The sequence below is a fragment of the Callithrix jacchus genome, chromosome 11 (genome assembly GCF_049354715.1).
Source record: "Callithrix jacchus isolate 240 chromosome 11, calJac240_pri, whole genome shotgun sequence".
Classification (NCBI taxonomy): domain Eukaryota; kingdom Metazoa; phylum Chordata; class Mammalia; order Primates; family Cebidae; genus Callithrix; species Callithrix jacchus.
In genome coordinates, this window is record NC_133512.1 from 31,857,920 (window position 1) to 32,001,291 (window position 143,372).

General features: G+C 43.2%; 3 protein-coding genes, 3 long non-coding RNA genes and 2 pseudogenes across 15 annotated transcripts; 5 read left to right on the plus strand and 3 right to left on the minus strand.

Annotated features, from left to right (window-relative positions):
- The first annotated feature begins 1,136 nt into the window (after nt 1-1,136).
- Nucleotides 1,137-5,272, plus strand: LOC144578346 (uncharacterized). The gene is made up of 2 exons (XR_013523913.1): nt 1,137-1,282; nt 3,625-5,272. It is a non-coding gene; the product is annotated as an uncharacterized LOC144578346 (long non-coding RNA).
- A 160-nt stretch (nt 5,273-5,432) lies between these two features.
- Nucleotides 5,433-6,853, minus strand: LOC100412502 (ufm1-specific protease 2 pseudogene; annotated as a pseudogene).
- A 10,573-nt stretch (nt 6,854-17,426) lies between these two features.
- Nucleotides 17,427-18,960, plus strand: LOC100412859 (cyclin-L2 pseudogene; annotated as a pseudogene).
- Nucleotides 18,961-29,474: 10,514 nt separating this feature from the next.
- Nucleotides 29,475-43,771, minus strand: CBX3 (chromobox 3). Of its 5 annotated transcripts, none has more exons than XM_009002252.5 (6): nt 43,639-43,771; nt 42,250-42,301; nt 38,847-38,989; nt 35,835-35,997; nt 31,805-31,899; nt 29,475-30,733 (listed from the first exon to the last, which is right to left on the minus strand). In XM_009002252.5, exons 2-6 carry the CDS (start codon nt 42,271-42,273, stop codon nt 30,607-30,609), a joined length of 552 nt encoding a protein of 183 aa, XP_009000500.1. In that variant the 5' UTR covers nt 42,274-42,301; nt 43,639-43,771; the 3' UTR covers nt 29,475-30,606. The 5 variants fall into 5 exon arrangements, with proteins under 5 accessions (XP_009000500.1, XP_009000499.1, XP_009000501.1 ...); XM_009002251.5 differs by lacking the exon at nt 43,639-43,771 and adding an exon at nt 43,373-43,454; XM_009002253.5 differs by lacking the exon at nt 43,639-43,771 and adding an exon at nt 43,369-43,454.
- On the plus strand, nt 42,992-52,923 carry HNRNPA2B1 (heterogeneous nuclear ribonucleoprotein A2/B1). 5 transcript variants are annotated; one of them, XM_035253594.3, is made up of 12 exons: nt 42,992-43,255; nt 47,235-47,270; nt 47,369-47,479; nt 47,664-47,810; nt 48,052-48,262; nt 48,409-48,510; nt 48,583-48,663; nt 49,115-49,177; nt 51,068-51,187; nt 51,443-51,565; nt 52,186-52,268; nt 52,425-52,923. In XM_035253594.3, the coding sequence occupies exons 4-11, from the start codon at nt 47,667-47,669 to the stop codon at nt 52,245-52,247; spliced, it is 906 nt and encodes a 301-aa protein (XP_035109485.1). In that variant the 5' UTR covers nt 42,992-43,255; nt 47,235-47,270; nt 47,369-47,479; nt 47,664-47,666; the 3' UTR covers nt 52,248-52,268; nt 52,425-52,923. The 5 variants fall into 5 exon arrangements, with proteins under 5 accessions (XP_035109485.1, XP_035109479.1, XP_035109484.1 ...); XM_035253588.3 differs by lacking the exon at nt 42,992-43,255 and adding an exon at nt 44,453-44,630; XM_035253593.3 differs by lacking the exons at nt 42,992-43,255; nt 51,068-51,187 and adding an exon at nt 44,453-44,630.
- Nucleotides 52,924-53,116: 193 nt separating this feature from the next.
- Nucleotides 53,117-54,815, plus strand: LOC144578347 (uncharacterized). The gene is made up of 3 exons (XR_013523914.1): nt 53,117-53,345; nt 53,631-53,766; nt 54,294-54,815. It is a non-coding gene; the product is annotated as an uncharacterized LOC144578347 (long non-coding RNA).
- A 3,559-nt stretch (nt 54,816-58,374) lies between these two features.
- Nucleotides 58,375-89,086, minus strand: NFE2L3 (NFE2 like bZIP transcription factor 3). Of its 2 annotated transcripts, XM_002751472.5 has the most exons (4): nt 88,224-89,086; nt 65,241-65,420; nt 60,723-60,806; nt 58,375-60,013 (listed from the first exon to the last, which is right to left on the minus strand). In XM_002751472.5, exons 1-4 carry the CDS (start codon nt 88,794-88,796, stop codon nt 58,787-58,789), a joined length of 2,064 nt encoding a protein of 687 aa, XP_002751518.1. In that variant the 5' UTR covers nt 88,797-89,086; the 3' UTR covers nt 58,375-58,786. The 2 variants fall into 2 exon arrangements, with proteins under 2 accessions (XP_002751518.1, XP_009000510.1); XM_009002262.4 differs by lacking the exon at nt 60,723-60,806.
- On the plus strand, nt 66,178-83,659 carry LOC144578348 (uncharacterized). Its single transcript, XR_013523915.1, has 5 exons — nt 66,178-66,296; nt 67,155-67,328; nt 80,458-80,664; nt 81,547-81,856; nt 81,949-83,659. It is a non-coding gene; the product is annotated as an uncharacterized LOC144578348 (long non-coding RNA).
- Nucleotides 89,087-143,372: the final 54,286 nt, after the last annotated feature.

Sequence of the window (143,372 nt, forward strand, 5' to 3'; positions counted from 1 at the left end):
GAAGCTACAGTGCCAAATAGCTCCCGTGAGCTGTATGTTTAAAAAATGGCATTTCCAAGGTAAACAAACATCTTGTTTTAAAAGCAAGTACTCTGGTTAAAGAAAAGTCAAAAAAATATTTTAAGTTATTTGGGTGAAGTATGTTTAGGTAAGCAAATTTACCTTTCTGAGTTCTCCAAAATCCAGATTGTAATTTTATAACAGTATAGCTGTCTGCATGAGTTCAATGATAGTTAATAATAATTGTTTTAAGGGAAAAGTGTAACACTTAATACTAGATTTTAGCCTTAACTTTTTAAGTGCAGATTAAATCATTATTTCTTGGCTACAATAACCCTCTAGAAAGTACCAAATTATAAATATTTTTCAGATTTTTAATTGGTTCCCTAATGGAATAGGTTCCTTTTTCTGTTCTATCATGCGAATTACTCTCATAACTGTCAAACTATAAATGTTATTTATCTCTCCTTGTTTTACTTCCAAGGAAACCAAAATCATGGTATTCTGAAGACCAGAGATGTGAACTTCCCTCATTTGGCATCCCACTGGCCCCAGGGATCCCCACAGCTAACACTCTGCTGCTAAGACTATAGAAGCTGCCTCCCTCTAGGCCCAGGGACTACTGCAGAAGAGGTGGGCATGTAAGATGGTAAGGGCTGGTTTTGAGGAATAAAATTAGGAGGAGATCAAACCCTCCAAATCAAGAAGGGGGCACAAAATATGCCTAAGCAGCTGCTAAAACAAGTTTACTTGCCTTCTAAACTATTATTGTTTGGAAAACTCTGCCCCTACCGCAAACGCTCTCTCTCTCTCTCTCTTTCCCTCCCCCACAAAGAGGCTCCCTTATCTCTCACTTTACATACCGGTCCTAGCCCTCCCGGTCCTAGCCCTCCCGCCGCCCAGCTTCCCGCTGCCCAGCTTCCCACCCAGCAGTTCAAACTGACCAACAGTTGCCCACCACCTCGGCTTTTGGCTTCCCCACCCCCCAGCCCTTCAGCCCCCTATAAAACAACCCTGCCCCTCTGAGCAGCGCGGCTATTTTTCCTTTTCGTCCCAGCTGGCCTGCCCGGAGGCTCTTTCCTCTCAATAAAGCCTGAACTTAAGGAATTTCCTCTAGCCTGCAGTCCGGTTTCTTTCCCAATGAGCCCAGTCTTCCCGCAGAGGGTAGGTCGGACAAATGGTGCCGGAAACCCGGGACGGGAGCTGGGGCCGTTGGCCCGGCCACGGCCCCCCTCCCCGACCTACCCAACACTGGCCCTGCCACCTCCACTTTCCGATTAAGGTAAGCCAAGTTTTTCTTGCTTTGCCTTCCCCCGCTTCCCGTCTCCTCTTCCTACGGCATGGTGCAGTTGCTCCCTCCGGCGTTCCGCACGGACTCCTTGCCTAGTCTCGGCCGAGCCAAGGTAGTCTTCCGTTCCGGCTCCAGGAGCCTTCCGAGGGACAGCCGCCAGACGGGGGACGCCCCTCTGACCGCTTCCCTTTCCCGTACTTGATTGTACTTCGGGGAATTTGCAACGAACGGGGACGCCTTTTCGTTGCATCTGCCCATCCGCGCCGGAGAGTCTGTAGCTGCGCCTGCCATGGGAAATTCGGAGTCCAAAATACCTCTGAGCACCCCCCTCGGGTGCTTGCTGCGAAATTTTACCAAATTGGGATATTCCCAAACCCTCAGAAAGAAAAAGCTTGTTTTCCTGTCCCAGGTGGCTTGGCCCCAATACAAACTCAGTAACCAGTCACGTTGGCCCCCGACTGGCACTTTTGATTTCAACACCCTCCGAGATCTCGACGATTTTTGTCGCCGCGCGGGCAAGGACAATGAAATTCCTTACGTCCAGGCTTTTTGGGACCTCCGTACCCACCCCAACCTATGTTCTTCCTGCTCCACCTACCAAATCCTCTTATCTCGAACCCCCCATAAATCTTCCTCCACTACCTCTCCCCCTCCCTACTCCTCACCGGAGGATCTGCCTGAACATCTGTCCTCTCCTGCCAATCTCAGCAACCACTCGCCATCAACGGCACGCCCTTCCCCCACTCCCTCTGCACCTCCTACCTCAGAGGCCATGCCTCGCTCTTCCTCTACTCCCTCCGAGCCCCCTCCCTCAGAGGCCTCACTTCCTCTTGCCTCTCTGGTGGCGGCCCACACCCGCTCTCACCAGCCAGCTATCCTGGCCCCACTCCGAGAAGTAGCAGGCGCAGAAGGTTTAATCAGGGTCCATGTTCCTTTCTCACTCCAAGACCTGTCCCAAATTGAGAAACGTTTAGGATCCTTCTCAGCCAACCCATCCACCTATATTAAAGAATTCCAATACCTCACTCAAGTATAAGAAGCCCTAGTCCGGTACACTCAACTAGATCCAGCCTCCCAAAACGGGGCCACTGTATTAGCCTCCCATTTTATCTCCCAATCAGCACCCGACATAAGAAAGAAACTAAAGAAAGCAGAAGAGGGGCCAGAGACTCCCATCCAAGACCTGGTAAAAATGGCCTTTAAAGTATTCAATGCCAGGGAAGATGCGGCTGAGGCTGCCCGCCAAACTCGCATGAAACAGAAGGCTGCCCTCCAGACCCAAGCCCTAGTGGCGGCTCTAAGGCCGGCAGGGAACCAGAAGCCCAAGGCCGAAACCCATGCCCCTCCAGGGGCATGTTTCAAATGTAGAAAGGAAGGACACTGGTCCCGAGCCTGTCCACAACCACGGCCACCAACTAAGCCTTGCCCTATCTGTCGGCTCCCGGGACACTGGAAGTCAGACTGCCCCAGCTTCCCCAGCGTGCCGGTTCCTCAAAACAGACACACTGGCGTTACGCAGCCGGCGGTCACCCTCAGTAGGGAGGAGCCTGCTTGCCAGGAGCCGACCTCCGAGGGAGCTCCGTTCCCCAGTCTACTAGGGCTGCTAGATGACTAGCGGGGCCCTGGCTTTCCGACTCCGGTTACCCTCGCCGAGCCTAGGGTCACAAGACATGGGGGCTACCTACTCCGCACTTCCTTCTTATTCTGGCCATCTCACCCCTTCCCAGGTCTTAGTCATGGGAATCGATGGGACCCCGAGTATCCCCTATCAAACCCCACCACTCATGTGCTCATATAACTCCACTCCCTTCACCCACTCCTTTTTAGTAATCCCCACCTGCCCAGTTCCCCTTCTGGGGTGAGACATCCTTTCAAAGCTGAAGGCCGTCATAACCTTCCCCACCGCCAGCCCACACAGCCTTTTTCTCCTAGCCCTCAATACTCTGCCTCAGAACTCCAGACCCTCCAGTCTACCCCTGGGGTACAGTTCAAGGATGACTGGGCCTTCAAGCATAACCTCCTCATCCTCCCTGAAAAGCAAAGGTACCAGATAATCCAAGACATCCATAATTCACTCCACATTGGGCCTAAAGCCTTATACCAGTTCCTCAACCCACTTTTTCACCCCCACAGCTTCCTCAGTACCATATAGGAAGATCAGTCCTCATGTACTGTCTGCGTGAAAACTAATTCCCAGGGTTCCTGTCATCCCCGGCGCCAGCTTCATCAGCTACGCGGGTTCCTACCTGGCCAAGACTGGCAAATTGATTTCACCCATATGCCAAAGCACAAACAGTACCGGTATCTGCTAACCATTGTTGACACTTTTTCAGGCTGGATTGAAGCTTACCCCACAGCCTCTGAGTCTGCCGGGACAGTAGCCACTCATCTCATTCAAGACATCATCCCACGCTTTGGACTCCCGGCTACCATACAGTCAGACAACGGCCCAGCCTTTATCTCCAAAGTCACTAATGCCATTTCTACCTCTCTAGGAATTCAGTAGAAGCTACATGCTGCCTACCATCCTCAGTCCTCTGGTAAGGTGGAACGGGCCAATGGCCTAATAAAGGAGCATCTGACTAAGCTCATGCTTGAGCTCCGCCAATCCTGGGTAACCTTAATTCCTATCACCCTCACCAGGGTAAGAGCAGGCCCCTGGGGCCCATCACAGCTTAGCCCATTTGAGCTGCTGTATGGTTGCCCCTTCCTACTTTCAACTCCCCCACCGCCAGAGACTACTCCTCTAGACAGCTACCTCCCCTACTTTACTCTCCTTCGCAGCCTTCTCCGAGAACACGCCAACGCTTCTCTTCCCCAACCCACCCAGCCATCTGAAAATACACAGAAAGTCCTCCCGGTAACCCTAGTCCCTCGACTCACTATATATTCCCCAGCCGAATTCCAGATGCTGCAAACTCCCCATCGCTGCACCCGATGAGCTGCCTTCCTACCCATTGCCGTTGGAGTCTCCCTTGCTGGTTCAGCACTTGCAGCAGGATTAGGAGGAGGGGCACTAGTCCACTCTCACCTGGCTATAGCCCGACTGACCTCGCAATTCCAAGCAGCTATTGATGACTCTACTGAGTCTTTAGCATCACTCCAACGACAGATCACCTCAGTTGCCCAAGTTGCCTTACAGAACTGAAGAGCCCTAGACCTGCTCACTGCTGAACGAGGAGGGACCTGTATCTTCCTACAAGAAGAGTGCTGTTACTACATCAGTGAATCCGGCCTAGTAGAAACCCGAATCGAGAGCCTCCAGAAACTCGAAACTAACCTCTAGAGTCAGAAGTTCTCGGCTGAAGCCACAGCGTGGTGGTCTTCCTCTATGTATACCCTCTTGTCACCATTGCTTGGGCCCCTAATAGCCGTTTGCCTAATCTTACTTATTGCTCCTTGCTTTCTCCAGTTCCTACAGCGGCTCTTTCAAGAACTGACTGGAGTCACCATCCACCAGATGCTGCTCCAACCCCACCCTGAACGAGTGCAAGAAACAGACCTCTCCCCAAACCTCCAGGCTCCTTAGGAAAAGAAACCTCTTCAGAACCCCCCGTCGACCCTTGTCAGCAGGAAGTAGCCAGAGAGACAACCGACGCCCCTGACCCCCTCTTTTTCTTTTCTTTAAGGAGTCGGGAATGTTTGGAAAACTCTGCCCCTACCGCAAACGCTCTCTCTCTCTCTCTCTTTCCCTCCCCCACAAAGAGGCTCCCTTATCTCTCACTTTACATACCGGTCCTAGCCCTCCCGGTCCTAGCCCTCCCGCCGCCCAGCTTCCCGCCGCCCAGCTTCCCACCCAGCAGTTCAAACTGACCAACAGTTGCCCACCACCTCGGCTTTTGGCTTCCCCACCCCCCAGCCCTTCAGCCCCCTATAAAACAACCCTGCCCCTCTGAGCAGCGCGGCCATTTTTCCTTTTCGTCCCAGCTGGCCTGCCCGGAGGCTCTTTCCTCTCAATAAAGCCTGAACTTAAGGAATTTCCTCTAGCCTGCGGTCCGGTTTCTTTCCCAATGAGCCCAGTCTTCCCGCAGAGGGTAGGTCGGACAATTATGTGTCACTTTTTTAAAATGTGAAATTAAACTGATTCTTTATTCACAAGTTTATAATACCAATGTACTGCAGTCTTTCACTCCAAGATATTTTAAATCATATTTGGTCACTGAGGAAGACATAAGTTATCGTAAGCATACTTGTTCCAAAAGTCTGGGCCCTTTCCTCCACATCAGCCCTTTTCCAAAATAACTTGCAGGTTTTCAGCACCTGTATAATGTGGATCTAGAATCAGAAACTTTATCTGGCCTATAGTCTTATCCCATGCAACTCCTAGTATTGTTTGGGCCAAAACTCCTCCCCGATTATAACTGAAGTCTCTTCGCTTTGGAAATGATTAGCCAGTTCCTGTCCTTGAGAGGCCATTTCTGAACCTTGGCTGACAAACAGTATTTTTTAATTTATACCAGTCAATTGGCTTAGTACCAGCTGTACCTCAATAGATCCAATCTACTGCAGTGATCCAACAAATGTTGCTGGTTTGTCACCAGCATCAACTAGAGCCTGCTGAATTTCTCTGTGTGTTGGAATGGACTTCTCTGTGTATTCCTGATGTTTGAACCAAGAGCAGATAATCTGCAGAAATCATTAAGCACAGCCCCAGCCATTGTCACCTATCCAGTCCTGCATATAATGATGATAAACATATATGTCCTGGACCACATAAATCATACCAGTCTCCATGTTAGGTAGATGGAGATAAATATGTGGATTTCTACTGTAACCATCTTTGTATGGCGGCTCATCTGGAAAGTGATAAGCATTAGACCTTTTGAAATAGGATCTGTCATGAGACAGACTGAAGAGATCATGTAACTCCTTTCTATAAGCCTGCAGCTGACCATCTGGTATTCCTGAAGGATATGAAATGGTTATAAGAATTTTTTTCTCGGCTGGGCATGGTGGCTCATGCCTATAATCCCTGCACTTTGGGAGGCCGAGGTGGGTGGATCACGAGGTCAAGAGATTGAGACCATCCTGGTAAACATGGTGAAACCCTGTCTCTACTAAAAATGCAAAAATTAGCTGGGCATGGTGGCATGAGCCTGTAGTCTCAGCTACTTGGGAGGCTGAGGCAGGAGAATTGCTTGAACCCAGGAGGTGGAGGTTGTAGTGAGCTGAGATCGCACCACTGCACTCCAGCCTGGGTAACAAGAGCAAAACTCCGTCTCAAAAAAAAAAAATTTTTTTCTCCTGTAATAAAAATTGCAGTGACTTAGGGACCACAATAGATCTTCCTTTCATATATTTCAAAATGCATTTTTCCATATCAGTTTGTTGATTATGAATTGCATCAAATAAAAGTTTACAAACTTTTCCTCAGGTTTCCTCTGGGCCAACAGATACAACTGCATCAACAGGTAAAGTCATATTAACATAATGGTGTCCTTCGCTTTCTCTTTCAATGATGGGCATTACAACTGCCAAGGAGGTTGACATTTCCAGCGTAAGATCTATATTTACTATTTGATGCTTGTCTGATAACTTTTTGTCTTTCTCATGAATTTTCATTTTATATATATATATATATATTTTTTTTTTAGACAGAGTTTTGCTCTTGTTGCCCAGGCTGGAGTGCAATGTCGCCATCTCGGCTCACCACAACCTTATCTTTGGTAAAGATGTTGGTGGGCGGATCTCTTGAGCCCAGGAGTTTGAGATCAGCCTGGCTAACATCACAAAACCCAGTCTCTACCAAAAATACAAAAATTAGCTAGGTGTGGTGGCGCCTGCTTGTGGTCCCAGCTACTCGGGGGCTGAGGTGGGAGGATCACTTGAGCGTGGGAGGCAGAGGTTGCAGTGACCCCAGATCATGTCACTGCACTCCAGCCTGGGTGACAAAGACAGACTCTGTCCAATAATAATAATAATAATAATAATAATAAAGTTATAAAATAACTATATGTTTTTATTTTTGTTCTAAAAAAATATGTATCTCTGTGTCTACTGCACTTTCTTGCGAGTGTGCACTTTTTTTTAATCCATCTACCATCTATCTCCACCTTTTTATCTGAATAAGTCCTGGAAAGATATTGACAAAAAGGTAAGGAGTGCATTAGGAGAAACATGGCTTTTACTTTTTACTGGTTTACACTTTGGTACAGCTTGATTTCATTTTTCTTTCTTTCTTTTTTTTTTTTTTTTACCATTAAGATACATACATCAATTTTATGATTTCTTACTTCTATTTTGAAAGAACAAAAACATATTGCATGGAGTTTATAAATAATAGGAGTTTATACTGATGATGGAAGTGTAAATTCCAACAATATATACAAACATAATTTGACATTATGTTTCAAAATCCTTAAAAATGTGCATACTACATGATGTTAGCAATTCTACTTGAAGGAATGTATACTAAAGAAGCAAACAAAAATGCCCATCAAGATGCCTCATAATAGCCTGGGCAATATGGTGAAGCCCCATCTCTACAAAAAGATATGTGTGCCTATAGTCCCAGGTACTTTATAGGCTGAGGTGGAAGGATGGGTTGAGCCCAGGGAGGTTGAGGGTGCAGTGAACCTTGATCATGCCATTGTACTCCAGCCTGAGCAACAAAGTGAGATACTGTTTGAAAAAAAAATAATAATTTCAGGCACGGTGGCTCATGCCTGTAATCTCAGCACTTTGGGAGGCTAAGGCAGGTAAATGACTTGAGGTCAGAAGTTCAAGACCAGCCTGGCCAACATGGTGAAACCTTGTCTCTGACAAAAATACGAAAATTAGCTGGATGTGGCAGTGCAAGCCTGTAACCCCAGCTACTTGGGGAGAATTGCTTGAACCAGGGAGGTCAAGTCTACAGTGAGCCAAAGTTGTGCCTCTGCACTCCAGCCTAGACAAGAGAGTGAGACCAAAACCAAGCTGCCTAACGGAAGGATTTTGTTTTGTTTTTGAGACACGGTCTCACTCTGTTGCCCAGGCTGCAGTGCAGTGGTGCAATCTCAGCTCACTGTAGCCTCTGCCTCCCAGGTTTACCATTTTCCTGGTGTTGAGCATTTTGCTGGGTGTGTGCCATTTGGACTTTTATTTATATGCATCGTTTATAGTTTCAGAGAAGTAGTTCAATAGACAGTTGTTGACCAAGTCATCAACACCCAAAGATAGTTGAGAGGAGTTGCTGAAGGGTTTTCTCTCTTCTGTCTCAGCAGACACCTAAAGTTCTCAGAGTTTCAGGGCTATTAGAATCTTTTGAAGACTGACATGGATGTTAATTCTTCGTTAATAAAGGGATAAGCACTATAGGAGCCATCTAATGAGGTACCAGTTCTCCTGGGAGAATTATTCATTTGCTTGATTTTCTCTCCTGTTTCTCCCACCTCCATGCTGATGGTCTGTCAGATTAACAAAACTAGATTCATCCAGTTTTTTTTTTTTAACGCATTCCCTCTCTGAAAGACAAAGAAGCTTTCTTAGCCCGTTCAGTCTGCTATAACAAAATACTGTAAACTGGGTAATTTACAAACAACAGAAATTTATTTCTCACAGTTGTGGAGGCGGGAAGTCAAGGCTGATTTGGTGTCTGGTGAAGGCTGGCTTCCTGGTTCATGGATGGCTATCCTGTGGCTGTAACCTAACATGGGGGTAGCAGCTAGTGAGCTATATGGGGCCTTTTGTGTAAGGGCACTAATCCTTTCATAAGGGCTCTGCCCCCACGACCTAATGATCTCTCAAAGCCCTACATCCTAATATCATCACCTTGAAGGTTAGAATTTCAACATACGAATTTTGGGAGTGGGATCAGAAACATTCACTGCATTGCAGAAGGTATATGTATTAATTGCCTATTGCTACATAATAAATTACCCCCAAATTTAGCAGATTAAGTTGGGCGCAGTGGCTCATGCCTGTAATCCCAGCATTTTGGGAGGCTGAGGTGGGTGGATCACAAGGTCAAGAGATTGAGACCGTCTGGCCAACATGGTGAAACCCCGTCTCTACTAAAAATACAAAAATTAGCTGGGCGTGGTGGCACGCGCATGTAGTCCCAGCTACTTGGAAGGCTGAGGCAGAAGAATCCCGTGAACCCAGAAGGCAGAGATTGCAGTGAGCCAAGATCACACCACTGCACTCCAGCCTGGGTGACAGAGCGAGACTCTGTCTCAAACAAACAAACAAACAAACAAACAAATAACAAATTTAGTACAATAAAACAACAAACGTGTTATTTCACACAGTTTCTCAGAGCCAGGAATCCAGGGGTGGGTTAGTTGAGTGGTTCTGAGTATCTTTTTGACGAATCAAGCTACTGGCTGGAGCTGCAGTCTCAAGGCTTGACTGAGGCTGGGGAATCAGCTTCCAGGCTCACACACAGAGTTGTTGGCAGGCATGGTTTGTTCAGTGCCTGTTGGCTGGAGCCTTCCTTTCTTCAGTAGGTAGATCTCTCATAAGACTACTTACCTCACGGCAGCTTGCCTCCCCCAGAGCAAGTGATCTGAGGTTAGGAGTGGAAGTGGGGAGAGCATGCACAACAGAAGCTGCAATCTTTTATAACCCATTCTTGGAAAATTGACATACCATCTTTTCTGCTATACGTTTTTTGGTCACACAGATCAAGCCTGGTACAATGTGAGAAAGGACTACGCACGGCTGTGAATGCCTAGAGGCAGAATCACTGAGGGAGATCTTGGAAGCTGGCTATCACAGCATTCGGCCAAGCCTTACTGCCTCTGCGAGGATCAGTAGAAACAGGGAAACACAATTTCACGCTTAAACAATGAGCTTCGTGCTTAGTCAATCTGGGAACTGCAAACTTACCCATGGTTTGCCAAGTCCTGTTTGGTTTATAGAGGCATATGTTGGAGGGAGTGGAAACTTCTTTGCTCTCTCAGTGATATTTAATTAGCATTTTGCCACATTTTCTGTTGTGTTTGTCTGGTCTTCATAATAAGTCTTTATTTCCTCATTGAAGTAACTAACTTTATATAAAATTCCACCAGCTCTCTATTTATAAAATTATGGGTGCTTTTTACATTAAATGCTTTTTTCCCTGAGGGTGGCCAACTGAATAATTATAATACCTTTTCATAGAGCCTTTGTGTTACTTTGAGCTTAAATTCACATACATCAGCATGTATTAGAAAAGACACACATATATATTAATCCGTTCTCATAATGCTATAAAGAAATATCTGAGACTGGGTAATTTATGAAGAAAAAAGTTTTAGGCCAGGCACCAGTGGTTCATGCCTATAATCCTAGCACTTTGGGAGGACAAGGCGGGCAGATCCCTTGAGTTTGAGACCAGCCTGGCCAACATGGCAAAACCCCATCCGTACTTAAAAACACAAAAATTAGCCAGGCATGGTGGCATGCACCTGTGGTCCCAGCTACTTAGGAGGCTCAGGAAAAGGTTTTTTTCCAGCTTGAGGCTGGAAGGTGGAGGTTGCAGTGAGCCGAGATTGCACCACTGCACTCCAGGCTGGTAAACAGAGTGAGACTCTGTCTCAAAAAAAAAAAAAAAAAAAAAGGCTAGGCATGGCTCACACCTGTAATCCCAGTACTTTGGGAGGCTGAGCCCGGTAGATCACCTGAGGTCGGGAGTTCGAGACCAGCTTGACCAACATGAAGAAACCCTGTCTCTACTAAAAATACAAAATTAGCAGGGTGTGGTGGCACATTCCTGTAATCCCAGCTACTCCGGAGGCCAACGCAGGAAAATCACTTGAACCTGGGAGGCAGAGGTTGGGGTGAGCCGAGATCATGCTACTGTGCAACAAGAACGAAACTCTGTCTCAAAAAAAAAAGAAGAAGAAGAAGCAGAAGAAGATTAATTGGCTCATGATTCTGCAGGCTGTACAAGAAGCATAGTGGCTTCTGCTTCTGGGGAAGCCTGAGGAAACTTACACTCATGGCAGAAGGCAAAGGGGCAGCAGCACTTCACATGGCCAAGAGGCTGGAGGGAGGTGTCATACACATTCTGTTGTTTTAATTTTTATTTGTTATTTAATTTTCTTATACCTATTTCAGATTCTCAAGTCCCACACACCTTTAAACAACCAGATCTCACAATAACTCACTCACTCACCGTCATGAGAACAGCACCAGGGTGATGATGCTAAACCTATTCCTGGGAACTATGCCCACATGATCCAGTCACCTCCCACTAGACTCCAACTCCAACACTGGGGATTACAATTCGACACGAGATTTGGTGGGGACACAGATCCAAACCATATCAGCATACTATTGTGGGCATTTCCATGAATATTAGAATACAGGCTGCCCACGGTGGCTCATGCCTGTAATCCCAGCACTTTGGAAAGATGAGGCGGGAGAATCTTTTGAGCCCAGGGGTTTGAGACCAGCTTGGGCACCATGGCAAAATTCCATCTCTACAGAAAAATGCAAAAATTAGTCGTGTATGGTGGCACACACTGTAGTCCCAACTGCTCAGGAGGCTGAGGTGGGAGATTGCTTGAGCCCAGGATTTGGAGGTTGCAGTGAGCTGTGATCGTGTCACTGCACTCCAGCCTGGGTGACACAACAACATCCTGTCTCAAAAAAAAAAAAGAATGCAGCTATATATACCTATAACATATTCTTAAATTCACTTACGCCTAAATAAAAGCTACTATTAGCTAACTCACAATGTTACTTAAAAATCTTGGTAAGAATCATTTACAACCAATATTCTATAAAAAGTGATGTAAGATCCTGAAAAAAAAATAACACTCCTCTTTCCACATTGTAGCATATGGACCTAGGTATTCTGTTTCTCAATAAAGGATACAAATGCCCAATGAAGGATATTACCTGTGATGGTAATAATGCAATCTTGGGTAATTGCGCTTTACAATTGACAAGGAACTATACCAGGGAGGTCACGGTGGCTTATGACTGTAATCCTAGCACTTTGGGAGGCCGAGGTGGGTGGATCACCTGATGTCTGGAGTTCAAGACAAGCCTGACCATAATGGTGAAACCCCGTCTCTACTCAAAATACAAAAAAAGCCAGGTGTGGTGGCAGGTGCCTGCAATCCTAGCTACTTGAGAGGCTAAGGCAGGAGAATTGCTTGAACCTGGGAGGTGGAGGTTGCAGTAAGCTGAGATTGGGCCATTGTACTCCAGCCTGGGCAACAAGAGCAAAATTCCATCTCAAATAAATAATGTGTAAAAGAACTATACATAAAAATAATTTTATTTGATTTATGGTTTAGTTTGCTCATCTTTTCCTTACCAATATTTTTGCACAACTCAAATATTATGGCTTACTCTTTAAGGAAATACACCCACTGTTGCAGGACTCAAGAGATTCCTTCCTCCACCTTTCTGCAGACGAAGAAATGACTTCAGATATCCTTTGAAACCATGAGCTGTGTCCTAGGTCTGGAGTTCTGCCTTCTAGCCAGGAATGTGTCACTTCCACACCTAGCATGCTTATCATCAGCTTTAAGCCTTTCTTCTGCTACCCCATTCCTACTGTCCCCATTCATGTTGTGCCTGGTAGGGATGCCTGCTGGGCTTTTGCTCTAGTCTCTTTTGCTTTCCGCATTCAGTCATCAGCAGGCCCTGCTTCTGCTTACCCATTCCTTTCTTCATTTCCTCTTCCCACAGCCCCCATTGTAATGCACCTTCCTCCATAGACTTCTGGCCATATCATGTTCCTCCAGCTCCAGATTTGGTCTGACCCCTCATGATGGCCATGCTGACACAGTTCACGCCTATCGTTCTGCCACTACAGTGGTCATATCCTCTCTTATGATGGTGGACACAGCTTGGCACTGTGCGTCCTGTATGTCCTCTCCCATAGACTCAATTCTAGTTTCTTCAAAGCAAGAAGGATTAGGGTAATAATAGTGGCCAAGGACTGTGGCAGATGCTTTACAGATACCAGTGACTCTCAATCTGGGGTGATTTTGTCTCCCAGGGGAGATTTAGCAATGCCAAGAGATGGTTTGGATTGTCACATCTGGAGGGAGCACTACTGGCATCTAATGGATAGAGGCCAGGAATACCGTTTAACTTCGTACAGTCCACAGGACAGTCTCCACACAAAACATTCTTCAACTCAAAATGTCAATAGTTCCAAAGTTGAGAAACCCTGTTTATATGCCGCTCATTTAGTCTTTTTTTTTTTTTTTGAGACGGTGTCTCTTGCTCTGTTGCCCAGGATGGAGTACAGTGGTGGGCAATGTTGGCTCACTGCAACCTCCGACTCCTGGGTTCAAGCCAATCCTGCCAGCCTCCCAAGTAGCTGGGACTACAAGCATGCACCACCGTGCCTGGATAATTTTTGTATTTTTAGTAGAGAAGTGGTTTCACCATGTCGGTCAGGCTGGTCTCAAATCCTGACCTCTAGCTATCTGCCCAAAGTGCTGGGATTACAGGCATGAGCCACCATGACCAGTCTTATTTAGTCTTTATAAAAACCCCACAAAGATCTGATAACCTCCTTTTCCAGATAAAGAGGCTGTTCCTTTCCACAGTTTCCTTTTCCAGAAAACTGAGACTGTTATTTTCCCTAGCTCCCTGGACGGAACTAGTGTTTGCATTCAAGACTCTGCCTAGAGAGTCTGCTCTTTTTTCCTACCACTTTCACCTTGGTGGAAGCGTCTACTGACTGACAATCAGGAGCAGCTGGGGCAGGACTGAAGCTGCTGCATGCCTGTGTTGTTCAAATTGCAGCTTCTGATTTCTTTGTGGGTTGTGCGTGAAATTAGTGGTGGTCTGAGACCAGCAAAAATAGCAACAGCCAAGCAATCATAATAATAAAGGATAAGAAAGACTAGAAAACATATAGAAGTATTGTTTGGTAAAACTTTAGTTTTAGATATGTGTGGTAGAGTATATGCTCTATGTTAATGTAAAATTTATCTATTTATTTTATTTGAGAGTGAGTCTCGCTCTGTGGTCCAGGCTGGTGTGCAATGGTGCCAACTTGGCTTACTTCAACCTCCGCCTCCCAGGTTCAAGTGATCCTCCCACTTCAGCCTCCCAAGTAGCTGGGATTACATGTGCACGCCACCATGCCTGACTAATTTTTGTGTTTTGGTAGAGACAGGGTTTTGCCTGGTTGCCCAAGCTGATCTCAAACTCCTGGGCTCAAGCGATTATGTACTGGAGACACCATCTCCCCAGTAATTATATTTACTAAGCATCTGCTCTACTTGGGTCTATTCTAGGGAGAAAAGATACAGTACAGAGCAAAACAGTGGTCTATTGAAGTTTATATTCTGGTGGGGGCTGGCAGGCAACAAACTGTCAGGTAGAGGGAGAGGACAAAGTATCCACCTAATAAAGACTATAGTCACTTTCAGAGCTGCCATCTGCGTAGGCACCTCCTCCCCTGATATCCAAGCATCCCAGTCATCCCATTCACATGCATCTTGGTTTCTTTTCTTTTCTTATTTTTAGACAGAGTCTCTCTCTGACACCCAGGGTGGAGTTCAGTGGCATGATCTCAGCTCACTGCAACCTCTGTCTCAGCCTCCCGAGTAGCTGGGATTACAGGCGCCCGCTACCATGCCTGGCTAATTTTTGTATTTTTAGTAGAGATGGTGTTTCTCCAAGTTGGTCTGGCTGGTCTCAAACTCCTGGCCTCACGTGATCTGCTGTCCTCAGCCTCCCAAAGTGCTGGGATTGCAGGTGTGAACCACCACGCCCGGCCTGCATCTTGGTTTCTGGTGACTCCAATTTATGTCTCCTTCCAACAGGGCAGTGATCAACCTCAGCAAGCACGGAATTTAGAGAAAGAAAAAATTAAGGAAAAAAGGGGGCGAATGATTGGGATATCGGATAATGTAATCACTAAACTACTTGAGCTTTAAAAATACTATTTACGTGCTCTAGAAATGCCATGAAGAAATAAGAATGTTATGGGGCTTTTAGCCATTTTGTTAAGAATATTATACATTTAAACAATTTGCCCTGCCTCCCAATTTCTTTTATTGACAAGTAGATTTTTAAAAAATAGCTTTCCTGGAGTCCTTGTCATGTTTATAGATGATGACTCTACTTGAACAATGGATTCTGTATGTAGGAGCAAAAGGGCTATGAATTATTGATTTGAAGTCAATAAATAATTAGACTAGTGCTTCTTTGTTGCTGTGGTCCAGTAACACTGTATGATACAGACAAACTGTCCTATTAGAGATTTATGAGATGCCATATACACATATTAACTGCATCTGTCTAGAACTGGAAGTGTCTGGTTTGTGAAGGTAGTTGAATTTTTGGTGAATGGCAGGTAAGGACATTGCAAAGAATGAAGCTGTGAACTTAGGTGAAAATGGCACTTAGGCTCTGGGAGCACATGGTGGATCTGTGGGGTACTTAGCTACGTGACTGGTTGAGATTTTTTTTTTTTTTTTTTTTTGAGATGGCGTCTTGCTTTGTCACCTTAACTGGAGTGCAATGGCATAATCTCAGCTCACTGGGACCTCCACCTCCTGAGTTCAAGCGATTCTCCTACCTCAGCCTCCTGAGTAGCTGGGATTATAGGCACCAGCCATCATGCCCAACTAATTTCTGTATTTTTAGTAGAGACAGTTTCACTGTGTTGGCCAGGTTGGTCTTGAACTCCTGACCTCGATCCACCCACCTCAGCCTCCCAAAGTGCTAGGATTACAGGTGTGAGCCACTACGCCCAGCCAACTGGTTGAGATTTTATTCATATCCTCATAGAATGGTTAATCTAAACTAGATTTTATTCATATCCTCATAGAATGGTTAATCTAAACTGTATGTATGCTAGGCACAGAGGCTAAAACAGTGAACAAAACACAGTGCCTGCTCCCAGGAGCTTGTCAGGGGAAGTCATGCCAATTAGCTAGCAATCACAATACCGCAAGGGAAGAGGTGGTGGGGTAGAGACAGAAGCTCATGGGAGGAGGCCTAACTCATAAACTTCTTTTGGGGGAAAAATGTAAATTAGCAGAGAGGGTAACTGAAATCAGGAGGAGGTTGGTAAGAAATGGAAGAGGTAAGTAAAAGAAAGGAGAGATCGTAGAATGGCAGGGCATGTCAAAGGACTGTATATGAGTATTCTGAGGCGCACCAGGAAAACTTCAGCCCACCAGAATGCTTGTAATTTTAAAAGTGAAACTTTGTGTTTGAGCATCACTTTTAAGACACGATTAGAGTGCACATATATTAAAAGGATGGGAAAGGAAGGAGGGCAAAGTAATTTCTTAGCTTACTGATTTCACCTTGGAAAGCAGAATCCATGGTTCTGAAGAGTGGGAAACAGGACAGGTGGGTTTAAAGAATACTGGAGAAGGCCAGGCGCAGTGGCTCATGCCTGTAATCCCAGCACTTTGGGAGGCCAATGCAGGTGGATCACTTGAGGTCAGGAGTTCGAGACCAGCCTGGCCAACATGGTGAAACTAAAAATAGAAAACAGCCAGGCATGGTGGTGCATGCCTGTAGTCCTCTACTCAGGAGGCTGAGGCACAAGAATTGCTTGAACCCAGGAGCTGGAGGTTGCAGTGAGCCCAGATTGCACCACTGCACGTCAGCCTAGGTAACAGTGAGACTCTACTATCAAAACAAAACAAAACACGGCAGAAAAGACCTAAAACAGGTCTTTAGTTTTAGGTCAACCTTTTATCATGAATTAATTATTTGAGAGTATGTTGCAATTTTGAATCATTTCCCTTGAAATTTCTCCCCCAACGTTTTGCATTAAATTCACTGGGCCTCTTGCATCAGGTTAAGAACTCCTGTTTTGAAGGATACGTGTAGATAGTCCCCAGTGGAATGTTAAGTGAGGAGATGACCCTAGACAGCTATAGGGAAACCAGAGAGGGGAAAGGAAATCTCTGGAAGAGAGGAGGAACTGAAAAAGAAATTTCACAGTTTTTCAACTATTGGCCGTGGAAGGTAATGTGCATACTATGATAAAAAGTAGGTATGCCCTTGTGAATATTGCTGCAATGAATATACGCAAAGACATGGAATCAGCCTAAAGGCCCATCAATGACAGACTAGATAAAGACAATGTTGTACATATACACCATGGAATACTATGCAGCCATAAAAAGGAATAAAATCATGTACTTTGCAGGGACATGGATGGAGTTGGAAGCCAGCATCCTCAGCAGACTAACTCAGGAACAGATAAGCAAAGACCAGGCAGCCCAAAATGGCAGTGGCGGTGGCTGGGGCTGCGGGGTCGGCAGCTCCTGTAGCAGCAGCCGGTATCCCGGGCTCTGGGGGCTCAGTCGCCGGGTCGCGAGGTGCGCTGACTGGGGACCTGCTATACTCCGGGGTGCTCATCACCTTGGAAAACTGCCTCCTACCTGACGACAAGCTCCGCTTCACGCCGTCCAGGTCGAGCGGCCTCGACACAGACACGGAGACCGACCTCCGCATGGTAGGCTGCAAGCTCATCCAGGCGGCCGGCATCCTGCTCCGTCTGCGTCAGGTGGCCATGGACACCGAGCAGGTGTTGTTCCAGCGGTTCTATACCAAGTCCTTCGTGAAGCATTCCATGGAGCATGTGTCAATAGCCTGGGTTCACCTGGCTTCCAAGATAGAAGAGGCTCCGAGAGGCATACGGGACGCCGTCAACGGGTTTCACCACCTTCGACAGCTGAGAGAGAAAAAGAAGCCTGTGCCTCTGCTACTGGATCAAGATTATGTTAATTTAAAGAACCAAATTATAAAGGCGGAAAGACGAGTTCTCAAAGAGTTGGGTTTCTGCGTCCATGTGAAGCACCCTCACAAGATAATCGTTATGTACCTTCAGGTGTTAGAGTGTGAGCGTAACCAACACCTGGCCCAGACCTCATGGAATTACATGAACGACAGCCTTCGCACAGATGTATTCATGCGGTTCCAGCCTCAGAGCATTGCCTGTGCCTGCATTTATCTTGCTGCCCGGACATTGGAGATCTCTGCCCAATCGTCCTCATTGGTTTCTTTTGTTTGGAGCAACTGAAGAAGAACTTAGGGAAATCTGCTTAAAGATCTTGCAGCTTTATGCTCGGAAAAAGGTTGATCTCACACACCTGGAAGGTGAGGTGGAGAAGAGGAAGCACGCCATGGAGGAGGCACAAGCCCAGGGCCTGCTGCCCGGGGGTACTCAGGTTCCCGATGGCACCGCGCGCGGGCTTCTCACCGGCGTCCAAGCTGGCGGAATCCCCCACAGAAGGTAAGGGGAACAAGCCTTCCCCACTCTCTGTGAAGAACAGCAAGAGGAGGGCAGAGGGCACCAAGAAGGCCAAGGCGGGCAGCCCCGTTAATGGCTTGCCAAAGGGCGAGAGAGTCGAAGTCGGAGCCGGAGCTGTGAGCAGAACTACTCCAGGTATCCATCGAGATCGGCTTCACCTAAGAGGAGGAAAAGTGACAGCGGCTCCACGTCTGGTGGGTCCAAGTCGCAGAGCGGCTCCCGGAGCCGGAGTGACTCCCCACCGAGACAGGCTCCCCGCAGCACCCCCTACAAAAGCTCTGAGATTCGGACTGCAAGTATCCCCCCCCAGAAACCACACAAGTCTCGGAGCGGGAGCCCGTCCTGTTCTCGAAGCAGGTCAAGGGAGCGGGTGGGTAATCCGGGGAAATACAAAAAGAAAAGTCATTACTACAGAGACCAGCGACGGGAGCTCTCCAGGTCGTACCAACGCACCAGCTGTCGCTGCGAGCGGGACCACCCTGGGCACAGCAGGCATCGGAGGTGAGGCAGGGTTGCAGTGACTGGTGGTCGCAGGCCCTTCCCGGGGAGGTACCTGATGGCTGCCCTGTGACCCCTGGGTGCACTCCCTTAGTGCAAGTGGCCCTTTGGTAGGGTTCTTTTTGGAAATATATTTTGACTGGATCTTGGTGGATTTGGAAATGGAATTGGGGGGCCGGTGACATGCGCTTCATTCAGGCCGGTCTTGGGGGTGGCGCACACCTGGGCTGTGCAGGGCCCTATGGCGGTGGCAGCGGCTTTGAGGGCGGCTGGATGAAAACGGGAACCCACATGCCCTTTTTGCGTGGCCTGGTGTTATTGGCAGCCCCTTCTCCACTCCCCGACTGACACTCAATTACGGGAAGCCAAGAAAGATGATTTTAAGAATCTTTGCCTATATTAGGTTGTACTTATGTACATATTTTGCAGTGTTTCACAAGAGAAAATGGCCTTAATTGCCCCTTATTCTCTCTCCATGTTGTAAATAAACATGTGTTTAATACAAGTTAAAAAAAAAAAAGAAAACCAAAGACCACATGTTCTCACTTACAAGTGGGAGCTGAATGATGAGAACACATAGAGACATGGGGGGAATAAGACACAGTGAGGCCCTTTGGAGGCAGGTTGTTGGGTGAGGGAGAGCATCAGGAAGAATAGCTAATGGATGCTGGGCTTAATACATAGGTGATGAAATGACCCATGCAGCAAACCACCATGGCACACGTTACCCTATGTAACAAACCTACACGTCCTGCACATGTACCCCTAAACTTAAAAGTTGAAGGAAAAAAAAAGAACAAAACAAAACCAAAACAGTAGGTATGCCATATTGTAGAGTCTTCCTCCTCCCAAAGTGTTACACCCAGCCAGGTAGAGACTCTTTTAGAGAAAAGGTTTACCTACACACCTTAATCCCCAACTTTTTTGGCACCAGGTACTGGTTTCATGGAAGACCATTTTTCCATGGACGTGGAGTTGGGGGGAAGGGGAGGAAGGTTTCGGGATGAAACTGTTCATCAGTTCATCATATCATCATATCATCAGGCATTAGATTCTCATAAGGAGTTCACAACCTAGATCCCTTGCATGTGCAAGTCCCAATTGGGTTCTTGCTCCTATGAGAATCTAGTGCTGCTACTGATCTGACAGGAGGCAGAGCTCAAGCAGTAATGCTGGCTCCCCTGCTGCTCACCTCCAGTTGTGCAGCCCAGTTCCTAACAGGCTGCAGACTGGTACCCACAGACTGGTACCAGTCTGAGGTCATGGGTTTGCGGGGGGTACCCTACTACAGAACAATGTCAAACTATAGTTTTCAGGCCAAATCAGCCCTCTGTCTATTTCTATATGACCAGCTGCCTGTTTTATTGTGATCCAAAAACTAAGAAGGGTCTTTAAATTGTATATGTATATGCACACATATATATTAGGAAGCCAGCTTATGTATATACACATATATGTACGTGTGTGTGTGTGTGTGTGTGTGTGTGTGTATTTCTCCTTAGGAAGCCAGCCCATATATATATATATATATATACACATATATAATTTTAAAAAAGATCTCACCTACACATATGTGTGTGTGAGATATATATATATATCACACACACACACACACACACATACACATATATATGAGAGACAGAGAGAGAGAAAGAGAGAGGCTGGCTTCCTAAGGATAAATATATATATGTATATATATATATAATCTTTATATATATATATCCCCTTTATATTTATTAAGTATTAACTCACACAATCACAAGCTCCCACAATAGGCCATCTGCAGGCTGAGGAGCAAGGAAGCCAGTATAAGTCTCAAAACTGAAGAACTTGGAGTCCGATGTTTGAGGCTAGGAAGCATCTAGCACAGGAGAAGGATGTAGGCTGGGAGGCTAGGCCAGTCTCTCTTTTCACATTTTTCTGCCTGCTTTATATTCTAATATGGTGGCAGCTGATTAGATGGTGCCTACCCAGATTCAGGGTGGGTCTGCCTTTCCTAGCCACTGACTCAAATGTTAATCTCTTTTGGCAACACCCTCAGACACACCCAGGATCAATACTTTGTATCCTTCAATCCAATCAGTTTGACACTCAGTGTTAACCGTCAAAGTTGGGCATGGTGGCATGCTCCTGTAATCCCAGCTACTCAGGAGGCTGAGGTGGGAGGACGACTTGAGCCCAGGAATCCAAGGTTATAGTGAGCTGTGATGTCACCACTGCATTCTAGCCTAAGTGACACAGAAAGACCCTATTTAAAAAAAGAAAAAAAATATTCTTAGGAAGCTTATCACTAAAGCTAAGACAATTTAAAGTATGTCATAAGTCTGCACATAAATTATTAATCTAGGATGATACCTTATTTAAAGTACAGGGGAACATGATATGAAAATTGAGATATAAATTTTTTTCTTTTCTCCTGGGAAAAGTTCTTCCCCCATTGGGGGAATATAATTTTATATTTTTCCCATCCTATCTTTTACATCCTTAGTGTAATTGTCTGTTGACTGGTGGGGTCTTATAGCCATTCTGCTATACAACTAGGGCATTTATTTATTTAAGCATCTTTAGCATCTTGTATGCTACCATGATAATTACATAAGGTTTTGTTTTTCTCCTAATATTTAGTTGACCGCTATAGTCCAAGAGTCCTTTCTATGAGCATGAAATGTGAGGCTTCTCAGGAAAACTTTTAAAAAAAAATTTGTTTGTTTTTGTTTTTTTCCCTCAGGAAAACTTCTAAAGAGTTTTTCAAATTCTAAAGAGTCTTTTTTTTTTTTTTTAAATTTTCCTAAGACAGGGTCTTGCTGTGCCACTCAGGCTGGAGTATATTGTTGTGATTTCATGTCACTGCAGCCTCAACCTCTGGGCTTAAGTGATCCTCCCATCCTGTCCTCCCAATGTACTAGAATTACAGGCACAAGCCACTGATTTACAGTCTTTTTTTTTTTTGAGATGGAGTCTTGCTCTGTTGTCCAGGCTGGAATGCAGTGGCATGATCTTGGCTCACTGTAACCTCCACCTCCCAGGTTCAAGTGATCCTCCTGCCTTAGCCCCCTAGTAACTGGGATTACAGGCACTTGCCACCACGCCTGGTTAATTTTTGTATTTTTAGTAGAGATGGGGTTTCACCATGTTGGCCAGGCTGGTCTCAAACTCCTCACCTCAGGTGATCCATCTGCCTTGACCTCCCAAAGTGCTGGGAGTGAGCCACCACGCCTGGCCTGATTTACAGTCTTCTAATAAGAGTCTTAATCTTAAAGATATTTGTTTCCTTTCTTTTAAAATTAAAATGCTGGCTTTTTGCTGAATAAAAACAAGTTGACAATAATAGTTTACTTGACATGGTAGGAGAAATTATTCTAAAAACCCACCAGCTCTGAAGTAATTTATTTTAGAACTTTTCATTTGGGTTACCTTACAGATACCCTTGCATTTTTATTTTGAAATTAGCAAGTATTCTTTATTTTCTAGGGGGCAGGGGCAAACTGATAAGAATCAACCAGTAAGCAAATATTAAAAAAAAAATGGGTTATAACTGCTTTCTGTCAGAAGAAACTGCTTTCTGACTCTCTTTGGAGAGGCAGTCAAAGTTCAGGAATGGTTTGGGAGCGACATTTCATCCTGATTAGTTTCTCTTGACTGACACTGATGTGTCTAGTCTATAGAAAATCACTGCAACCCCAGTAGGGTCAGAGCAATGTATGAGGGACCCCCCGCAAGAGACTTAACATGGAAGTCATAGTAATGAATACCAGGGGCAATAGCTGAGGATGTGGCAGAATGTGAAACAAAATTCAGAGTCCACTGGCCAGCACTTATACATTGCATCTGGGTTTTCTGTGGTATAAGCCATCACACAGCACAAAATACATTTCCCCAATACTTTCTTTTCTTTTTGAGATGGGGTGTGATATGGTTTGGCTGTGTTCCCACCCAAATCTCATCTTGCATTGAGGGACCCAGTGGGAGGTAATAGAATCATGAGGGTGGGTTTTCCCATGGTGTTCTCATGATAGTGAATAAATCTCATAAGATCTGATGGTTTTATAAAGGTAGTTCCCCTGCACATGCTCTCTTGCCTGCCGCCATGCAAGACATGACTTTACTCTTCCTTCACCTTCCACCATGATTGAGAGGCCTCCACAGCCATGTGGAACTGTGAGTCCGTTCAGCCTCTTTTTCTTTATAAATTACCCAGTCTCAGGTATGTTTTTTATTAGCAGTGTGAGAATAATAACGTACTAATTAGAGGGTGCCACTATGTTGCCCAGGCTGGTCTATGACTCCTGGGCTCAAGGGATCCTCCTGTATCAGCCTCCCAAATAGCTAGAATTATAGGCACACTCCACCACACCCAGCTAATTTCCCTAATAGTTGACTAGGAAATCTATCTGTAAGAAGCCCCAGCCCAGCTTTGTGGGTGTTCGGCATTCCAAGATTCAGGTGTTTACCTAGTTCAGGCCATTGTATACTAACACTTTCATAATCTCCCTGTTAACACTGTAAGATGCATAATATGACTTTTTAAATTGATGTCACACCACAGGAGTGGGAGCAAAGAGAGACATGAAGGTAAAAGTAGGAGAGAAAGTTGCAAGGTGACAGAAAATGATGGCATGATCAAATAAAAGAATAATGGAGAAAAATAAGAGGCATCACATTTTAAAAACTCAGTTTTTTAGTTCCCCCAGCTTTATAAGGCATAAGTGACAAAAAGTATATATATTTACAATGTTCAATGTGATTTTTTTTTTGAGACAAGGTCTCTCTCTGTCACCCAGGCTGGAATGCAGTGGTCGGATCATAGTTCACTGCAGCCTTGATTCCTCAGGCTCAATAAATTTTCCCACCTCAGCCTCCCTGGTAGCTGAGACTATAGGCATGCACCACCACGCCCGGTTAATTTTTCTGTATTTGTGTGGAGACAGGGGTCTTACCATGTTGCCCAGACTGGTCTTGAACTCCTGGGCTCAGGCTATCCACCCACCTGGGCCTCCCAGATGCTGGGATCACAGGTGTGAGGCCTGAATGTAATGTTTTGATATAACCACCTTACCCCATTCTACTCTCTGCTTTTACTTTTGTTTTCTTTAGAGACAGAGTCTTGCTATGTTGCCGAGGCTGGAGTGCAGTGGCCATAGAGCACTATAGCCCCAAATTTCTGGGCTCAAGTAATCCTCTTCCCTCAGCTTCCTGAGTAAATGGGATTATAGGCACATGCCATCACTCCCAGCTCTAAGCTGCTTCTACAAGGTCAACCTTTGCAGATTCCATATATGAGTGAGACATGCAATATTTCTTTCTGTGCCTGACTTTTTTCACTTAGCATGATGTCCTCCAGGTTTATCCATGTTGTCACAAATGATGGCATTTCCTTTTTTTTTTTAAAGGCCATTGTGTGTGTATGTATATATATATAAATAATATTTTCTTTGCCCATTCATCTGACACTTAGGTTGATTCTATATCTTGGCTATTGTGAAAAATGCTGCAGTAAACATGGGAGTGCAGCTATCTCTTCAACACACTCATTTCATTTCCTTTATATATACATATATACCTAGAAATAGGATTGCTGGATCATATGGTGATTTATTTTTAGTTTTCTGAGGAACCACCATTCTGTTTTCCATAATAGCTGTACTAATTTACATTGCCACCAACAGTGTGCAAGGGTTTTCTTTTTCTCCACATCCTTGCCAGCACTTAATATCTTTTGTTTTTGTGCTAGTAGCCATTGTTCACAAGTATGCAGTGATAGCTGATTGTGGTTTTATTTGCATTTCCCTGATGATTAATGATGCTGAGCATTTTTTTAATGTAACTCTTGTCCATTTGGTATGGGAGAAGATATTTGCAAACCATACATCGGACAAGGGGTTAATATCCAAAATACAGAAGAAACTCAAAACAACTCAATAGCAAGAAAAAAAAATAACCAAATTAAAAAATGATTTTTAAAAGTATTTTTTCAGCTAAGTGCCTTCTCATGCTGTAGCTTTTTCTCTCTTTCTTTTTGAAACAGTCTAGCTCTGTCACCCAGGCTGGAGTGCAGTGGTGCAATCTCGGCTCACTGCAACCTCCGCCTCCCAGGTTCAAGTGATTCTCTTGCCTCAGCCTCCCCAGTACTTGGGATTCTAGGCACACACCACCATGTCAGGCTAATTTTTTTGTATTTTTAGTAGAGACAGGGTTTCGCCATGTTGGCCAGGGTGGTCTCAAATTTCTGACCTTAGGTGTTCCACCCACATTGGCCTCCTAAAGTGCTGGGATTATAGGCATGAGCCACCTTGCCTGGCCAGCTTTTTCTTTAAGCACTGAATTATTTAAATATGATTCACAAACCATACTATTTACCCATTTAAAATGTACAATTAAATATCTTAGTTTAAAACTTGTGCAACCAGAGGCATGACTCAAATGTGGCATGTTCTTTCTTTTGCCTGGCTGAACAAGGTGTCCCAGTTGCTTATGTCTGCTTTACTCACTCCTGTATTTCAATCTCGTCTGATTGACCAGTATCCATCTTAAAATGTAAATGCCACCAGGAAAATAAATGTCTGTGCAGAGTAGACCCGGGTCCAACACCTAGTGCAGTACCAGCTCAGTACACAGCAAATGGTTACAACTTGTTTCATAATAATCCCAGCTACTCGGGAGGCTGAGGCAGAATTGCTTGAACCTGGCCGAGTCAGAGGTTGCAGTGAGCCTAGATTGCGGCACTGCACTCCAGCCTGGGCGACAGAGCAAGACTACATCTCAAAAACACAAAAACAAAAAGTAGGACCACTATACTTCAAGCCTCACTTTTTTTTTTTTTTTTTGGGACAGAGTCTTGCTCCGTCACCAGGCGCCAGGCTGGAGTGCAGTGGTGTGATCTTGGCTGACTACAATCTCCACCTCCCAGGTTCAAGCAATTCTCCTGCCTCAGCCTCCCGAGTAGCTGGGACTACAGGTGTGCACCACCACGCCCAGCTAATTTTTGTATTTTTTAGTAGAGATGGGGTTTCACCATGTTGGCCAGGATGGTCTTAATCTCTTGACCTTGTGATCCGCCCCCTTGGCCTCCCAAAGTGCTGGGATTACGGGCATGAGCCACCGCGCCTGGCCAAGCCCAAATTTAAATCTAGCACCCTTTCTTCAACACTCCTTTCCCCAAATAGATATTAGGTCCTCTTCCAGGTGCTAGGCATAACAGCAGTGAAAAAAACAAGTACTTGTTCCCATGTTCTAGAAGAGGAGAAGGCAAAAGATTCAGTCCTTCTCTGTCCTGGTTTGCCTAACTACCACCTGTGGAAAGATCAGTATCTTAGTTTTTCATGATACTACAAAGGAGTAGTATTATTTAAGAATCCTGTCCTATATTAGATGTCATGTTTTGGTGCTAGAAAATGGTTGACTATGGCTTTCTGTGGAGAACAACAGATTTCAGAGTGAATCCGAGTTTTTTTCATTGTATTGCCACTCTATGAAATGAACTGCAAGAAGGCTACAGCATTCTCTCTGCAAAATGTCCCAACTTTTATGCTTTTCATCATGTCAGAGGTAAGTTTCTACACTATTACTCAGAAAGTTTTCTTGGGGCAAAATCAGATATTCATGAAAGCTAAACAGAGAGACTAGAGAATTAAGAGGGAGAAACCTCACTGCAACACTGTTTGCTAGAAGGATGAATTCCCTTTAAAGTGTGTCCATCCTGGGGTCTATCCAAAGGTGTTTGGTTACCGAAATACCAAAAATAGACCTTGTTAAGTGATGCCATTCATGTTGAATATATATCTACTTTGGTGTCTTAATTTTATTCTTAAATTTCCTAATGACCATTCTCACCTATTTTTCCCCTTGATGTCTGTCCCTCATTTTTCTTTATTCATTTCACTTCAATCTCTCCTACTCTCATCAAAATAAGAATGTAGACACTAAAAGTGGCTTAGAGCATTAAAAATATTAGCTTAATATACAAGAATGATCATCAGGATATTAAAGTAGGGTGTTATTAGTGTCCAATAAATGCATCAGGGAAATAGGTAGTTGTTGGGTACGACTGAGCTTGACTGATCCTTTTTTAAAATTTTATATATTTTTTATGTTATTATTATTGTAATTTTTTTTTTTTTTTTAAGATGGGGTTTCACCATGATGGCCAGGCTAGTCTTGAACCCCTGACCTCAGGTGATCCACCCACCTCGGCCTCCCAAAGTGCTAGGATTACAGGCGTGAGCCACCGCACCCAGCCAACTGATCCTTATAGTAGAAATTGAAATATGGCCAGTAGTGGTGGCTCATGCCCGTAATCCCAGCACTTTGAGAGGCTGAGACAGGTGGATCAGGAGGTCAGAAGTTTGGGACCAGCCTAGGCCAACATGATGAAACCCCATCTCTATTAAAAATACAAAAATCAGCTGGGCATGGTGGCACATGCCTATAATTCCTGCCACCTGGGAGTCTGAGACAGGAGAATCGCTTGAACCCAGGAGGCGGAGGTTGCTGTGAACTGAGAATAGCAAAACACCATCGCAAAAAAAATCAAAATTGAAATATAAGGAAAAAGGTTGGTATGAAAGATTATTTAACATTAGATTCAGTGTCATATTATTTTCTCCTTTAAGGAGCTAAGACGCAGAACTTCTGAATAAAGATAAAAGAGAGACTATGGTCTTGTTTGCTACAAAGTGGCCAGGTGCAGTGGCTCACGCCTATAACCCCAGCACTCTAGGAGGCCAAGGTGGGAGGATTAAGCCCAGGAGTTTGAGACCAGACTGGGCAACATAGTGAGACCTCATTCTACAAAATAATAAACAAAATTAGCCGTAGTCCCAGCTACTTGGGAGGTTGAAATGGGAGGATTGCTTGAGCCTGTGAAGTTGAGGCTGCAGTGAGCTGTGATAATGCCATTGCCCTCCAGCCTGGTGACAGAGCAAGAACATCTCAAAAGGAAAAAAAAAAAGAAGACTTCTAGGCTGGGCACAGTGGCTAACATCTGTAATAGGCGGGCAGATAAAAAGATCAGGAATCTGAAACCAGCCTGACCAATGTAGTGAAACCCAGTTTCTACTAAAAATAAAAATATTAGCCAGGCATGGTGGCAGGCGCCTGTAATCTCAGATGCTCTGGAGACTGAGGCAGAAGAATCGCTCGAACCTGGGAGGCAGAAGTTGCAGTGAGCTGAGAGTGCGCCACTGCACTGCAGCCTGGGTGACAGTGCGAGACTCCATCTCAAAAAAAAAAAAGGCTTCAAAAAGTCAAGAACAATTTTTTAAGAAGGCATTTTAGGCCAGGCGTAGTGGCTCACGCCTGTAATCCCAACACTGTGAGGCCGAGGCAGGTGAATGGCTTGAGTTCAGGAGTTTGAGACTAGCCTGGCCAACATGGCAAGATCACCTCTCTACTAAAAATACAAAAATGAGCTGGGCATGCTGGTGGGCACCTGTAATCCCAACTACTTGGGAGGCTGAGGCATGAGAATCACTTGAACCCAGGAAGTGGAAGTTGCAGTAACTGCACTCCAGCCTGGGCAACAGAGCGAGACCACCTCAAAAAAAACCAGTAAGACATTTTCAAATTGGCTGGAATTGTTACACATTTTGTTTATATAAGGCAAACATCCATTTTCCTGGAAAGCACTCTTCTAGCGATTGATATAATCACAGTACTCCACACGTCTCCTCACGCTTGACAGTTACAGGGAGGGTATCTGATGCAACTCAGGACAATCAGAGGTCTTTTGGAGGATTTTTTCTTTGCGATGGAGTCTTGCCTTGTCACACAGGCTGGAGTGCAGTGGTGCAATCTAGGCTCACTGCAACCTCCACCTTCTGGGTTCAAGCGATATTCCTGCCTCAGCCTCCCGAGTAGTTGGCATTACAGGTGCATGCCACCATGCCTAATTTTTGTATTTTTAGTAGAGATGGGGTTTTACCATGTTGGCCAAGCTGGCCTTGAACTCCAGACCTCATGATCCACCTGCCTTGGTCACCCAAAGTGCTGGGATTACAGGTGTAAGCCACCATGCATGGCCAAAAGACAATATATTGTTTCGAGATACGCCCTTACTAAAACTGAATGTAGGGCCAACTACTAATATTAATAGAAGGTTCTCTGTCATCTGTGAACCCACTGCTGGGAGCAGTGGTAGGTGTGTAAGGAGGTACTTAATATTAACAGCAGTTATTTCCCTTTCTCTGTATGAATTTTGGAAATCAACTAAAATGTGTCTATCATCTCACTCAGCCCTATCAGAATACTTAGGTTCTTTAAAAGACAGTTACAACAAACCAGATTTTAATATCTCACTTTAACGAGACAATACCCCCCAGCGGTCACATGAAACTAATTTTTATCTCCTAACTGTGGAAACACGTATTTCTGGTTATTTAAAACTCTTAAGCTAAAAAGATCTTGGATATCTTCATCAATGCCTTACCGGTATCATCCAATTTACAAAGAGAATCCAGTGAGGGTTGGCATTCCTATTTCTATTGTGAGGGCAATCGGACAAAGAAGAAAAAAAGTCTAATTGCATAAAGGAATATAAAACTATTTATTAACCACTGTTCACCAGTATTTACAATAAAGTAAACAATATACAGTTGGATAACATTCTGATTACTACAAAGTTGTTTTTCCTGGCTTTTGTTGAACCAGTAAAGCAAGTAACTGACAGACTGAGCCTACATGTAAGGAATGAGTTGGAGTAAAGAAAACACATGCAGGTCAAAAGGTTAGAATACAAAAGGTTGTTCATACATTTATGTCAGCAGGTCATAAACTGCCAACATCTCTATCTGATTAGGTTTCTATGAACCAAGTCTTAGCTGTTCCATGAATCATGACCTTTAAGTCAATGTAGCAACAGGGATTTCAACAGTTTAAGAAATGGCCTGCTAGATTTTTAAATGTTCATTTAACTTAGTTTTGTTTAGCTAATTAAAACACACTAGCACTTGTCTAGTTTCCTCATTTGGATGGGGAAACCTCCTGTAATGGTAGTAATAAGTTTTCCTTTTAGGAATTTTGCCAACAAAAAAACTCCATTAATAGATATCGATGCTTTAAAATTATCCAATTTAAATTGTCCTATTAATTATAATCACTTATTTCTTCACATACTTGAAATGTATGGCTTCAGGAAAAATTTCAATTTAACTTGAAGCAATTAGCTCTTATTTTGCTCAGAATAATGGCATCTCAGAAACATGGGTTTACTTGTGACTTTTTGGTGAATGTTTAAAAACAAAAACAAAAAAATTTACATATGCATTTTATGTATACACACACACACACAAAAAACACATAAAAAACCCAGAATGGTCCTTAGGCTTATGAGAACACAAGTTTTGATTGAGTAATGACTATGGATGTTTTCCCTAACATTTAGAAAAGCTGTTCTTTAATGCAGAGGAAATAATATACCATGGTATCAAATGTTCTTTTCTGATCAAGGAAGCGACTACAGAAAGCTTTTATTGATTTGTTCAAAGTAACCAGTGCTACGGATGCAAAAACCCCCCCAACAACTCTTCCAACACTACTTTCAAAACGAACGTATCAAACTTGATTTCCATTGGATGTAGTTATTTCGTCATAATAGTAAACCAAAAACAAGACCCAAATTTTATATATATATATAAATATATATAAAAAAAGTGAACAATTATTGAGCTTCATCTTCTGGACAAGAATGCCAAGTTAGTCTTTCCTCATAAAAAGCAATTACAATTTGAGGACACTTCATATTTGCCTCTTTCGCCAGCACCAAGTCTGCCTCATCTGAATCTTTCCTGTTTTAAGAAAAAGAAAAACTCAATCAGGAGTCTAAATTGTTCATGTCAATTGACAACCATTCATTTAAGAAATAGTCCAAACAGCTCACTGTGGCTTTGTGACCTGCAGGTATTGGAAGATTCACAGCTAAGATGCCGGGATTTCCTGAAAGCCTAGAAACGGTATTGCTATCTCTAAGTCAGACCTGGTCACCTGTCTGGATTGAGAAAAAGAGTCTTGGAATATGATGAGATGGTGGATAAACCCCCAGGAATTGGTAGCTTCTTTTTCTGTTCTTCTGTTTTGGATACAGTTGAAGATAAAAAGTTGTCAGGCCTCCATGTGCAAGCCTAGATCCAGAAAGTCTGAATTCCTGCTGCCTCAGCTGACCGCTCCCCTAACCCCCACCTGCATTCACCATTATCCCTGATCACCCATGGGAGCTTTCCAGGAACATTAAGCTTCTCACCCCACCCTGCCATCTTAACTGTGAATATCCCACCACTCCATCCTACCACCTTAACTACTCTTACGCCTTATCCCACCTGCCTTTGTAACTGTACTTATGGTAATGTATACTCCCTGCCCCTACCCTCACCACTGTAACTGATCTCACTCTGTAATACCCCTGGCTCCCTGCCTCAAAATTGCCCCAACCTATAAAACCAATTCCCTCCCTTCTCCCTTTGTCTGTCCTTTCTTGAATTCGGCCTGCTTGCACCCAAGCATGAAATAAAACAGCCTTGTCGCTCACATGTGCTCGCGCGCAAACACAAACAGGAAGAAAGAGAAGAAAGAAAGAAAAGAAAGAAAAAAGAAAGAAAGAAAGAAAGAAAAAGAAAGAAAGAAAAAGAAAGAAAGAAAGAAAGAAAGAAAGAAAGAAAGAAAGTAAGAAAGTCTAAACAAAAGGTATTTAAGTGCTCCAGGAGGGTTTTATGTTACTTTGTTTTCCACACAGGCCAGTTTGCTGACCCTTGCTTTAAAATACTACTAGTAAAAGTAACCAGAACCACCCTCTCAGTAGATAACTAATTTTTTAAAGAAAGTCTATTCTTATTTTCAAATATAACAATCACCTGCACACTCACCATTTCATGAGAAACATCAACTCTCCACTGCTGTCGGTGGCACCAATTATTCTTTCAGGATCAAGACCTCTGGCAAATCCTCTTGGTTTGTCAGCCTGTTGAGAAGACATATTTTCATACAGCAAACTCAAGAGTACTAAATTGTTTTCATGGCATATTCTAAATTAAAAACGGTTAACAGCAAGACAGAAATGATTAGAGCAGAGCTTATATTTGGTAATTAAAAACATCTGATTTCCATTAATTTTACAAGCAGAAAAACCACCTGAGTTTGATACTCAACATAGAATACTTGAAATTTCCAAAAACATTCAGAATCAAAAGCCAAGAAAATTACTGCATTGACACCAAGGGCAGAATTGTGTGAGGATACAGAAAAACTAATCCCTTTATTTCTGGTAATAATAAAGTCTTGAAAGTTAATATATTTCAAATTACTTCCAGGAATTAGTCTTAATTACTGACATATTTTAAGAGGATGAACAAAATACAAACAGTAGGAAATATTAAAAATGTTAAAACTCATACCAATTTGTAATCACATTCTAAATGTTTGAACAAATCTAACCCTTGGTCCAAGATGGGTTTGAACACGGCCCAACACAAATTTGTATACTTTCTTAAAACACTAAAACTTTTTTGGAATTTTTTTTTAAGCTCATCAGCTATCATTGGTGTTAAGTCTATTTTATGTGTGGCCCTCGACAATTCTCCTAACGTGGCCCAGGGCCCCAGGGCAGCCAAAAGATTGAACATCCTTAATAAGTACTTTCTAATGTCGCTCTCAAAAAGTGGTCTACAGATTAACTTGGGATTCCAGAGACCTTTTTGGGAGGGGGTTGTGTAAGGTCCCCCTTTTTCATCTATCTGTGACTTTGGATTGTCTCCATATACCTCCACCAAAATGATATACCACAGCAATCCAATGTGTTTAAAACTGTCTTCTGTTAAGGCACACGTTGAAGAGATTTGTAAAAATGTAAAATGCTATTATCAACTTTTTGTTTTAGTAAAGTCATTTTTCATAAAAAGTTATTAAAAGCAATAGCTTTTTATTAATTGAATACATGAATGCTTCCAAAATTTGTTTCAATTTCTACTATGTTATTGATAGTTATAACCTGTATAAACAACAACTCTCTGCCTGTAGTCGCAGCTACTTGGATGGCTGAGGTGGGAGGATCACTTGGGCCCAGGAGTTCTGGGTTATAGTGCACTATGCCGATCGGGTGTCCACACTAAGTTCGGCATCAATATGGTGACCTCCCGGGAGTGAGGGACCACCAAGTTGCCTAAGGAGGGATGAACTGGCCCAGGTTGGAAACAGAACAGGTCAAAACTCCCGTGCTGATCAGTAGTGGGATCCTGCCTGTGAACAGCTACTGCACTCCAGCCTGGACAACACAGGGAGAGACCCTGTCTCTTTAAAAAAAAAAAAAGAAAAGAGAAAGAAAAGTAAAAAACCCTTTGTGGATCCCCAAAGTTTTCTAGCGTATAGTGAAGCCTTGAGACCAAGAAGTTTGAGAACTGATACTAGTAAATACTTTATTACTATCATTTTTTTTTTTGAGACAGAGTTTCACTCTTGTTGCCTGGGCTGGAGTGCAATGGCGACATCTTGGCTCACCACAACCTGTTTCCCAGGTTCAAGCAATTCTCCTGCCTCAGCTTCCTGAGTAGCTGGGACTTACAGGTACGAGCCACCATGCCCAGCTAATTTTTGTATTTTCAGTAGAGACTGGGTTTCACCATATTGACCGGGATGGTCTCGATCTCCTGATCTCGTGATCCGCCTGCCTCAGCCTCCCAAAGTGCTGGGATTACAGGCGTGAGCCACAGCACCCAGCCCCTATCTTTTTTTTTTTTTTTTTTTTTTTTTTTTGAGAATTTCACTTTTGTCCCTCAGGCTGGAATGCAATGGTGTGATCTTGGCTCACTGCAAACTCTGCCTCCCAGGTTCAAGTGATTCTCCTGCCTCAGCCTCCCAAGTAGCTGGGATTACAGGTATGTGCCACCATACCCGGCTAATTTTTTATTTTTAACAGAGACAGGGTTTCTCCATGTTTGTCAGGCTGGTGTCGAATTCCCAACCTCAGATGATCTGTATGTCTTGGCCTCCCAAAGTGCTGGGATTTCAGGTGTGAGCTACCACCACGCCCCGCCCCATCAGAGTTTTATATCAATGTGACAGGCTCTGGCGTCACACTGCCTGGGTGAGAATGACAGACCTACCCTGCTCATGAGCTGTGTGGCTTTGGGCAAGTTAATTAACCTCTTTGTGGTAAGGTTAATAAAATAGAATTTTAGTATCTACTGCATAGGTATTTCACAGCACATGAAATGCAAATGATTTGGAACACAGTATGGCAAATGGTAACAGTTCAAAAAGTATTGTTAAAGTTGTGCTCGATTATCTAATAATTTTTTGTAACAAGGTCTTGCTTTGTTGCCCAGGCCAAAGTGCACTGGTATGATCACAGCTCACTGCACCTTGATCTCCTAGGCTCAAGCAATACTTCTGCCACAGCCTTCCAAGTAGCTAAGACTACTAGGCATCCACCACGTCTGACTGATATATTTTTTTCTTTGTAGAGACGGGGTCTTACTATGTTATCCAAACTGTCCTCCAACTCCTGGGCTCAAGCAATGTTCCTGCCTTGGTTTCCCAAGGTGCTGGGATTACAGGTGCGAGCCACTGTGCCTGGCCAAAACTGTGCTTCTGTTGAGCACATGATTTACTTTCAGAACCAAATATATAGTCAATCTCATTTCTTCATCCATAAAATAGTGACTATACCTATGACCTTATACACAATGAGTTGTCATGAAGGTAAGACTTCTTGGCTTCTACTTCAAATGATCAAGTTTCAAATCCCAAGTCCTTACCAATTAATATGTATTGTCTGTTTAGTGCCAGAGCCTAGAATCTAATTCAGCACAAAGATATCTCCCCAAATTGCCATACTAGGTCAGTAGGCAAGACAAGTATAATCTAGTTTTACAGTCAAGGGTAGAAGTAAGAGGTTACTTGACTTTCTGAAGCCACAGAGATATAAGTGAAGCAAAGATTGGACCAAAGCATATGTATACTGAAGGAACTAAATAGCTCATTTCATGCCAAGAATATGTGTAACAGTTTTTATTATCGAAGATTATATACTTCAAAATCAGTGCATTGTTTGGCAATACTAAGATGACACACAAGTACTTTTTGATGGTCAATGCCATTAATGAACTATAATCAGAAAGTTCTCTTTACATTGTTCTTACTGTAATACAATGGCTTTCAATAATCCAATCTTAGTATTGTTTGTACTAAAGATTGCTAGCCTTGGATCACGGGTGATTGGTTGGATCAGTGATCAACTCCATGAAACTAAGAAAAACTGCCCAAGTGGTATAAGCACTTACTGCACATTTACATAATGTAGACTAAACCACACCTATTCTTATTGCCCTAAGTATTAAAATATTTAAAGTAGAATTAAGAGGCCTTTTAGAAAAGTAGTTGAGATTTTTTTTTTTGAGACAGAGTCTCACTCTGTCGCCCAGGCTGGAGTGCAGTGGCACAATCTCAGCTCCCTGCAACCTACACCTGCTGGGTTCAAGCGATTCTCCTGCCTCAGCCTCCTGAGTAGCTGGGATTACAGGCATGTGCCACCACACCTGGCTAATTTTTGTACTTTTAGTAGAGATGAAGTTTCACCATGTTGGTCAGGCTGGTGATCCACCCGCCTTGGCCTCCCAAAGTGTTGGGATTACAGGCTTGAGCCACTGTGCCCAGCCTGAGTTTTTAAAAAACCAAACCATCAGGCGGGCACAGTGGCTCACGCCTATAATCCCAGCACTTTGCGAGGCTGATGGATCACCTGAGGTCAGGAGTTTGCACTGGACGGGGAGGTTGTAGTGAGCCAAGACTGCGCCACTGCACTCCAGCCTGGGCAACAGAGTGAGACTGTCTCAAAATCAATCAATCAAGCCATCAACCTTTTACAAACGGACAGGCTGCTAGGCAATACTGTATACTTACAGCATCTCTTTTCTTCTTTGATTTGCTGTCATCAGATTCACTGTCAGATAAAGATTTTCTTTTTGTACCATCTTTTTCTTTGCCAGCTTTTTGAGAATTAAGAAATGCTTCAATCAACTCTGGACAATCTAAATTTTCTTCAGGTTCCCAAGTATTGTCAGCACTGTTAAAAAAAAAATTCAATTAAACATGATTCATCCCCATTACCCAGATCCATTTTAATAGACACCTGGGGAAATAAAAAGTCCTCTGTACTGCAGATACTAATCATTTCCTCCTTCCCTACATTTTATTTCTCCCGACCCCGGAGACAGGGTCTTGCTTTGTTGCCCAGACTTGAGTGCGGTGATGCGATCAGCTCACTGAAGATTCCCAACTCCTGGGTCAAGCAATCCCCTGCCTCAGCTCCCACTCCCCACTCGCCCAGTAGCTGGGACTACAGGCATGCACCACCATACCCAGCTAACTTAAAACACTTAAAAAAAAAAAAAAGAGAAGGGGTCTCTCGCAGCTGGTCTTAAATTCCTGGTCTCATGTAATCCTCCAGCCCTGGACTCCCAAAGTGCCAGAATTACAGGTGTTAGCCACTGCACCCAGGCCCGACAAGTCTTTTGAGAGAAATCTGCTATTTTACTTCCAAGTGAAGTAAACTTTACTGTAACAGAATAATTCAAACGGCTGAACAAATGTAAATTCCCAATTCCCACCCCAAATTAGTATGTCATATCATGTCTAGGGTTGGGACCTCCAATGCCATGTTTTAAGACATAATGATTCTGAAGCATTAGACATTTTCAATTTTTGCTGGGTGTTCAAATTGGGAAATGGTATAGAGTGGGCTGGTAAACCAAAAGCTAAATCCAGTCTTTTGTATGGTTTGCAAACTAAAAATATTTTTACGTTTTTAAATGGTTGGAAAAATATTTCAAACTAAATTATACGTAATTTGAATTTTAGTGCCCACAAATGAAGTACCATTGGAACACATCCACACTCATCCGTTTAGATGAGCAGAGATGTAGAGACAAGAGACCTGTGGCCCGAAAAGCAGAAAATAATTACTACATGACACTTTAGGGGGAAAGGTTGCTGACCCCTGATACAATGTAAGGCTGAGATGACTATTTCTATGGATTTTTTAGAACTGCTGTAAAAAAGAAAATGAGTATCAATTAATAGACGTGAAAGTAAGATCACCCTACACCAACAACCGGCTTGCCAACTTCGTGCTCTGGTTCAAAAAAACCTTTACAGAACTAGGTGTGATGAAGTTAGTAATTTTAGGGACGCTGGGGTAACTGGATCATGAGGTTAGGGGATTGAGACCAGCATGCTCAACATGGTGAAACCTTGTCTCAACTAAAAAAAAAAACCACAAAAATTAGCTGGGCTGGGGATGGGCGCCTGTAATCACAGCTACTCAGGAGACTGAAGCAGTAGAATTGCTTCAACCTGGGAGGCAGAAGTTGCAGTGTGCTGAGATGGCACCACTGCACTCCAGCCTGGGCTACAGTGAGACTCCTGTCTCATTAAAAAAACAAACGAAAAATGAAAGCAGTCTTCTACATTACCTATTACATTGCACATGGCATGTGCAGTATAATCATGCTAGTGGCCTAAAGTTTTGGGAGAAGAGGGAAGAACCCGTCCATTTCCAAATGTTTTGATGGGCAAAAATAATTTTTCATGTTTCATGGGCTTAAAAAAGTATGTACTTATGATACATACTGAATTTCAACTAAGAATACTGGAGAATAAAACAGGCAAACCTAAATCTCCTATTCAACTCATGATTCCCAAACTGCCATGCATTAAATGTGAAGAGCAGGGGAAGCAGGAGATAACAGATATGCGAAGCCCAATCATTTGACTATCATATGCTCCATCTCTAGCCTGCTCAGGAAATTGATCTCCACCTATCCATTTTTAATTGTCACTGCCTATGGAGCTTTGTGGTTTAAGGGGGAAGATACCAAGCAGATAAGCACAACATACACAACTGTTAAAAGTATGTAATTTCTGCTTGTTCAAGTTTTTCACATTTTGTTAATGACTAAAATTATCAAGAATAGTGAGAGCAATTCATAACAAAGAACACAAGGAACCAGAGAGGTAAAAAAAATGCCGAGCCTTGACGGGCGCGGTGGTGCACGCCTGTAGTCCCCTACTTGGGAGGCAGAGGTGGGAGGACTGCTTGAGCCCAGGAGTTCTGGGCTGTAGTGTACTATGCTGATCAGGGGTCCGCACTAAGTTTGGCATCAATATGGTGACCTCTTGGAAGCGGGTGACCACCAGTTTACCTAAAGAGGGGTGAACCGGCCCAGGTAGGAAACAGATCAGGTTAAAACTCCTGTGATGATGAGCAGTAGGAATGTGCCTGTGAATAGCCACTGCACTCCAGCCTGGACAATACAGTGAGACTCCATCTCTTAGAAAAAAAAAAAGCCCAGGGTCTAATTCTTAGGTATTAGGATATAATAAACCTAGTATAAACCCTAGATTATGAGTACTCTCCTGTATGAGACCCACTAGCCTATATTGTATAGCTTCAATGTTTTTTAGTACCCTCTGCGTGGAGGAAAATAATGCAAATTATTCTAATTAGTATGATACCTAACCAAATTAAAATATATTACATAGTAAACTACACTTTGTAATTTTATAAATTTGACTCCCCAGGGTAATAAACTAGTCTCTAGTCTGGCTCGGCTGTACAATGAAATCTTGGTTCTTTTTAAAATAAGATACCTAAATTAAAGGGGTCTTTACATTTAAAGATGTCTATGGAAAAGCAGGTAAAAGCCAGGTTAAAAACAGATTTTAAAACCACTTAGCTGCAGTTAAACATACAATAAAGAAGCACTAAGGTTTCTTACTGTAAGATAACTAAATTACAGGGGTCTTTATATTTAAAGATGTCTATGGGAAAGCAGGTAAAAGTCAGGTTAAAAACATTTTAAAACCACTCAGCTGCAGTTAAACACACAATAAAGAAGCACTAAGGTTTCTTACTCTGTAAATCCCTTCCACTTCAGGAAATATTCCACTTTCCCATTTACTACACGTCGATCTAGTACTTTTTCCACCACAAATTCTTCAGGCTCTGCCTCTTCAACTTTTTTACTCTTTCCATTCTGTTTCTTTCCCATTTTTTGCTAAAATAAAACAAAAGAGAAATTAAGAAAAATTCTTCTCGAGTTTTAAGCACATTTTCAAGGCTATACTGCTTATATTATTACATTCAACAAAAATTTTTAATTCTTTTTTTTTTTTTTTTTTTTAAGACGGAGTTTTGCTCGTTACCCAGTCTGGAGTGCAATGGTGCGATCTTGGCTCACCGCAATCTCCGCCTCCTGGGTTCAGGCAATTCTCCTGCCTCAGCCTCCTGAGTAGCTGGGATTACAGGCACGCACCACCATGCCCAGCTAATTTTTTGTATTTTTAGTAGAGACAGGGTTTCACCATGTTGACCAGGATCGTCTCGATCTCTTGATCTCGTGATCCACCCGCCTCGGCCTCCCAAAAAATTTTTACTTCTATATCCCAGGGCCTTCTGGAAAGATTAAAAGTCAACAGACAATAAAAGAACGCTTTATTCTGTTGATTTAGCTGAAACTTATGACCCACCACCCAAAATAACACAATCAAAAACATTATCTGGAAAATAGTCATCTTTTCCAAGTCTTATCTCTAGGTAGTCTCACAAGACCAAGTTTACTAGAGTTTTCACTCATTTTAACAACACAGCAACAACTGTGTAGGAAGTACTTAAAGGATGATACAGGTAAGAAAGCAGTAGTGACAGGTCTTCGGTGAACCCACGAAAGACCTTACAGACATCCCCAGACAGTAAGAGCCTCCTTCTCAAATCAAATATTAATGTCAAAAGCTCCAATGATATAGAGAAAATATAACAGCAGAATGAAAATACAGTTCAAAATCCTGATACCAACTGCAGGGTCAACTATGGAGACCACAAGGGGGTTAAAGGACAAGATTATTTTTCCATAATCTCTATAGCTATTTCTTACCACTTAGAACAAACCTATAAAGCTGTCACTTCAAGAGGCCAAAATGGCAGATTCATTTTAATTACCTAATGTGAAAAAAATCATTCTTTCCGGGTTTCTCAAGAGAAAATCTTAACTGGTAGTCAACCAAATTCACTTTAAACAGGCATTGGGGGCTTTTTTTTGGTGTAACACTCTTTAGGAGAAGTAGGAGACCAACTTCAACCAGTTCTTTCCAGTAACTCAAGACATGTTATGAGAAGTTTAAAAATGGGGAAAATTTCAAAAACCTGAAATGGTTAATCAGAAGATACTATGGGTTGAGAAGGAATCTATCTTAAAATTTCACCTTAAAACAAATGTTATTAAAATAAGATAAACCTCCACTGCCCAGTCATCCCACAACTAAAGCACCGAAACACACAAAAAAGCAACACCTCAAGTCTAAAAAATGACATTTTAAGCTATGCAGGCATATGGAGTGTGCAGACACCTATGCAAGAAAGGCCTCAAGACTGCAAAAGGACATTTCAAGCTATGCAAACATATAGGTGTACATACACACACACACACACGAATTAAAAATCCCCTAGAATACAAAAAAGTGCAGCAAACACCTGACTGTTTTGAATGCCATTTCCAAGTCAGGTCTTAACGATTCTCATTAGTAAAGATAGTTGAGTACTGGGCCCAGTCAAATAGCTTTCTACCTCTGTACAGTAAAAGAAGGTAGGAATCATAGTGGGAGGAATATAGACAAACTGCGATAGAGAGAAGTGTGTTAGATACCTATAGTAGATGAAAAACAAAACAGCTACTGCCACAAAGGGAGAAGGCTAACAAAATGAAGAGGAAGTCAAAAATAAATACAGAAAGCAAAAAGGATACACACTAAGATTAAAAAAAAAAAAAAAAAAAGGCAGACAAAATGTCACTTACTACTGTAGCATTCATAAGCTAGTTTCAAATGCTCACCATTTTTTCTTAACCCAGCAGTTTTTTCCAAAGATGAATTTGAGTCACAATATTTCCCATTATTTAAGTGAAATTAACTCAGTATTTCCCATTTAAATTACAGCACACACATCTCACAACACTAATGAATTTCTAAAATGAGAAGTTAGCTAAAATATTTTCAAGTGGTCAACTTGTGACCCTTCCCAAAATATTTAAATACCAATAAATAACAGATTCCAAAGGCTATCAACTGTGTGCAAAAAGAACTTAATTTTAATGGGAACACCTATTAGTTTGCTTTCTGTATCTATATTCAGCCTTAAAGCCTCACAGACAGCTAATTCCTTTCCCATCTAGTACTTGAAGGAGAATACAAGTACCTTTAGGCAATTACCTACACTTTGGTTTACCGATTATACAATCTGAAGGGCAACTCAATCCCGAGGCGCCATTGATGGTTCTCATCTTTACATAAAATACATGAGAATCATTTGCACCACAGACTCACCCCACAGGTTTCACATTACTTATCTCAATCTGTTTTCCAGGGTATCTGACTTAATGTACAATCCTAATGATGGCACGAATTAAAAATCACCAACCTGCCCGTTTTAGTGTGAAACCCAGAGAGAGCATATACAGACCAAAAACAAATGCTTTGCTTTGCTTAGGAGACATTAACACACTCACCTTTACACGCTTATGATTATTAATGCAATGTTAGAATTAAATGTGAGAACTAGAATTATGAATTTCGTGATTTTTATGTGACTATTCCAGCGTTTTAAAAAACTTGAAACTTGACATGGCTGAATATACGTATATCTTAAACTGCTGGAGAGGAAAATATTGGTCAAAAGATACAGAAGATCTAGTTTTTTCTCCCTCCCGGGTCATATTTGCGATTTCGATCATTTTGTGTTCAAATAACACAACACTGCAATGAATTAAATTTATGATTCATCTATAAGTTAGAGTAAGTTAAAACAAGATAAAGTGACCAAAGGAATTTGAAAGATTGACTTTTCCTCCAATCTAGGTGCACAGGGTACCTGGTTCTTTAAATTGGGCTTTAATGAAAATACTTCTGTACAATTCAGTGGATTTAAGAATTATGTCAACCAAAAAGGGGTATATCATTTTATGCAACATTTTTGCACGTTGCAAAAATGTGTGCATTTCTATTTGAAGATAAAAATCGTCAGCAAAATCCACATTGCACTGTTCAAAGATTAGCCTTTTTTAAACTAGTGAAGACACTATTAAGCCAAGTCAGTATCTCCATGTAATGATTTCATTCTGCTCTTAATTTTCCCCTATAATTATGCTGGGAGAGCTGGGAAATATGTGGATGTAAATTTCTCAGCCACAGAGATGCAAAGTTACACTTCTTTTGGGAAAAAGGCTTTAGTTAAATCCTTACACATTTTAGGTTTTAATTAACTTACCAATGTAGTTTTATTGGAGGCCATTTTTTATTGCAGACTTGAAGAGCTATTACTAGAAAAATGCACGACAGTTAAAATGTTTGCACGACACAAAAAAGAGTAGCTAAATATAAGTTTTGTTTGGATTCCAACCCCCAAGTAGGGAGCGCACATTTCAAACGTGGATACCAATTCTAGAGTAGATTTGCGCTCTTACTTAAATTGCCTCAGTATGTCTTCTAACCAAATGACCCTAAAAGACTTTACTGGGGATCTTGGTACCTAAGACAGCTTACATGGCTTAAAATAGGGGACAAGTGCCTTTTCCAATCGAAGTCCCATTTATAATAAAGTCCATGTCCCATTTTTACAGGACTGTAATTACCAACAACTCACAACGGTAAACCACCGTGAATCTTCTCTCTGCTCTGCAATCCTAACTTGGTTTCTGCTCAGAAACCCTCCCTCTTTCCAATCGGTAAATAACTAAAGGAAAAAAACTTAAGATGCTTCAGTCCCCGTTTCGTGACACCTTGAAGAAGCAATCACCTTCCATACACCCGCGCCCCCACTCCCCGCCCCCCAACCCCGGCGTCCCGAGGCCTAAGCGAGGGCGCCCGCCCCCACCCGGGAGCACGGGCCTCGTGGTCAGCTCATCCGCGGGGAGAAACAAAGGCCGTGTTGCAGGGGCTCAAGGGCACTGCGCCACACCGCCCGCGCAACCCCCGCGGCGGCCACGTAACGGGGCGGCCGCCGCACCCTTGGGACAGCGGGCCGCGCGCCGCCCGCCCGGAGGCCTAAGTCTCGGCCCAGCCCCGCGTGGCGGCCAGGGGAGGGGGGGCCCCTCCGCCAGAATGCTGGTGGGGGAGGGGAGGAGAAATGCGCTTTGTCTCGAAAGAGTGACGGTTGCCACAACTCTCTGCTCCCTCGAGGGCAGAACAGTCCCCCAATTAACTGCAGGCGCTAACCCGCGCCACGCCAGCCGCGAGGCCACCGCCCGACCTTCCGCTCCTTCCCGCAGCTCCAGGTGCGGGGTCTGGCGGGGAACGAAGGGAAGGGGAGCAAGGAACCGGGCCCCCGGAGCGTGTGTGGTATCTAAAACACCGCCACTGAACGAGGGCTAGACAAAAGGAAAACCACCGACTTCACCGCCTCCGAGGTGCTCCGGGTCGCGGGTCTGCGGCGTCTTCGGCCCTGCGCGCCAGCAGCTCCAGCCACATCCAAGTGGGGAGGGAGCCGGGAGCTGCGCAAGGGGCTGCGGTGGGGAGGGGCGGCACCGCCTACGCCGGGCGGCCACGAAAGGCGGGGCAGCGGGCGCGCGCCCGGCGGGAGGGGAGGGGCCGTGCGCCGCGCCCCCTGGGAACTGGGGCCCAAGGTGGGGAGGGCGGCTGCGACGACCGCGGCACTTACGGTTTGCAGCGTGGCTCCCGGTGGTCCCCCGAGGGGAGGGAGAGGGAAGGAGGGGCGAGGACAGCGACCTGAGTCTCTCGGCGGTGGCTTTTCTGCCCCGCAGCCTCTACGGCTGGCGCCAAAACCGGACTCCGCCTACTTCCTCGCCCCTGGGCGGGTGGGGGGTGGAATCCTCCAGACGCTGGGGGAGGGGGAGTTGGGAGCCTAAAAACAACTCGCTTTGGGACCCCTTTTGGCAGGGACTCCTGTACGCCAGAGGTCAGCCCCATAGGCGCGGGCCAGGGTTAGGTCAGTGCGGCGTGAATAGTAATTTGACTATAAGTTGATTCGGGTGTTTCCGGAAGGGGCCGAATGGGGGCACGGAAAACGAAAAGGGAAAGCTACGAAGATTTTTATGGCGGGAGAAGGAAGGAAGGTATCAAAGGCGTAGCTGCAGAGACCACCTCCCGTGTTGAGGGGGCTGGACCTCCGGGCTGCGGTTTAAGCTCCTCCCGTCGGCGTTAATTTCAAACTGCGCGACCGTTTCTCACCTGCCCTGCGCCAAGGCGGGGGCGGGGGGGGCGGGACCCTATTCTGAGAGGTAATAGGAGGCAGGCCTCGAGCCTTCCTCAATTCACTGAGCGCATTTACGGAAGTAACGTCTGGCACTGTCGCTAGCCGCGAGGTGGGGAGGGCTACGCATTTGGCGTAAGGCGGGGCGCAGAGCCTTCCCGCCATTGGCGGCGGTTAGGGCGTTTACGCAACGGCCTGACGTAGAGGAAGACGCGTTAGTCGGGGGGGAAGGTTCTAGAAAAGCGGCGGCAGCGGCTCTAGCGGCAGTAGCAGCAGCGCCGGGTCCCGAGCGGAGGTTCCCCTAGCGGTGTTGTTTCTCGAGCAGCGGCAGTTCTCACTACAGCGCCAGGACGAGTCCGGTTCGTGTTCGTCCGCGGAGATCTCTCTCATCTCGCTCGGCTGCGGGAAATCGGGCTGAAGCGACTGAGTCCGCGATGGAGGTAACGGGTTTGAAATCAATGAGTTATTGGAAAGGGCATGGCGAGGCCGTTGGCGCCTCAGTGGAAGTCGGCCAGCCGCCTCGGTGGGAGAGCGGCAGGAAATTGGACCGCTTCAGTAGCAGTGGGTTCTAGGTTTTTGAACAGGGTCTTGACAGAGGCCTGAGCGTACAAACAGCTTCCCCACCCTCAGCCTCCGGCGCCATTTCCCTTCACTGGGGGTGGGGGATGGGAAACTTTCACATGGCGGACGCAGCCCCGCTGGAGTGAAAGTGGGGCGCGGAGGCGGGAATTCTTATTCCCTTTTTAAAGCACGCTGCTTCGGGGGCTCCGGCGTTTCGGCGGCGAGCGTTTCGGCGGGCAGCGGGTCCTCGTGAGCGAGGCTGCGGAGCTTCCCCTTCCCCTCTCTCCCGGGAACCGGATTTGGCGGCCGCCATTTTCATGGCTCGCCTTCCTCTTAGCGTTTTTCTTTTAACTCAATTAATTCTCCTAGTGTGATTTCTCTATCAAGGCTTAGAGGTGGTTAACTGTTTCTCTTTCTTCTCGGGTTGTTTTCATACCGTTTCGAGGTGGATTTGGAGTGTTTTGTGAGCTTGGATCTTTAGAGTCCTGCGCACCTCATTAAAGGCGCTCAGCCTTCCCCTCGATGAAATGGCGCCATTGCGTTCGGAAGCCACACGGAAGAGCGGAGCGGGTGGGGGGGTGGGGCCGGGTTCGCAGGCCCGGTTTCGGAGAAGGTACACCACTCAGAGCATCGGGCCGGGTTCAACGCCAGCCATAGGACAAAGAAGCCATTATATATTTTTTCTGTTCTTTTTCTTTTTTTTTTTTTTTTAACTCCAGTGATGGTTTTATCTCGGTCCTCGGTTACTAATAAGGCAGATGAATCCCAGCGAAGTAGACACAAATTGGAAGCCCTCGGCCACGAATGGCAGGGAGAATGGTGGTTTTCGGGGCGGGGGAGGGATATTCACGTCCGAATCCTTTACTGCCCTTAAGGATTTCACTTAAGTTGTAGAGCTCAATCATTTTAAAAATATTTTTACTGAGAATTTTGATCTTTACGGGGTCAATCCACGGATCTTTAAAGATTACGAGGAAAGTGAAAACTATTTTGTCCTTAGTCGTAATTAGGTTAAAACATGGCTTCAGAGGCTCCTTCCTGTAATGCGTGTGTATTGATGTGCAAAATTGTATTGGGCCTGGGCCGCTCTGTATTTGAACTTTACTTGCTTTTCTCATTTATGTTTGCAATCTTGGTTGATCATTACATTGATAAGCATAAGGTCTCAAGCGAAGGGGGTCTACCTGGTTATTTTCTTTGACCCTAAGCACGTTTATAAAATAACATTGTTAATAACCGATAGTGGACGTCGGGTAAGTTTGGAAAAATTGTGAGGTAAGTAATGAGTTTTTGCTTTTTGTTAGTGATTTGTAAGACTTGTTAATAGATGTGCATTATTCTTAATGTGAGTTTGAGAGACACATGTACTGACGACAAAAGCTAGCTGAAAAAAATCAAAATATATCTTGGCAAGTAATCATTTCGAAAGACGGCTATGTGTCTTTAGGAGCTAGTTTGATACTTTGTTAGTTTTTTTAATTTTTACGAGTCCTGAAGACACCACAAGAAAAAGATCTGAACTGGCTTTTATCACCATTTTTTTTTTTTTTTTTAGCATTTGGGAGCATGTGGATGGCGGGAGAGCTCTGTAGAACTGGGATGAGAGCAGCAATAAATGGCGCTTGCTTTGAACAAAAAATTCTTGACTCAAAATGATATGTGACTCTAAATTTGCATTATGCATTCATAGCAATTGTCTTGGATATATATGACTGATTCTCGTATGAGGTTTTAACCTAGTTACCTTTTAAGACAGGTTTACTGAACGTTCTTTTTTAACTGTCCAAAATACAATGCTGTGTAGTACAGCATATTTGTTGGTTCCCAGGTATTAAAATATTTCATCTCTGAGGTTTTTCCTTTTGACTTGGAACAGCGTTTTGTGCCGTGTCTTCCTACATGGCCAATTAAGTTCAGTAAGCTTCACCTTTCAGTATCTTTAAAACACTGCTTAGAGTTTATGCCAGGTGAATGTATTGAGTAATTTTTAAGGTTATTTCTAATGCATATCTTGACTGATTGTTTTGTAACTGAGAGTCGTGGAGAAACCTAATGTTAGTGTTTTTTTTTTTTTTTGGCTGAGATACTTAGAATCACCACCAGAGGGGGCAGTTAAGGGAAAATAAATGCTATTTTTCAGATACTGAATCGTGAATTTTGTTCTTAAGGAAGGATCCAAGAGTTATTTTCTAATGTTTAAAAATATAAATCTGCGTTTTTAGGTTATAGGGTTGGAATTTTTGGGTAAAAAAATTTTTACTAATCTTTGGATAACCACGGTCTACATTTGTTCATTTCTCCTTAGAAAGCTTTTTTAATTAATAATTTGTTTAAGATAATTTGATGTTGAGTAAATTTAGATCAAGCATTAATGACTTTGAAACTTGTGTAGATCAGCTGAGGCAATTTTTTGGTGTAACACAACTAATATGCAGTTTAACATATGGTTTAAATTTGATGTAAGTTTTTTTTTTCCCCCCCAGAAAACTTTAGAAACTGTTCCTTTGGAGAGGAAAAAGGTACTCTGCCAGCAGGTCACCTCATATTTAAGAATTTAATTTCCTGCATACAAAGAGAAAAATGTAAATAAAAATTGAAATGGTGTTTTCCTTTGCAGAGAGAAAAGGAACAGTTCCGTAAACTCTTTATTGGTGGCTTAAGCTTTGAAACCACAGAAGAAAGTTTGAGGAACTACTACGAACAATGGGGAAAGCTTACAGATTGTGTGGTACGTAAATTACTGAATTGTGACTAAATACTATGAATTGTAACTAAATACTAGTCGTTTAGCTGTATATTAAGTGAATCATGGAGGAAATAATTTTACATCACCATAGTAAAAGATTTTGTTACAATGAATGTTTACTACAATAATGAGATTAAATGCTAACTTTTCCCCTTTCGTTTGAAAGGTAATGAGGGATCCTGCAAGCAAAAGATCAAGAGGATTTGGTTTTGTAACTTTCTCATCCATGGCTGAGGTTGATGCTGCCATGGCTGCAAGACCTCATTCAATTGATGGGAGAGTTGTTGAGCCAAAACGTGCTGTAGCAAGAGAGGTAAGCAAACCATGACTGTCTAGTGTAATTAACATGGAGAATGCTGCCCTGCTGAACATAAGAATTTCTGAATTGAGTTTAACTCAAGATTTTTGCCTTTGTTAGCTGTGTTGGGTTTCTGGGCCATTTTCTTCTTAAGCTACCTTATTTTTAAAAAGACAAGCCAAGTGTGGTACGAAGGTCAGGTGCTTTGTATCATGTTTGTGTTTCCTCTGGTTGACTTACTCCACCACTATTTTAGGAATCTGGAAAACCAGGGGCTCACGTAACTGTGAAGAAGCTGTTTGTTGGTGGAATTAAGGAAGATACTGAGGAACATCACCTTAGAGATTACTTTGAGGAATATGGAAAAATTGATACCATTGAAATAATTACCGATAGGCAGTCTGGAAAGAAAAGAGGCTTTGGCTTTGTTACTTTTGATGACCATGATCCTGTGGATAAAATCGTGTGTAAGTGTCTATAGCCACAAATGTACTGTTTACCCTGTCTTCAGTTTTGTGTGTTAATTACATGTAACTTGATTAGAAGGTAAACTTAAAATTGCTTGATATTACAATGCTGCTGTAATTTAAAAGGAGTCAATTTTTTATTCCAGTGCAGAAATACCATACCATCAATGGTCATAATGCAGAAGTAAGAAAGGCTTTGTCTAGACAAGAAATGCAGGAAGTTCAAAGTTCTAGGAGTGGAAGAGGAGGTAATTTTAATTCTGTTTCTTCTTTCTTCTTATTCATGTAAGTGCTTGCTTTAACTGGGGCATTTATTGTAGGCAACTTTGGCTTTGGGGATTCTCGTGGCGGCGGAGGAAATTTCGGACCAGGACCAGGAAGTAACTTTAGAGGAGGATCTGGTAAGTTCAAGTTACAAGTGTTTGAAGGATGACTTTGCTTTTATCTTAAATATGATTAGGTTTTCATTAGAAACAGGTAATCCAACTTAAATCAAAATTTTCCCTAAGACCCTTCAATAGATTATATCCTGGAAAGTCCCTGTGACTTGGCTAGAAAAGAAGGTAATAGGGTTGTATTAATAACAATTGTATTTATCTGGATTAATGTTATAAAATGTCATCAGAAAAGCTTTGGCCCCATCAAATGTTTTTATGAATGGAATCTCTAAAATTGAGACTTGTTCAGTTAAGAGTCCAAAACTTGGTAACGAGATTATATGCTTTCACGTTTTGTGAATAGAGTGGTAACACTAGTGTGTGCTTTTCTGAGGTTCCTGTGCTGAGGAGTTAAAAGAACTGAAAAAATGAGTATCAGAAATTTAGTAATGTAATGTATTTTGATTCCTAACAGATGGATATGGCAGTGGACGTGGATTTGGAGATGGCTACAATGGGTATGGAGGAGGACCTGGAGGTCAGTTTCCTTTACGTTTTGATTTGTATGACTAATATTTCAGTGTGTTGTATGTTTATACTCTGAGTATACTCTGTATACTTTTTCATTTTATACTTTGAATTTTTAAATATTTTGTTACCCTATAAACAGCTTGGGTGATAGTGGTCCAATTATTTTTTTTCCTTTATAGTTTGCTGTCTTAACAGTTACTAAGGAATAGAGTGCCCTCCCCCTCCCTTTTTTTTTTTTGTTTTTTTTTTTTTTAAGGAGTCTCCGGTCTGTCATCAGGCTGGAGTGCAGTGGCATGCTTGGCTCACTGAAGCCTCTGCCTCCCAGTTAAAGCAATTCTCCTGCCTCAGCCTCCCAAGTAGCTGGGATTACAGGTGTGCACCACCATGCCTGGCTAATTTTTTTGTATTTAGTAGAGATGGGGTTTGCCTTGGCCTCCCAAAGGGCTGGGGTTACAGGTGTTAGCCACTGTGCCTGGCCTTTAGAGTGCCACTTTAAATAAAAAAATAAAGATGCTATCTCTCAAGTGGAATAATAGGATTTAGATATATATTGTACTTTGTTTCTCTGGGAAAGGACAGAATACTGGATTTAACTGAGAGTAAAACAAGGGGGAGAGTATATGTAGAAGAAAAATACAAAATATGTCTTAACACTTAGATGACAAGCATCCCAGGATAGCTTTCTTGAGGAAGTTTTCTAAGATATTTAGTGTGCTCCTGGCTGCTGATAAGATTGGGAACTACGGTTAAACGTGAGTGAAGTAATATGTTAAAATTGATCGGTTATACTGGCGTATGGAAAAGGCTGATGCACACTGACAGATTTAGTAATAAGGAACTTCTAAAACTATGAACTGGTAATAAACTTGATTTCTGGTGTTGCCATTCATTAGGCATGACTAAGTTAGTACTATATCTCACTGTTCTTGACTTTTATAATGAAAATTTTAATTTTTGTTATTGTACTTAACTATAATTTGAGACTCAGCCCCCAGGCTTTTTTGTAAGTTTTGTTTTATGTGAAAGTAAATTTTTCTTTCCCCACTTCTATTTAGGATACGGTAAAGAACATATTTAGTGGAGTGTTGGGTCTTCTCCCCCCCCCCCCCTTCTTTGAGATGGTGTCTGGCCTCCTTCCTCAGACTGGAGTGCAGTGGTGAGATCTTGGCTCACTGCAACCTTGGCCTCCAGCCATCCTCTCACCTTAGCCTCCTGAGTAGCTGAACTACAAGGGTGTGCACCATTATGGATAATTTTGTGTTTTTTTTTTTTTTTTTTGGTTTGGAGAGGGGTTGCTATGTTGCCCTGACTGGTCTTGAGCTCGTGGGCTCAAGCAAGCTGCCTGCCTCAGTTTCTCAAATTGCTGGGATTACAGGCTTGAGGCCAAGATTGCAGTGAGCCAAGATCACAGCACTGCACTCCAGTCTGAGGAAGTCTGAAAAGCCAGCTAAGTACATGGTTTTAGAAAGATACGGTAATTCGTAGGTAGACGTAATAGAAACTTTTATCTTTTGGGCTAGTAAGAGGAGGTGCTCTTTTACTTCCCTTAAGCCCACTATTAGTCTAGTTTTGCAATCGTTAGCCAAAATGTACGTGCAGTATTTCAAGATACTTTGAAAAGGTAACCTTAAGATAGTTTTAAGGGAAAACTGAGGCATTACAGGTATTGTCAGAGTATAGACATGGTGTTGTCCATTTGGCTGGGTAGGCACCTCAGCCATCAAATGTTTACCAAGGGTATGTATTCAGCCCTTGAGGCTATTTTATTTTAGAGGGATCTCACTGAATGTTTCACATACAAACGTGTATTTTTGAAAAGTTATAAATGGGTGTGAGAGACAGTTAAGAATGTCATTAAAAATATTAAGTGATTACTTAAAGGCTTATTTTATAATAGGTGGCAATTTTGGAGGTAGCCCTGGTTATGGAGGAGGAAGAGGAGGATATGGTGGTGGAGGACCTGGATATGGCAACCAGGGTGGGGGCTACGGAGGTGGTTATGACAACTATGGAGGAGGTAATAAATTCACAGGCAATTATCTGGGAATTTATAAGATCCTTTATTTGGGGAATTGGGGGTGGAATCAATGGTTTTGTAACACTTGATCTTTTATTTCAATATTTGTCACTGGAGGCCCTTAAAAGTTAAAGATAAGTGTTTGGTTTTATTTGTTTTTGTGGGAGCTTTGGCCTGAATAGTCAGTATGTATCATTGGTTTAATGTTTGTATTGTTCTGAGGTCCATTATGTCAGTATTTCAATTTATTTATAGGAAATTATGGCAGTGGAAATTACAATGATTTTGGAAATTATAACCAGCAACCTTCTAACTACGGTCCAATGAAGAGTGGAAACTTTGGTGGTAGCAGGAACATGGGGGGACCATATGGTGGAGGTAATTTATAACTAAAAATTGAGATTGTTCAGGTTTTTGTGATTAAAGGTTTAGCCTTTCGTGATTTAAAGGGAAGATACCATACTAAGTAGTTCGTATTTGGACAGTGCTCTATATGCGGTCTTAATGCATAAGTCTCCAGAAATACTTTAGCAAGCAATTAATATCAAATTGTGGTGGAAGTGGGGATGTTGAGAAGTTGAAAGAATTTCCGGTAGGGGCTCATAAACAGCCAAGTAAAAATACAACCAGCATTGCAATGGGTATAAATTTGGTATGAGGGTCTTTGAAGTTAAATACTTCCAACTGTGATTCAAACCATTGCTTAGTTTATTCTTGAGGTTTTTAGCAGGACTATACATTTTGTGTTGTGCTTGATGTACTTTAAAAAAATCTTAGTCCAAATGATGGTGAGAGGACCAACCCTTTATTGAAAAGAATAGTGTCAGCCACAAAATTAAAACCTGAGTAATTGATCTCCCAAGTAATACTGCTAACTGGCTGCAGAAGTTAGGATCTGCTTGTTTTAAAGATTTGATAGATATAAAATAGAATCAACTGTAGTAGGCTGATCATGGGAAATCTAAGTTTGTTTTCTCTCTCTGTTCCAACAATTCTAGGAAACTATGGTCCAGGAGGCAGTGGAGGAAGTGGGGGTTATGGTGGGAGGAGCCGATATTGAGCTTCTTCCTCTTTGCCATGGGTAAGTAGCTTTTGAGTTTTACAATTATTATTATCTTGGGAGATCTAGCTGCAGGAGTAAAAGCTTTTTAGGATCATGTTATCTTTCCTTAAAATCTGGTTAGATGGATAATTTCATAACCTATTTTTTTTTTACTCTTTACTTCTGTTGAAACAGGCTTCACTGTATAAATAGGAGAGGATGAGAGCCCAGAGGTAACAGAACAGCTTCAGGTTATCGAAATAACAATGTTAAGGAAACTCTTATCTCAGTCATGCATAAATATGCAGTGATATGGCAGAAGACACCAGAGCAGATGCAGAGAGCCATTTTGTGAATGGATTGGATTATTTAATAACATTACCTTACTGTGGAGGAAGGATTGTAAAAAAAAAAAAATGCCTTTGAGACAGTTTCTTAGCTTTTTAATTGTTGTTTCTTTCTAGTGGTCTTTGTAAGAGTGTAGAAGCATTCCTTCTTTGATAATGTTAAATTTGTAAGTTTCAGGTGACATGTGAAACCTTTTTTAAGATTTTTCTCAAAGTTTTGAAAAGCTATTAGCCAGGATCATGGTGTAATAAGACATAACGTTTTTCCTTTAAAAAAATTTAAGTGCGTGTGTAGAGTTAAGAAGCTGTTGTACATTTATGATTTAATAAAATAATTCTAAAGGAAATTGTGTAATTATAGACTTTTTATTTTAAATAAGTTAAGGAGTGGGTAGTATAATTAAGGTTCGTTGCAAAGCTGTTGTTATATTTGTGTAAGATAAATGCTGGTCAGATGTAAGTGTGTTGTCTGCAATTCATCAGGATTAAATTATGTAGATAACTTAAGGGATATCTCTGCAAGGAGAAACACCTTTTTAGATCTTTTAGATGCTGCTTCTTCAATGCAAGGAAAGGAAATAACCCCAGCGAGGTACTCTTCAGGGACACAGGTCTAGTACAAGAGAACTCTTGACGGCTACTAAGTTCAGCCAGTCTTAAAAAACTGTGCTGTTTCTACAAAACTTTAACTACAGTAGTTTATAAGGATGCCAACGAAAGCTGAGGGTGTAGAGCAAAATAGTTCTAAGCTTCAGTTAAACTTCTTTAGGTAAGATCTTATTTACTTTTCCTTTCTTAATTTTCCTCCCTAAAAGATAAACTAATATTCTTCAATGGTCTTTCAGTATAGTGGTTCTTACGTAGTTTAACATAGCTATAAATTGAGTTTAACAATTTATAAACTCAAGAGAATTTTTATAAACCCTGTTTTCCAATCTGTCATTTACTTAAATTATTTTGGTTGTTCCCTTTTTTTCCTCCTTTCCCTCCCCTCCCCCTCCATGTGAAGATTCAGGTGCTTAACATATCATTTTTTTCCCTGCTGGAATTTTAGCATTGATATGAGCCATGGACAAGTATATTCTGCTGCCACAAAGACTGTAAAGTGCTTCATTTCAACAGCTGAGGCAAGCCAAGTGATCATTAATAAAGCTTTTCTTGGTTCCTTCAGTGGTGTTGGTAGTAAAATGGTAGGTAAAAGTTAGGCTGCAAGTTGAATAAATATGAGATTTCCCATCGTTACACCCTTGTGTATTCACATTTCTTGTATCAAACATTTTGAGTGAACTTAGGGGTTTTTATTAAAGACATTTGTTCTATTTATGGTTCTAGCTGTACATGCTTATCAGGATGAGACTGAAAGAAGGTAGCGTCAAAATGGTTGAATCTATTTTCAGATAATAGTTCATACTTGAGTGAAGTGTCTGTCTACGTTATGAAGCCTGTATGTATCCAGTACTAAATAGGTGGGTTAAATATGGTAATTCTAGTTCAGTGTCTTACCCTGAAGAGGAAGTTGTAGGTTGGCTGTTAAGATTCATTCCTTAGATATCAATTTGATTGCCTGGCTTTATTGCCTTTACAGGAATGTGATACTCAGGGCTCTGCTATATGCACCAGTGAGTCTTCTTTGATCCTAAGACCACCACTGAAGTTGTTAGGTTCTTTTGGACAAACATGATAAACTTCTTCAGATAATTTTTTTTTCCTTTGGCAGGAAGGTGTCTTGCTGCAGGTAACTAATGAAGAAGTGGTCAACCACAGAGTCTTCAAGAAATAAGAAATTCTGTACCATCTGAAAGTAGTTATTGTTGGTGCCTTCATTTAAAAAGCACTCTTTAAAAGGGAAATGTTTTCTGATAAACATTTAGTTCAGGTTCTTGATATAAAACAGTTACAAAATGAGTGTTGTTTGTAAAATAGTAACATCAACTTGGCTAGAGAGATAAATGTATCATGTTTTTAAATTAGGTTTTGTGAGTAGACAGATTAAAATTCTATTTTAAAGTTTATAAAATAAATATTTTGTATCCAAATATTTGGTGTAATGTTTACACATAAAATGTGTGAATCTTGTTCTATAAACATTTGGTTGTCTAAAAGATCACCATCCCCTAAATTTTTTAAAGCAGTTTCACAAAGCTATGCATATTTTCTTCTAATATTTACAGATAAATGAGAAGAGCATTGTGGACATTATCGGCTGTCCCCAATAAAATGCTGTTCATTATGCACTGTATATTCAGCGTTTGAGTACTCCTAAAGTTCCTGGCTTTACCTTGTATGTTTAACAGTACTTGGCATTTGAAAATCATGGATTTTAAATTAACCTGAGTGTTCCAGATTAACTGCCTTTGCAAAGCACTGAGGCTTAAAATATGTACTAGATGGTCAAATGTCAATTAGTTTTATTGTATTTTACACTGAGTAAATGAGTATCTTTTTTTTAAGGCTTTTTAAATAACGGTGTTTATTTGGACATTTACCTGAATTAAGAAAACCAAAACAAATAACAAGGGCCAAGTTATTGATTCCATGATAATTTTTTGGTTTTGATAATTTGAGGTATCTTAACAGGTAAGTCAAACTAACAGCAGCTAACAAGTATAAAGCAGCTTTGTATTTGAAATAGTAGTGGAATCGATCAATTACAGACTTGTACAAATATATCAATTCCAAGAAAGTTAATTTTGAAGGTTTAAAAATGTGTGGTGTACAAAGAATGTTGAAAATATATCAAGTTAATATGCACAACCTCAAAATAGCAACTCTGATCCAGCAAGGTCAAGGGAATGTCACACAAATAGGGGAGAATTAGGTAATGCACAATAGGCTGAAATTAATTGATTTAAGGAGGGTTTACCGAAACATAGGGTAATGTTGGATGTTCAACATAGGCTTATTTTTTGTATGTATTGTGTGTGGAGCGGTTTCTTGAAGTTTAAGATAGTTCTTGTGCAGTCTTGAGACAGTGCCCTAAATGAAGAAAGGCTGCCTTTTGCCTTAGGCTTTATATTACTGCAGTGTTACAACTTAATACTTAACAGTTTAGAGAAACAAACTATCTGGGTCAGCAGTTGTGAGCAAGTTAACTGAATCAGCGTAAAGCTCAAGGTTGCAATCACCAAAAACTAGGATTGGAGAATTTTTATATCCAGAGTGGCGTACCTAACAGGGCTGAAAAATTAATGCTGTCATCTTCCCTTGGTGAGTGACTCAAGCAAGAAAAGCTGTAAAATGAGCACTAACAGTAATGCCATCTTCCATGCTTTATGGTTACAAAATGTGGTGGGAGGGTTCTATTCACTGGTATAATTACCAAACAGGTAGGGATCATTGGGAACTATCTTAGATGCTGGCTACCACACTCAAGGAGGTGCCCTTAAGTTTTTATGTACTACTGTGAAATGAAACTACGGTATGTATAAGGTTTTCTGTGTAGTCTAATTTGGTAGATACAGTGCAAAATTTGTTTAAATCAGGTTGACCTAATACTTGTTGGGTATTGGGAGCTAACATGTAAGGCAACAAGTCTTAGTTCATCACTGTGGGTAGAAAGTGCAAAAGGTAGAAAGCATCTATTTCAGGACACCTGGAGTGTGCATGTTGCTTAAATTTGCTGTCTTTAAGATTTGGAACTAATGTACTGAGGTGGTTGACCACACAATTTTGACATTTTCATTATTTTAGTAATGAAACTAACATTGGCTTGTTTTGGGGTGTTGGAGAGGGTTTGAGGGATAACCAGTGAGGGGTGTGGATTTACCAGAGAACAAATTTAATGGTTCAAAGGTTGAGATGGGGAAATAATGATCTAGCTACTTCAGTGCATTTAGGGAAGTTAAGATTGTTATCACAAACCTGTATGCTGCTGTTTTGTGTTCTGAAGCTCTGCTGAACCTAAGCCTGCTTTGAGACCAGGGAACCTCAAGAAATCTAGATGGCCTTGTTTGCTTGGAGTTTCTATACAATTGGCCTAAAATCTGATAATCCGTTGAAGATGCTCAAGTGAGAATTTTAATTGGAAAAGTGTCCCACTTGGGTCGTCTTTATCTTATTCATAAAATCAAGACTACTCAACTAGGTAGGTAATGTGGAGAATCCTAGCCAGCAGTTGTCATCTTTTGGGCATTGGCTTTGTCATCTAGTTGGTTTGTGCTAGAAACCTAATGTGGAATTTCACTTTTAAAACTGGACTGTCAATGATAGAAAAGCAAGCACATCCAGTTTTTATGCTTTGAATCCTGCATGTTAAGATGAAGGTGGGGATGTATCCCATAGTCATTTAGATCTTGTGACGTTGAGTTCCTACTGCACCGGTTAAAGTCCCTTGTTCTGGGAGAGAGGGGGCATCAGTTTCGGGAACCACCACCATACCAAAATATGGATGCTCTAGCCCCCTTGTATGAAATGTGTATTTGCACGTAACCTAAGCATATCTCATACATATGTGTGTAGGTTACCCTTAATACAGGTAGGAAGCTGGGTAAATAGTATGCTGCATTACATATAGTGACAAAAAGTTTAATACAGACACTACCATCTTTATGTCGGTTGCAGTTACTTGAATTCATGTGTGCTATATTTGTTTTTTTAATGGTTTAAACTTTAGGCTTTGCATGGTTCAAAGTCTGAGCAGCTAAGGAGGCTTAAGGCAGGGAGATTGAGTCCAGGAGTTCAAGGCTGGATCTGTGATTGGGACCACTGCATTTCAGCCTCAGTAACCAGTGACTGAAAACATTTTCTGCACTGTATTTTCCTTTATAGAGCCTTGAAAAGAATGGTGTCTGATAAGCAGGGGCTCATGTGACTGCACTTAGTTTTGAAACAGGTAAATTGGTAATGTAAAATTTCCTGCTATGGAATGAAATGTTTTATGTGTGTCCTTAAATTGTAAACATCAAGCTTAAGATATCTGAAGTACTCCTTGCAAAAAGCAACCTGTCAGCATGCTAAAAATGATCATTGAACACCATGAGTCATTGAAGGGGCAATACTTGTATCTAGAAGCATTTGTGGCAAAATGGCGGCTTTGGAACAAAATTTCATGAAAATCTGACTGTACACATAAACTGTACTCCTCTAGCCCAGGATACTTAGGCGATAGTCTACATTGTAATTCCTGTGGCAGAAATACCTAAGAACCTTCATTCTAAAATTTGGACAATAAGCATTATTAGACTAATAGTACACATTATAATTTTGATGTTACAAACTTGAGGTCGTTGTTTTCAGAAAATTCACAGTCTCCTGTTTACTGTTCCAATGAACTTAAGTGAGGTTTTCATTTCAAATGCAGTTATTTCCAGAATTTACCCCACCCTGGTTTATTTTCAAATTCACCTGTGTCCCCCCCCCCCCATAGCTTTTAGCCATTTTAAACAGTTTTTTAGATGGTTTCACTGTCTTTGGACTCTTCTGTGTTTTGTATTCTAAGATGTAAGGCCATCCCTTCAGGCTAGCTTTACTGTCAGATTTTATGATTTAATATACACTTAAGGAGTCCTGTTTATGCAGGTAGCCCATTCTCTCTGGTTACAGGAGGAAGGCCTGTGGCTTAAACTACCAGCAACTATAGGTATTCAATGCATTCTAAGTATTCTGTGTGTTAAGGATTTGAGGGGTGGATTTGCCTTACTTGGGCAAACTATGTGACTTCAGTTTGGCTTGAGTCTAATGTTTAGGTTTGGAAAATCACTACAATGCCCTATTTGTCACCTATATTCATTAATGTTGGTAGTTTTGGAAGGAAAGGTAAATTTGCTGCTTTAGATTTCTGTATAAAAGGGAAGAGTTAATTTTCAATACAAATACAACATTTATTTCCACAAAGCAAGATTTATAAGTTAAATATAAAGATTAAAATACAGTGTTTGAAAAGCTCACTATAGTGCTAACAAAGTAGTAAGGCTATTCTGCATTTAAAAAACAAATACCTCTTAAAATAATTTCATTCCCAGTGTTAGCTCATTTTGAAGTGACTTACTAAAAAGGATGAATCTTGTATACAATGCAGTTAGGACAATATTGTGAAAAGTTGTGGCTCCCCCAGATTTCTCACGAGTGTGATCTTGAAGTCCTAAACATTGTCCATATAAGCTTCAAAACAGAGCCTGAGTTAATTCAAGTAGCAGTACTATATAATACTAAGTTTCAGGGGTTTCTGATTCGAATAATCAGTTTCTGAACATGATTGACATGAGTCCATCTTCAGTTTCTTCTCTCTTTTCTCTTTCCCTTTTGGGTTTCCTTTTTGTGGCCAGAGGCCACCAGTTCTTTGGGTATTAGCAAGATACTTCCATCATGGCTACACTGAAGAGCATAGAGGTTTGGATTGACTGGCCTACCTTGGTCATCTCTCAATCTACTAAAAACATCACGATAAAGGTCATGCAGTTTCTGTTTCATTATGTTAATAGCTTTGTTACATTGTGCTCGCTCCCTCTTCAGCGTTTCCTTCTTTGCTTGCAAGTTACATACATCATATTCTAGATTCAAAATTATGTCTAATTTGCGTTTACGACAGTTCTGAGCAGCAACTTTATTTTTCCCTCTTCGTCTGATGTCGCGGAGGAGTGAGACTTGTAGGTCTGTCAAATAGTACCTACTTAACATGCTATTGAAAGAATCAACAGGCATGCGGACAATTTCGTCTACAGAAAAAGGGATGTGCAAAGCTTTAGCATGCCGTTCATCACGGCTCAGGTTTCTATCTGTGTCTTCAAGGTACCTACTCCTTATTTTTTGTGACTTCCCAGGCCATGAAAAAGGTTCAGAAGTAGATCCTGGTGCACTTGGCTTTAAGTGGTAAGTGTGGTTATGAAATACATGTTGAAATGTAAGATCCCCATGGAAACCAGAATCATGATCCACGTGACAAAGCTTACTGGGTTCTTGGTAGTAGCCTCCTACAGCACCTAAGTCATAGTCGCTACTATAACCTGTAGCACCTTCACACACAGAGGGAGAGGAATTAAATTTGGTGACAGAGGTACTGTTGTGGTATGAATTCAAAGAAAGGCCAGATTCAGAATCTGGCTCATCAAAAAGCTGAGAAATATCGATTTGATCCAGGTCGTTTTCTGTGGCCAGTAATGACATTAAGTCTATCTCATCAAATATATTTAAGTCAAGGTCTTGGCTTGTTAGATTCCGCATATGATTGTCAACAGGTGGGAGAAATCCTGTCAAATTAGTTCCAGGAAGGGTCTGCTCAGGATTAGTGGTATGAGAATTGAACTGCAGAAATGGTTCTTGTGGCTGTGAAGTCTTTTCTACTGGATCTCTTACAAATGTATTGTTGGGACAAAGCAAGATGGCCTCATGAAGATTCACATCCTGGCTTATAGCCTGGCTGAAGGTTACAGGATGATGTGCTGAAGAATTCATGCCATCACTGATACAGCCTGGAAGAGGAATATCTCCCAATGAGATGCCCTGAAAAACAGAAAAACACCTGAAACAAATAGCTCTATTTCTGAAGCAGTTCTATAACCTAACACAACTTTCCTCAATTGTGTCAGTTCCTCTGTATTTAACAGGAATATGCTGTTGACAGCAACTCCCTGGTTAAAATACAGGCAATACAATTATGTGAGTCCTAATTGGAATACTTGGACTTGAATAATTCTGCATAATCTAGAAATTAAGATTGATGAGTATAAAAGCTGACTGAATTTTGTTATTAAAGAAATTTAATATTACAGTCTTGTAATTTACCTTAAAGTAAGATGCAACTTGAATCCTAGCCGTCGGTAATCACATTGTGGAGGGTCAGAGATAATCTACAGTGTAGTAGTCTGTGAAAGGGAGAAGTTTAAAAGACTAAACACTGTAAGGCTATTGTCAATATTGCTGCAATAAACATGGGTGTGCAGGTGTCCCTTTACACGGATTTCCTTTCCTTTAGATAAATGCCTGACAGTGGGATGACATAGTTTGACTCTTGAAAAACCTCCATACTGTTCCACGACTGGTCTATATCTGATTATACCTTTGGGATTATTCAGGAAGAGGAATGCTATACGTGTTTGGTTATTCGGTTCTAAGTTGAAGTGCTTCTGTAAAAATAAGCATTCCTTTATGCCATTTAAGTAAAGGAGTTGTATTAAGTTCCTATGAGGATGAAAGCCAAGGTTCCAGTTACCTCCAGTGAATTTTCAGGCTGTGATGAAAGCAACTGGAGTAAGTCTTCCAGAGAGAAAGAAATATCTACCTCATTCAGATGTCTCTGTAGAGAAACAAAAGGTGCATAAAAAACAACTGATTGTGTCTTTAGGGTCACCAGGTCTTTATTCCTTGATTGGAAGTTTTACATTTTTTTTGAGATGGGTGGGTCTGTCACCCAGAATGGAGTGCAGTGGTACAGTCTGCTCACTATAACCTCCTGAGTAGCTGGCATTACAGGCATGCACCACATCTAATTTTTGTATTTAGTAGAGGCAGGGTTTCACCATATTGGCCAGGTTGGTCTCAAACTTCTGATCTCAAGTGATCCACCCACTTCAGCCTCCCAAAGCACTGGATTACAGATGTGAGGCACCGCAGCCAGCCTGTTTCTCTTACAGTACTCAATACTTAAACTCCAAAGCTAATCAGTATCTCTATCTCTTCCTGCCCTAAACATCTTCCATATAATTTTTGGCTAGTATTTTTAGTTTCGATTTATTTTGCCCCTCCATAGCCAAACTTCCCAATTGTTTACACAATTACATAATTTTGCCAGGTTGGGGGCTCATGTAATCTCAGCACTTTGGAAGGCCAAAGGAGGCAGATGTGCTTTGAGCCCAGGAGTTGGAGGCCAGCCTGGGCAACATAAGACCATCTCTACAAATAAAAATTAGCTGGGTGTGGCAGTGTGCATTTGTGGACCCAGCTACTCCGGGAAGTTGAGGCAGGAGGATTGCCAGAGTTCAGGAGGTTGAGGGTACAGTAAGTAGTGACAGCTCCAGCCTAACAGAATGAGGTTTTATCTCAAAGTAACTTTTACAGCCTCTACTTAAATTTACTCCTTTTTTAAACCATTACTCAATGCTTCATCTCACTCCTGGCCTTCATGGTGTAGCTTCTTTCTAGTTGAAATAACTCTTCAAAGTTCTTAGAGACTCAATTTTTGTTACATGGAATTACTATTTTGAGACAGTCTCACCCTGTTTCCCAGGCTGGAGTGCAGTGGTGGAATCTTGGCTCACTGCAGTCTCTGCCTCCCGGGTTCAAGTGATTCTTGTGTATTAGCCTCCTGAATAGCTGGCTCTATAGGCTTGTACCACTATGCCCAACTAATTTTTATACTTTAATAGAGATGGGGTTTTGCCATGTTAGCCAGGCTTGTCTCAGAACTGACCACAGGTATCCACCCGCCTTGGCCTCAAAGTGTTGGGATTACAGGCATGAGCCACCGTGCCTGGCCTACATGGAATAATTATTTTGCCTTCATGCTAAAATGATGGTAAAAGTATCAGGTTTAATGTTTTCTGTCAGTACTGTGTAAGGCATTTATTACTACTGGTAAGTTTGCTCTCAGTGCTATTTGTAATGAACCTTTTCTATCAGGTAATTTAAAAGATTTTTTTTCTTAGTTCTTCATGTTACGTTTCAATGTGATATGTCTGGGACTTAATTTGTTTTCATTTACCTTGTTAGGAGCTCTGTGTAGTCCTTTGAGGACTTTTCTGGAAATATTTTGCCATAAACTCTTTAATTATTGCTTCTCTTTCATATTTTGTAGTTGCTTCTGGGACTCCTATTAGAAGTAACTTAAATTTTTCTCTATCATTGTCTCAATTTTTCTTTCATATTTTGCACCTTCTCTGGTACATTCTAGATTCATTTTCTTAGGTCCTTCTTCTAACTTACCCTTTACTTTAGCTGCCCTTTTCTTTAGCTGTTCATACCACTTCCACAGAATTTTCAATGAAAATGACTAGTTTTTCATATCTAGAATTTCATTTGTGTTCTTTTCTTGATCTACTTTTCCATTTTTAATGATAGTCTGCCTGTTCTTGCTTTATAGACTGTTCCTTCATGAACAATTTAAACACTGATTTTAGATTCTTTTTCAGAGGACTAGGAAACCTGACTTTTGCATATGCTGACTCATGGCTATGTCGTTTTAAAAAGGTGAAACCATGCAAGAGCTGTACTTAGGGAACTGAAAAAGAGTCTAAGGGCATGTTTTCAGGTGTGAGACGAGAGCCACCTGGAGAGGTGAGATGTATGTATACCACTGAACATTCAGGTAGAGTCCTAAAGGACCAGCTGCAGTGGAGATACATTTGCCCCTGTCAAGGGAAAGATTCCCAGCTGTGAGGCCAGGAGTCCCCAAAGAACCTATACAATGAGAAAGTGCCCATGTGACAAAGAGTTGTATAATATTTAAATGTATCACATGGTCGAGAGAAACAATTTCTTACATACCGTCAACTCCAGAAAAGTCAGGACAGGAGGAGGCCACATAAGGAAGAAGCTGAATTTGAGCTCAGTGCCTTTTGTTTTGGATTTTTCTTTTTTGAGACAGGGTCTTGCTCTGTCATCCAGTCTGAAGTGCAGTGCAAGTTGAGGCTGCATGATCACTGCAGCCTCAACTTCCTGGCTCAAGTGATCCTCCCACCTCAACCTGCAAGTAGCTGGGACCACAGGCACATACCACTATGCCTAGCTAATTTTTGGTTCAGTGTTCTTGAGAACTACACTGGGTCATACCTTTTTTTTTTTTTTTTTTTGAGACAGGGTCTCACTCTGTTGCCCAGGTTGGAGTGCACTGGGGTGTGATCACAGCTCACTGCAGCCTTGACCTCCCAGGCTTAGATGATCCTCCCAGTTAACTAGGACTATAGGAACAAATCACCATGCCCGGCTAATTTTTGTGGAGCTGGTTTTTACCATGTTGCTCCGGCTTGTCTCCAACTCCTGGCCTCAAGTGATCTGCCTGCTTTGCCCTTCCAAAGTGGTGTGAGTACAGGCATGAGCAGCTGCACACGGCCACATTGGGTTATTCTTATCAATTGCTGCACCGGGATAGCCAGAGGGACTTTTATGAGTATCTAGAATTTATGGGACCTGCCCTAGATTTCACCAAGGGGTTCTAGGTGGAAACTGGAGGGGCAAGGGAGTGGTAGATAGGCAAAGAGAACAAATCTATTTTCTGATTTCATGCCAAATAAGTAATGTTTGTAATATTACATGATTGGGGATACTATGGTGACAGCTGTCTGAAAAGGTCAGGGTATGCTACTCTCCATCCTCCAAGGTATTCATAACACAGCCCTAAACTCCACCTTCTGGGAAGGGGACACACTAAAGCAGGTGATGGCTGAGAACCATCAGGGCAAGACCTGCAGGGATGTGCCTGGAAATGCTATGTGGTTATTAAATATTTCTGGAGCATCTGTTTGCCATGCTTGTGGGCAGGACCTCAGCAGGGCTGAAAAGAAACCAGAGTACAGCCCAAATGAAAGGAAGGGGAAGCATAGATTGCAGGAAGAACCAATCCCTTGAGCCTGGCTCCTGGAGTTCATCTTTCTACACCTCTTCTCACAGCTGAAGAGTAAGGTTAGCCAGGTGTGGTGGCTCATGTCTGTAATCCCAGCACTTTGGGAGGCCAAGGTGGGCAGAACACCTGAGGTCGGGAGTTCAAGACCAGCATGACCAACATGGAGAAACCCCATCTCTACTAAAAATTTATAAAATTGGCTGGGCGTGGTGGCACATGCCTGTAATCTCAGCTAAATCAGGAGGCTGAGGCAGGAGAATCCCTTGAACCCGGGAGGCGGAGGTTGTGGTGAGCCAAGATCACACCATTGCACTCAAGTCTGGACAAAAGAGCAAAACTCTGTTTCAAAAAAAAGTAAGGTTAGACAATGAGGAGCCAATGAGGTAGTCCCACTGGACCATGGATCCCAATTGTTCAGCCAGGCTGCCAGGAGACTGAACAGATTTCAGCCCAAGCCTTAGCTGATATCACGGATGACTGGCTGTAGGGTTGGCCCTTGGCTTGCTCTCCTGGACTAGCCAGCCTGGCTGCCTGTTCTTGTGGCTGGTTTAGGACTCCTAGGTTCACTATTTCTTCATCTCTTGCCTTGGCAAACATAATTAGCAAAACCTGCTAGCAAGGTCCTGGAGGGGGGTATGTGCATATACACATAACATCTTTTTTTTTTTTGAGACGGAGTTTCGCTCTTGTTACCCAGGCTGGAGTGCAATGGTGCGATCTCGGCTCACCACAACCTCTGCCTCGTAGGTTCAAGTGATTCACCTGCCTCAGCCTTCCAAGTAGCTGGGATTATAGGCATGCGGCACCACACCCGGCTAATTTTGTGTATTTTTAATATAGACAGGATTTCTCCATGTTGATCAGGCTGGTCTTGACCTTCCGACCTCAGGTGATCTGCTCGCCTCAGCCTCCCAAAGTGCTGGGATTACAGGCGTGAGCCACCGCGCCTGGCCATACACACATAATCTTGAGTTCAACCACAGAAAACAATTATATGGGCTAATTTGTTTATAAATCAAATTATTTCCATAACTTAAAGACATAGGTATTTTCATATATGAAATTTGATAATAGTATGGCATACTTACATGTTCATTCTTGACACAAAATGTCAATGCCACAAAATCTGCATTAAAACCAAAATGGCAAGGCTTGAATATTCTGACAGGTTACCTCATTTCTAGATTCAGTGCTCTTTTCTGCCTCCCAATTGGGTTTCTCTGCTATTTTGTTTTCATTTTCATTATTCTGCTGAAATGAGTTCTCTTTCTGAGCTGATGCCCTTTCTTCATTTTCCTCAGGCTGGGAACTATGATCCACACCTTCATGCTTTTCTCTTAGTACCTCGTTCTCCTATGAAAGTACCAAATAATGTGCTTAGTAGAAATCTGTATTTCATCAAATGAGCAAACGTCTTTAAAACTGCATTGTGCTTATTTTGTTCAGTGACTATGAAAACCCACAAGTCAAAAGCTAAGACTGGCATTTCATTATTTCAGTATCAAAGAAACATTTAATTCAGAAACAAAGGTCAGTTTTATATCCTGTCCTGAGACAGGCTGTTCTAATCTGTGCAGTTTAATATGCACTTATAAGGCCCCTGAATTTACAATACTCATGAGTTAGATTTGGAAATTAATGTTGCCAGTTGGTAGTTTTTACTTAGTTTTCTGTTTAAAATCAATCAAACAGCTAAGTTGGAAGCAAACACTGATAAATATGAAAAGTATTATGATAAACTGTTTATTGTAGTTATCTCTGGAAGGTTGGGAACAGAGTGAGAGTTTATTACTTCACTATATATATATCTATAACTGAATATTTTACAACAAACACATTCCTTTTATAATCAGGAAAGTGATAAATATAAAACATCTCCACAGATCTATACTTATTTACCCAGATAAATCCTTCTATCTTTTAATTTATTTTACAAATAAGACCTAAATAATTAAAAGGCTAGAGAATTCTTCTAAACATTTAAATAGAGTTACCATTTAGTGTATACTTCATATTTAGATATTTTCAACTATGATATTAAAATCTCTCTGGATATGTTTTTCCCTCTAACATCAAAGCTTCTCAAACTTTTTCACAATTTGTTTCTTCCAGGAACAAGACACACTGACACACCCCCTTCCCACCAAACCACAGGAAAAAAAAATTTTTTTAAGTGAAGGTCAAAGAAATGGAAATTTACAGATGCGAGAAGAAAGGAGAAAAATCAAGGCAAGATAAGGAAAAAAGGAGGCTGATGTTCTGCTGGCCCTCTTGCATTACTGGCTTCTCTGTCTGATTGTGCCTAACTCTGACACTGTGCCTTCCTTCTAGACATGTAGATGTTTGTCTTACAGCTCAATCAGTCTCTCCCTTTGTACATTCCCTTATAACCCTGCACGTGTGTTTAAGATACTGCTCCTGCTACTCTTCCCCTCTGTTCTGCATCAACAATTGTTTCTCATTTACTGGGAAATTCCCATCAGCCTATTATCATACACGAACACCCCGCACCTTCAAAAACACCTCCCTGGTCCCACACTAGTCTTGAGATCCCATCCCATTTTTCTGTTCCCCTTTAAAGCAAAAACTTCCAAAGAGTTATCTGCACTCAGTGTGTTTTCTCTTTACCCATCAGCAAAATTTGACTTAGTTACCACCTCCTCCTGGAAACAGCTTCTTCACCTGGCAAACAAGTACCTCTCTATTCTCCTACCTCGTTAAGAACTTCTGCTTTGCTGATTCTTCATCCCTTTGATATCTAAACACAGCAATGTCCCAAGGCTCAGTCCTCAGGTCCACTAAGCGCTCTTCCACTTCACAGCTCTTGTATTTGTCGCCATTTCTGCCTGTAAACTCTCTCAACCCTCTTATCCTTCTGCCCCCAGGTCTCTTCAAATATTTACCATCTTATTTCCTTTCTTAATCACTATATCAGAAAGTAAATCAATAACTATTTCCCTTATCTTTTTTTTTCTTTTATTCCCTGTGATCAGTTGACATATTTCCCTTATCTTGCTTTATTTTTTCTCCATAGCATTTAGCACCAGCTGATATAGTACCATGTTTGTTTGCTGTTTGTCCTACTAGAATGCTAGCTTTTTGAAGGCAAGGACTCTGCTTGGTTCCTGCTGTACAGCCACTTCCTAACCCAGATCCCAGCATGTAACAGAGCCTTACTACCTATTTGTTGAAATCTTACTTCGGATGCATTGTTCTTTCCTGCAACTACAATACTAGCTAAATCTGGGGAAGGAAGAAAAGGTAACTGATCACTTTTTACCTCTCATCTTTTGCTAAGGTAAGGTTTTTTGTTAAACCTGAAGATTATCAAATTCAAAATTTTGGATACCTGAGGCACCTAACTTTGTTTAAAAATTTGCTATTGGTAGACAGAGAAATTTCTAATCTCTAAATCAAATTATCTATTTTAGAACCATGAAACAAAGTCCCCTTAATCTGTAATATGTGCATTAATACAACACACATGGACACATAAACACGCAAACACAAGAATATTACCTATATTATTACATAAACAATAACAGAGGGAAACAAGTGGTTGATATAGATGAAGCCAATAAAGTAATCGATTAAGCAGACTTTCACCTGGAAAGCTTTTTTTGTGGGGGGAAACTTTTAGTGTAATGAATTGGTAACAAAGGTATATAAGATGACTTGCCTGAAAACTCAGGAAGATAAGGACTAAAGGCAGAGAAATTCTGTATGACCAAAATTCACACTGCAAGAAGCCAAAATCAGGTTTAAAATCCTATTATATAATAATGGATCATAACTCATTGAATAAAATGAGTTGAATAAAAGAATCAAAGAATACACTCAAATATAAACAACCAAATAAATGAAGAAAAAAGGAAATCTTTTTTTTTTTTTTTTGAGATGGAGTCTTGCTCTTTCGCCAGGCTGGAGTGCAGTGGCACCATCTCAGCTCACTGCAACTTACATCTCCCAGATTCAAGTGATCGCCCTGCCTCAGTCTCCTGAAGAGCTGGGACTACAGGCACGCGCCACCACACCGGGCTAATTTTTTTTTTGCGTTTTAGTAGAGAAGTGGTTTCACCATGGCCAGGATGGTCTCCATATCTTGATCTCATGATCTGCCTGCCTTGGCCTCTCAAAGTGCTGGGATTACAGGCATGAGCCACTGTGCCCTGCTGGAAATCTTTCTCATAGAATACAAACAATAAACATAAAAGGAGAATGATGAATTAGAAAACCATCAATGGATGCTTAATTTATGGAGTGGAAATTTCATGAGAGATCCAATACTTAAGTAATCTCAAAATATCTCTCTGCAGATTACTTGTTAATTACAAAGAGAAAAGTAATAACACTACAGGAGAAATCTGGCAGACACCATCTTAACCCAATGGTCAACTGTATCATCAAAATACAGAGTTAAACCAACACTGTGGTCTCCTGATATGGAGGACAGAATACCACTTCTGTGGTTTTCTCACCAAAAATTCACAATTTCAATCTAATCAATCAAGTGAATGTGATGGCTTCAATTCACTTGTAAATGTTTCAAAACAAAAAGAATGATATGTATACAGAGAGACCTAGTTATTAACATAACTAAATGAGGCAAGACATAAATAGGTAAATCTGGGTAAAGGGTATATATATTTGTCACTTTTTAAAAGTCTGAAATTATATTTAGCTAAAGGTTCACCTAAAAATTCCTACATAGCAAATCACTTTGGCCAAGGCAACAGCAAAGTAAGGTTAGCCCAGAACAATTCTCCCATTAAATTTTGTTTTTCTGCAAGTGTATAGACATATAAACTTTAATAATTATTTTCAACTCTTTTTTTTCTTTTTTTTTTTTTTTTTTTTAGAGACAGGATCTGACTATGTTGCCCAAGCGGGAGTACAGTGGCTACTCACAGGTGTGATCCCACTACTGATCAGCATAGGACTTTTGACCTGCTAGGTTTCTGACCTGGGCTGGTTCACCCCTCCTTAGGCAACTTGATGGTTGCCCACTCCCATGAGGTCACTATATTGATGCCAAACTTAGTGTGGACACCCGACCGGCCCGACTGGCATAGCGCACTACAGCCCAGAACTCCTGGGCTCAAGCGATCCTCCTACCTCAGCCTCCTGAGTAGCTGGGACTACAGGCAGGTGCCACTGAGCCTGGCAACTCTTTTTTCTAATATTTACATTTCTTATTTCATTTTCTTGTCTAATTGCTTTGGCTATGCTTCCCAACTGATGCTAAATAATGGTGATACCTGATATTCTTGCTGATGAATTTAATGAGAATGCTTCACCAATAAGGATGATTTGTATTTAAGATAGTCACAGTAATTTTAAATTGAGTATCTAATACAGCATTAGAGCTGGGAATATGATCGTGAAAAATACAATCAGACCCTGCCCCCTTCACATCTTACATTCTATTCTAATTTTTGTGTAGAGATGGGGTCTTGCTATGCTGCCCAGGCTAGTCTTGAACTCCTGGCCTCAAACCTTTCTGCTTTGGCCTCCCAAAGCACTGGGATTATAGATGCGGGCCATCACTCCTGTCCAGATCTCACATTCTAAAGAGAGAGGGAACCAAAAATACAAGTGAACTAATGAAAAACTCCAAGTTATGGTAAGTGAAAGAGAGCTAGCTATGTGAAAAAAGGAGACAGGAATTCAGGGCATAGACAATATCCAAACAGTACTCATTTGCCTCTTACCATAGTTTATTTAACTAGCTTTTTTTTTCTTTTGAGATGGAGTTTTGCTCTTATCACCGAGGCTGGAGTGCAATAGCGCAATCTTGGCTCACTGCAACCTCCACCTGCTGGGTTCCAGTGATTCTCCTGCCTCAGCCTTCCAAGTAGCTGGGATTACAGGTGTCTGCCACCATGCCCAGATAGTTTTTGTATTTTTAGTATTTTAGTATTTTATATTTTGTAATTTTAGATGAGGTTTCTCCATGTTGAACAAGCCAGTCTCGAACTCCTGACTTCAGGTGATCCACCCACCAGCCTCCCAAGTGCTGGAATTACAGGCATGAACCGCACCCTACCTACCTGGCCTCTTTTTTTTTTTTTTTTTTTTTTTTTTTTTTTTTAAGATGGAGTCTCACTCTGTCACCCAGGCTAGAGTGCAGTCGCGCAATCTCAGCTCACTGCAACCTCTGCCTCCCAGGTTCAAGCAATTCTCCTGCCTCAGCCTCCCAAAGAGCTAGGATTACAGGCTCATGCCACCATGCCTGGCTAATTTTTTTGTATTTTTAGTAGAGATGGGGTTTCACCATGTTGGCCAGGCTGGTCTCAAACTTCTGACATCATGATCTACCCACCATGGCCTCCCAAAGTGCTGGGATTACACTTTGGGATTACACTGCACTTGGCCCTACCTGGCCTCTTAACATTAGATATTTAGTTGTTTCTAATCTTATAACAGATATTAAAATCTCCTAGAAGTAGGATACATTCCTAGAATTTATGCTGGGTCAATGGATATGTATATTTTTAATTTGATGGAATCTACTGAAAAGCACTTTAAAAAAGTTTGTGCCAATTAAAATTCCTACCAACACTGGATAAAAGTGCCAATCTGATAGATGAAAACTAGTGATCATGGCTTACTGCAGCCTCAAACTCTTGAGCTCAAGTGATCCTCCCACCTCACAGCTACCCCAGTAGCTGGGACTACAGAAGCATGCCATCATGCCTGGCTAATGTTTACTTTATAGATATAAGGGTCTTGCTATTTTGCCCAGGCTGGTCTCAAAACTTCTAGGCTCAAGCGATCCTCCCCACTCAGCCTTCCAAAGGATGGAGTCACGCAGGCCAAGAGTGACTCATGGTTTTCTCTGATGTGCATTTTTAGGCCTTAGTATCTATCACTGTCAACCTGGTTTTGAAAAAAGAATTAGGAAGCTTTGTTTAACATTGGAATTCCTTATACTTTGAATATTTGAAAGAATTTCCCTTGAATTCTGTCTGTGCCAGGAGTTTTCCGTTTTTCTGAAGAAACTATTCTGACAACTTTTTAAACTTATTTCATGGGATATACCAACAGACATCCAAAAAGGCTGTTCCAACTTACATTGCCATCTGGTATGTGAGCATACCCACTTCCTCACACCCCACCTCCCCTCGGTTTGTTTCTTAATATTTGCTAATTAAAAGGTGAGAAACATCTCATTAGCAGGACAATCTTGCAGGTATCACTGCACATAGGAAACAAGTGGTGAATATGAAGATAGGAGGGGCACAACTCTGGACTGAGGTGGGGACAGATTCAGAATGTTAGAGAGTACCTGCCTGCTCTTAAAGATGAGCAACTGAAAGAGCCAAGGGAGGAAGGCAGTGGCTACAGTGGGTGTTTCTTCTGTAGCCGGGTAGAGAGAGGCAGGAAAGGAAGACAGCAAGAGTTGGGAGCCATGTCACTTCAGTGTTGAAAACCTGGTTTCCTGAGAGGGTCCCTTCCAGCTCTGACACTCCAAGTCTATGAATAAGTGACCATATAATTCATCACCAAACCTGTCCACTGCTGAGAGGGTAAGAGGGTGCTATTAACAATCAGGCTGGGCAACAAGCATAAACCAGAACTATCCCGTATGGTGACCCACCTGAGGCCACAGGGGAAGGAGAGATTGCGCAGCTCTCAAGAAGCTTTTTTTTTTTTTTTTTTTTGTAGAGATGGGATCTTGCCATGTTGCCCAGGCTGGTCTTAAAACTCCTGGGCTCAAGCAATCCTCCCACCTGGGCCTCCCAAAGGGCTGGGATTATAGGCATGAGCCACCGCACCTGGCCACTCTCAAGAATGTGGATGGCAGGCTGAATTCCGCAGACTGAGGGAAGAGAAATGCTTTATCCTGCATAGCCTTAGGTACTGAATAAGTGTCTTCTTAGATGGTCCTCCTGCATTCATTCAACTTTTCTTTCTTGGGAGCCTATTATAAAGCTACTATAATAAACACAACAAGCATCATAAGTGATGAATGAGAAGAAGTTCCCCTAGGGGTAGTGGGATGCATGTGGAGATGTACAACCAGGTCCCCTTCAAAGGAGGACTTGTGGCTATTCCTGGATACCTGTGGGTGGACAGCCTCCAGCAGCTGAGAGCTGCCTCACCTAAGGTCACACCCATCCCAGTGTGCCCACGTCCCAAGACCTGTCAGGCAAGAGTAGAGAGACAAGGCCATCTTGGCCCAATGTAGGACAAGCGTGATGCATCTATGTCAGCCTCAGTGTGCTAGGTACTGCCAGCCTGCATCACAGTTCAACTTTTGCTTTTGTCTAATCCTGCTTGTCTCCAGTTACTGACCCCAAGGGCCTCCCCCAGTAAATGTCCGGCACACTAAAGGCAGTCTCAGAGTCTGCTTCCCAGAGAACACAACATGTAACAGTTAGCAATTATTCTACCTTGAGGAGGAGAGAGGGAGAAGCGTAAGGCAGAGAGGGGTGAAGGATTCGCTATGGTAATATTTACAAGGTGAAAAAGGCCTATGGAATTTGTAATATAATTTGCAATCGCTTCTTGGCCTTTTGGCTAGAATCAAGTGTAATATAATGTGCAGTCTGCAAAGCCCAAAACAGCCTAGTGGCTAGAGGGCCCAAGTTTAAAACAGCTGAGTAAAAAAGACCTATCCTACCCCAATAGCTGGGTAACGTTGGGCCAGTTGCTAAACCTCTCTGACCCTCAGTTTCCCCATCTGTGAAATGAGAATAATATCTAATTTACATTTTAAGGAATTATTTGAAAATAGCCCCTTCAGGAACACTTCTGCACTGCTGGTGGGAATATAAACCACTATGGAAAACAGTGTGGAGATTCCTTAAAGAACTAAAAGTAGAACTACCATTTGATCCAGCAATCCCACTACTGGGTATGTACCCAGAGGAAAAGAAGTCATTATAGCAAAAAGATACTTGCACATGCATGTTTATAGCAGCATAATTCACACTTGCAAAAATATGGAACTAGCACAAATGCCCATTGATCAATGAATGGATAAAGAAGTTGTGGAATAAATATACATATATGTGTATCTATATATGATGGACTACTACTCAGCCATTAAAAAAAACAAATTTATGGCACAGCAACCTGGCTGGAACTAGAGACTATTATTCTAAGTGAAGTAATTCAGGACAGAAAACCAAACATCATATGTTCTCAACTCATAATTGGAAGCTAAGCTATGGGGATGCAAAGGCATAAGAATGACAAGAATAGCCAGGTGCGGTGGCTCATGCCTGTAATCCCAGCACTTTGGGAGGCAAGGTGGATGGATCACCTGACGCCAGGAGTTAGAGACCAGCCTGTCCAACGTGGTGAAACCCCATCTCTACTAAAAATACATAAAATTAGCCAGGCATTGTGGTGGGCACCTATAATCCCAGCTACTCGGGAGGCTGAGGCATAAGAGTCACTTAAACCTGGGAGGCAGAGGTTGCAATGAGCCGAGATTGCCCCACTGGACTCCAGCCTGGGTGACAGAGCAAGACTTTGTCTCTAAATAAATAAATAAATAAATGAAGAGTTAGTTACAGACTGAAATGACTTTCAAGGTGGATTTTAACTACTTGGTTAACAATTATATAGAGAGACTATCCTGTAAGTGGAAACTAAGCTATGGGGATGCAAAGGCTTAAGAATGACAAGAATGGCCGGGCATGGTGGCTCATGCCTGTCATCCCAGCACTTTAGGAGGCTGAGGCGGTGGATCACCTGAGGTCAGGAGTTTGAGACCAGCCTAGGCAACTTGTTAAAACCCTGTCTCTATTAAAAATACAAAAATTAGCCGGATGTGTTGGTGTGTAGTTCCAGCTACTTGGGAGGCTGAGGCAGGAGAATCACTTGAACCTGGGAGGTGGAGGTGCAGTGAGCTAAGATCACACTATGGCACTCTAGCCTGGGTGACAGAGTGAGATCCCATCTCAAAAAAAAAAAAAAGGAATGACAAGAATGACACAGTGGACCTCAAGGACTTGGGGGATGGGGGAAGAATAGGAGGTGGTTAGGGATAAATTGGGTTCAGTGTATACTGCTTGGGTGATGCACCAAAATCTCACAAATCACCACCTCAAGAACTTACTCATGTAACCCAACATCATCTGTTTGGAAATAAAAAATTTTTTTTAAATTAAAAAAAATTAAAAAAATTTTTAAAAATCAGATAATTCATTTTAGAAACAGCCCCTTCATATGTGTAAGCTGCTATATAAACATAATTTACTCCTTTCTACTGCTTTTTGATTCTGGAGATTTACGATTAATGATTAACTGCCAATAACCCAATCCAGATTTCAAGAGAAAGCCAAACCGCCCAGCTCTGGTAGCCAGTAATTATTATCTCTGCTCTGTCTTCTGTTTTTCTTCTCAATCAATCACATAGAGCTGAGATACAGAGTATGTTTTATAAGTACTGTTGTATATACTTGAGCTTTATGGTTCATGCTCTTAATTTAAATAATAGGCAAGTTAAACCCATCATTAAGTTACTTTTTATTTGTGGGCAGGTGACTTTTACTCTTGTGGGGCTGGGACATTAAAAAAAAAAAAAAAAAAAAAGCACATTTTCACACCTGCCATGGGAAGCTATAGTAAACTTGCGAGCTGGGGCCCTTAGTCACAACTATCACAACTAAAAACCTACTGACTTATACAGAACTGGCACCTGGTAGAAAGGCCTGCCCCACCACATCCCTCTGTGCTAGGATGTGGCATGACTGACTCTTCCATGCTCTGCAAAGATCTAGAACCTTCTCAGTTTGGCCCTTTAAACCAAACTGGGTTCTCCTGTCTCTAAAATCCCATGTCTTCTAGGTATTTTTTCTTATAGCACTTATCCCGGTCTATCTAAAAATCACAAATTATATGGGTCTCTTCTTTCCTACTAGCTGTAAACCTGATACCTGCCCTCCAGCCATTCACCTTTGCTACCTATGTAAGGAGCAGAGCAGAAGAGTCTTGCACAAAGGTTTTCTAAATCAAGTAACACAGTGGAAAGGGCAAGAAAGTTTCTCCTTGCAGTCTCTGAAGCCCCTGTCAACTGGCAAATGTGCTGCTTATGCTGTACTGGGATCTGAGTTACATGGTAGAGGATTTGCCCCTGAAAATACCCTTTGTGAACAGCCTCAGCAGCCTTAGCTAGGCCTTTCATTTATTCATCTGGAGGAGGAAGGACTGAGACCTGCTTTGACCTCTAGGGTTATAAGAACCTTCAAAGACAAAGAACAGTGTGGTCTATGAGGAGGATGACATCAGAGGGAGAGTGGTAAGGCCAAAGCACTCTGAGGCCTGTCTCTAGGCTGGAGGCGAGCTGGAGTCATCAGGGCTAGAGAGAAACATGGAGCCAGATAAAGAGAGACTGTCCTGCCTGGCCTGGGTGGTTTAATAGCAGTTTATAATAATTCCAGCTTGTGTTGATTCAGCACTGGCTGTAAGCCAGGTCCTATGTACATTATCTCATTTAAGTTGCTCAGCATCCCTATAAGGTATGTATTGTTATTACAGAGGAGGAAACTGAGGCACAGAGACTTAAGCAGCTTGCCTAAGTCACACAGCTAGTAAATGACGGAACCAGGATTTGGCTGCAGGCATTTTTATTTTACAGCCAGCTCTGAACCACAGTACTGGTTCTTGTTTGCCCCTCCAGGTCCATGTGTGTCCCTAAGAAATTCTAGGGCTCCTGTGCTGGCTGGCGTCCAGCTGGGTTCACCAGGGGAAGGCTAGAGCAGAACACAGGGGTAGCCAACAGGGAGGTCAGGGCACTTCCTCCATGATCCACATGACAGCCCCTTATCCTGGGCTCTAGCAACTCCTTCCATCCCTTTTTACTGGGAGCCTCTGGGCATTCCAATGTCCCTGTCTGCCCTGACCACGTGGCTGTAAGAAGTCATTCATTTAAGTCTCTTCCTTTGAGCCATCCAGGGGGAATTCTGCTTCCTGCTACCAACCCTCACCTCCTACCACACCTCGATTCACACTGCATCACAGAGATTGCAAAGGAGGTGCTGACAGGAGCTGACTGCATACAAATCCAACGAAGTTCCTGTCTGCTTGAATATTACTTTATCATGCAAAAACAGCTGGATACAATGCAAGATATGGATCTTGTCAGATTGTGATTCAAACAAACCAACTATGAAAAATTATTCATGAGATAACAGGAAATTTGAACAGTGACTGGATATGTGATGACTATTAAAGAATCCTGGCCAGGTGCGGTGGCTGATGCCTGTAATCCCAGCACTTTGAGAGGCCAAGGCAGGTGGATCACCGGAGGTCAGGAGTTTGAGACCTGCCTGGCCAACATGGTGAAACCTTGTCTCTACTAAAAATACAAAAATTAGCTGGGTGTGGTAGCACACATCTGTAATCCCAGCTACTCAGGAGGCTGAAGCAAAAGAATTGTTTGAACCTGGGAGGCGGAGGTTGCTGTGAGCCAAGAATGGCACCATTGCACTCCAGCCTGGGTAACAAGAGTGAAACTCCGTCTCAAAAAGAAAAACCAACCAAACAAAAAAGAATCCTTGTGAATTTCTTTTAGGTGTGCTAATGGGATTGTGGTTATGTTTAGAAGAGTCCTTATCATTTGAGGATACAGACTGAAATATTTACAGAAGGTTTTGAGTCAATGGAGGTAGTGGAAGAGTAAGAAAGGAATAATGCTTGGCTTTTCTCCTTGATAAGAAATATCTGGGATTTGTTTCAAAAGAATAGAGGGATAGACAGAGGGAGTCAGAGTTAAAGACAAAACGACTGGTCATGAATTAGTAACTGCTGAAGCTACATAATGGGGAAGGGGGTCATTATTCATCTTGATTTTTCTCCATTAGTAATATATGCTTGACATTTTCCATAACAAAATGTGATATGGGCCTATAATCCTAGCACTTTCGGAGGCCAAAACAGGTGGGTCACTTGAGCCCAGGAATTTGAGACCAGCCTGGACAACATGGTGAAACCCATCTCTACAAAAAATACAAGAAATGAGCCAGATGTGGTGGTGAATACCTGTAGTCCCAGCTACTCAGGAGGCAGAGGTGGGATGATCACCTGAGCCTAGGTCAAGGCTGCAGTGCGCCCTGATTATGCCACTGCACTCCAGCCTGGGCAACAGAGTGAGACCCTGTCTCAAAAAAAAAATAAAAGTGAAATAGTCTAAACTTACTTCTAGGGTCCCCTGGAAAAGGCAGGGAAACAGCTGAAAAACTTGGCAGACATCCTCTAGGTAGCTGAAGCTAACACACGAGGCCCATGTTCCACGGGGGTGGCAGTAAAGAGCATCATTTATGATTCATTTATTTAGTGCTAGATTATCCCAGCAGGCAGAATGGGCCAACTGGTCCTCAAAATACATGATGTCTTTGTACTTTTCCTTATTATAGAAATTTTCAAACATATGTAAACAGAATACAAAATCATACAGTGCACTTTCCATGTAACGATTACCCAGTTGCAACCATGATCGGCACTCTTTCATCATCAATGCCTCCACCCCTCCCCGCTCAATTCTTCTTTAATAGTTTTTTTGTAGGATTTACACATGCAGAAATGCAGAAGAAACCTTACGTGTATACTTTGACAAATGGAGGCACTCATAAAGCTGACACCCCAACCATTATACAGAACATTTCAGAAAGTTCTCTCCTGCTGATATTTTTAGCCCAGCTTTGTCTGTTCTAGAGCTTAAGAACAATGTTTTTTCTTTTAAGAAAAAGTCTAGCTCTTCCCCCTGCAGGCTGGAGTGTAGTGGTGTGATCTCGGCTCACTTTGCAACCTACACCTCCCGGGGTCAAGCGATTCTCATGCCTTGGCCTCCCAAGTAGCTGGGATTACATGTGTGTGTCACCATGCCCAGCTAATTTTTGTATTTTTAGTAGAGACAGGGTTTCGCCATGTTGGCCAGGTTGGTCTCGAACTCCTGACCTCAAGTGATCTGCCTGCCTTGGCCTCCCAAAATGCTGGGATTATAGGCATAAGCCACTGCTCCTGGCCTTCAGCATGAATTTTGAACTGCACATATGTGCAAGCTAGTTCTGTATTCATTGTTTTTGCATGCCAGATCCCCATTCCGAAACCCACCTCCACCCCCATCCAGAGTGCATGAATTTTAAACTGCACACATGTGCAAGCTAGTTCTGCATTCATTGTTTTTGCATGCTAAATTCCCATTCCCCATTCCACCCCCATCCAGAGAGATGTTCTTTAAAATACACGAGGCGATAATAAAAGGAGCGAGGGAAATTGGGTTTTGACTTTTCAATACTTGGTAAGTCACTTTGGACCAATTTTTTAACTGCTCTGGGCCTTACAGAAGGGCTTTCGGCCAGACCCTCCCTCCCCATTCAGGTATTGCTGGACACTGAGGAGCCCTGGGGGAGGAGTGCTGTGGCAGAGGACCTTAAGCTTGGGATGGCATGAGAACCACCTGGGGGTGTGAAAACTCCAGAGGTATTCAGTCAGCCTGGTGGTAGATGGGTGGGCCCAGCACTAGTGCCCCAGGGTGTTGGATTGCCCTCAAACACTTGGAAAAACTCTAAAGAAAGGCAGATTTCTTTAGAAAACTCTAAAGAGAGAGAGAAAAGCTAAGAAATTAAGAAGTTCTTCCCGTGGTTAAGCTTCAGCAGAACTTTAGTTGGCATTGGCGTTCTGCCTCCTCAACAAGTCGAAGGCGTCCTTCACATAAAACCTCTTCAAATATCTGAAGTTGGTGATTATGATCCTTCCTCAGTCTGATCTCCTCAGCATGGAACTGCCCTAGTTTGTTCAACCGTTTTCAGTATGACCTACCCCTTGGGGAGGGAAGGATTCCTTTCATGGAATCCTTTGGTAATTTCCTCTAGAAGACAGGGGTGTCATGGAGGTTTGATCTGGAGCTCAGAAGCAGTAAAAGTGACTCATCTGTTGACCATCTATTTCTATGCCAGGAACTGTACCAGCCCTTAAACATAGAGCATCATTTAATCCTCACAAGAATTCTTCAAGAAAGATGTTAATTTTCTCCATTTACCAATTTGGAAACCATGGTTTACCAGATAGAGATGGAGCTAGATGGTGTGATGGTCAATTTTAAATGTGGAAGAGCAAGGCTATTGTTACTAGCCATTCAATTAAATGCTAACCCATGTGTTGCTCTGAAAGTATTCTGCACTTGTGGTTAGCATCTACGATCAACCAGCTGGCTTTAAGTAAAGGAGATTATCTTCAATAATCTGGGTGGGTCTCATCCAATCAACTGAAGAGCTTTAAGACCAAAACTGAGGTTTCCTTGAGAAAGAAGAAATTCTCCCTGGAGCCTGCAGCATCGCAGCTCCTGTGGAGCCTTCAGCATTTCTGGGTGCTCTGGAGAGTTTGGATTTGCCAGCCTTCCCAATTATGTCATTCAAGTCCTTGAAATAAATCTGTATGGATGTATTTATTTATTCATATTCTACTCATTCTGTTTTTCTGGAGAACTCTGACATACACAGATAGAAACCCAGTTCTCCCCATCTTGCCTGTGACTTGTCCGCATTCTGCCAACCACCTTCAATTCCACCAAAAACTCAGGGATGTACCTCCACCTAGGAAGGCTTCAGCTGCCCAGAATTGTATTTGAATATTAACATAGATCCAGCTGGGCACAGTGGCTCACACCTGTAATCCCAGTACTTTAGGAGGAGAGGCAGGAGGATAGCTTGAGCTCAGGAGTTTGAGACCAGCCTAAGCAAGGTCTCAATGGTGAGACCTTGTCTCTGCAAACAGATTTTCAAAAAATTAGCCAGGTGCAGTGGTGCATGCTTGTGGTCCCAGCCACTTGGGAGGCTTAGGCAGGAGGATGGCTCGGCTTGTGCCTGGAGGTTGAGGCTCCAGTGAGACCCGATTGCACCACTGCACACTCCAGCCTGGGTGATGGAGCAAGACTCTCAAAAAAAAAAAAAAAAAAAAGGAAAAAGAAAAAAAACAAGAGTTTGAGAATAAACTCTTCCTACCACAAAACTGCCATAAATGGGAGAGACTTTTGTTTTACCTTTGAAGTTTTATAGTGAGCAGGAGGTGTGGTTTACTCAGTGCTTAACAACAGTGACCTGTTCTATTCCTAGCAAGGTCACTAACTTGCTGTATAATTTTAGGCAATCCCAAGTTTCACCACTTGATTAATTATAATGCCAGCCTGAAAGTCTGCTTTCCACTGTCCTCATCCATTCAGATAGTTGGCATTAAATAGTCAGATGGCCCATCAGGATTTCAGATCTGGCCTCCTTTCTAATTGAGACTCAGGCCTTGAAGGACCCAACACACCTTCACACCCCTGGTATCTTTGGAAGTTCTGCTAAGCCAATGTGATGAATGATTACGTGCTCAACAGACAGACACAGGCTGAACTGACCTCTGCTCCTAACCCTGTCCCTGGGTGATATTGCAGGTGAAAGCCAAACCCAGTCTCCACACTTCAGCCACTGCAGTTCAAAGGAGAGGACGCTAAATCCTACAGAAGAAATGTTACAGAGTGCAATAGGGTTCAAAGGGAAGAATAGGAAATGTTTTACGGATGAGGTGATGGTTGAGCTGAGTTTGAGAATTTAACAGTGAAAGACTTGAGAGGAGTGAAAGGAAGGCATTCCAGGCAAAGGTAAGAACAGAGTAAAGGGCATGATAGCATGGGGTTGTTTGGGGAAAGGGATGGAGAAAGTTTTCTGTTGGAAAGAAAGCTACATGGAGAGGCCCAGCAAGGGCAGCTGGGGGTTGGGTCACATAAGGGTGGCCCTGAATCACAAAATACTGTATAGGTAGGCAATGGGGAGCTAGAGGAGGCATCCCACACAAAACAGAGATGAACCAAGATGTGCTTTGAAAACCTGCACCTGACAATGCAGTGGATGGGAGTAAATTGGGGAGGAAGCAGTACAAGCCCCACCTGAATTATTAACGGTGTACCAACCGTGCTCAACTTGCATTACCTCACTCAATCCTCACCACTTCCTAAGCTGCTCTTACCATTTCATTTTACAGATAAGCTTCCCCGGGGTTGTAAATCCAGCCAGCAAAACCCCAGACTCTCATGAGCACATACCAAATCCTATGAAATGATCCTCCATGTAGACCAGCTGCTTTCAGAAACAGCTTACTTAGCTTTTAATCATAAGCAAGCTGAACACCCCAAGAGTTGACGGAAGGGAGATGGTGACTGTTAAACATTGAACTGTGTCCCTAAAATTCATGTTGAACTCCTAACTCTCGTACTTAGAATGTGAGCTTATTTGGAAACTGAGTCAATTGCAGATGTAATTAGGTAGGTTAAGACAGAAAGAAGGGTAGATTCTTATCCAATGACTGACTGATGTCCTTATAAAAAGGAAAATTTGGCCAGCCTGGGCAACATGGTCAAACCCTGTCTCTACAAAAATTAAAAAAATTAGCTGGGCATGGTGGGGCAGGCACCTGTAATCCCAGTTACTTGGGAGGCTGAGGTGGCAGAATCCCCTGAACCCACTGAATCTGCTTGAATGCACAGGTTGCAGTGAGCCGAGATTGCAACCATCGCATTCCAGCCTGGGAGACCGAGCAAGACTCCATCTCACAACAACAACAACAAAACCCAACAACAAAAAAGGGAAATTTGTATACAGACATGCACATAGGGAGAACACCATGTGAAGATGAAGGCGGAGATCAGGTGATGGAGAAGAAACCAAGGAATGCCAAAGATTGCCAGCAAACTATCGAAAGGCAAGAGGGAACTGTGGAGCACATTCTCCTTCATGACGACAGAAGGACCAACTCTGGCCACACCTCAAGATCTTGGGCTTCTCGCCTCCAAAGCTGTGAGAAAACAAATTTCTGTTTTGTTTTGGGTTTTGTTTTTAACTATGCCATGGTGGTTTTTATTTATTTATTTATTTTTATTGCATTTTAGGTTTTGGGGTACATATGAAGAACATGCAAGATAGTTGCATAGGTACACACGTGACAGTGTTATTTGCTGCCTTCCTCCCCTTCACCTATATCTGGTATTTCTCTCCATGCTCTCTCTCCTCAACTCCCCACCCCCTGCTGTCCCTCCCCTATTCCCCCCACAACAGACCCCAGTGTATAGTGCTCCCCTCCCTGTGTCCATGTGTTCTCATTGTTCAACACCCACCTATGAGTGAGAACATGCGGTATTTCATTTTCTGTTCTTGTGTCAGTTTGCTGGGAATGATGTTCTCCAGATTCATCCATGTCCTACAAAGGACATGAACTCATCATTTTTGATTGCTGCATAATATTCCATGGTGTATATGTGCCATATTTTCCCTGTCCAGTCTATCATCAATGGGCATTTGGGCTGATTCCAGGTCTTTGCTATTGTAAACAGTGCTGCAATGAACATTCGTGTGCATGTGTCCTTATAGGAGAATGATTTATAATCCTTTGGATATATACCCAGTAATGGGATTGCTGGGTCAAATGGAATTTCTATTTCTAGGACCTTGAGGAATCGCCACACTGTCTTCCACAATGGTTGAACTAATTTACACTCCCACCAGCAGTGTAAAGGTGTTCCTATTTCTCCACATCCTCTCCAGCATGTTGTCTCCAGATTTTTAATGATCGCCATTCTAACTGGCGTGAGATGGTATCTCAATGTAGTTTTGATTTGCATTTCTCTGATGACCAGTGATGATGAGCATTTTTTCATATGATTGTTGGCCTCATATATGTCTTCTTTTGTAAAGTATCTGTTCATATCCTTTGCCCACTTTTGAATGGGCTTATTTTTTTCTTGTAAATCTGTTTGAGTTCTTTGTAAATGCTGGATATCATCAGCCCTTTGTCAGATGGGTAAACTGCAAAAATGTTTTCCCATTCTGTTGGTTGCTGATTCACTCTAATGACCATTTCTTTTGCCGTGCAGAAGCTGTGGAGTTTGATTAGGTCCCATTTGTCTATTTTGGCTTTTGTTGCCAATGCTTTTGGTGTTTTGGTCATGAAGTCCTTGCCTACTCCTATGTCCTGAATGGTTTTGCCTAGATTTTCTTCTAGGGTTTTTATGGTGTTAGGTCTTATGTTTAAGTCTTTAATCCATCTGGAGTTAATTTTAGTGTAAGGTGTCAGGAAGGGGTCCAGTTTCTGCTTTCTGCACATAGCTAGCCAGTTTTCCCAACACCCGTGGTGGTTTATTGCATAGATCAACCCATCCATCCCTTTGGTATTAAGGTATTTTTTACGGCAGCCCTAGCAAACTAATACAATGACTTATGACAGCCTTTCCCATACAAAGACAATAGTCTATGTTTACAACATCATTTAGTAAACAAAATGAAAATCCCCACTGTGAACGCTTGTCATAACTGCAATGTATGTAATTATAAGACTACTTCCGTGGCATAGCTGTGAGTTAAAAACAGGTAAAGGTCTGAAATTTTATCTCTTGTCCAATTGCCCAAGCATTTAGAGACTACTTTTTATTCTGAAATGAAAAACAATTTTTACTTTAACAATTAAGGATCTTCTTTCTTTTTCCTTTAGTCTTAGAATTAAATACTGAGGCCAGGTGCAGTGGCTTATGCCCGTACTTGAGCCCAGGAGTTTGAGACCAGCCTGGGCAGCACAGAAAGACCTCATTTCTATTTAAAATAAAATAAAATAAATTAGCCGAAGCAGCAGTGCAGGTCTGTAGTCTCAGCTGCTTGGGAGGCTTAGGTTGGAGAATCGTTTGAGCCCAGCAGGTTGAGGCAGCAGTGAGCTGTAATGGCACTACTTAAGGAGACAAAGTGAGACCCTGTCTCAAAAAAAAAAAAAAAAAAAAAAAGATTGACTGGCTCAGATTCTCTCTGGGCCCTGAAGAAACCAGCCCAACAGTTTCTTTTCTTGTTTTGAGGTGGGGTCTCACTCTGTTGCCCAGTGTGGAGTGGTGCGATCTTGGCTCACTGCAACCACTGCCTCCTGGGTTCAAGTGATTTTCCTGCCTCAGTCTCCCGAGTAGCTGGGACTACAGGAGCATGCTACCATGAACAGCTAATTTTTGTACTTTTAGTAGAGACGAGGTTTCACCGTGTTGGCCAGAATGGTCTAGATCTCCTGACCTCGTAATCACCCTGCCTCAGCCTCCCAAAGTGCTGGGATTACAGGTGTGAGCCACTGTGCCCGGTCCAGCCCACAGTTTCTTCAAGCAGTTAATCAAGTGGTCTTAGCAGACCCCTCACCCAGCAGAAAGTCTCCATACCAGGATAGAAAACTATATCAAAATGACCATAAGCCCTCTCAGTTTCAAAGTGGCAACAGTTCTCTGAAATACTGAAGCTGGCCATAGGCAGCTGTTCCATCTTCAAGTACATTCATACATCCAGTTCTACAAAAACTGTTCATTTGTTTAACCTGTGTGTTACTTTGAAGAATGCATGCTTCATCCATTGTGAATAACTGTGGTTATGAAGGGAAGTGTGTCGGCCCTGGGGAATTCCAGAGTCTGTTTTCAGATAATGATAAGCAAGAAGTGAAGTGAAACCACAGCAGTACTCCTTTTGATACTTGGAAAATCCCCTTCTCCAAAATATTTTTGCATATGTACAAAAATTATGGAAAATTATGGTATAAAAACAGCTCCTGTAACTCAAGTGTAAGCCACTGGAATTGTCTATTTTTTAAAAAAATTATGTGCCTATAGGACAAAGCACTTCCTCCCTTTGAAGTTAACAGGAACTAAAATTCACTAAGCACTTAAGTGACAGGCAAGTTCTAAGCTCTTTACATGGAATGCACTTTTTAATTCTCACATCAACCCTCTGAGGTAAGCACCTTTCTGATTCCCATTGTGCAGAGGGGAAGAATGAAGCACAGAAAAGGTTAAGCAACTTGTCCAAGGTCACAGAAGTGGCAGAGCTGGGATTCCAAACAAGGCAGTCTGGCTCCAGCACACCCCACTCCTTTCATAACCAACCAAACTAGATATTAGGCAAAAAAGCCAAAAGGAATCCAGTGAGGGGGGACATGTGAAGGAGGGTGGGTTAAAGACAGAGGGCAGAGGCCGGGCGTGGTGGCTCACGCCTGTAATCCCGGCACTTTGGGAAGCTGAGGCGGGCAGATCACGAGGTCAAGAGATCAAGACCATCCAGGCCAACATGGTGAAACCCTGTCTCTACTAAAAAAATAAAATAAAAAAATTAGCTGGGTGTTATAGCGCGCACCTATAGTTCCAGCTACTTGGAAGGCTGAGGCAGGCAATTGCTTGAACCCGGGAGGCGGAGGTTGCAGTGAACCGAGATCGCATCACTGCATTCCAGCCTGGTACTTGGTGACAGAGTACGACTTTGTCTCAAAGGAAAAAAAAAAGGACAGAAGAGAGAAGCCACGATCCAGGCACCATGCTGCCCTTCCCATGGGCTTTTCTCACATACTCAGCACAACTCCCTCTGGAGCACACATTCCTCTACCACTTGACATGAGACACTGAGGCTTGGAATGATTCAAGCAGCCTGTGGGAGGGCATGCTAGCAGGTGATGCTCCCAAACCCAGGTCTAGCAGACTGCAAAGACCAGTGATGTTTTTCCAGCCCATTTCATCTCAAAGTCATGGTTCCAAATTGCAACCTCTTCATTATGAATGGCACAGTCTAGCACTGGAGAGTGGTTACCCTGTGCAGTGGGAGACTTAGTTACCTCATCCCAGATGCACTGAGATGTCCCAGATGTCCAGAGAGCCTGAGTACAGTGTAGGTACTTAATGTGCCAGTGTAGGCACTTAATTAATGGGAGTTGGGAGCCTCAGACTCTGGTCCCTCTTTTGGCACTGACATGTGGCTTTTGCCAAATCCCTAACCTGGGCTTCTAGTTTTCTTTTTTTTTTCTTTTTGAGACTGAGTCTCACTCCATCACCCAGGTGGGAGTTCAGTGGCACAGTCTCACCTCACTGCAACCTCTGCCTCCCAGGTTAAAGTGATTCTCATGTCTCAGCCTTGGGAATAGCTGAGACTACAGACGCGCACCACCACGCCAAACTAATTTTTGTATTTTTAGTAAAGACGGGGTTTTGCCATGTTGCCCAGTCTGGTCTCGAACTCCTGACCTCAAGTCTGACCTCAAATCTGCCCGCCTCTGCCTCCCAGAGTGCTGGGATAACAGGTGTGAGCCACCACACACAGTCCTCTTTTTCTTAAGTACAAATTGGATATAAGGATGCCTGGCCAGCACACCCTACAAGGTTAATGTAAAAGGCAACAAAGATGAACTGGCGGTGAGAACTTAAGGTGCCTGACAGTCGATTTTTGCCAGATTGAATGTAACCAGGTTATCCCAGCAGTGAACATGGTGCACACATGCCAGCCCAGCCAGGAAGGCACTGCCAAGAGAATGGCTCTAGGGGAGCTTCACTTTCTCCCTGAGGAAAGCTGGACTAAGAGCCTCCAAGGTGGTTTGGCGGGCCCAGGCTCAAGAGCTGCCTCAAAGGCAGGCCTGCCTGTCTAGGCCATGCTTGGTAGCTCATGCCTGTAAACCTAGCACTTTCGGAGGCTGAGGCCGGAGGGTTGCTTGAGCCCAGGACTTTGAGACCAGCCTAGGAAATATACTGAGACCTGTCTCTGCAAAAAAAATTAGCCAGTGTGGCGGTGCACACCTGTTGTCCCAGCTACTTGGGAGACTGAAGTGGAGGGATCACTGGAGCAGGGGAGGTTGAGGCTGCAGTGAGTTGTGATTTCACCTTTGCACTTCAGCCTGGGTGACAGAGCAAGACCCTGTCTTCAAACAAACAAAAAACAACTAAGGGAAGGCCACCTTGTCTCCCAGGTGATGCCAGGAGGGAAGTTTCTGAGGACTGAACAGCTTCCTCTCTCCTCCCTCCAGGTCCCTGTACACTTTGCACACAGGTTGGTATTTGGGTATGGGTGGCAAGGTGCCATCTGGTACAGCATCCAGCGCTAGGTTTCAACCCTGTGTTACAGAACCAGGAAAGGTGGTAGTGCAGCAGGTGCCCGCTTATTAGAGAGCAGACCACTTAGGTTAGACATACCCCATAGGGTCCAGACTGCACGGGTGAACAGGAAAGAAACTCCCACTGTATATTCTGAACACAGAAGGATCCTCCACGACTCACACTGGCCCCCACCCCATTAGCTCTGGTCCCCAGGAAGAGGAAGGGCTCAGATCAGCATAACAGTGAATCACCAAGCAGTTCCACACAATGACCTCTGCAGGAGAGGGTGGAGAAGCTAGTCGGGCAACTGCCTACACAAACTGCAATTCTCAAGAGCAGCAAACAAACCAGTTCAGCCCCAATTCCCATTTTGCATAAGAATGCACCCCACAAGAACACCGGAGGAACACTTGTTGATCGATACCAGCTGTAAACACTACAGTTTGCGCCAAGTAAGAATTTTAAAAGTCTTCTGGAAGGAAATTTGGATAAAATGGTTTTGTGGAAATTGGTGTTAAAGTGTCGTTAGACTGAACTCCAACTCTCCAAGGGGAGCACCAGATACTTCAACAGATCTTGGTAAACTTGGTTTCACAAAGAAGTGAAGCCAGAGAAGGGTCTGCACCCATAAACCAAAGGGAACTTGTTAGTCACTAGGTGACTGTTAAAGTACCTGTTTTCTTTATGCTAATAAGAGGTTACACAAATTCCAGGAAGAAGGATTGCTAGCTAGGTGAGGGGGGGGGGGAGGATAATGGTTAGGTCACAGGGGGACCGCCTGCCAGCTGGTCTCTGAGTAGACCCTCACCATGGCACCTTAATCCAGGGAAGCAGCAAAAACAAACAGTAATTGGGTTGAAATCAGGGAAAGGGCCCTTGTGTTAGGCCGGGAGAGTCGTTCTTAAAAACGTGCATCCTCCCAGAGTCAAGGCCTCCTTCATATCGTCCAGTCGGGCACGGGTCCCAGAAAACGACATCCCACTGTACATGAAGTGCTGAGCAAAGACACTGGGCATTGCTTCTCCCCTCCCCATCCCCGAACGACCCTTGTGAGCCATCAAACACAAGGAAAGTTGTTAACGGATGATTTCGTCCACTTCTTCCTTAAAAACCTAAAATCCACAGCGACAGCACTAGTAGCCATTCGGAATCAGAGCAGCAGCGTCTGCGAACCCGCAACGCTCAGGGGCTAAGGGTGCCAAGACAGAGTGGGTGTGCCCCCTGCCCAGGTCCGACACAAACCTCGGGGACTCCCGGCGGCGATGATGCCGCACTTCGCTCGCGTTCCGCTCGGCACCTACCTCGCTCGCGCATCCGCCGGCGTCCGGCACCTGAGCCGTCGGTTCCGCGAGTGCCTTCTCCTCTTCCGCGGCGCCCAAGGGGCCACTCCGAGCCGCCTGGGGGTCCCCGCCGCCCTGCACAGCTTGGCCGCCGCCGTCCAAGCTGGCGCCGGCTCCTCCGGCGGACGAGGCGGCGGCAGCGCCGAGACGTCCGTGGGCCTCGTCCGCGTCCCCTGCCGCCACGCTGTGCACCAGCCAGGCATCCACCCGGGTGCGGGGGATGAAGGGGACCCCGAGCGCGCGCACCTCCCGGAGCAGCTGGCCCTCGGGCGGCGCGGCGGGGTCCAGCTCCCGGCCCTTGGGGTGCAGCCGGCCCGCGCGCCCCCACCCTCCCGAGGTGGAGACGGGGCTGAGCTCATAGGCGGAGCTGGCCGGGGGGCCCAGGAACAGCAGCTCGTCCCGGAGCAGGATGGGCGGCGGCGGCGGCAGCAGCAGGTAGAGGTCCAGGTCTACGCGGAGCACCCCCGAGCTCAGCAGAACGGTGAGGTGCAGGAGGCCGCCGCCGGCCGACCACCACCGCTTCAGTTGCTTCATAGCCCGCCGCGAACCCGGGAACGCCCCTGCCGGCGCCCGCGAGTCCCGGCGCCCCAGCCGCCGCGGTGACACTTGCGGATCCCGCGCGCCGTCCGCACCTGCCTGGAACCCGGAGAAGCGGAACAATGAGCCTGGACGCGCAGCGGCCGTCGCGGGTTCCCAGGACCAGGCACAAAGGCGTTCCAGCGCCAGCCGGCACAGTGCCTAGCTCGGACGGGGATCGGGAAAAGCGAAGGAGGAGCCACCTGCGAGCAGAGCACCTCGCCTGGCCGCCCGCAGCCCTATACTGTGCCAAGCTCCGCCCCGGGCCGCGGGCGCTGCCGCCGGGAACACGCCCCCTGCTGCCCGGGGCCCGTGCCCGTGGGTGGGGCCGCGCGGGGCGGGGCTTCCCGAGCTCAAAGCCTCTTTATGTCCGGGGAACGCAAGGCTTTCTGGGAGCAGAAGTTGTTCTGGGCACCAAGTGGCCCCTTGCCACCCTGTGGCCATGAGCTGGATCATCCTAGCTGAAAGCCAAGGGCGGGAGTTGGGGTGGGGGTCTCGATGGGGGGTAGGTGGGTGGGAAGGGACAGGATGTGTAGACTGGGCGGAGAGTGACTGGGCAACTGCGAGACGCCTGGCAGCTTGCAAAGGGCTTCCACCCACATGAGGACACTTGGCAGGCACAGTGGGCAAGAGTAACGGCTCTGTCTCAGTTCCCCTGTCTGTAAAACGAGGACCATAGCGCCTGTCAAACAGGGATGTGATGAGATCAGATAAAATATTTTCTGTAAAGTTAGGAGTTTCACATATAAATTCTACCGTTACCGTTGGGATCAGTTACCCCACCCTTCTACACACCCCTGTCCCAGCCGTCCCTTCTTCTCTGGGCCTGCTTTGCTTCTTATCCATTGTTTCCTTGAGGCTTGAGAGCACCAGCTCTACAGTTACCCTGAGTGATTTCAAGTCCCCCCTTCACTTGAGGGGTGACTTTGGACAAATCTCTCGTCTCTGTGCCTCAGTTTCCTCACTGTAAAGTGAGACTAATAATGGCACCTCCCAGCAGACTTTTGTGAACCCCAAATGAGATAATGCATGTCAACTACCGACCACAGCACTGCATAGGTAGGAAGTGCTCTCTGCTACCCATTGTTTGTATTACTCACCCTCAAGGCTTAGCTCCAAAACTACATCCTCTGAATTTTCACCATTTGGCATTAATCTCTCCCCCATCTGTTCCACAGTGCTTTCTCCGTTTCCCAACATTGTAACAGTTGGCCCCATTCTACTCTGTGTTGTAGATGAGAATCAGTCTGATTTGCCCATTATACATTCTTGAGGGCAAGGAACCTGTTTGGTTCACCTTCGTGTATGCACAGTACCTGGCACTGGGCCTTGCCAGGGTAGGTATTGCTAACTTTAGCTCCCTTCCTTGGAAGAAAAGGGGATACAAGGGGATGCCCAGCTGAGTGGGCAGTTTGTGTAAAAAGCTGAGCAAGACTTGTTTTAAAAGGCCCCTTCCGCCACCTGGCTTTCTCTTCTCTCTCCTGGACTAGTGTAGTAAGAAGAGAAAAAGACTAGGGGCGAGGGCAGGAGAAGCAGACTTCTTAAGTTGTTTCTTCTGTGTTAAGCCTTGGAGGATGGGTTGGGGTGGTAAAGAGGATGAAGAAGGGTGATTGTGAGGTTACCAAGACCCCATTGACAGCATTAGTCTCTGAACATGGGACCTTTGGGGAGTCTTGGCATAGTAAATGCTGCCTTCAGCTTTTTACCGAGGACCTACTAACTACCTGATGCTGTGCTGGAGGCATGAAGGATAGGAAATGGAGTACTTTTCTTCCTTAAGTTTATGGTTTCATTAGGGTGATGATTTAAAAATTTGTGAAACACCGAGAAACAAGAGAAATAATGTACTCAATTGCCAAAATACTCAGATGTAAATTACTTCAAGGTTTATATAGGGAGTGCTATAAACCAGTTGAGAGTAGAGGCAGTGCCTTCTTCAAGGTGGTGCCCTCCAGAATCTTGCACACAGTTGATGCTCAAAAAATATATTTATTAGTTGAATTGAGGAGGTTACACTTGAGATATATTTTGATAAACATGAATAGATTAGGAACAGGAAGGGCATTCAAACTCCTAACATTTGTTGGGAAGTGGGCTGACCCCTCACTATTGTACACGGTGAATTGATAATCATTGTGTTAAATATCTTTCAGACTACACACTTCAAAAGGTGGCTTAATTCTGTGGCTTCTGACTGGTGGGAACGAGGTCCCTAAAAGACCTTACAGGAAAGTGTTAATCCTACATACCTTTGACTTCACTAACAATAAAAAGTCCCATTTTTAGGAGCATGGAGAGAGATGAATGAAATTAGAAGGAAAAACTTCTATTTAGATTTATTTCTAGAATCTTCCATCTAGAAATAGCCAAGTAAAAAGTCCAAACCATTGTGTTGTAAAAGGCTTGAAAAGTCATCTGCATTCATAAAATCCTGAAATCAGTGCTACTCAAAGGTTGACCGGAAACTGGTGCCCATATGTAAAATATTTGTTTCTGATCCAAATGAGATAAGTAATAGAATTGAGAATAAAAGAATTTTTTTTTGTAGAGATGGAGTCTTGCTGGGTTGCCCAGACCTGTCTCGAACTCCTGGGCTCAAGCGATCCTCCTACCTCAGCCTCCCTAAGTGCTGTGATTACAGGGGTGAGCCACCATGCCCAGCTTAAAGAAATTTTTATAGCAATTGGACATCATTACCACATCAACAAATAAGCCATGGTTTTGGGATTTTTTAAAAATGCCTTTGTAATTTCATTTTATATTTCTAAAGATGAATTTCTTTCTTTTTTTTTTTTTTAAACAGAGTCTCACTGTGTTGCCTAGACTGGAGTGCAGTGGCATGATTTCGGCTCACTATAACCTCTGCCTCACAGGTTCAAGCAATTCTCCTGCCTCAGCCTCCTGAGTAGCTGGGACTATAGGCATGTGCCACCATGCCCAGCTAAGTTTTTGTATTTTTAGTAGAGACGAGGTTTCATGTTGTTAGCCAAACTGGTCTCGACCACCTGACGTGATCCGCCTACCTTGGCCTGCCAAAGAGCTGGGATTACAGGCATGAGCCACTGCGCCTGGCCTAGAAATGAATTTCTTTTTTTTTTTAATTTCTATTTTATTTTACAAAAGTATTGACTTGCAACAAATTGAAATTTTTTTATAAATTGGTTCTTCACCAGGGTTAGTTTGAAAAGCACCGCCTTAAATGGCATCCTGGTAGGGTAGGCAACTCCTAAGATAACATCCAGTGATTATTCCCTTCCCTCGAGCATGGGCTAGACCTGGTGATGTGCTTCTAACAAACAAAATATGGCAAAAATGGTGGGCTTTCGTTCATTTCTGAGTCTGGATTACAAAAAGACAGAGTGGCTTTTATTGTTCTTACCTTCTCTCCCACTTTCTCCCTCTTAGAGCCCTCACTTTTGGAGAAGGAAGCTACCATGTTTTGTTTTGTTTGCTATATATATATATATATATATATATACACACACACACAAGGTTTTGCTCTTGTTGCCCAGTCTGGAGTGCAGTGGCGTGATTTTGAGTCACTTCAGCCTCCTCCTTCCAGGTTCAAGCAATTCTCCTCCCTTAGCCTCCCGAGTAGTTGGGATTACAGGTGCCCACCACCATGCCCAGCTAAGTTTTTGTATTTTTAGAAAAGATGGGGTTTCACCATGTTGGCCAAGCTGGCCTTGAACTCCTGGCCTTCAGGTGATCCACCCATGTTGGCCTCCCAAAGTGCTGGGATTACAGACATGAGCCACCGTGTCCACAGGGAAGCTATCATGTTTTAAGAAGTCTTACGTAGAGGCTCATATGGCAAGACCAATATCCTGTGAGAGAGAAGCTGATGCCTGCCAACAGCCACTTGAGTGGGCTTAGAAGCTGATCCTTCCCCGGTTGAGGCTTGAAGTGACCAAGTTGGCTTGCAGCCCACGCCAACTTCTTGATTGCAGCTTTGTGAAAGGCCCCGAGCAAGAGGACATATCTACACTGCACATGGATTCCTGACCCAAAAATAAATCTAAGATAATAAATGTTGTTTGACGTCACTACATTTTTGGGTAATTTGCCACATAGTCATAGATAACTTGTATACCTTGTGCCAGAGGTGGACATCCAGTTAAGCCCAGGAGTTCGAGACCAGCCTGGGCAAAATAGTGAGACCCTGTTTCTATTTAAAGAAGAAAGACATCAGTCAAGTAGAAGGAGCTGAAAATGCAACTGCAGTTGTGCTATACGGTTAATGATATAGTCAGTGAATAATTTATAACCAGGAAGTAACTTTACATTAGTACCTTCTAGTCCCTAGATATACTTAAAGGGCTTAACTCTTTAAATGTAAAATTATACCTTGTTGGCTGGGTGTGATGGCTCACACCTGTCATCCCAGCACTTTGGGAGGCTGAGGTGGGTGGATCATGACGTCAGGAGTTCTAGACCGGCCTGGCCAATATGGTGAAACCTCATCTCTACTAAAAATACAAAAATTAGCTGGGCGTGGTGGCATGTGCCTGTAGTCCCAGCTATTCGGGAGGCTGAGGGAAGAGAATTGCTTGAACCCAGGAGGCGGAGGTTGCAGTGAGCTAAGATCGCACCACTGCACTCCAGCCTGGTGACAAAGCAAGACTCTTCTCAAAAAAAAAAAAAAAAATTATAACTTGCCATAAAGATGATAACTACTAAAACATGGTCATCCCAGTTGGTGTGAGATGAACACAATATGGAAATTTCTTGTAGACATCTAAATAGAAAAAACTTGTTTCCTCCTCTCTATACTCTAACACAACACTTCTGACAATGTGTAGGCTTTTGACACCAAGCAATTCTTTGATTCCAATTATCTGGGGTCATCAATAGGGTGTCCTCTAGCTCAATTCAATTTTGACACTATCTGCCTGAAGTTAGCATCAGACCTCACTTCAGATGCCAATCTCATCTGTGCCTTCTGAACTTCTGACTGATGGGCCGTATGTTGGGGGTTCCTATGAACCCTTTCTCAGGTTCAATAATTTGCTAGAATGGCTCACAAAACTCAGAAACATTTACTCATGTTTATGGGTTTATTATAAAAGATGCAATACATGGAAGAGACACATTGGGCAAGGTATGGGGAAGGGGCACAGAGCTTCCATGCCTTCTCCGGGTGCACCACCCTCCCAGCATCTCTATGAGTGCAGCAAACCAGATCGTCTCCAAAGCCTGCCCATTTATTTATTTATTTATGAGTCAGAGTCTCATTCTATTGCCCAGGCTGGAGGGCAATGGCATGATCTTTGGCTCACTGCAACCTCAACTTCTTGGGTTCAAGCAATTCTCCTGCCTCAGCCTCCCAAGTAGGTGGGATTATAGGCACCCACCACCACACCCAGCTAATTTTTGTATTTTTAGTAGAGATGGGGTTTCACCGTATTGGCCAGGCTGGTTTCTTGGCCAGGCTGGTCTCGAACTCCTGACCTCATGAGCCGCTCTCTATGGCCCCCCAAAGTGCAGGGATTACAGGCATAAGCCACCTTGTCCAGCTGTTTATTTATTTTTTATGAAGTCTTCATTATGTAGGGATGATTTTTTTTTTTTAAGCAGAATCTTGCTCTATTGCCCAGGCTAGAGTACAGTGGCACAATCTCGGCTCACTGTAACCTCCACCTCCTGAGTTCAGGCAATTCTCTCATGCCTCAGCCTCCTGAGTAGCTGGAACTACAGGCATGCATCACCACGCCTGGTTAATTTTTTTTTTTTTTTTTTTAGTAGAGATAGTGTTTCGCCACATTGGCCAGGCTGGTCTTGGACTCCTGGCCTCAAGTAATCTGCCCATCTCAGCCTCCCAAAGTGCTGGGATTACAGATGTGAGCCACTGCACCAGGCCTGTAGGTACGGTTGATTAATCCATTAGCCTTTGGGGACTGAATTCAATCTCTAGCCCCTTTCCTTTCCAAGTCTTATTACCTTGTAAGTTATAAGAGTTTTAGGCCCTCTGGCCAGAAGCCAGAGCCAGAGACCAAAGACCTATGTATAAATGATGGGTTTGAGTTTTTTTCTTTTTTCTTTTGAGGCAAGGTTTCTCTCTGTCACCCAGGCTGGAGTGCAGTGGTGTAATCTTGGCTCACTGCACCTAGCCAAAGGTATATTTCTCATTATATCACAAGAGCACAGCATCTATCCAAAATCAGCAAGAAAGAAAACAGGTCAAAACCTTGACATCCTTTTTTTTTTAAAGAAAGTTTCTGTTAATATTAGCCACAGGAAATTGAAATTTGTGGTAGAAATTCCAGAATTAAGCAAAATAGCCTGTTAAAGTCCAAGACATAAATTAAGACATAAATTGTATCATCTAGGAAAGAGAATTACATCTAGCTAGTTTTAAAGCAGGCATAATCATGAGATTTAAATTTCTTGGGACCTTTTGCCAAAGGCTTTTGCAAAAGAGAATAGCTTTATGAATGACCTGATTTGCTGTGTAATACTGATCTTGGTGGTGATGAATCAACTAATACTTAATGCAGAGGATGAGTTTATGCTTTTTCCTTGTTAGTTTATAATCTTCCAAAAGTTTGACTTTAAAGTTGCTTTCGACATTATGACGATTACTGAGTTCTCGCACACAGCATTCACAATAGCAGCTGCATCGCACTGAGCCCTGCTTTGTGCTGGGCCCTTTTCGTGCATTTATTCTTTACAGCATCTCTGTAAAGTAGGGTAGCCAGGGATAAAAACCAAGTATCATATCAAAAGATGCTTTTGGCTAGGTGCAGTGGCTCATGCCTGTAAATCCTAGCACTTTGGGAGGCCAAGGTGGGTGGATCATGAGGTCAAGAGATCGAGACCATCCTGGTCAATATGGTGAAACGCTGTATCTACTAAAAATACAAAAACTAGCTGGGCATGGTGGCACCTGCCTATAGTCCTAGCTACTCGGGAGGCTAAGACAGGAGAACTGCTTGAACTTGGGAGGCGGAGGTTGCAGTGAGCCAAGATCATGCCACTGTATAACAGCCTGGCGACAGAGCAAGACTCTATCTCAAAAAGAAAATAAAAGGGATGCTTTTATCACTTATTACTCAGGAAGTTACGTGGGTAACTTTAGGAGCCAGCTAGAGTTCCTAAAATTATCTCCATTTTATATAGTCTAGATGAGGACACTGAGAGGCTCGGGGACATGCCATCCATCCTCTGCCTAAGGACAAGCCCTCAGTAGACAGCAGAGTCAGAATTGAAATCCACAATCCGTCAACTTTCTGCTGCCGTCCACCATTCCTTTGCACTTTTTGCCTGTTTATTTGACTCATTCTCCTTTTGCAAGAGGGAAATGCCCTTCTTCAGTCAAGCATTCTTCCCACAGCTTTGGCAAGTGTAAAATCTGCCAACATCTTCTCTTCTCTGCAAAGTGTCAGAAGAAATGAAGTATTGGATTTTGCCCCTTCATACGATGCCTCTCTTTCTTGATCTTTCACACAAAAACAACTAACTCTATTTAGAGCACTTTATCCTATTGCTTGGCTCTTTGGTAGTTCCTGCATAGTTCTGATTCCTATTGATTCATGCCGGCCTTGTTTACTCTCAAAAACATATTTTCAGCATCCATTGGTGATAGTCCCTGGGATACAAACAGTGTCAAGGCAAGAGCTCGTGGTCTTATCAGGGAAGCAGGATGTGTACATGGTGAATTGCACACCACTGAGTGAGGAGTCTGGGACTCCTCATATGAGAAACATGTTTAGGACCAGGCCTATCCCAGGAAATCACAAGCTAAGTAGGCTTGCCAGCTCCCACCTAGTCTCTTTGGTGTGAATTGGAATTATTATTATTACTGTTTTGAGACAGAGTTTCACTCTTGTTGCCCAGGCTGGAGTGCAATGGCACGATCTCAGCTCACCACAACCTCTGCCTCCAGGGTTCAAGCGATTCTCCTGCCTCAGCCTCCAGAGTAGCTGGGATCACAGGTGTATGCCACCATGCCCAGCTAATTTTGTATTTTTAGTAGAGACAAGGTTTCACCATGTTGCCTAGTCTGGTCTCAAACTTTTGACCTCAGGTGATCTGCCTGCCTTGGCCTCCCAAAGTGCTGGGATTACAGGTGTGAGCCACCACGCCCGGCCATGAATTGGAATTATTATACTCAGGTTAAGGTTCGAAGGTTTGTGATTGCTCTCTCTCTCTTGCTCTCTCTCTCTCTCTCTCTCTCTCTCTCTCTCTCTCTCTCTCTGTGTGCACAGAGGATGGAAAGTGAATTATGAAAAAGGAGTCTAGGGGACATTGGAGTCAGGCTGGTCAGTGGGGATTACAGCATACACATTTAGAGGCAAAGGGGACTACCATTGCTAACTTTTGTCTTGTCCATCAGATCCAAAGTGTTGGATCTGGTTCTGTTTAACCACCCACACAAGCGTAGTGCACTAGTCAGGATGGGATAGCCCCCATAACAATCCCCAAATCTCAGTGCTTTAGTCCAACAGGGTCTGGCTCTGTCACCCATGCTGGAATGCAATGGCATGATCTTGGCTCACTGCAGCCTCTACCTTGCGGGCTCAAGTCATCTCCCCCAAGTAGCTGGGACTACAGGAGTGCACCACTGCACCAAGCTAATTTTTATATTTTTTAATAGAGATGAGGTCATGCTGTGTTGCCCAGGCCGGTCTTGAACTCCTGGGTTCAAGTGATTCTCCAGCCTTGGCTTCCCAAAAGTGCTGATATTACAAGCGTGAGCTGCTGCACCTGGCCTCTTGCTTATTTTCCGGTTCAGAAAAAGGGTATAAGGTAAAGGGAAACGGTGTCCTTTAAGGTCATTTGACGACAAAGACTCTTTTCTTATTGTGGCTCTGGACTCCTCTGGATCCTCAGAGTCCTGTCCATTCAGCCAGTGGGTGGAGCGAGTGAAAATCAAGTGCAGGAGGATTGTATGGGTCAGGCCCGGAAGTGGTGCTTGTGACTTGTACTTCATATTTCATTGGCCAGAACCGGGCCACATGGCCACACCTAAATGGCGAGGTGTTATGGTAGGTAGCTAGTCAGATATGAACAGGGCAGGTGAGGGCTTCCCTCTTCCCAACAGAAATGTCAGGTGACTGTCTGGTGATGGTTAACTGTCTCTCTAAAATAATAATTGGTAACAGCCGACACCAGGGAAAGGCCATCTCCCGACAGATAGAAAAAACTGAAACTGGTGATCAGCAGCTTCCCGATAAATCTCAGGAGTTGGGCGAGTGGGCTCACGCATGCGCACTAAGAGACAAAATGCCAGCATTTAACTGCTGTATGATTTTCCTCTAGGAAGGCCTCAAGTGAGCATGCATACAACTTCAGTAAACACTGCTCGTGCGGCCCCTCCCAAGTGCTGGCAGAACACTGCACATGCTGACAGCCCACCCCAAGGGAAGAATCAGGGGAGAAGTAACAGCAAGACCCCAGAAGCATGCCGACGCAGAAAACTCGAAGTCAAAGGTCAAACCATGCACTTGATCTCTCAAGGTGTCCACTTGGCCCTCTTCCAAGTATACTTTATGTCCTTGCATTCCTGCCCCAAAACTTTAATAAACCTTCATTCCCCCTTTAAAACTTGTCTCAGTCTCTCACTCTGCCTTGTGCCCCCTTGGTTGCATTCTGAGGAGGCAAGATTTGAAGCTGCTGCAGACTCTTACAAAGGGAGGCTGCAAAGAGGGCCCAGCTGTGCCCCAGACCAAGAAGAGAGCATGGATGGCTATCTTTGCACATGTGGTAAGTTACTGACCTTTGGTTTTCTTCTGTATTCCATTCATTTGAAAACCACTTCTTCAACACGTGCTGGGTATCTTGCTCTTTTTTGACTCTTTTAGCCACTCATAGTGAACAAATGCACTACCACAAACCTCAATGACTGCTTTATGGCAGAGCAGCACTTTACCCTGACAGTCTAGGTGTCTAGGAAATGCTGCCTGGTGAGGATGGTCAAAGTGGGGCATATCATGGAAAGAGCTTGGGGTTTAGGTCTCATCCTAGTTTGGCACAAGCAAGTCATTTTAGAAGGGACACCTACTACATCTCTGGACCTCAGAGCCACTCACCTTCACAGAGAGCGCTTGAGCTGGACAGATTTCTAAGTTCCCTTCACACTTTAAGTGTCTCTGAAAGCCCTGGCAACAAGTGAAGAATTATGCTGGATAATGACCAAACTCTGGTGTTCTTGCTTAACTCTGTGGCTCTCAGCCCTAAAAGCACTACCATATAGATTTGGAAAAGAAAGCAGAAGATATGGCCAGGTGTGGTGGCTTGCACCTGTCCTCCCAGCACTTTGGGAGGCCAAGGCGGGTGAATCACCTGAGGTCAGGAGTTTGAGACCAGCCTGGCCAACATTGTGAAGCCCCATCTCTACTAAAAGTACAAAAATTAGCCGAGCATGGTGGTGGGTGCCTGTAATCCCAGCCACTGGGTAGGCTGAGGCAGGAGAATCGCTTCAACCCAGGAAGTGGAGGTTGCAGTGAGCCAAAATCACGCCATTGCACTTCAGCCTCGGTGACAGAGCAAGACTCTGTCTCAAAAAACAAAACAAAAAGCACAGAAGATATTTTACTCTACTCTTGATTAAATCTCCATCTGGAGGAAGAATCTGAAAGGCCTCTCTCTGGTTTTGGGATGCATCTTACTGTTTTTGTCAGTACATGTATCTGCCTGTTGACATTGTGAATGTGTGACACTGATATTGATCTGCATTCCCTAATAGCACACTATTTGATGGTAGGAAAGCAGTACATAAGTAGGTTGGTCTGTGGGCAAAGTCACTGATTATTTACAAAGTAGAAAACCCAAGCACTCGTAACTGAAAATTAACAAAAGCACATTCTGCAGAGGACCTAATTATTGTTCTTTTGCTAGAAAAACAAAACCTTAGTTTTGAGGCCAGTGACCCTGATCAGTATTTAATAAAGTTGATGGTTTTTTCTTTTCTTTTTCTTTTTTCTTTTTTTTTTTTTTTTTTTAATAGAGACAGGGTTTCACCATGTTGGTCAGGCTGGTCTCAAACTCCTGACCTCAGGTGATTTGCCCACTTTGGCCTCCCAAAGTGCTGGGATTACAGGCGCAAGCCACCATGCCCAGCCTAGTTGATGGGTTTTTATATTTGAATTGACCATTTTTGGCACCTGAATTCTCCCAATTGTTTAATCATCTCCCTTGAGCACATTTATATTTTTGATAGCAACTATAGTATTCTCTTTAGTAATTCACATCATTAAACAATTTCTTTTCAACTGTTTCTTAGTCCTTACTGTCTTTATCTAATTCCTAGTTTTATCATCAGCTCTGTGGAATAACTATCTGATTTTAACCAGACAGCAACCTTCTGATTGTCAGAAGGCAACAGAACAGAAGGCGGGACTCCTCAGCCATCTAGGCCCACTTCTGAGCCCCCTCAACCTCTACCTGCCTTCTATCTGCTTTCTAAAAAGGTAAATGCTAGTCATAAGTTTGATTTGCTGAATAAACGTGTCCATGCTATTGTAGTGGGTTGAATATACCTCCTATCCCCAAATTCACATCCACGTCAACCTCAAAATGTGACCTCATTTGGAAATAGGGTCTTTGCAGATACAATCCTAACGTAAGGCTGGAGATACAATCATACTGGATTAGTGTGGGTCACAAATCTAATGAGAGTGCCTTATAAGAGACAGAAAAACTCACACAGACACAGAGAAGCAGATGATATGAAGACAGAGGCAGAGATTGGAGTGATACTGTCCCAAGCCAAGGAATGCCAGGAACCACCAGACACTGGAAGAGGCAAGCAGGATCCTCCCCAGAGCCTTCAGAGGACCATGGCCCTGCCAGCACCTTGACTTCAGACTTCTGGGCCCTGGAACTATGAAAGAATACATTTCTGTTGTCTTTTTTTTTTTTTTCCCCGAAGATGGAGTCTTGCTCTGTTGCCCAGGCTGGAGTGTAGTGGTGTGATCTCGGCTCACTGCAACCTCCACCTCTTGAGTTCAAGCAATTCTCCTGCCTCAGCCTCCCGAGTAGCTGGGATTATAGGTGTGCACCACCACGCCTGGCTAATTGTTTGTGTTTTTAGTAGACAGGGTTTCACCATGTTGGCCAGGCTGTTCTCAAACCCCTGGCCTCAGGTGATCCACCTGCCTCAGCTTCCCAAAGTGTTGGGATTATAGGCATGAGACACCATGCCAGGCCCAATTCTGTTGTCTTAAGCAACCAAGTTTGTGGTCGTTTGTTATTGGATTCCAGGGAAACTATTACAGGTATGTTTTTTATTTTCCTTCCCTTTTTTTTTGTTCTTGTTATTACATAAGAACTACTTCTATGGAATATGTGTGTGTGTGTGTGTGTGTGTACATATATATTTTATTTATTTATTTTTTTGAGACAGGATCTGGCTCTGTCACCCAGGTTGGAGGGCAATAGAGCGGTTTCCATTGTTCACGGTAAAGTCCACCTCCTGAGCCACCACATTGGCTAATTTTTGTATTTTTGGTAAAGACGAAGTTTTGCTATTTGCCCAGGCTGGTCTCCAATTCCTGGGCTCAAGCGATCTTCCTGCCTCAGCTTCCCAAAATGCTGGGATTACAGGTGTGAACCACAATGTCCAGTCTTGGAATATTATTCAGCCACAAAAAAGAAGGAAATCATGTTATTTGGTAGAAAATGGATAAATCTGGATGACATCATGCCAAGCAAAATAAGGCAAACACAGAAAGACAAATACTATATGATCTCACTTATGTGTAGAATCTTTTTAAACTTTTTTAAATAAAAAAATTTCATTAGTGACAGTGTCTTACTCCATTGCCCAGGCTGGAGTGCAGTGGTGCAGTCATGGCTCACGGCAGCCTCAAATGCCTGGGCCCAAAGTGACCCTCCTGCCTCAGCCTCCTGAGCAGCTAGGACTACAGGTGTGCATCACCACACCCAGCTAAATGTGTTGAGTCTTTTAAAAAAAAAGTGAAACTCATAGAAGCAGAGAGTGGGTTAGTGGTTTCCAGGGCCTGGGAGATTGGTTAAAGGGTACAAATTTTGTTATAGGATGAGTAAGTTCTGTAACAAATTTTGTTATAGGATGAGTAAGTAGTTAATAATACTGTATTGTTAACTTGAAATTTGCAATGAAACTAGATTTCAAGGTCTTCACTACACTCACACACATAAATGGGAACTCACTGCATTAGTTAGGTGATGGATGTGTTCAATTATTTGATGTGGTAATCATCTCACAATGTATTCAAACATTAAGTCATCATATTGTACACCTTGAATATATATAATTTTTCTTTGTCAATTTTACCTCAGTAAAACCAAAAAAAAAAAAAAATGAACTCTTTCCCTGAGTAAAAACTGGGGGACTCTGGGTGCTGCTGAGTTCAAGGCAGGCTTGGAGCAAAGGTAACGGAGGGACTACTGCTGAAGCAGGGCATTGGGATACTGCCCCTCGGGGCCAGCACTTGTCCAGCATGGTGGAGCGGGAACACAGGACGTGGTGTGGCACTGACAGTGGGGACTTTTCTGACAAGACCCACCTGCATCCTTTCTTCTATTCCTGTCTCACCTTCAAGGTTGACCTGTACCATCCTCATTTTATCGTCTCCTCCCACCCCCAACAAGGCTGCAGCAAAACACAAACCTAAGGCTTTTATAAGGTAAGTTATTGGGTCAGGCATGATGGCTCATTTGAGGTCAGGGGTTCAACAGCAGCCTGGCCAACATGGTGAAACCCCATCTCCGCTAAAAATACAAAAATTAGCCAGGTGTGGTGGCAGGTACCTGTAATCCCAATTACTCAGTAGGATGAGGCAGGAGAATCACTTGAACCCGGGCGGTGGAGACTGTAGTGAGCTGATATGGCACCACTGCACTACAGCCTGGGTGACAGGGTGAGACTCAGTCTCAAAAACAAACAAATAAACAAAATAGTATATACTAATTTTGAATTACAGTAAATATTCCCTGATTTTCTAGGTAAACTACCATAACCTTGATATTACTAACATCTAGGTTACAAAGAGTCTTTTTAAAAAAGTTTTAGGCTGGGGGTAGTGGCTTATGCCTATAATCCCAGCACTTTGGGAGGCTGAGGTGGGCAGATCACTTGAGTCCAGGAGTTCAAGACCAGTAGATAACATGGCAAAAACCCATCTCTACAAAAAATACAAAACTTAGCCAGGAATGGTTACGTGTACCTGTAGTTCCAGCTACTTAGAAGGCTAAGGTGGGAGGATCACTTAAGCCTGGGAGACAGAGGTTGCAGTGAGCTGAAATGACACCAATGCACTCCAGCCTGAGTGACAGAGACGACCTTGTCTCAAAAACAATAAAAATAAAAATTTAAAAAGTTTCATATAGTAATTTGAATTTTTTGGAAGCATTTTTCTTCTGTCCTCTCCTTTCTCCCTTTCTTTCCTGTCTCACGTCTGCTTGAAAGTGTTCTGTGACCACAGTGTCCCAGTATTATTTATTACTTTGTGACTTTTACAAGCAGCAATTAATCATAAAAACTATTCTTCAGGATGTCTGTCTATAATCCAGTGGTAAGTGCATCTTCACAATTCTATTGAACTATACCTCTTCAAACCTTCAAGATTGCCAAGATGAGTTAGGAAGAAACAGGATCTGGATCAGTTTCCTACAAAAGTGTCAATATTTGTTAAAACAAAGAGTACCCCCAGAAGAATGCCATCTGTCCTTGTCTTTGAGGGCCTGCTGGACAATCTTTTCCCAGCCAAGAGATGATTATTTGGCATAACTGACACAAATTCAGCAAGATGGCTTACAGATCCAAAACTGGCTTATATAGGCTGGGCACGGTGGCTCACACCTGTAATCCCAGCCCTTTGGGAGGCTGAGGCGGATGGATCACCTGAAGTCTGGAGTTTAAGACCAACCTGGCCAACATGGTGAAACCCTATCTCTAGAAAAAAATACAAAAAATTAGCCAGGCATGGTGGTAGACACCTGTAATCCCAGCTACTTGGGAGGCTGAGGCAGGAAAATTGCTTGACATTGGGAGGCAGAGGTTACAGTGAGCCAAGATCACGCCACTGTACTCCAGACAGAGTGAGACTCCAACAGAAAGCAAGCAAGTGAGGGAGGGAGGGAGGGAAGGAAGGAAGAAGGGAAGGAAAGAAGAAAGGAAGGGAGGGAGGGAGGGAGTGAGAGGGTGCTTTGCTATGTGAAAACTGGAAGTATAATAATGTGTTTCATTTTTAAAACTATAAATTAGAGATTGTTTACCATAGTATTTCCCATAGGAAGCTTTTAATCAGCAGGATTACCTAATCAATTTAAACATTCGGATTGTTAACAAGTTATTTTGTTGTACAGCATTTTAGAAAGTGAGCAACTGATTGGTAGAACATAACGCCCCTCTCATGGTTTTATTGTTTCAACTATGCTTTCTCTGAAGCAAATACTTTCTCCTATTGCAGATGGAAACACAGTTTTGTTGCAGTTTTCAGGCTGAAGCATAACACACAAAGTCTAGCACCTCAGAGTGCTTCAGTCCCCAGGTCTATGCTGGTACCTCACCCCTATCATCAATAGCCTTTCTTTTTAGGAGGCAAGTGTGTTCAACATGCTTCTGAGAATGGTCAGTTACCTGACTTGAGTTCCAAAGGAGGGGCATAGCTACCTGGATTCCTTTGGAGAAAACTCAGATTCCTTTGAATAGTAACCTGAAGAGTAATTCAAAAGGTCATCTCAGGTAGGAGTTGTGAAAGTTGATCAATAAACTGGGTCATTTGTGTTCTACCCAACTAAAACAGAATTGAGAGGCCAAGGGGAGATGGGCCTCAGGGCACATAACATTGCTCCAAGAGTGTAATTCTCTGCAAGCCTGGCTGCTGAAACTGCCTGCTGAAGCCTAAAACCAGTTTTATCTACTAGCTACTGAAACTACTTCCTGTGTCTCTAAGAATCATTTACCTGTTGCTGTCACTTACCAATCAAAACTCGCCAGCTTCCTAAAACATTACTAGTGCCAATGAACTTTCTCAAAGAGCAATATGTTACATTTCTCCTTTTAAAGAAAACTTCTGACCTTCTCTTTGTTCTTCAGACATACTGAAGACCACCCAGTCTGTGCGTATGGCTCAAATTGCAATTCTTTGTTCCCAAATAAAACATTTTAATTTCAGAGATTTGTCTGTATATTTCATTTGACTTCAGCAGAGTGAAATTCTTCAAAATGCGTTAGACAGTTTTCAGGGCCCATTTTTCCTCCTACAGTGTGTTGCTCAGTGGGATGTTTGCCGCTCAGCATTTCTATCCATCTGTTTCTCTTCCAGCTTTCCCTGAAAATGAATTAATTTGGGAACCTCAAACCATCTGTAGAGTCTGACTCCACAACATTCTTGAAGCCCTCAAACACTCCATCTAGCTATGCTACTCCTTCCCAATTTATTTCCTACAGTTACTGCCACCCTTTATTTAGACCTTCATCGAATCTCACTTTTCCCAAGAGAAGAACAGTCACCCCAGCCTCAGCCAGGGCCCTAGGCCAGCTCCTCCAGTTGTCCCTCCCTTAGGTTAAATAGGCCAGGAGTGTGTGTCCTCTTTCACTGCATGACATTCAGCTGCTCTGCAGACATCTTAGCCCAGCTTAACTAGGTACAGCTAATCAATGGGAATCTTGGCCCCTATGGAAACACATAATTCCAGTCTCCAAAGATACATAGGCATGTTTACCAAACAGATTTTTGTATGTGCTAAGTTAATTAATTAATTCAATAAATATTTCATGAGCACCTGCTATATTTAAGGCATTGATCTGAGAACATTGTTCCATGAATAAAACAAAGCTCTAGATCGAATGGAGCTTGCAATCCACTTGGGAGAGACAGACAACAGATTTTTTTTCTCTCCAGGGGATAGTAAGTGCTACAAAGGAAAATAAAGCAGGGGGAAAAAATGAAGGGGAGGAGAGTGATGGTGTGTGGATGGGATCATCTACCTGTGTTACACAGGGAGGTAGACAGGGAATGTCTGACCTGAAAGAAAGAGAAAGTCACACAGTTATTGGTGGAGGAAAGAGTATTTTGGGTATCATGAATAGCAAGTACAAAGGCCCTGAGGCAGGAGAGTAGCAACCATGTTTGAAGAACGGGGAGAGGTCAGTGTAGAAGGAAGGAAACCTGTATTATATACCAAGTCACACTGAAAATCACAGACTATGGTGAAAAATTTGTGTGTCATTCTGTGAAGGGTGGGATGCTATTAGAGGATTTTATTTTTATCTATTTATTATTGAGATGCAGTCTCGCTCTGCCACCCACGCTGGAGTGCAGTGGTGTGATCAGCCTCGGCCTTCTGGGTTCAAACTATTCTCCTGTCTCAGGATCTTGAGTAGCTGGGACTACAGATGCGTTCCACCACATCTGGCTAATTTTATTTTTTATTTTTAGTAGACACAAGGATTCACCATGTTGGCCAGGCTGGTCTCAAATTCCCCACCTCAAGTGGTCTTCCTGCCACGGCCTCCCAAAATGCTGGGATTATAGGTATGAGCCACTGGGCCCAGGCTATTAGAGGATTTTAAACAGGAAATTGATACATACAAAACACAATATATCACACACAGTGAGGACTGAAGAAAGCCTAGCTTTAATTTTTACTTTTCCTTGACTCTAAAGGAGCTCTCCATTCTGCTTTATATAAATGGCATTGTCTTTTTCTAATGGTATCGTCTTTTCTAAAATTGACAGAAAAGGTGGAAAGCAAATATAAAAATCCTGGTCTTGTGATCTTTAGGTGAAATTTCAGCATCCTACATCTATAAGAGGTTGGATTATTAGAAAGTTAATATATCCAAAACTTTAGGTCCTTCTCTACATTTTGCTGCTCAGCAATGTATTTTTGTTTAAACTTATTATGGAAAATTTCAAATTCAATACAAAACTAGATAGAACAGCCAGCTCCAAGCAATTATGAATTCAAGGCTATTCTTGTTTCTTCTATCTGCCATCCATTTTATTTCCCTTCTTTACACTGAACTATTTTGAGGAAAATCCCAGACATATCTTTTTATCCATGAATGCTCCAGTAGGTACCTCTAAAAATAAAATATTTTCTTTTTGCATTACCACAATACCATAATCACACCTAAAAGTTTAACTATAATTTCGTTATGTCACCAAAAATCCAGCCAGTTATGACATCTCCCTGGTTGTTTTATTAATGTGTTTTTAAAAAATAGTCGATTTGTTTAAATCAAGATTAGAATATTGCATTTGGTTGCTAGGTCTTACAAATCAAAAAAGACTAAACCTGACTATTTATCCTACTGTCCTTTTGTTTGCTTGTTTTTGAGACAGGTCTCACTCTGCAACCTAGGCTGGAGTGCAGTGGCATGATCTTGGCTCACTGCAACCTCGGCCTCCTGGGTTCAAGCGATTCTCATATCTCAGCCTCCCAAGTAGCTGGGACTATTGGCCCACCACACCCAGCCAATTTTTGTATTTTTTGGTAGAGATCAGGGTTTCACCATGTTTGCCAGGCAGCCTTTCTTTTTTCCTTTCTTTCTTGTCATTTATTTGTTGAAGAAACCTGGCCATTTGTTCCTTAGAGGTCCCTGATTTTGGATTTTGTTGAATGCATTCCCATGATATTGGTGACTATGTTTTACTTCCCTCTATATTTCCTACAGACAGTAGTCAGCTCTAGAGGTGTAATCAGGTGGAATTTTTTGGCAAGAAAACCTCATAGGAGGTGCTGGGAACATCCCATTGCATCCCATTGGGAGGCATCCTGCCTTGCTGCCTCTCTTTTTGTGATGTTAGGACTGATGGGTGGGTTCAGTTAGCATCAGCCTGATCCATTTATGATCCCTGTGGGACTTTTCATGTCACAGTTGTAGCTGCCATTGACAGTCACTGCCTATTGCAGCAGGGTTCCAGCAGCATGCTCTTCATTGAGGGGAGGTGCTCTGACCATTTTGCTTTTAGTTATTAAAGCAGCTCTGTTTTGCTGCTTAATGGGACTCTCTGAGGGGAAAAAAATGGGGGTGGAGATGAAGGGGGTTGTTGACCAAAAAGTGAGGAAAAAGCTGCCTCTGATGGACTCCTCTTGCCGCAGACTCCAATGCCACTGCCCCAGGAGGTTCTGCAGGAAAGAAGCCCATTTCGCTTTGTTTGATTCTGTATTTTCCAAGTTCACTTGACTATGAGCATTTTATTCTATGTGGAGTCCTCATAAGGGCAAGGGAGTTCAGCTGGTGGGAGCAGGGGAAAGCAAAAAGGAAAAGAAGAAAAGCTGTAAGCCTGCCTTTCTTCATGGTCCTGGACAGGTAGTCCTGCTGCACAAATAACTCACACTCTTCTTGCACTGACTTATCACCAGACCCTCGGCTGATAGAAAAATGAAAATTAGCTCACCGCAACCTCAGTACAGCACATAGCGCTCTGCAGCACAAGCACCATCCTATACAATCCCCACCAAACCTTTGTCTCCTTGCAGTCAGCTTCTCTCTTGCTGATCTGCCCATTGCATATTTGCATCATATTTTGATACCTTCTAATAAATCTGCCTTTTTTACTTACAACTGTCTTGGTAAATTCCTTTATCCTAGTGCCACTAGCCCCAGTTAGTTGCTACCTGAAACATTCTTTTTTTTTTGAGATGGAATTTCACTCTTATTGCCCAGGTCTCGGCTCACTGCAATCTCTGCCTCCTGGGTTCAAGCGATTCTTCTGTCTCAGCCTCCCAAGTAGCTGGGATTACAGGTGCCCACCACCATGCTGGCTAATTTTTGTATTTTTAGTAGAAACGGGGTTTCACCACATTAGTCAGTCTGGTCTCAAACTCCTGACCTCAGGCAATCCGTCTGCCTCGGCCTCCCAAAGTGCTGGAATTACAGGTGTGAGTCACTGCCCAGCCAACATTCTTTATCATATTTTTTACTACCCATTGGAGTCAGCTTTGGAGAATACTACTTTAGTGTCTAGATTACTTAAAATAATGCCACTTATTAATATAGCTGTCTGGAACCACCCTGACAGTCTTCTGCAGGCTGTGTTCACTAGTGGCCATAAGCTGAATGTGTTCTTAGAAAAGCCCTGGATGGCAGAATTGGCAATATTTCTGGCAAAGCTTCATCTGGAAACTCTGAATTGACATTGTATCCCTGGGAATGAATGCCTGAGCCAAAGGAGAAAATACCAATTCCGCATATCACCTCCACTTTACAGTGCTTGCTGGAAGCCCCTGTGATAAATCTTCAAGAAATGCCACACTGGCGTGCGCCCAGGGATGCTAGTACTAGATATAGTTACTCTCCGTTTTCATTGCTTCCCTCCACACAATCTCCAAACCACACCTAAGGGACCATTTCCCTTCTGCTTTCCTGGGTCACACTGTTGTCAACTCTGTCACTGCTTGCACAGTATGGTTAGCTGGTAGCAAATGAGACGTTGGAGAGGGGACCTAGCAGAGGCCTTGACTGACTTTCTCGGGGCAGGGATTTCATAGTGCTCCTTTCACGTGGTCTTTAGGAAGAAGCATCCACTCTAGTTGCATTTTGTTTACCAGCTTACTTTTAAAGAGTCAGGACCAGTCCACTAGCTGTCCAGAGTGTTGACCTCATGGATGAGAGCCCTGCCCTCATAGGATATCTGAGCTTGTTATAATTCAAATGGGCTCTGTAGGGAAGCAGGGGCTTGTGGGGAATGGGAGGAAGCTGGGGAGAAGATGGGTTGTGAGCAGCCCAGTGTGAGGAAAAGTGGGTACCCTGGCTGGGCCAACTTACCATAAAGAGGGTTCAGTCCTGTGACTGCCATGTAGTAACCAGGCTTCCACATAGAGAAGGGACTCAAAGTCAGCCCAGGTGCAGTATGGTGGTCCTAGGTAAGAGGTTCGCTTTGATAGGACCCCAGCCAGGAGCTGGAGATAGAGAGTTAGGGCCAAGCTCCAGGGGATGGGACCTGGTAAGAGCTGGGCAGGGTGCCAGGATCCTAGCCATGAACTGCCTTCGTCCTGATAGGCTCAGAAATTAGGCAGGGCTGAGTATGCTTGTGGGAGGTTTCTCTGGCTAAAATAGTAGGACCCAGCCTGGCGTGGTGGCTCATACCTGTAATCCCAGCACTTTGGGAGGCCCAGATTGGGGGATCACCTGAAGTCAGGAGTTCGAGACCAGCCTGGCCAAGATAGAGAAACCCCATCTCTACTAAAAATACAAAAATTAACCGGAGTGGTGGCATGTACCTGTAATAATCCCAGCTACTTGGAAGGCTGAGGCAGGAGAATCAACCTCAGGAGGCAGAGGTTGTAGTGAGCCACTTTTAAAGAGCCAGGACCAGTCCACTAGTTGTCCGGAGTGCACTGGAATGCAGTGTGGCACTGCATTCCAGCCTGGCTTCAGAGTGAGACTCTGTGTCTAAAAAAAAAAGGAGGACCTAAATATTACCTGACACATCCTAATACCCAACACTATTGGACAGGTTGAAATTGAGAGTCAGGATAATGGAGCGATTAAAACTATAGACACTGATGCCAGCCTTCCAGAGTTCAAATCCTAGCTCTGCTGCTCACCAGCTGTGTGACCTCAGGCAAGTTGCTCCACCTCCCTGTGTCCCATCTATAAAGTGCAGACATTTACTTCCTTCGTAGTGTTTTTATGAAGATTAAAGGAGTCGAGATACATAAAAGCACCTAGAACAGTGCCTGGCACAAGGTCAAATGCTGAGTGTTACCTGTTATTATTAAATTGTGGGCTTAGAGGACAGATCAGTGATTTTAGCCTGGTGCGCTCTGAGGAAAGGACCGTAACTTGAATGAGGCATCCGAGAGCTGAGTGCAAGCTGGATAAGCCATGGTAAGGAGGTGGTGCTCCAGGGCAGGTGGACAGGAGCCGAGGTGGGAAGGGAACAGACACAGCCTCCTGAGGGAGAACTGTGGCCCTCATCCACAGACACAGCTGTTTCGGGGATAAGGAGGGTCACAGACTCCCTTCCCACACTAATGGGCCCAGGTCATGGTTTGCTGCTCTCTCTGGGGGCAGGCTCATATCTGTGTCCCTAGGTTACTTGATTTCCCCTTGTGGCCTCCTTCCGTAGAGGCTCCCATGTATCTCCCATCCTATTCTCTTCAGGCCACTCACAAAAGTTTCAAATGTAATGTCTCATTGTAATTTTTCATTTTCTGATCACTCAACTTGCTTTTTCTTTTTCCTTTTCTTTCTTATGCAAGAAAAGGAGATTTGGCTCATTCTGGAGTTTACTTGGGATTCTGATATACATCTTTCCTTCCTCTCGATAATAGTCTGGTGACAATGGAGTGGGGAGAGAGTGCCAAGGGCCAATGCCTCTAAGTCCCAGGGGTTCAGAAGCTTCCACGGCAGCTGGTTGCCTGGGTCATCTGCACCAGGGGCTCTGTGCAGTCACTGCCCCGGCTTTTCAGGGCAGGTATCCAGCCTTCTGTGCCAGCCTCACACCAGCTTCCCAGCACAGTGTCTCCAGTCCCACTTTTCTCACCTGCCGTGGTGATCCAGGGCTCTAATGCCAGGCCAAGCAACCGCTACTACCCGCCTCCTGATATCATCCATTTTCATTTCTATCTTGGAAAAATCTGGCCCCGTACACCTGGGGCTCTAGAAATATACTGATAATTTTTGTTTAAAAAAATTTTGGTGGATGAGGGGAGGCTAGGCACGGTGGCTCATGCCTGTAATCCCAGCACTTTGAGAGGCTGAGGCTGGCAGATCATGAGGTCAGGAGATTAAGACCATCCTGGCTAATATGGTGAAACACTGCCTCTACAAAAAATACAAAAAATTAGCTGGGCATGGTGGCACATACTTGTAGTCCCAGGTACTCAGGAGGCTGAGGCAGGAGAATTGCTTGAACCTGGGAGGTGAAGGTTGCAGTGAGCTGAGATCGCACCACTGCACTCCAGCCTGGGCAACAGAGCGAAACTCCATCTAAAAAAATTCTATTTTAGCTGGGTGCTATAGCTCATACCTATAATCCCAGTACTTTGGGAGGCCAAGGTGGGAGAATCATTTGAACTCAGGAGTTTGAGACATCATCTCTCAAAAAATAGAAACAAAATCAGCTGGGCATGGTGGCATGCACCTGTGGTCCCAGTTACTTGTGAGGCTGAGGTAGGAGGATGACTTGAGGTCAGGAGTTCAAGGCTGTAGTGAGCTATGATTGTGCCTCTGCATTCCTTATTTTATTTTTATTTTTAGAGACAGGGTCTCACATTCTCTGGGTCATTCCTCAGCTCTGTGCTTCTGTACAAAATCATCCTGGATATTGGGCTTCTAGTTCTTCCCACCTCTCACTTCTATGTCCCTCTGTCTTCTCTCAGCAGCACCTCTCGGCCAGTCCAGTCAGGTGTGGCGTGAACCTCAGCCCTTGGTTCATCCCTGGCTCTGTTGTGCAGTAACACAGCAGCTTGGCATGGTAAAGGCAAACCTCACGGGTGTCTAGTAGGCTTTCATTGTTTCTAACAGACTGCTTTGGCCTTCTCTAATTAACAGTTTATCCCTGTGTCAGTCTGAGAGCCACCTCCCAATTCATAATCATTGTTAACCCTAGCAAGTAGGTACAAGTCAGACACAGTAGTGGCACATGTCTGTGGTCCCAGCTACTCGAGAGGCTGAGGCAGAAGAATTGCTTGAGCCCAGGAGTTTGAGGCTGCAGTAAGCTATGATTGCACCACTGCACTCCAGCCTGGGCAACATAGCAAGACCCTTGTCTCTAAAAACAGAAAAAGTGGGTACAGTATCTACTTGTTCATGCCCATGTAGCAAGCATGAGATGCTAAAGTTCTCATTATTTGCTGCTAAGTTCTTTGTGGGTCTGAGTCAGCTGGTTATTTTTCCTACTCAGTCTCTACAGAAGGTATGCACTTCTCTGTGCGTGGCACTCTGGGTGAGGAGCAAGATAGTGAGGTGCTACTAAGGCCACATACAAGGCCTGCCTCCCTTCCATGACAATCTCCAGACATGGCAGGGCCAGGTCTGGGTACCGCTTGAAACAGTCCCTTCTGAGGAAAAGGACCACAGAAGGAAATTGCCTTGTAAGAACAAAATGACAACCTCAAACATGCTATCAATATTTGATGAAGCAAACAGTTCAGCTCACACTGGGTAGTCAACCGCTCCTGGGTTGAGAAAACCATGGCTAATGAGAGGAGGAAGCACACCTGAGCCAACTTGCTCACAAGCTGAAATATTCTAATGTGTGTACAAAGCAGTTACCTAAGTCTTGCACCTGCTCTGACTCAGCACACACCAGAGTGTCAAATCAAGATTTAACACGATGCCAGTACCAGTGGCAGAAAGAACATTTCATAGTGATGCCACCCAGTGGTGCCAGGGAAGGGAGGAGAGAGCCCACTGGGTCCTGCTGTCAGTTATGTAGGACTTTCTGAAGCTTTCATCTAACAGCAGGGGAAGGGCTGACATCTGGCTTCCTTGGAGTAGCTTGCAAAATAAATTAGCATGGATCTGACATTTCAAATTTGCAAATTGTAGATTTTTAAAGTGTATTGGGGGTGGGGTTGGTTTCATGATTGCTGCTAAAAATTTTTGAGCCACTCACAAGACTATATACAATTTTTACTGATTTAATTACTGCTTAGAAAAGAAGCTGCCAGATTGAGGTGCCCAGGAAAAGACATGAGCAGCATGCATCACATTACTCACAGTGTCCAAGGCAGAGTCAGTATTGATCAAAACCCTTCAGCAGCCTTTAGTCTACATCCAGTGGTTTTAAAGTGATGTGTAATTAGCTGACTTATTTTTCCGGTCCCTTCTTAATGATTGTGCCCTTGACAAGTATCAAAAGAGATCTGCCTGCAGGTGTTTATATGAATCTTCAAATTCAGTATCTTGTGGGCTTATGGAAGTGCTTTCAAGTGCTTATGGGAGAAAATCTTGAAAAGATGGTAGACCCATTTATCGGAGAGGTGGCAAACTATGAACTGTTTGGAATATAGAAAAAAAGATAAATGCATCTGCTTTAAGCAGCATTTTATTAGTGGAACACAAAGCTTATTGTATAAGTAGTAAAACCTAAGGCTTGGCAGCATTTTTAATACTCTAGGGACTGCAGCTAATGTGAAAAGGGCTAATTTGGCTCATGGTAAGATCCAAATGAATTCTAGAATCATTAGAAAATCCAACTCAAAGTAAGTGTTGACTGAGTGGTTCCAAGACTGAGAGCTGTTCCTGGCAGGTGGAGTGTCTACCACCTGGATGCATTTGAATCATCATCACAGAACAGGTGAGGACCTTGGCTGGCATCTACTCCAGCTTCCCCTACAACTGATTCTTTGACAATCTAGATGGTTGAACATATCCAGGACCTCACAGGCAGCCCTGGCTCATGTGTGCTTGCCTTGCTCAAAGTTTATGAAGTCCTCCTGTGGCTTCTAACCATGAGGCTTAACCTCTGGAACTTCTCACAGTAAATCTCACTTCTATAAAACAGGCTTTCTAAGATTTGAAGTTAGGTCTTATGTTTCTCATAACTCTCCCTTTTCCTTTTCTAGGCTAGTTCTGTAGATCTGAAGTTGCTCCCTTATTCCAAGAGGGTGAACTTCCCATAGAGCAGTGTTTTAGCCAAGCGATAGCAGTAGCTGTGCTTCTGAACCAGGGTCTCCAAAAGGCCCACGTGCACTTTTCCAGACCAGCACCTGTTCCTCCCTGCAGAGTTTCCAGACCTTTCACCATCCTGCAGGACAGTTCTCTGGGCAGCCATGGATTAGCCCAGTGCTCCTCCCTTTTTTGCTTGCAGTTTTCAAGAATAACTGTAGAATGTGCTGGGAGTGCACATCCTGAGATAGGGAGGGACTGAATGGAACAGCCTAAATTACCTCCAGCTCCTGCCTTGAAACAGGATGTCCCTCAGTGCTTTATCCCAGAAACCCATGTTCCCTGGGATATAAAACCCAGGTGAGTCACTTTCTGGGGGACCTTCAGCTGCTGAGCAAGTGAAGCACATGTGGGAGACTCCATCCACCCTGGGCAGCTTTCCTGAGCCCTGGGAAGCCAGCTCACCATGAATCCTGGGCTTCTGTTGTCTCTTGCTGCCTGTATGTAACTAATAAATCCCCTTCATGTAACTTGTGTGTGGGTGTTCAGTCTCATCCAACTCAGACAAGTTAATAATCAGTGTTCTGTGAACCTGCTTTACACATCCTGGAGGTCCACCATGAGATGGGCCTCAGTTAGCCAGTGGTCTTAAAATGGATACCCAGCAATGAAATGAAATATGGCAGGTGTAGTTGAAAATATGATAGACCCATTTGTAGGAGAGGTGGCAAACTATGAACTGTTTGGAATATAGAAAAGAAGATGTATGCATCTGCTTTAAGCAGCATTTTATTAGTGGAACACAAGGCTTACTTGCCCCCTTTTCTGGGCAATGTAATTCTCGATGGTTGAGCAGGTTGAGAGATTCACCTACTCCTTTTGGCTATAATTTAACATTTCCTGAACATCTTTTACAAATTATTATTTGTATGACGTAAATCATTTAATTTAATATGACCATTTTGGAAAACAATTTGGCATCGTAAAGTTGACCCAGGAGTTCCATTTGCAGTCGTATACTCTGCAGAATCTCTTGTACATATGTACCAGGAGATATGTAAAGACTGTGCATGGTAGCATTGTCTGCAACAATAACAAAAACAAGCAGACAAAACTGGATGTATCCCAAACGTCCACTGATAGGAGAATGAGTAAATATATTGTTCATCCATTCTTCTTCCTTATTATGGTAAAATATACACAACTTAAAATTTACAACTTTAACCATTTTCAAGTGTCCAGTTTAGTGGCATTAAGTATATTCCTATTGCTGTGTAACCATCACTATCATCCATTTCCAGGACGTTTTCATCTTCCCCACCTGAAACTGTGTGCCCATCTGTATCTGTATTAGTCAGGGATCTCTAGAGGAACAGAACCAATAAGATACCTTAATACTTAATAAACTTATATATATATGAGTTTATTATATATCTGAGTTATATTATCTTGTAACTCATATGAGTTTATTATATATGAGTTATATTATCTTTTAATAACTCATATGAGTTAAGATAATGTAATACAATATATATAACACAACATATTATATGTAATATATATATGAGTTTATTAAGTATTAAGCTATCCTATTCTGTTCTAATTTATTTTACTTAGCATAATGTCCTCAGGTTCATCCATTTAACTTTTTAAGGCTGAATAATATTCCATTACACACACACACACACACACACACACAATCACATTTTGTTTATCCCTTCATCCATTAATGGACATGGGTTGCTCCCATCCTATGGCTACTGTGACTAGTGCTGTGACATAAGCATACAAATGTATGTTCTTATCCCTGCTTTCACTTATTTTGGGTATATATCCAGAAGTGGAATTATATGGTAATTCTATGTTTAAAATTTTGAGGACTTATACTATTTTCTACAGTAGCTATACCTGTTCTTTATTCTTTTTGAGACAGAGTCTCACTCTGTCACCAGGCTGGAGTGCAGTGGCACGATCTCAACTCACTGCAACCTCTGCCTCCCAGGTTCAAGCAATTCTCCTGCCTCAGCTTCCCAAGTAGCTGGGACTACAGGTGCACGCCACCATGCCCAGCTAAATTTTGTATTTTCAGTAGAGATGGGGTTTTACCATGTTGGCCAGGATGGTCTCGATCTCTTGACTTCATGACCCACCTGCCTCAGCCTCCCAAAGTGTTGGGATTACAGGCATGAGCCACCATGCCTGGCATTAATTCATTTTTTACTACATATATTTTACAGTATAATTCTTTAGATATTGCCAAATTTTTTTTCTAAAGTGGTTTGCTAATATATATAACCATTAACAGCAGAGTTCCTAGTGAGCCATATTTTTACCATTATTATCAGATTTATTTTTGTCAATTCAGCGGCTTTAAAATGAATATCTTATGATAGTCTTAATTTTTATTTCCTTGATAACCATTATGATTCTTATTTTATATGTTTGTTTATGATTATTATTATTTTCACTACTTCTGAGCCAGAACTTGAAGGATGACTAGGAGTTTCTGGAGGAGTGGAAGGAGGGGAAGCTCATTCAGGCATTCTGAACTTCAGAGGAAAAGGCATGGAATGGGGAAAACTGTTCCCAACGTCAGGGGCAAGGGTGAGGCACTCCTCACTGCCCAGAGGTTTTGGGGGGATTTTTCTTACCCACCTTTTCCAGGGGACAGGCAGGAAAAGGAAGCTGAGTGACCACCTGTGGTCCCCAAAACACGTCTTAGCACTCAGTGAACCCTGATTTTTGGTCAGTGTGAAAAATTCTCAGCCACTGGTCAGCTCCTTGTTAATAACATGAGCATGAACAGCGGGAATGGCTCAGACAAACTGAATTGCAATGAAGTCTTTTTGATGTTAGCATTGATTAGAAAAGGATTTAGGACTAAAAAAAAAGCATTCAAAGAAAAGAAAGTTGTGATGAAAGGTTTTTCTAAGATGTATGTAGAGTCTTTTTGCAAGCTGACAGTGAACACTATTTCTCATTTAGAGTAAATGTGATTAAGAGTTGTCTCACCAGGTCAGGAGATTGAGACCATCCTGGCCAACATGGTGAAACCCCGTCTCTACTCAAAATACAAAAAATTATCTGGGCGTGGTGGCGCGTGCCTGTAATCCCAGCTACTCAGGAGGCTGAGGCAGGAGAATTGCCTGAACCCAGGAGGTGGAGGTTGCAGTGAGCCGAGATCGCGCCATTGCACTCCAGCCTGGGTAACAAGAGGGAAACTCCGTCTCAAAAAAAAAAGAGTTGTATGTGCAAGAAGGGAAAACTAGGTGAGTGTGAGGGATGTTTTCTGGAGCAAGTACATTCCAATAACTCAAATTTTAGTGGAGCCTGCTAACAAATTTAGGCTCCTTAGCCATCCTGTAGACTCAGTAGGAGTGCTGTGGGCCCAGGGCGCTACATTTTTAACTGTGCCCCCTGCCCCCACCATCCCACCCTAGACCTGCCCATGGAAATTCTGATGTGAGAAAACTCACTGTGAAGAACAGTGTAGACTTAAGTCTTTTAACTCTTTCCTTTGTCTTTGCTTTCAAATTCCTTTTTTAGAAAGATCTCAAGAATGAGCTGTGGCAGGGTGTGGTGGTTCATGCCTGTAATCCCAGCACTTTGGGGAAGCAGACGTCAGCAAATCACCTGATGGGGACAGGAGTTTGACATCAGCTTGGCCAACATGGTGAAACCCCATCTCTACTAAAAAAAATACAAAAATTAGCCAGGCGAGGGGCCAGTCACCTGTAATCGCAGCTGCTCGGGAGGCTCAGACGGGAGAATTGCTTGAACATGGGTGGCGGAGGTTGCAGTGAGCCAGAGGTTGCAGTGAGCCAAGATGGCACCATTGCACTCCAGCCTGGGCGAAAGAGGGAGGAGCGAGACTCAGTCTCAAAAAAAAAAAAAAAAAGAATGGGCTTCCCCGCCCCTCCCCATTTTCCCTTCACCTGCCTCATTGTTAGCTGGGCACCTTAGGCAGGATTTCCTGGACAGGTAGCATGAGCATGTGAAACTGGGAGGGTGGGAAACAGGAATTAAGCCGACTGGGCTGCCAGCCTATCCCAGCCAAGGCAATCTGCTTTTCTACACATTATTCTGGCCAAAACCACATAGCTTTAGGCTTTATGCCGCTCACGGCTGCCAATTGGCCACTCAACCATGGATTCATATGAGTGCTGGAGTTAACGATACAGGCTCTGGACTTGGCTGATTTCAGGTGAAGTCCTAGCTCTGCCACTTACCAACATGCAACCTTAGACAAGTTACTGAACCCCTCTGAGCCCTTCCTTCGCCTCTGGTGTGGAAAGGCTTCTTGAGGATGTAACAGGGTAATAAGTGTGCCTGGCACAGGGGCTGGCACATAATGAACAGGCAGCATGGGGCATGCTCCTACCCATTGGCATGGAAGGCAGACAGTGCCAGGCAGACATCTCCTTGTCCTGCACACAGCCCCTCTTGTTCTAACCTCTATTTTTGCTGTTACTTCTTGGATAAACTTCCATCTCATTCTCATGTACTTTTTTTTTTTTTTTGAGACAGGGTCTCACTCTGTCACGCAAGCTGGAGTGCAGAGGTGTGATCACAGCTCACTGCAGCCTTAACTTCCCAGGCTCCAGTGATCCTCCCACCTCAGCCTCAGCCTCCCACAGTGCTGCGATTACAGGAATAAACCACTGTGCTCAGCCATCATTCTCATATATGTTTAACTAAATTATTTTCAGAGGTCGACTGAAGTCCCTTTTCTATGAAATCTTTCACCGTAGTAGCAGCTTTAGCTTCCAGGATGTTTTCTTTCTCTAGATTACTGTTGTGACTTTAATTCATACTCACCCCATTTACATTCCGGTTACATTCTGCTTTATATTGATCTTTAATCATGATGTGGACGTTTTGTCATCTCATCTAAAATAAAACTCTTGTGGGCCAGGGTAAATATTTTGCTTCTAGTAACTCAGGAAAAACTTGTATATCTGTAAGGGAGCTAGAAGTTTGCACTGCTAAACTGGGTATGGCGGGGCTGATGCCTATAATCCCGGCACTTTGGGAGGCCAAGGTGGACGGATTGCTTGAGCCCTGGAGTTTGAGACTAGCCTGGGCAACATGGTGAAACCCTGTCTCTACAAAAAACACGCAAAAATAAATCAGGCATGGTGGTACGTGCTTGTAGTCCCAGCTACTTCGGGAAGCTGAGCCCAGGAAGTCGAGGCTGCAGTGAGCTCTGATCAGGCCGCTGCACTCCAGCGTGGGCGACAGGGTGATGAGACCTGTCTCAAAACAACAACCACAAAAAGCAACTTGTATTGACTAGCTTGAGGTACTCTCTTTTTCTTTCTTCCTTTCTTTTCTTTTGAGATGGGGTCTTGCTCTGTTGCCCAGGTTGGAGTGCAGTGTCATTATTATACTTCATGGCAGCTGTGATCTCCTGAGCTCACACAAACCTCCCACCTCAGCCTCCTGAGTAGCCAGGACTACAGGTGTGTGCTACCTACCATGCCCAGCTAATTTTATTTTTATTTGTTATTATTATTTTAGAGACAGGGCCTCACTATGTTGCCCAGGCTGGTCTTGAATTCCTGGGCTCAAGCCATTATTCCCCTCAGCTTTCTGAGTAGCTGAGAGTACAGGCTTGAGCCACCGTGGCCAGCTTAGTAAAGAGGCTCATATATGAATTCTTATATGATTTTCAAAGAATTATACATTCTTTGTATTCAATTATATATTCCTGTCCATTTTAAATATAGAAATATGAGGAATTCATTAGCAAACTGTATCAACTCCTTTCTCCTCAACACATACACCCCCCAAAGGAGGATAGTTGAAGGCCAAGATCATCATAAAGAAGACGTTGGTACTGGGATGCTAATCTCTGCAGTTTCCACTGGGGGCCGGTGTCCTCTCCTCTTAGGTGTACATGTGCTGATGGGGGGTTGTACTCCTCAGTCCCAACCCCTTCCTGGTTGTGAATGGGTCTGGAGGCTGCGGGTGGCTGTCCCTGTCACTGCCCCGCTGTGGCTCTACTCTGAGGCAGAGGCTCTGCATCACTGCTCTTCAAATGTTTTGCGTAGAGACTCTTTTCTTCAAGCAAAGTGCTCTCAGCCAGCAGTGGACAGTCTGCATCGAATGTTATCACAGCTGCCCAGAAGCAGTCTAGGTTGGCAGCTCCTGGCTGGGGGCATTCGCAGGACACATCCCTGTGCAGCGGCCTTCACCTTTGATCTTGAAATTAAGCATGAAACTTTCAAATTTCCTCTACCTTAGTTTTCTCTCTTCTGGGGACATTGTCTCCAAAAGGGCTGCTTTCAGGGGTCTCAACCTCGTGGTCCAGGAGCTTGATTTTTCATCCCCAGCCCCTTCCATTTTTTCTTCCTGGGAAGCCCAAGGTCTTTCCTGCAAAGCAACCTCTAGAGGTCTGCTGTGGCATCCCAATGACATCCAGGAAAGGCCCCATCTTCATCTTAACACCAAAGGTAGGTGTCCAGGGTAAGCATCCTGCAGTGAAGTAGGTCCAGAAATGGGTGAAAGAATCTTTTTTTAAAAATACCATTTCTCTTAGAAGAAAAATCTCAGTTTAAACTCTGACAACCAGTTTCTCTGGTCAACTCCTGTTTCTGTAGTACATTTTCTTTTGTTTTGAGACAGAGTTTTTGCTCTTGTTGTCCAGGTTGAATCCAATGGTGAGATCTCAGCTCACTGCAACCTCCACCTCTTGGGTTCAAATGATTCTCCTACCTCAGTCTCCTGAGTAGCTGGGATTACAGGCATGTGCCACTATGCCAGGCTAATTTTTTGTATTTTTAGTAGAGACAGGGTTTCACCATGTTGGCCAGGCTGGTGTTGAACTCCTGACCTCTGGTGATCCACCTGCTTCGGCCTCCCAAACTGCTGGGATTATAAGGGTGAGCCACCGTGCCTGGCTCTCTAGTACATTTTCACGTGAAGTGGGACAGACTTTTCCTCCCACTTTTGAGGACAGAAAACACCTAATTTTCACAGTCCAGATTCCCTATTTGTATTAAAAGAATATCTCCTTGTGTTTGTCAAACTCTGAAGTCTTTCTTGGCTGGTATGATTTTATCCTTTACAAAACATCTTATTCAATTTAGGATGAGAAAACAAACCCATGACAAACTTTCGCTGCCCGTGGCTGTTTACCATGAACTCCCCTACCTCCTGCAGATACTTTTTGTTGTAGTCCTGTAAGTTGATGAATGAAAAGAACCCGCTTTTCCAACTTTCTTTGCCTTGCATTGTACTGAGGTTTTGCAAGGTTCTCGGCAGGAGGAAATTAAGGAGGACCAGGACCAGACATCTACAGATCTGTACTTTTCTAGAGAACAGGTATGTTTACAGGACTCTGCAAAAGATGGTTCACAGCACTATACTTCCGAGCAGAGTCAAAAGACCAAGTCATGTGAAGTGGCTTACAGTGAGGAGAAAAAATGACCTGGTGTCTTTTAGTTATGAAGTTGCTAATACTCATCTTGAGGGAGAAATTCACGTTCGTTTCACCAACACCATATGCTTCCAATTCAATTCAACAACCCTGATGTTGCCAAACAGAAATGTATGCTTTTATTCATTCTCAAGTAGAATGAAATAAAATTGTCTATTAAATATTTATCAGATTTAGGCTGGTGTTTGAATTATAATAGCTCCTGCAGACTTTAAAATGTCCTCTCTCTGCTCATTTCATTATTGAGTAGGCAGACAAAATTTTTACTTAATGCAGTGACTATAATGTGTTTACTGGGATTAATTTACACACCCTTGAGGATTAATTTAATTCCTTTATGGTAGCCATTTTTCCTGGGATATTTTTCCCCCAAAGGGTCACGTCCAAATTTATTAGACTGTTATATGGGTCACAATAATTTGGGTGTAACTGAATAATTTATGCCCATGTTTGCTAAGCCTGGCTGCCCATCAGAGTTACCTGGGGAATGTCTTAAAAATATAGATTTCCAGGTCCTTCCCCAGATCCAGTGAAGCAGAGTGCAGCCTGGGAATTCTTGCATTTAAAGATGGTTCCCAGTGATTCAAGGTGTAGCAGCCTAGTTAGTGGATGAGGATTTGGGAACTGACCAATATTGTTTAGTTTCATGTGATTTTAAGGTAAAATATTATTGTTATCAGCTGTAGAAATTTCTGTTGCTAACACCACATGCCCTTGTCTCTTTTCCTCCTGCCACTCACCAGAATTGCCCAAGCTTCCCTTCCTATATTAGAAGTAGAAATGAGAGGAGGAGGATACCTGAGATTGAGTGGGACTGTGTTATCACTGAAATAGTGGTCATAGTGACCAGAGAAGCCAGCAGGAGCAAACAGAGCAGACCCCAGAGGAGGTTCTTGCTTTCCTTCCTGCTGGCCTAGCCTGTCCCAAACTCTTTGAGTCAGTGTTGCTCTAATGATTCTGTCACTGTAAACCCTCAGAAAAGCAAGGCTGGTCCTGGGTTATGTCCCTAGCTGAATTTGCCTTGCTCAGTGATATGCACTGGTATCTGGGCACAGGACTTGAAAAACACTGACCAGTACAATTGATGGATAAGTAGACATGGTTACACCATTTCAAAGCCATTGAGACTAAGATAGCCACAACAATGGCAACAGAAACAGTACAAAAAACACTTAGGTATTGTTACTTTCTTCTTAATGCAAACGAGAGGCTTTTCTGTATTGAACAAAGGACAGCCATCTCTTTTATTTATTTGTTTGTTTGTTTATTTATTTCTGAGATGGAGTCTCGCTCCATCACCCAGGCTGGAGTGCAGTGTCAGCTCACTACAGCCTCTTCCTCCCAGGTTCAAGCAATTCTCCTGCCTCAGCCTCCTGAGTAGCTAAGATTACAGGTGCCCACCACTACGTCTTGATAATTTTTGTATTTTTAGTAGAGACAGGGTTTTGCCATGTTGGTCAGGCTGGTCTTGAACTCATGACCTCAGGTGATTCACCTGCCTCCGCCTCCCAAAGTGCTGGGGTTATAGGCATGAGCCACTGCACTCAGTCTACTTTGAACTAGAAATTAATCTTCTGGTTCAATCTAAGATTTCATGAAAATAAATGTATCTGTTAGAAAAGCCTTACCTGTGCTACAAAAACATTTTGCGGTGTGCATTTTGGGAGCACATGGTTAGTTCCAACCATACAAAAGGCTTATGGTAAAAAACAAAGCTCCTTCTCATCCTTTCTAGGTTTTATTCCTCAGAGACATTCACTGATACACTTTCTTGGCTATTCTTTAAAAAACACTTTGTACTCATATCAAATACTAGCTCATCCATATATAGGCATTCCCTTATAAAACCAGTTGTTCCCAGCCTTTTTGCTATTATAATAATGCTCTAATGATCATGTATACAAACACATACTTGTACCTGTGTCTCTGAACCATGGGGAAATGTAACTGAATGAGACATTTTGGGAAGGAAGTTTGCTGGCTCAATGGATTTGGATAGATAGTCCAGATTACCCCCAAGCGCTTGTGCCAGTTTACCACTCACCCATAGTGTGAAAGTCATTTTACTGTATGCTCTTATTGTTTCTCAAAACATTTTGTTTTTTGAGACAGAGTCTTGTGCTATTGTCCAGGTTGGGGTGCAGTGGTGTGATGCTGGTTCACTGCAACCTCTGCCTCCCAGGTTCAAGCGGTTCTCCTGTCTCAGCCTCCCAAGTAGCTAGGATTACAGGCATGTGCCATTATGCCCAGTTCATTTTTGTATTTTTAGTAGACACGAGGTTTCACCATGTTGGCCAGGCTGGTCTCCAACTCTTGACCTCAGGTGATCCTCCCACCTCAGCCTCCTAAAGTGCTGGGATTACACGCATAAGCCACTGTGCCTGACTTTTTTTTTTTAAGGGTCTTGCTCTGATACCTAGGATGGAGTGCAATGGCATGATCAAGGCTCACTACAGCCTTGAACTTCTGAGGTCAAGCGATCATCCTACTTCAGCCTCCCAAGTAGCTGGGACTACAGATGCATGCCACCACATCCAGCTTATTTCTAAATTGTTTTTTAGAGATGGGATCTCACTATGTTGCCCAGGCTGGTCTCCAACCCCTGTCTGGAACTCCAGGGCCCAAACGACCCTCCTATCTTAGCTTCCCAAAGTGCTGGGAGTACAGGCGTGAGCCACCACACCTGGCCCTCTAAAAGCTTTTTTGTTGATTTAGTGTGTTTTTCATGATACATAATACATCATCTGCAGATCAAGATAATTTAACCTTATTTTCTTTTTCTTTTTTTGTGGGAGGGAGGAAGGGAGGAAGGCAGGAAGGGAGGGAAGGAGGAAGGGAGGGAGGAGGGAAGGAATGAAGGAAGGAAGGGAGGGAGGGAGGGAAGGGAAGGAAGGAAATCAAGCAATGAGAGATACATTGCCCACCTGGAGCTAGAGGTTTACGAGTTGATTTTTTTTTTCTTTTTTTTGAGAGAAGGAAAGAAAAAAAAATGAGTAAAGGAGAGGAAGAAAGAGGAAGAGAAAGAGGGAGGGTGAACGGAAATATTGCTTCATTCTGAAAAAAAATGGGTATTATTAATAATGGCCAATCAATGTTTCATTTAAACCTATGAGGAGGTGTGATGTGGTATTGACAAGAATGTATATTTTGTGTATTTGAAGTGGAGAGCTCTATAAATATTTATTAAGTTTACTTGTTCCGGATCTGAGTTCGAGTCCTTAATATCCTTATTAATTTTCTGTCTCATTGACTGTAAGTCTCTATGTATCTGGGTATTAGGATCATTAGCTCTTGTTGTTACATTGATCCTTTTACCATTATATCTTTGTTACTTTAAAATCTATTTTATCCGATACAAGAATTGCAACTCCTGCTTTTTATTTATTTATTTATTTATTTATTTATTTATTATTTATTTTTGCTCTCCATTTGGTTGGTAAATCTTTCTCCATCCCTTTGAGTCTTTGTGTATCCTTGCATGTGAAACAGGTCTGGATGTAACATGCCGTTGGGTTTTGGCTGTGTCTTTTGATTGGGGGATTTGGTCAATTTAAATTTAGGGTTACTGCCATTTAATGTTAACTGGCTGTTTGATCCATTCGTTGATGTAGATTCTTCTTTATGTTGGTGCTCTTTACTTTTTGGTGTATTTTTAGAAAGGCTCATACTGGTTGTTTCTTTCTGTGTGTAATGCTTCTTTCAGAAGCTCTTGTAAAGCAGGCCTGGTGGTAATAAAATCTCTGAGTTCTTGCTTGTTCATAAAAGATTTTGTTTTTCCTTCAGTTGTGAAACTTAGTTTGGCTGGATATGAAATTCTGGGCTGAAGGTTCTGTTCTTTGAGGATGTTGAATATTGGCCCCCACTCTCTTCTGGCCTGTAGAGTTTCTGCTGAGAGATCTGCTGTAAGTCTGATAGGCTTGCCTTTGTGGGTAACCTGACCTTTCCCTCTGGCTGCCCTTAGTATTTTCTCCTTCGTTTCAACCCTGGTGAATCTAACGATTATGTGCCTCGGGGTTGCTCTTCTTGAGGAATATCTTTGTGGTGTTCTCTGTATTATCTGGGGTTGAATATTGACCTGCTTTGCTAGTTTAGGAAAATTTTCCTGAATAATATCCTGAAGGGTATTTTCCAGCTTGGATTCATTCTCTCTGTCGCATTCAGGTACACCTATCAAACGTAAATTTGGTCTTTTCACGTAGTCCCACATTTCTTGGAGACTTTGCTCATTCCTTTTTATCCTTTTTTCTCTAATCTTGACTTCTTGTTTTATTTCATTAAGTTGGACTTTGACCTCTGATATCCTTTCTTCTGCTTGAACAATTCGAGTGTTTAAACCTGTGCATTGTATTCTTCAGTTCCATTAATTCACTCATACTCCTCTCTAAGTTGTCTATTCTCAAAAGGATTTCATCAAACCTTTTTTCAAAGTTCTTAGTTTCTTTACGTTGGGCTACAACATGTTCTTTTAACTCACAGACGTTTCTTATTAGCCATTCCCTGAAGCGTGATTCTGTTATTGGGATGCGCTCGGTCTCCATCAAGCCTTGTTCCAATGTTGATGTGGAACTGTGATCATCTTTAGAGGGAGAGGCGTTCTGATTTTGAGTGTTCTCAGCCTTTTTACACTGGTTTCTTCCCATCATTGTAAATTTATCCCCCTGTCGTCTTTGAAATTACCAGCTTTCAGATTAGGTATCTTGAGTGGACGTCCAAGTTGTTAGTTCCCAGGGCCAGAACGGCGGCGTTAAGACTGATGGTGCTTTTCTGCCCAGGATTCTCCTGTCCGGCTTCCTTCTTGTGTCCGTAATGAGCGACTCTGCCTTCCCCGGGCTCCAAACCTCGGTCAGAAGGGGAGCCAGCCCTGTTTACTCTGCTCCGAGAGCTGCTACGCCGAGGTGCCGGCGAAACCGCTGCGCTGGCCACAAGAGTCGCGCTGGCGACCCGTGTGACTCCTCCACCGGGGATCTTCTGCTCCGTGAGTGACCAGAATTTGTCTGAAAGTGTGGCGTCCTCTAGTTTTCTGCGCTTTCACTGAGAGCTGCAATCCTGAGATGTTAGCGACCGGCCATCTTGGATCGTTCCTTTTTTTTTTTTTTTTTTGAGACAGAGTTTCACTCTTGTTACCCAGGCTGGAGTGCAATGGCACGATCTCGGCTCACTGCAACCTCCGCCTCCTGGGTTCAGGCAATTTTCCTGCCTCAGCCTCCTGAGTAGCTGGGATTACAGGCATGCGCCACCATGCCCAGATAATTTTTTGTATTTTTAGTAGAGACGGGTTTCACCATGTTGACCAGGATGGTCTCGATCTCTCGACCTCGTGCTCCACCCGCCTCGGCCTCCCAAAGTGCTGGGATTACAGGCGTGAGCCACCGCGCCCAGCCAACCTTCTTATTTTCTATTTTAATACCTCTTTTTCTTTTTCTTGCATTAGTAATTTTAGAGTAATTTAACCAGTAATGATGAGAATGGTTATCTTTGTCTTTTTTCTGCCTCTAATGGAAAAGCTTCCATTATTTCCCCATTAAGCATAAAAATTTAAAAAAGATTTTCCTTTACTGAAATTTCTTTTTTGAAAATTAGGAATACAATGTTAAGGTTTAGCAAATGTCTTTTTGGAATCTATAGAAATTATTCTATTAAAAATTATTTATTACTTTAATTTAAGACAATGTTCAGGAAATCCAGGACTTCTGATTGCCTTGAATCTGTCAAAAAAGTTAGTTATAACATTATTTTTAATAAGAAAAAATCCTATAAACTATGCAAATGTCTCAAATTACATAAATGGTTAAATAAATTACAGCAGTTTCATGTAGTGAAAAACTATGCAGCTCTTATGAAAAATAATGAAGTAGATTATACATGCCAAGATGAATCAATTTGAGACCTGAGGTCAAGTAAAATGGCAAGTGTAATATAGTGTGTGTTCTTATTTGTGTAAACAATAGAAAGGGACATCACATATAAATATGTATGTGTGTGTATATATACATACACACAAAGAAAAATTCCAGAAGGATGGAGGTCTACATCTGAGACAACCTACTATGTCTGGATTAAAAGAAGACTTGTGTGTTTATTCTTTTTCCAATGAGAAAAAGAATAACAGAAAAAGTAATGCAATCGTTACACGGGTGTGGTGGCTGAGTGTGGTGGCTCACACCCATAATCCCAGCACTTTGGGAGGCCAAGTCAAGGAGATTGCTTGAGCCCAGGAGTTTGAGACCAACCCAGCAACATGGAAAAACCCCATTTCTACCAAAAAATATAAAAATTAGCTGGGCACAGTGGTGTGAGCCTGTAGGCCCAGCTACTCAGGAGGCTGAGATGGGAGGATCACTTGAGTCTGGGAGGTTGAACCTGCAGTGAGCTGTGATCAGGTCTGGTGACAGAGTAAGAATCTGCCTCAAAAAAGAAGTAATGATTACATTAAAAAAATGTTGTTAACATTAAAAGTTTATATGCCAGTAAATAAAAGAGGCAAAACAAGCAATATTCAACACAACTAATTATAGGTACAATTTTCGTTCTCTGGTGTGGCTTTCTTGTTTTTTGTTCTGCGCCCGAGGTGAGAAGCTCATTCTTTCGTCCTACTGCTAGCTCTATGATGAATTACCAGATTCTGGAATTTTCCCCATACCTTTCTGTAGTAGGAGCTTATCCCAGCTGAGCTGGCCTCACTCTTGCATCTGAAGCAGTCACGTAGAGCTTTCATAGTAATTGTTCTCTGAATGGAGTTCCCAACTCAAAACTTAACAGCAAATGGAAGCTTCTTTGGTCTCGTGCAGGTAGAGACTCTTTTGGCTTGGATGAACAATAGGGAAATGATTTACTAAATTAGGGCCAGCAGTATGCTGACATACCCTTGTAAAAAAACTGTGATTATGAAACCTATAGCAGGAGAAAATGCCTACCATAATCATAAGTGAAAACAGTGGATGAACAGATCACATATACATTATGATTCTTTTTGCACATTAGGGATAGATTGATCAGCTAGTTTTTGCTAGAGTGATTTGGTAAACTGGGTATTTGGGTTTTCTCCAAACATTGTCTTAATTTTGGCATTACATGAATGTATTGTGTTAAAAAGTTAAAAAGAAAGCAGTAAAACTTGTCTTTGAGATCCTAATATGAAAAAAGAAAATATATTTTCTTGTGTCCCTTTGATGTCCTGATATGAGGGAGGGAAGTAGCTGGGCTCAAGGTCACACATGGTTAAGAAATCAAGACAGATTGCAGCACAGGGATGACTTCTTGATTGCACTTCTGAGCACACAAATGGGGATTCTGCTGTGGCAAGGTTGGGCACAACTATATTATAAGCATAGAATCCCATTATGGAGGGATTCCACTTGGAACTTCCTAAGGAATGGCAGCCACTGTGATTTGAGTTTATATCAGCGTGACTGGCCATGCTGCTCATTCATCATTCAACATGCCTCACTGTGTCTGGAGACAAGGCCCAACTGTTCTCTAGGTTGTATAAATTATTTGTTGTTGGGGACAATAGTTTAGCAACGTAGGGAAAGCTTTAGAAAATTCTCCTTGAATGTCCAGAGAGGTTGGACTCTGAGAAATCTGATTGGTGACGATCGTTGGGAGATTTGCCTCCTCCCTTACACATTTTCTCTCTCAGCTAATATGGTAACCAGCACTGCTCTCTGCTCATTAACTGCCAGGCATATCAAGTAAGGCCCAGTCTTCCTCAATTTCTTTCTTCCTATTCTAAAATAAGAAATCGTGGCCAGGGGTTATTCTATTTCTGCCTCTTTCCAGGTGTAACTTTGCCTCTGTAGGTAGATAAAGTACTGTCATCCTTTGGCTAGTGCTGAACTACTCTGCTGCTTTGGTGACTGCTGCAGGAGCCTCACCTCCACTAGAAGGTGAGGCTCCTTTTGTCCCTCCTGTATGGTGCCCTTTCGGAAAAGCAGGTTTTCATCAGATGATGCTTGGAACCTTCCTACTTTGGTCAGTTGAGAGAATGACTAGAGGGGAAAGACATCACCAGCTCTGAGGTTTTGTGAATTAGCAGCTGAGACATATTGCAGGGAAAAGTAAAACAATGAAGTTTGAACTGGGAAAAGAACAGAACTTTGGGAAAACGTTTTATGCAGGGACATTTTTTGCAACCAACGTTTAGTCACATAATTGACCTTTGGCAAAAAGCTGAGAATAGCAGTAGAAGGAGTCAATGGAGAAATTCCAGGAAATGGTTGGCAAGGAAAACTCTCAGTAAAAGCAGTAAAGAGCACCTGTCTGAAATTTGAAAAATCTGAGTTTTCTTTTTTTTTCCCTCTGGAGAAAGGGATTATAAAATTAAACCAGTTAGGCCGGGCTCAGTGGCTCATGCCTGTAATCCCAGCACTTTGGGAGGCCGAGGTGGGCAGATCACCTGAGGTCAGGAGTTCGAGACCAGCCTGGCCAACATGGTGAAACCCTGTCTGTACTAAAAATACAAAAATAAGGCATGCATGGTGGTGCAAGCCTGTAGTCCCAGCTACTTGGGAGGGTAAGGCAGAATGGCTTGAACCTGGGAGATGGACGTTGCAGTGACCCAAGATTGTAGCACTGCACTCCAGCCTGGGAGACAGAGTGAGACTCTGTCCAAAAAAAAAAAAAGTTCCTGGAAAAATGGTATTAAAAGATAAATAATAAAAAATATAAACTTTATAAACTTTATTTCTCAGCGTAAGCTCTATCAAATTCGAGACACCCTTGTAAGTGATGACACGAGCCATTTAGTCCATCCCTAAAGAACTGAGGGCCCTGAGAATTTAACCATTTCAATGCTGTCATTTTTTACATTATCAACTGAAGAAAAATGATGCCCTTTAAATATTTTTTGCTTTTTGAGACAGAGTCTCACACTGTTGCCAGTGCGAGAATGCAGTGTCGTGATCTTGGCTCACTGCAACCTCTGCCTCCCAGGTTCAAGCCATTCTCCTGCCTCAGCCTCCTGAGTAACTGGGATTACAGGTACCCGCCACCACGACTGGCTAATTTTTTGTATTTTTACTAAAGACGGGGTTTCACTATATTGGCTGAGCTGGTCTTGAATGCCTGACCTCATGAGCCACCTGCCTTGGCCTCCCAAAGTGTTGGGATTACAGGTGTGAGCCACAGAGTCTTGAATGCCTGACCTCATGATCCACCTGCCTTGGCCTCCCAAAGTGTTGGGATTACAGGTGTGAGCCACAGAGCCCAGCCTAAATTTTTATTTATTGTTTTTTGAGACAAGGTCTCCCTCTGTTGTCCAGGCTGGAGCGCTGTGGCATGATCTCTGCTCACTACAACCTCTACCCAACCTCTGGGGTCTGTTGATCCTCCCACTTCAATCTCCTGAATAGCTGGGACTGCAGGCTCCCACCACCACGCCTAGTTAATTTTTTTGGTATTTTTTGTAGAGTTGGGGTTTCACCACATTGCCCAAGCTAGTCTCGAACTCCTGGACTCAAGCATCTGCCTGCCTTGGCATCCCACAGTGCTGAGATTACAGCATGAGCTACCTCACCTGGCCTAAATTTTTTCTTAAGATAACAAAATTAAAAAGGTCAGAAGGGGCTAGGCATGGTGGCTCATGCCTGTAATCCCAGCACTTTGGGAGGCTGAGGTAGGTGGATCACCTGAGGTCAGGAGTTTGAGACCAGCCTGGCCAATATGGTGAGATGCCATCTCTACTAAAAAAAAAAAGAAAAAAAAATTAGCACACACCTGTAGTCCCAGCTACTTGGGAGGCTGAGGCAGGAGAATCGCTTAAACCTGGGAGGTGGAGATTGCAGTGAGCCAACATCGCGCCACTGCACTCTAGCCTGAATGACAGAGTAAGACTCCGTCTCAAAAAAAAAAAAAAGGTCAGAGGGGGTCGAATTAGGACTGTAAGACGGATGCCTAGTGATTTCCCATTGAAATGCTAGAAAAATTGCCCTTGTTTGATGGGAAGAATGAGCAGGAGCATTGTTTTGGTGGAGAAGGACTCTCTGGTGACACTTTCCTGGGTTTTTTCCCGTGGAAGCTTTGGCTAACTTTCTCAAAATACTCTCATAATAAGCAGATGTTATTGTTATTTGGCCCTCCAGAAGGTCAACAAGGAAAATGCCGTGAGCATCCCAAAAAACTGTTGCCGTAACCTCTGCTCTTGACTGATGTGCTTTTGCTTTGAGTGGACTTCTATCTCTTGGTAGCCATTGCTGTGACTGTACTTTGTCTTCAAGATCTTACTGGTAAAGCCATGTTTTTATCTCCTGTTACCATTCTTCAAAGAAATGCTTCGGGATCTTGGTCCCACTTGTTAGTTTCTATTGAAAGCTCTGCTCTTGTCTGCCTCTGATCCGGGTTGCAATGGTTTTGGCACCCACTGAACGGAAAGTTTGCTCAACTTGAATTTTTCATTCAGAATTTTGTAAGCTGAACCACTTGAGATGTCTATAGTGTTGGTTATTGTTTCTGCTGTTAATTGTCAGTCCTCTTTAATTAGGGCACAAACAAGATGATTTTTTTTTCTTCTTTTTGGCAAATGGACGTGGATGGTCTGCTGCTGCGGGCTTCATCTTCAACATCATTTCATCCCTTCTTACAATAGGCTGGGTGTGATGGCTTGTGTTTGTAATCCCAGCACTTTGGGAGGCCGAGACAGGAGGATTGTCTGAGCCCAGGAGTTTGAGACAAGCCTGGCCAACATAGCTATAACCCTACCACTGCAAATTAAAAAACAAAAACAATAAAACAATAAAACTAAGTTATCTATTTGCAAACTGCTGATTTCTTTGGAGGCATTATTCCCATAAACTTTTGGTAAAGCATCATAGATCTCACCATTCTTCCACTCAAGCTTCACCATAAATTTGATATTTGTCCTTGTGTCAGTTTTAGCAGAATTCATGTTGCTCTGACAGAGGCTCTTTTCAAACTTATGTCTTACCCTTCTTAGTGCCTTAACCTAGATCCTGTTCAGACATATAACAAGTTAGTACCAGTTTGTTTTTTGAAATCTATGCATAGTTTTTTCATGATATGCATTTTCCATGAACTTTTTTTTTGGAGACAGAGTCTTGCTCTGTCATCCAGGCTAGATTACAGTGGCATGATCATAGTTCACTGTAGCCTCAAGTTCCTTGGTGCAAGGGATCCCTCTGCCTCAGCCTCCCAAGTAGCTGAGACTACAGGAACATACTACCATGCCGAGCTAAGTTTTATAGAGATAGGGTCTCCCTATATTGCCCAGGCTAGACTCAAACTTCTGGGCTCAAGTGATCCTCCTGCCGTGGCCTCCCAAACTGCTGGAATTATAGATGAGCACCACTGTGCCTGGCCTCTATGAACTGTTTGAAGATCCTGTGTGTGTGTGTGTGTGTGTGTGTGTGTGTGTGTGCGTGTGTGCGCGCACGTGCTAGAGTGAGAGGGGTGATTTTATTTTTTATTTTATTCTGGAAAAAAAATCTTTAAACAAAAACTTAAAATCATTAGGTAAGAGGAGTTGGAACTACTCAAGTACACATGAACTATAACCCTGAAATCAAATTCCCAGTCTTCAGGAAATGGAAGAATCCACCAGGTGCCCAAGGATAAATTGTGATTTGGGGCTTTGGGCATCAGGTTTCTCATTTGTCAAAGGAGCAGGCTGTTTGAGGGAATCGCTAAGCCCTTCTCAATGCTAGCCCAAGGACATTCCTTAGTTAGCTATGGTGCCAGTATGTGACAGAAGTGCCATCACCAAGTTCTGCAACCAGTGGTCCAAGTGGTCCTCACAGAGTGGGTGGGGTGTGAGGCCAGCTGAGCGCTGCACCCAGTCATGCCCCTCAGTGTCTTCTCTTTCCTACCTTCCTTTCCAGAGTGCCTGGCTTCCCCCATGGCAGCTTTGAGGCCATGACCACGTTTTACAAAAGTCTTTGCATTTCATGAGCCGCCTTCGAGCTCCCTATGAGACAATTTAGTAACTGAAGAGAGGCAAGTTTCCACTTAACATCTGGGCATTTTGCATTTGTCTATTTGTCCCATGATGCTTTCGAGCAATGGCCAGACTCAGATGAGTTTTGGTACTTGTGGTGGGCATCTGTTTGGGTTTGACCAGCATCTGTTTCCCTGCCATTGGGAAACAGCAGCCAGCTTTTCCTGTGGGGGAACTACCCTGACTTCACTGCTTGGAGTCTTGAGGGAACCGTCAATCAAGGAGCCTTAGGTGGGCAAGATTTGAGACCCACGGCAGGCCAGTCAGACTCTTCAAGGGAATTTGATCATGGGTGGAATGATGTCAGATCAGAAAAATAATTCAAGACCAACAAAGCATCATTAATTCCTATTACTTCAAGTAGCACACTGACGAGACTGCTGTGGACTGAATGTTTGTGTCTTCCTCAAATTTGTATGTTGAAATACTAACCCACGGTGTGACGGTGTCAGGATGTGGGCTTTGGGAGGCGATTAGGTTGTTAAAGTGGATACCTCTCTCTCTCTTTTTGTTTTTTTTTTTTTGCCAGAATCTCACTCCTGTCTCAAAGGCTGGAGTGCAATGGTGTGATCTCAGCTCACTGCAACCTCTCCCTCCCAGGTTCAAGCAATTCTACTTCCTCAGCCTCCCCGGCCAGTAGCTGGGATTATAGGTGTGTGCCACCATGCCTGCCTAATTTTTATATTTTTAGTAGAGATGGGGTTTCACTATGTTGGCCAGCCTGGTCTCAAACTCCTGATCTTAGGTGATAGATAGAGCCCTCTTGAATGGGATTAGTGCTATTATAAAAGGGACTCCAGAGAGCTCTCTTGCTCTTTTCTGCCATATGAAGACATGAGAAGTAACCTGAATTTTCAACCCAGAAGAGGGACCTTCGCCAGAACCTGATCATGCTGGCACCCTCATCTTGGACTTCCAGCCTCTGGAGCTATGAGAAGTAAATTTCTGTTGTTTCTAAGCCACCTCGCCTATGGTACTTCGTTAGCGCAGCCCCAGCTAAGACAGAGGCAGAGGAGCTTTTGGAGTGTGGCCTGTGGAGCTAGGTTGAGTCAGAGACCCACTTGCTAAAGAAACCACCACTTACTAAATAAGCTGTGGGGCAACCTTCTTAACCTTCTGTGCCTTAGTTTCCTCAGACTGCAAAATTGAATACTAGTCTTTCCTTCATAGTGTTCTTGTGACATGATTAGTGCAGGTGTATTAGCCAGGGCCCTTAAGTAGGAACTACTCTGAGTATTTTAAGCAGAACCAAATTGATACATGGAACTAGGAACATAAAAACCAATGAAAGGATAGAGAAGCTGGTCCTAGGCTGCAGGAATTACTTCTGGAGGATGCTTCCCAATGGCCTGCTGGGAGCTGCCTCCTTTGCCATCATCGGGAAGGAAGACTGTAGACCATCACAGGGTGACTGACTTCAAGAATGCAATGCCATAACTGTGACCCAGAGACCAGGAAGCCACTTGGCTGCTACTTAGCTACCACTCATCACTCAAGAAGATGGAGACTGGGCTGGGTGTGATGGCTCATGCCTGTCATCCCAGCACTTTGGGAGGCCAAGTCAGATGGATTACCTGAGGTCAGGAGTCCAAGACCAGCCTGACCAACATGGAGAAACCCCCATCTCTACTAAAAATACAAAATGAGCCAGGTGTGGTGGCACCACATGTAATCCCAGCTACTTGGGAGGCTGAGGCAGAATTGCTTGAACCCAGGAGGCGGAGGTTACAGTGAGCCAAGATGGTGCCATTGCTCTCCAGCCTGGGCAACGAGAGTGAAACTCCATCTCAGAACAAAGAAAAAAAAGAAGAAGTTGGAGACTGGACAGTGGACAGTATTCTTCCCAAAAGCATCAAGATTATGGGGGTTCACTTGTAGTGCTGAAACAATGGTAAAAGTGCTTGTATTTATAACAAGTGATGCAACTTGCAATGAGTGATCTAACTCTGAGGACCCTCTCAGCTTTATAATTCCTAAGTCATATGCAAGTCACATGAAAAGTCAGTTCCATTAACTTGTAATTATGCATCATATCTTTTCTGTTTATAAAGAGGTAGGACTGCAATTCATGGGCCCTCCAGGAGACTAGAAGCACTTATTACCTGCATCTTACTGACTCCCTTTCAAGGAGTTACTGACTCATTTCAATGCAGTTATGATAGTGTAATTCACTTTTGTGATACAGGCCTGGTGAAGTGGAGTTGGCACCAGGCAGTTGGTAGTGTAATCACATATGCTGTTGAGGCTCTCACTGAACTAAAGGAGAAGCATCTGAACCGCAGCAACATGAGTCTGGCAGGGAGGAGGGAAAGGAGGAGGATGAGATGGGAAGGATTACTTGAGATCACAGCTGCAGTGAGCTGTGATTGCACCACTGCATTCCAGCCTGGGCAACAAGAGCGAGACCCTATCTCAAACAACAAAAAACAGGTCCCAGTTACTCTGAGCAGCAAGTCTACTAAACTAGAACTTTTTTTCACTTGAATGGTGTATAGACCTTTCTTTTTCTTAAATCAGAAAAGAAATTCTTATAATCTAAATATTAAACAGCTTTTATTGTAACTAAATATGTTAAAATATGTAAAAAATATTAAATGATGTAATATTTAATTTATAAAGTGATATATATAATCACATATATATAATGATATAATGACAAAACAGTATAGTGTTGTATCAAGAACACAATTTCTGGAGCGAGACCCACTTGGGTTTAAATCCTAGACCTGTCACTTACATGATGTATAGCCTCAGACAAGTTAATTTCTCTATGCCTCAGTTTACTGACTGGTAAGACGTAGGAAACAGTATCTATCTCAAAGGATTGTTTTGAGGATTGAAAAATCCATGAAAAAGGCTTAGCACAGTGCCTGGCATGTAGCAAGCACTAATTAGTATCAGCTAATATAGTTCCATAAAAACAAAGCTGATGTATGGAGGAAGCCAAACGCAACTGCAAAGCCAGTATTGTATGAGTAAAGCAACATTAGTTTCATATGACAGATGATGCTTTTGTCCTGAAACTAATGGGCCATGTTGGGTTTAATGGTAGAAAGATGTGGTTTCAGATCCAGTTCTATAGTTCCTGTCTTTGGCCTTTGGGTTCAATGCTAATGTGGAGAATACCTGTTAGATTTGCCTTGTTTGCTAGCTCAGAATAATCAGACATCATAGTTAATTAAAACTCTGCCCTTAAGCATTCCTGAAATGCCGACTTTAATGAAAGGCCACTTGATCACTCTGAGGAACTGTCTTATTCACTCTAAAGTTAGTATTGCCACATGCTGGAAATCTGCCTTTAAGAAGTGCCTAATTTCATAATTGCTAGAATGAGGAACAGAAAGGTTTTCACTGCCATATTCATAACAAACTGTTACAAGGTGGTAGGTGCAATATGGGATCCGCGAACGTGAGAATGTTGCTTTCGCTGTTCCAAGTTTGTTTTGAGCTTTTGGATAACAAATTACTGGGCACTCTATTTAAATCATTTTGGATCCTTCATGGTTCATTACCACATGATATTATTTGGCCATCATTTAAAGAGAGTGCTTGTAAATATAGACTGTAAATTATGTGGCAGAGGCCAGATGCGGTGGTTCATGCCTGTAATCCTGGCACTTTGGGAGGCCGAGGCAGGTGGATGACCTGAGGTCAGGAGTTCAATACCAGCTTTGCCAACATGGTTAAAACCCATCTCTGCTAAAAATATAAAAAATTAGCCGGGTATGGTGGCGGGCACTTGTAATCCCAGCTACTCCAGAGGCTGAGGCAGGGAGAATTACTTGAACCCGGGAGGCAGAGGTTGCAGTGAGCTGAGATTGCACCACTGTACTCCAGCCTGGGGGACAGAGCAAGACTCCATAAATAAATAAATTATATGGTAGAATATCTTAAAAAAAAAAGATTACCATCAAAGTGGAAAAACCAAAGCAAACCAATACTCTTGTGGAGAAAAGGAGGCCCCCAGAATTCAAATCCTCCCTTACTTTGGTAACCCAGTGCCTGGCATATATATAGTGGGTGCTCGGTACCTATTTGTTTTTGAATGAGGAAAAGACTCGAATGAGAGAAGTGAAGGCAGTCACCCATTCCTTGTGTGTTAGGTCAGCATGGCGGGGGCAGGTGAGATGCTGGGATCTAGAGGTATTGTGGACCCCCAGGGCTCACTGTGGCACCCCAGCTCTGGAAACCTTCAGGGAACAATTAGGAGCAGGGATGGTTGGGTCCGGGATGTCAGGTCTGGAGAGGATGACCTAATTATAAGCACAGTAGGCAGAGGGCAGAGCCAAGATCCTACCATCCGGATTGTACCAGAAACTGGGACTGCCTGGCCCTGAGGCTGGGCCTGTAGATGAAAACAGATCTGGGCAAACCGGTCCAGTGTGGAGGCATGAAATGAGATAACCTCCACCTGAGAAATGGGAAGAATCACACCAGATAAATTTAGATAAATATTCTCACTGCCTCTATTTTGCTCAATTGGGGGGAAAATTAATTTTAACCTGAAGTTTAAGGCAAACAGTACCCAGTACATAACAAATTTCTCCAATAGAACAAGGTGACCCACAGGTACAGCCATGTAGCCCACAGTGTTAAACAGATTCTGGGGCTCCAGGCCCAAGAGGTTGGGATTCATTAAGTCTCTTTTAAGAGCTCTGGTATCTGCATTTTCGACAAGCCCCGCCTCCACCCACCGGCCCCACCAGGTGATTCGGATGCAGGAGGGCTGCAGCCCTGCCTTAACATACACTGATCCGATTTCTTTAAAGACTCAGCAGACCTGGCTGAGCCAAATAAGTTTCTGAGTTAATTAATGAAACAGCCAGACTATCTTTATTGATTTCCTCTCATGTGCAGGTCTGTGCACAGAGAGGGTCTTAGCAAGAGAGGCAATTGTCTCCCATCTTCCCTCACTTTGTGCCCCACATTCAGTACCCGCTATCTTTTTCCGGCAATTAAACCTTCCTCTTGTGCCCTAGTTTTACTCACTGGGCACCTGTGTTGTTCCCCTCTGCCAGAATCTGCATTGGTATTTGTCTCTTTGTTCCTCTGGAATCAGACTTCCAGGCTGCAGCCAGGACTTGGGTCTCACCTGTCTGTTTCCTGCTGTTGTACTTTCTGAAGCTTCAGGGGACTCATGGACTGGTGGCCCCTCCCTACCCTCAGCCCCCCTGTGTTAGCAGCCCTGCTGGGTCCCTGGGGCACCATTCCTGTCCCTACCCTAGGCTGGTTGCCTAAGTGTTACCCCAAAACATCCCGTCCCGGTCAGGCTAGAGATGTGTTTCCGGAAGAGAGGAGCTGGTTCCTTTGGTGGGAATTTGGAAATGTGAAGTCTAGCCATGGGCACGGAAAGAGCATGAGGGACTTAGGTGCTACTTTTGTAGTTTTGTTGGATTTCTTACATAGTTGTTAAAAGTCAACTTCCCATCACAACTAGTTTTAAGGAACATAATAAAAAGTACAGACAGCAGAAAAGAGAATGGCCAGTTCTCCACTCCATCAGTTCGGCTTTTCCGAGCTTGGGCTGTTTAGCTTAGCCTGGAATTCTGAGCCTGTGGTCATTTCCATAGGTTTTATTTCTCCAAGGCAGCAGGTGCTGGCTAGAACAGCTCAATTGTCTGCCTCTGCATGCTGTGTCCCTCCACACCTGGCTGGATGACCCCTCTCCCTGCCAGCATACTCCATATCATGTCATTTTTCTTACTGGGATGGAATTCCCTCCCCTGTGTGGGATGTGGCCCCAGGGGCTTGGGCACCTTTATCTGGGCATGAGCCCATACCATGGCCAGCTATGCTCATGATGTGGCCTAATATTATGCTTGTAAAAAGTGAAGTTTTAATGTGTCATTTAATTTTTAAAATATGTTTTAAATTTCTTTTTGTAGAGATTGGGGGTCTCACTATGTTGCCCAGGCTGGTGTTGAACTCCTGGTCTCAGGTGATCCTCCCTGCTCCGCCTCCCAAAGTGCTGGAATTATAGGCATGAACTGCTGCAGTGGGCCCCTTCAGTTTTCCTTTCTGATCTGTTCTTATATTTAGGAAAAGCAGTTTCACTTCCTAATTTTTTAGAAGACTGGGAACCATAAATGTGAACCCTCTCCATTTCTGTCCTTTTAACAAACTTCAGAATTATCCGTGGAAATAAGTGTGATTTAAGAGGAAATGACATTTTTCTTTTCAGGATGCTGAAATTTTTACTTGAAGTCCTGATTATATGGAAATTCCTGCATAACTTTTGGTGGCGGGTGGGGTAGAAAACAAAAGTGTTCCCTATTAGATTCCTGACGTAAAAATTGCTAACCTTTATTTTTTCTATACCCTGCCATTGTAAAGCGACAATCCATAAAATTATACTTCTTGTCAATGCGCAGGCAGTGCCTGTCAGATATCACACTCCTTGACGTCATTGCTGGTGTATGATTAGTGTACACCTGTTTTTAATTCTAGGGTCTATCTTTTCCCTCTTTTTTCTTATTTGCTTTTCCCTTGCTGGTGTGTTCATCTCTTCAGCAGTTGAACCAGGTTGTTGTTGAAACAGCATCTTACCTCAGGGGCAGACTTTGCATCGGTGTTGGTTGCTATTGCATCATTGTGGCCTTTACCTGGGATCTCTGAGTTCCCTCTCAGTTGAAAGGCAAAAGTATTCAAGAGCCCATGCTCTTGCTGGCTGGGACAACCATCCCACCCTGGGACTTCTGCTTTTGCTGGAGCTGGAAGATGGCACCAATGATGATGTTTGAGTGTGTTCTTGTGGGTATGTTGGAATATAAGACACATTTATTGGCTGGGCATGTGGCTCATGCCTGTAATCCTAGCACTTTGGAAGGCTGAGGCAGGAGGATTGGTTGAGGCCAGGAGTTCAAGATCAGCCTAGGCAATCTAGGGAGACCGTGTCACTACAAAAAATAAAAATTATTAGCTGGGCGCTGTGGCCCACACCTGTAGCCCCAGCTACTTGGGAGGTGAGGCAGGCACATTGCTTTAACCTGGGAGGTCAAGGCTGCAGAGAGCTATAATTGTGCCACAGCACTCCAACCTGAGTGACAAGTGAGACGGTCTCAAAAAAAAAAAAAAAAAAAAAAAAAAAGAGAAACATTTATTGACAGTGTGATCTGTGCTGGATGCTATAAATAGGTGAAGGACAACTTTTCCTTACAATAATAAAAGAGAATAACAATTTATAAAAATAATATAACCCATTGCCCAATGAAGGAAGTCCCAGGCACTCTATCTAGTCATGAAATCTCATTACACACATAAGGGAAGAAATTATTTGGATGACTTCTGTAGGATACAAAATTCTAGAGCTGGCAGAAAGTTTGGAGATTATTCCATATATGGACTTTGCAACCCGCGCTAAACACTAGATTTTACTGAGACCCAGTACACATGGACATAGATATGTAACTAAAACATATTTTACAAACTATTTCCTTGCCACATGCAATTGCCCTCTCACATGTTCTACTAATTTCATTTTATTCTATTATTTCAAAATGCTATTTGCAAGCCACTACATTGATTTTCTGGCCCATGAAAACCAAACTGGTGTTTGGAATTTGAAAACACTGATTTGGTGCAGCTCCTCACCTCCGCATTATAGCTCTGAGGCCCGGGAAGGCAGTGCGGCATAGCTCAAGCTTCACGCCACAGTAGGGCCAGAGCTTACCGTCATTTTGTTCTCTTACCATGTTGAGTCACAAGCTTGGGAAAGTTCCTGGAGGTGAGCACCAGCTGAATAGAACAAAATGACCTAATGGCTGATGTCAGGATTGCTGGCTTCCCGTCTTGATGGGCCACTGAAATATATCTTATGGCCTCATGTGGGCTTCCTTTTCCTCTGACCAATGGTTTGTTCTGGTTTGCCTGAAACTGATAGGTTTCCTGGGATGTGGAGCTGCCAGTGCTAAAACCAGGAAAGTTTTGTGCAAACTGGGACAGTTAGAAGAAGACACTTATGCCCTACTACCCGTGGTAAATGAGGGAACACCATTTGACCTCCATAGGCACAAAGAGCTGTGGTTCTGATCTTTGGTATGTATTTGGACAACCACTGGTGAATGAACTGTCTCTGCAAGACAATACAAGCCCAATCACATAGACTCTTTCCCATGTGTACCACTCTTCCCTGTGCTACCAGAAAACACTACTTCAACCCTTTTCTACAATATTTTCCAGAATTAGCTTAGAAGTATTGGCCTACAAATTCTTCTGGTTGCTTACTGGTCTTAGAAGTTGTAGATATTCTCCCTTCTCCTCTCAATCCCAAGGTTGTAGATATTCTTCCTCCTCCCACACCCAGGTTCAGTAATTTGCCCAAGGTTCTAGATATTCTAATGCAATGAACGAGTCTGGTAAAAAGTACTGGTGGTAAGAAATGTTAAGAAATGATGACTCTACGGGTAAGAGAAAAGGTATTTGATTTAGATTTAAGATCGCACATTTCTTGTGGCTTTTTAACTTCCTATTCTCCTTTGCGCTGCTGGTTTAGCCTTTGTATATGATAAGGAGGTTTCATCAACACAATGTCACCTGGTTGAAAGATGACTTCTCTGTTCCTGATACAATAGAGAAATAGTGATACATTTTTATTATTGAATATTTAAAATATATCATATTAATTGTAGAGTACTACAAAAAAAACTGTCTCAGTATTTTTTTTTTTTTGAGACAAAGTCTTGCTCTGTCATCCAGGTTGGAGTGCAGTGGCACAATCTTGGCTCACTGCAAACTCTGCCTCCTAGGTTCAAGCGATTCCCTTGCCTCAGCCTCCTGAATGGCTGGGATTACAGATGTGCACCATCATGCCCAGCTAATTTTTGTATTTTTAGTAGAGACGAAGTTCTACCATGTTGGCCAGGCTGGTCTCCCAAAGTGCTAGGATTACAGGTGTGAACCACCGTGCCCGGCCCTCAGTATTGTATTTTGTAGATTCCTTTGAGGTTATTTGAAACATGGGTCAGGCCAAGGTAGGGGCAGATGCAAAGGGAAATGAGGGGCTGTTATGCTAGATACATTGTAAATGCGGATCCTAACGTACAGGTGTTGGGTGTAATGATGCTTATGATGTGTTCTTCCTGCTTGTTTAGTCCCCTCTGTGGAGTGGATAGATTCACTGAATCAATCCTCAAAGATCATTTCTGGAACTATTTCTCTGGGTTTGCTTTTAGAGCCAGTGTAAAAGCCTGCAGGAAAATGAATTCTCATTACATGGCAATCACATTGCCCTTTTGTTTTCTAATGTGGGATTCACAATCACCAACCAGTTCCTAATGCCCTTTTGTTATCTACAAGAATTAAACTTACCCTCCAAATATGAAGATTTGCCACTACAGCAGATATTAAAAAGAACAGGTCTCAGGCTCTGTGTAGTATTTCTAAAGAGGAATCTTAAAATGCTTTGAGCAATGGTATCATTGTTGTAATACAGATGTAGCCTCCTGAGGTTTGTACTAATGAGGATGTGTAAGTTCTGATGTATTTGTTTAAAATCTGTCACAGAACGTTAGAGTTCCTCTCTCTATAGACTCAAATACCACAAACTAACTTGAACTGTGTGTCAGTTTGCTGTTGTTTGCATGCGTAGCCTTCAGCCTGTGGAAATATGTGAGTGGCTTTCTAAATGATTCTTAATGGAGCATGAAC

Bases quoted from the DNA above. Each gene is read 5' to 3' on its own strand.
- NFE2L3 (XM_002751472.5), bottom strand. From the start codon at position 88,796: ATGAAGCAACTGAAGCGGTGGTGGTCGGCCGGCGGCGGCCTCCTGCAC. The intron at 65,421-88,223 runs GTAGGTGCCGAG...GTACTTTCATAG, and splicing joins CCGGCGGATGCGCGAGCGAG to GAGAACGAGGTACTAAGAGA. The intron at 60,014-60,722 runs GTAACTGGAACC...TCTGTTTTTCAG, and splicing joins AGCCTGAAAATTCACTGGAG to GGCATCTCATTGGGAGATAT.
- HNRNPA2B1 (XM_035253588.3), top strand. The intron at 48,263-48,408 runs GTAAGTGTCTAT...TTTTTATTCCAG, and splicing joins TCCTGTGGATAAAATCGTGT to TGCAGAAATACCATACCATC. The intron at 49,178-51,067 runs GTCAGTTTCCTT...ATTTTATAATAG, and splicing joins GTATGGAGGAGGACCTGGAG to GTGGCAATTTTGGAGGTAGC.
- CBX3 (XM_009002252.5), bottom strand. From the start codon at position 42,273: ATGGCCTCCAATAAAACTACATTG. The intron at 35,998-38,846 runs GTAAGAAACCTT...TTTTTTTAACAG, and splicing joins AAGTGGAAGGGATTTACAGA to TGCTGACAATACTTGGGAAC. The intron at 31,900-35,834 runs GTAAGTATACAG...TCTTCTCAACAG, and splicing joins CAAAGAAGAAAAGAGATGCT to GCTGACAAACCAAGAGGATT.